At 37.8% G+C, this 144,179-nt stretch overlaps 3 protein-coding genes and 2 long non-coding RNA genes across 5 annotated transcripts; all 5 read left to right on the top strand.

The window, feature by feature from the left end:
- Positions 1-7,127: 7,127 nt before the first annotated feature.
- Positions 7,128-15,072, top strand: LOC113155605 (NLR family CARD domain-containing protein 3-like; the record flags this gene model as incomplete). Its single annotated transcript, XM_033326763.1, has 10 exons — positions 7,128-7,199; positions 7,360-7,588; positions 7,758-9,555; positions 9,855-10,028; positions 10,918-11,088; positions 11,741-11,743; positions 11,986-12,032; positions 12,193-12,711; positions 14,575-14,750; positions 14,995-15,072. Coding segments are annotated over 10 exons (3,267 nt in total), but the record flags the coding sequence as incomplete, so codon positions are not given.
- Positions 15,073-22,799: 7,727 nt separating this feature from the next.
- On the top strand, positions 22,800-26,461 carry LOC113168625. Its single transcript, XR_003299492.2, has 8 exons — positions 22,800-23,150; positions 23,288-23,332; positions 23,630-23,890; positions 23,991-24,192; positions 24,358-24,474; positions 25,188-25,262; positions 25,796-25,858; positions 26,194-26,461. It is a non-coding gene; the product is annotated as an uncharacterized LOC113168625 (long non-coding RNA).
- A 5,377-nt stretch (positions 26,462-31,838) lies between these two features.
- Positions 31,839-53,964, top strand: LOC113168282. The gene is made up of 12 exons (XM_026369299.1): positions 31,839-31,869; positions 31,982-32,026; positions 32,211-32,471; positions 32,558-32,803; positions 32,917-33,090; positions 45,412-45,468; positions 46,619-46,684; positions 52,424-52,444; positions 52,647-52,767; positions 52,851-53,016; positions 53,092-53,266; positions 53,954-53,964. Exons 1-12 carry the CDS (start codon positions 31,839-31,841, stop codon positions 53,962-53,964), a joined length of 1,374 nt encoding a protein of 457 aa, XP_026225084.1.
- A 1,347-nt stretch (positions 53,965-55,311) lies between these two features.
- On the top strand, positions 55,312-121,839 carry LOC113168610 (low affinity immunoglobulin gamma Fc region receptor III-like). The gene is made up of 10 exons (XM_026369656.1): positions 55,312-55,342; positions 55,513-55,557; positions 55,824-56,084; positions 56,173-56,418; positions 56,595-56,768; positions 70,978-71,034; positions 71,401-71,469; positions 109,467-109,535; positions 120,859-120,935; positions 121,300-121,839. The coding sequence occupies exons 1-10, from the start codon at positions 55,312-55,314 to the stop codon at positions 121,318-121,320; spliced, it is 1,050 nt and encodes a 349-aa protein (XP_026225441.1). The 3' UTR covers positions 121,321-121,839.
- LOC113168631 lies at positions 90,772-91,416 on the top strand. Its single transcript, XR_003299497.1, has 3 exons — positions 90,772-90,807; positions 91,033-91,293; positions 91,380-91,416. It is a non-coding gene; the product is annotated as an uncharacterized LOC113168631 (long non-coding RNA).
- Positions 121,840-144,179: the final 22,340 nt, after the last annotated feature.

Below are 144,179 nucleotides of genomic sequence, written 5' to 3'. Positions count from 1 at the left end.
GCATAATAAAATGTGTTTTCTGATGGATCGTTATGATCGTAGTTAGTGATCAAATTGGAGATGATGTGATGGTTCTGAGTGATTTAAAAACTAGACTAAATATGGTCTGAATAATAGGAACAGTTTTAACAGTTTTTCAGTTACTCTGTTAAAGTTGTCAACATGTTGAAGCATAGTTCTATAAAAATTGTTACTGTTTACCAAGACTGTCACCAGAATCCTTGTTAATGCGTCAGAACATCACATTGTGCTCAATTAAAATGTGATTGTTGACTCTGTTAACACCTTTTGGTCCCCATTCCACTGCAGGAGCAATGTCAGTGTTGGTGCAAACACAGCTCTTATGAGACCTGGAAGTGGAGTCATGGAAAAAGGACTTCCTACTTGTTGTTGTCCAGTTGCCATCACTCAACGTCCAGATAACTTCACCTGGATAATGTTTTTTAGGCTGTGTCTGCTGTTTCCATTGTCCTGTCCGGAGGACCACCTGATTGCACTGGTGTGGGGCAACAGGTCCAGCTCAGTCTCTGTTTGTGCAGATGGAGTGTCATAGTGCAACTGTGGAGCTCATTTTGGAGCAAAACTGAGTTTGTGATAGAACCTCTTCAGACCCTCGCTTATTGCAGACTCAGTACAGAGGTAGAAACAGCTTTTTTGCCCTCACCTGGCTCCAGCACACATACACAGGGACCTCTTCAAAATCAAGTCCAGTTGAGTAACATAGTTTAAAGTTGATCCTGTGGTCAGGAGTTCTATGGAATTGTCAGTTCATCTGTTCTACTTGATGACTGAGCTGCTCACAGCAACTTGTAGAAAGTTGGATTTAAGTTGTTTTAAATCTAAAGTGGTTGAAAAAGTTTGGTTATGTTTTTTGCACAGCAAACATACAAAATCTCATCTTATCTACAGTCTCTAATTTGGCAGAGAGGCCATGTGTAATTTTGTCACAGCAGCGTGTTAATCAATTACAGACCTAGGATAAAATACCTGTCTGACTGCACCTCAAACACCAATGCTGGTGGTCATGAATGTTGCCCAGAGGTCGTGTTTTGGAGAATATTTCTAGTGAAAAAGTGACATACTATATCTGAAAAAGTATCTGCTGTCAGGGGCTGAACACAGTTCACCTGGGGCTGAGAGGAAAACAGCAAAAACTTAGTTGTATCAAAGGTCCACAAATTATTCACTGTGTCCTGGCTGCACTTCAGTTTCTCAGATTATTCTGATAGTCTATCATTAACTGGTGGTTTAACTCAGCATTTGTCCAGTTTCAGTATTTGGTTTGATCATATAGTGAAGTGACCTGATGGACTGAAATCATTCAGTATAAAGATTTGGACTTATCATTGATCTGTTCTGTTCAAAGTTTCTTGTTTCTCCGGAAGCTTAATGACTCAAGATTAAAAAGTTTATTTTCCTCTCTGCTGTCTTTTCCTCTGTCTAGGAGGTCAATATCATTTATATCTGAACCCAGCTGTGTGTCTATGAAGAGTGATCGGTCATATGATGGCCTCATAAATTTTAAAGGACAACAACCCCCTGATGTAAAGAGGTGAGCTGTAAATAACATGACAATGTCAGTGACTGATGTTTTAACAGTTGTTTCTCCAGAGAAGTTTGATTCAACATGTTTCTGATGCTAATCCAGGTCACACCGAAGTCCAACACTGAACTGTGTGACCACAGATTAGAATTTATTTTTGTTGTTTTTTCAGCTGAAACTGAGTTTCCATATCGGGGTTCTTCAAATCAGACAGACTTCAGGGTATGCCTAACCAGTTTTCTGGATCAGGTTCCTGCTCTGAAACCCAGACTGACGACAGGATCAGAAATGTCTGAGCAGTAACAGACATCAGCTTTGTTTGGTTTTGATCTTCAAACGTGAGACCTGTGTCTATAGAAATATGAACTGAAACCTGAGAAAGAAACACACTGAAACATATAAAAAAAAATACACTGACATTTATTTATTGTTGAAAATGATCCAATCTATTAGTAAAAGTAAAAGTTTGTGAACCTGTGTCTTCAGTAACTGCTATGAAGCAGTAACTTTAACTAAATGTTTCCACTAACTTCTTAGAAGCCCTGAACATCGTCTTGCGAACAGAACAGCTTTAACTCAGCGATGCTGTTTGTTGTTGTTCTTTTCTGCATAACCTGTCTTCAGGTCCTTCTTGAGGTTTTACTCATTCAATGGCATGACATTTCTTCTGTTCTTTCGTAGAAGCCCTAGTGTGTTTGAAGTTGTTCATTAGTCATACGTTGTCAATCATAGAACAGTGGACTGTAAGTTTTCAGCCAAGGTTTTCATGGGCAGTGTTTGCACAAAGCCTACGAAAGAATTGTACCGAGACTGGACAGTCCTTCACATAAATCCCTCGACCCCCGTATTCCAACAACACACCACATATGATGCTGTAAGGGACAGGGTTGAACACCTTCTCCATGTCTACGTGCACATGTGGACTAATTGGGCAAACTCCTACATACATTCAAGCACCCTAGTGAGGGTATAGAGTTAGCTGAGTGTTCAATGAGCAGGACTAAGTCTGCATTGCTCTTCTGTTGGCCTTATCTGCGCTCCAGCAGTTTGGCATAGGGTTCAAGATTCAAGAATTAAAAAAAAATCACATTTATTAATCCCAGAGGGAAATGGTTTTGCCTTGTTACAGTTGCGCAGGATGTGTATGAGAGCTGTAAGACAGTGGTGAGGTGTAGATGTGACAGAGGTGGGTCTGCATCAAGGACAGGCTCTGAGCCCCTCCATGTTTGTTCTGGTGATGGACAGACTGACAGATGAGGTTAGACAAGAATCTCCGTCGACTATAATCTTCACAGATGACATTATGATCTGTGGTAAGAGCATAGAGCAAGTGGAGGAAAATCTAAAGAAGGAATAAGGTTCAATGGGTCAGAGCAACGGGGAGTGTGGAAAAAAGGTGAAGAGACGTGCAAGCACGATGGAACAGTTGGAGAAAAGTATCAGGAGTGTTTTGATAAAAGAGGATGAGCAAGAATGAAAGTAAAGGTGTTTAAGATGGTGGAGAGACCAGAGATGCTGTACAGCTTAGATCAGGGGTGTCAAACTCATTTTAGTTCAGGGGCCACATACAGTATAATTTGATGTCAAGTGGGCCGGACCATTAAAATCGAAGCAAAGCTCATCATAGCTATAAATAACAATAAATTCATGTTTTCCCCTTTGTTTCAGTGGAAAGAAGTACAATTACATTAGGATTTTTTTTTTTTTTTTTAATGAACTATCCTATTACAGAACACGTTATGAAGAAAAGTCAGATTTCCCAAGAAAAACATGCAGTTTGCTTCAGTTTATCATTTACATGTGTGCATTACAACTGATCACAGTGATTGCACAAAAGGCACAAAACACAAAAGTCACAGGTATTTAAATTTGAAAAATATGGTGGCCTATTGCACTTCAACATTAAATTAACTTAACATATAGGAATTATTTTTACTCTACATGTGTAATAATTCTCAAAACTTCAATTGACGCCCCACATCATACAAACTTAAGTGGTAGCCATTTTAAATGTATAAGATAGAAAGTAACCACCTGGCCTGTAAATATAAGATTTATACATGAAACACACATAAAAAATACATACATAAACTTTATGACCAAACTCTTTTGTAGTGAAGTTTTCTCCTTTTTGAGAAAGACATTTTGGCTAATGAGGGTGCGAAGGCGAGTACAAAAGTTAGTAGATGTAGTACGTAGATGTATCGTAGTAATCACTGAACATTAACTGTGTCGATCTCAGAATTGTTTCGTCTTTTTCTTCTTCTTCTTTCAGCTACTCCATGTCTAAAACACCTTAGCGCCCTTGGCAAACAATTTAGGAATAGTTTATGTTTCAGAAATCCTACTTCATGTCTCACTGCATTTTTTCACTTTCAGATTTATTCTGTGGGCCAGACTGAACCCCTTGGTGGGCCGGTTCTGGCCCGCGGGCCGTACGTTTGAAAGCCCTGGCTTAGAGACAGTGGCACTGAAGAAAAGCAGCAGAGTTGGAGGTAGCAGAGCTGAAGATGTTGAGGTTCTCTTTAGGAGTGACAAGGATGGAGAGAAGTTCATGAGAGCGACAGCCCCTGTCAGATGTTTTGGAGATAAAGTCAGAGACCAGATTGAGGTGGTTTGGACATGTTCAGAGGAGAAACTGTGAACATATCAGTAAACAGATGATGGAGCTGCCAGAAAGGAGGTGTAGAGAAAAACCAAAGAGGAGATTTATGGATGTAGTGAGAGAGGACATGAAGTTAGTTGGTGTGAGAGAAGAGGATGCAGAGGACAGAGATAAATGCAGGCAGATGATTGACTGTGGTGACTCCTAGAAGAAGAGGAAGAGGGTGACTTTAACAGTCATGTAGATGTTGACAATAACTGCACAGTCCTGGCCTGAAAAGGCTTATCAGGAGAAACAATGGAAGGGGAGGGTGTGAAATGATCACAACCTTTGCACATGCAAGACTTCCTTCACACGTCTCTCAAACTACCTGTCTTCTCTGTCCAATATGCAAACATCATTGTCCTCGAATGGGTGTCTTTTGTCCTTAAGATGAAGGTACACAGCTGATTCTAAGGTGTTACTCCTCCTGTGCTGTGCCATCCTCTTGTGTTGCAGCTGATGGATTTCTCCAGTGTATAGCTCAGAGCATTCTTCACTAAATTGGACAGTGAGCTCTAAATTGCATCTTGTGTTTTGATATCTTCCTTTGTCTGCAGGCAGTAGTGATTGGGCACATCTCTTCAGTGTGATGAGATTGGACACTGGCAGGGAACTGTGCACTGCAAAGGGCTGAAGAGACTTTGAATCTTAGTTGCTTCGATTCTGCTACTCTTAGGTTCTTGTTTCAGATGATGGATTCTGTAGCTGTAACAATTCTGTAGCTGACGTCACTTAGGTGGGAGGAAACTATTACCATCCTGCCTGCGGAGAAAGGTAAACTGTAGATTACCATGAAAAATTAATCTCACTTTTGGAAGACAGACACATGTAGTAGATGGAAATTGTAATAGATGATGAGGCCTAAAACAATATTGTTTGAATTTGAATAAGTTTGGGATTGAGAGAATAGTGTAGAGGATACAGAATTTATTCGTGGAGTTGGTCATCCTAGGTCAAAATATATGTTAAGATTAGAAACAGTGTAAATGCTCCTTACAGAAACCCAGTTTGTTGTGTAGAGAACAGTAGTATAGTCTGTGATAAAACAGGGAATTCTCTGAATGTGTTCAGTAAAGTTCACCTGTAATGAATTAGTTGTGTCTGTTAATGTCCAGTAGGAGAGTTCTCACCGCGGTAGCTTCATTCTTCATAAAGATGTCATAGACTGAAGTCTGTGGGAGACATCTTTAGTGATTTTCTCCTTTTTCAGATATTTAAAACCTTCTTAAGTTTCTATTGTGTGACCAGTAAGACAGTAAATGCTGATTTAAGTTTGTTTTATAATGTTAGTAACTGTTCTAATAACTGTGTGCACAACATAGTCTGTTTATGTAGTGATGGAATTAGCATTCAGTGTAACAACAAGTGAAACCGAGCTGTGTTGATTAATGTCAGTGGAAAACGTTTTGGATAACCCATAAAGAACATCTGCAAATATAGAAAGTATAAGAGATGGAGTCTGTGGCATATTTGGATTTATTGTAAGTTAGTACAAATGTAAATCAGAGTGTGCAGAGATGTTAGCGCCCAGGTTATAGTCAGTGTCAACATGCATGGTTAGCTCTACACGTGGTTTGGATAGTGAAATTCAAAATGTCATGTGTGTTTATTAAAACATGTTAATGTTACTGTTACTGTATGTATTCTGACAGTGGTCAAGAAAATTTTTGTTTATAAGTAATTTAGCAGCTAAATCTGCCAGGATAGAGGGAAACTCAACAGAATAATGTAGAAGTGAATTCACATGATATTCTGTGTAGTATTTCTGATCATATGCACATTTTGTGTATATTTGTGGGCCTAAGACAGATGTGTTCTGCAGTAGAATGCAATGTCAATAGACACATATTGTGGAAAATGCTTGCTTGTTTTGTCCGTTATGTTTTGTGAAATCATTCTGCATAAATACGCCATAGAGTGAAGCCCGGGTGCATCATCTTACTTGATTTTCTCCCTTTTTGGGGTGTAACAGACACAAAAAAAAACTGAAGAGACTCCAACAACTACAAGAAGAAGGTGATAGATAGCTTAGGATAGATAGATACACAAGGACAGAATGAGCCCCCCTCAGACCCATAGTCAGTATCATTAACTCTGTATTGAATATTATTAGCAAACATTTCCATTGTTATAAAAATGATCCTCCAATCCCGAAGAAAAAAAAATATTTAATCAAACTTCAAGCTGCTTAAAAGACATAAATGCCTGGATGTTCTCCATTTTTCCACTCTTCAATTCAGACAAGATATCGGTTTTATTGTTTGGTCCTCTGATACATAATGTTTAATCATATTCTTAAACTAGATGACCAGCTCCCAGTTCGGGTTCTGGAGGCAGACACCCTCTCTACATTTAAGACTAGACTTAAAACTTTCCTTTTTTATAAAGCTTATAGTTAGAGATGGATCAGGTGATTCTGAACCATCTCTTAGTTCTGCTCCTATAGGTTGATCTGCCGGGGGAACTCTATTGATAAACTGAGCTCCTCTCTTCTATCCATTCAAATGCCAGCATTGCATGTTATTAACTTTGTGTCTTCTCTCTCCTGTAGTTGTGCTTCCTACTTGCTGTACTTTTCTACAAGTATCCTCCTTGGAGATGTATATCTCTAGAGCACTCTCCACTGTCTCCTGGTGCTGTTCAGTGTTTTTCATATAATGCTGTGTACAATTATATTTTGTTATTATTAAGATTTAAAACCTCAAACATTGTAAAGTGACTAGAGATTTATTATGTTGTGATTTGGCGTCTGGTTATTCAGCTTAAAATGTTGATAAAATCTGAATGAATAAAAAATTTAAAAAATGTGATGACAGGGTCCTCTATAGTGAAGACATATCACACTTGTGGTTGTAAAATATTGATTTTGATCAACTTTTGTCTTTGACATTGAACATACTGTGAGCTCATTCTTGATGATTCCTCCACAGAGTGGACCAGGAGAGCTCAGAGGTTCCCAGTGGTCAGTCTGTCCAGCAGCATCCAACACAGCTGGACTCCATATTTCTGGTCTGTACATGTCCAACTACTACTTTTCCATCTGTTGTGTTCCCAATAATCTCTGTGCTGCACTTTTTAGACCAGTGGATTGTCAGTCTGTCCAACATGGATCTGATGTTTGCTCCATGATTTGAGTTGGATTGTGTCATTCATATAGTTTCTGTTCCAGCTGCTGGAGGAGAACATTGTCACTTTTGTGAAGAACGAGCTGAAGAAGATCCACAAGGTTCTGAGTCCAGATTACCCACAATGCTTAGAGAGTCAGAGGGAGGATGAGGAGGTGTTGGATGGTGAGGATGAAGATCAGAGGAGGAGCAGCAGAGAGGCATTTGTGAAGATCACACTGAACTTCCTGAGGAGAATGAAGCAGGAGGAGCTGGCTGACTGTCTGCAGAGCAGTAAGAGGATTTCTCTAAACATTTAACATCATGGACAAATGAGATGTTTACTGAGAGCTGAAGATGTGGAGTGTTAATATGTTGAAATGTGAATCATTTAGGGTCATGAAACTGTAAAACTGTGTTTTCATTAGAAATGATATTGATCATGTTTTGTGGTTTCATTCAGGAACTTCAGCTGCAGTTTGTCAGCGTGAACTTAAATCTAATCTGAAGAAGAAGTTCCAGTGTGTGTTTGAGGGGATTGCTAAAGCAGGAAACCCAACCCTTCTGAACCAGATCTACACAGAGCTCTACGTCACAGAGGGAGGGACTGGAGAGGTCAATGATGAACATGAGGTCAGACAGATTGAAACAGCATCCAGGAAACCAGACAGACCAGAAACAACCATCAGGCAAGAAGACATCTTTAAAGGCTCACCTGGAAGAAATGAACCAATCAGAACAGTGATGACAAAGGGAGTGGCTGGCATTGGGAAAACAGTCTTAACACAGAAGTTCACTCTGGACTGGGCTGAAGACAAAGCCAACCAGGACATACAGTTCACATTTCCATTGACTTTCAGAGAGCTGAATGTGCTGAAAGAGAAAAAGTTCAGCTTGGTGGAACTTGTTCATCACTTCTTTACTGAAACCAAAGAAGCAGGAATCTGCAGGTTTGAAGAGTTCCAGGTTGTGTTCATCTTGGACGGTCTGGATGAGTGTCGACTTCCTCTGGACTTCCACAACAATCAGATCCTGACTGATGTGACAGAGTCCACCTCAGTGGATGCGCTGCTGACAAACCTGATCAGGGGGAACCTGCTTCCCTCTGCTCGCCTCTGGATAACCACACGACCTGCAGCAGCCAATCAGATCCCTCCTGAGTGTATTGACATGGTGACAGAGGTCAGAGGGTTCACCGACCCCCAGAAGGAGGAGTACTTCAGGAAGAGGTTCAGAGATGAGGAGCAGACCAGAAGAATCATCTCCCACATCAAGACATCACGAAGCCTCCACATCATGTGTCACATCCCAGTCTTCTGCTGGATCACTGCTACAGTTCTGGAGGATGTGTTGAAAACCAGAGAGGGAGGAGAGCTGCCCAAGACCCTGACTGAGATGTACATCCACTTCCTGGTGGTTCAGTCCAAACTGAAGAACATAAAGTATGATGGAGGAGCTGAGACAGATCCACACTGGAGTCCAGAGACCAGGAAGATGATTGAGTCTCTGGGAAAACTGGCTTTTGAGCAGCTGCAGAAAGGAAACCTGATCTTCTATGAATCAGACCTGACAGAGTGTGGCATCGATATCAGAGCAGCCTCAGTTTACTCAGGAGTGTTCACACAGATCTTTAAAGAGGAGAGAGGACTGTACCAGGACAAGGTGTTCTGCTTCGTCCATCTAACTGTTCAGGAGTTTCTGGCTGCTCTTCATGTCCATCTGACCTTCATCAATTCAGGAGTCAATCTGCTGTCTGAAAAACAGTCAACTTCTCTGTGGTTCAAACAGGTTAGACCTAAACTAAAACTTCTCCACCAGAGTGCTGTGGACAAGGCCGTACAGAGTCCAAATGGACACCTGGACTTGTTTCTCCGCTTTCTCCTCGGTCTTTCGCTGCAGACCAATCAGACTCTCCTACGAGGTTTGCAGACAAAAACAGGAAGTAGATCACTGACCAATCAGGAAACAGTCCAGTACATCAAGAAGAAGATCAAAGAGACTCCCTCAGCAGTGAAAAGCATCAACCTGTTCCACTGTCTGAATGAACTGAATGATCGTTCTCTAGTGGAGGAGATCCAACAGTACCTGGACTCAGGAAGTCTCTCCACAGATAAACTCTCTCCTGCTCAGTGGTCAGCTCTGGTCTTCATCTTACTGTCATCAGGAAAAGATCTGGACATGTTTGACCTGAAGAAATACTCTGCTTCAGAGGAGGCTCTTCTGAGGCTGCTGCCAGTGTTGAAAGCTGCTAAAAAAGCTTTGTAAGTATGTGGATAGTTGAATCATCATTAAAGTCTTGACCAGAGAATCCACATTGTGAACTGGAAACCTCGAAGTTTAAATAACTGAGAAACAACCAAACACTTTCAATTTCTTAATGTTAAGATTTTTTACTTACAGAAGTCTGCCGTCAGCAGTTTAGTTTTATGATATACATTTTTAAAATTTTCTAGCCTGATTATATTTTATTTCATTTATTTATTTTACAGTCAACATTAAAGGTGATAATGGAACACAGGTTAACACAAATGTTGTCATTTTATACATCACTGTTTTTCAGACTGAGTGGCTGTAACCTCTCAGAGAGAAGCTGTGAAGCTCTGTCCTCAGTTCTCAGCTCCCAGTCCTCTAGTCTGAGAGAACTGGACCTCAGTAACAACAACCTGCAGGATTCAGGAGTGAAGCTTCTGTCTGCTGGACTGGAGAATCCACACTGTAAACTGGAAACTCTCAGGTCAGGTCAAGTTTCTGTTTTAAATAACTGGAGATATTTAAAATGTCCATAACTGCTCCCAAGCAGATTAAACTTTGTAATGTCACATGTTTTAAGTTGCAAAAGTTCCTCATTAGTTATTTTACAATATATAAAATAACTGTACTTTCCTGTCTGATTTTATTTCACTGTGTTGTATCTTTTTAGTTCAGGGTCAACATTAAAGGTGATTACTGTCAGGGAATCGAGTCATGAGACACAAGTAATGCAAAGGAAAGGATTTATTATAACACAATCTCAAAAGCAGAGAAAACGGGAAACTAACTAGAGGGAGGTATCAGAAAAACACAGCAAGAAACTGGTCTAAACACAAAAACAAAGTGACAACAAAAAACAACCTGAAGCACGATGAAAAACAAAGTAACAACCTAATCTAGAGAAACAAAGGAACAACAGAAAATCACTGCAGACACATACAAAAACTCACACTGGCTGAGGTACAACATCCGTTATCGAAGGGCTGGTGAGTGAAGGAGAAAAGGTCTGAGAAACAGGGCTGGAAGAAATGACTAGAGAGCGAGGTCCAGGATATAACATGGGCAGGGAAGTAAGGCTGGGAACAAGGCAGGATAATGGATGGAGAGTCGTAGTCAGAACTGACAATCTAGCAGGGAACTGATGGCTGAAGTGAGCTTATAAAGGAGAGGGTGAATACAGGAGGAACTGATCAGTAATTAGTGCAGAAGGAATGGAAGAGTAAGTCAGTCCATGTATGGGCATAGCAGGAAGTGGCTGGGGAGCAGAGCAGCAGGAGTGGGACCAGGTAAAAGAGAGAGAGAAACAAACTGGACCAGCATCAGGCAGGAATTGTGACAAATACAACTGTATTTTTGAATATACTGTTTTTCAGACTGAGTGGCTGTAACCTCTCAGAGAGAAGCTGTGAAGCTCTGTCCTCAGTTCTCAGCTCACAGTCCTCTAGTCTGAGAGAACTGGACCTGAGTAACAACAACCTGCAGGATTCAGGAATGAAGCTTCTGTCTGCTGGACTGGATAATCCACACTGTAAACTGGAAACTCTGTGAGTTGTGAACTGTGAACAAATCTCCTCATGATGAAATCAGGTGTTACATTAGATTCTGTGAACTGAGCAGGAAATTCATCCACCTTATAGGTAGAGTTTTTATCCCTAGAATTACAATGAATGAATATCAGAGGATTGAATCAGGTCACAGCATCATGTCTCTGTCTCCTCAAATAGTGATGATTGAAGCATATTCACCTTCCAGAGATCCTGATCTTGTCATGATGAGATCTTGTGTCATATATAGGAGACAGTAAATCAGAACTAGAACATGTTCATTTCATCATTACAATCTGTCAAAGAGGAAAAACTCCTTCCCAGTTGAAGAATTAGTTTGTGATTGAATGTTTTTCTCCTCAAACTCCTGTTTTCACTTTCTATCTCTGGCTGCTCCAACAAATCTGACACCAAATCAGATGAAGCCACAAAGTCTGTGTGTAATGATCAATACCCAGTAGCTGGAGGTGAACTAGACTTCCTCTGAACACAGGACAATGTCTGAAGCTCAGCTGAGATAAGTCCACAGACATTAGAGAGAGGAAAACACAAACACAGAGTCCATGTATGTGGAGTTGAGCCTCTTGGACTTTGCTCTCCAGTTTCCTGTGGTGTCACATTAGTTTGTCTGGTGACAGAGTGAGACTGAAAGCAGGTGTCTGACACCAAAACTGCTGTGAACTAGAGAATTGAAATCTTTCCTCCATGTCACCTCCCTGCTCCGTAGAATTCCAAGATAAGGACTCCAATTCCTTAGTTGTTTGCTGAATGTCCATCCCTACATACAAGCCTCCATTAGAACAGAACCAGAACACACTGTGTGTATGAGAGCCATGTAATGTCCATGTGTGCATGCTGAAAGAGAATGTGCTGCTCTGACCCCCCTCCTCCTTTCAGGGTGGAGCCTGGTGGAGTCCGATGGTTGAGACCAGGTCTGAGGAAGTGTAAGTGTGTTTTTAATGAGTCTGATGAAAACAAAGCAGCAACATTCAACCATCTTCAAACTGTCACATCACTCATTCAAATCCCTGATGTCATGAGTCCTCATCAAACTGATGATAGATTAATAACTGCAGCTGGATTGTGTCTTGTTCTCTCCATCAGATTTCTGTCAACTCACCATCGACACAAACACAGTGAACAGACAACTACGACTGTCTGACAACAACAGGAAGGTGACATATGTGGAGGAGTATCAGTCATATCCTGATCATCCAGATAGATTTGACTGTTGGTGTCCTCAGCTGCTGTGTAGTAACGTTCTGACTGGTCGCTGTTACTGGGAGGTTGAGTGGAGCGGAGGGATTTATATATCTGTGAGTTACAGAGAAATCAGAAGAAGAGGAGACGGGAAAGACTGTTGGTTTGGATTGAACGATCAGTCCTGGAGTCTGATCTGCTCTGATGATGGTTACTCTGTTCTTCACAATAACAGATCAACATCCATCTCCTCCACTGTCTCTAACAGAGTATCAGTGTATGTGGACTGTCCTGCTGGGACTCTGTCCTTCTTCAGAGTCTCCTCTGACAAACTGATCCACCTCCACACCTTCAACACCACATTCACTGAACCTCTTTATCCTGGATTTAGGTTCTGGTCTCCTGGTTCCTCAGTGTCTCTGTGTTCAGTGTAGTACTGAGAGTGTCGTCCTGTCAGAGAAACGTCGTTTCTGTTGAACAGATAGTTCAGTCTCTACATGTCTGTCTCTTTCACTCACACACATTTTCAGATTCATGGATTCAATCAGTTTCTTCTTGAACCAGTTCTAGATGATTCCTTGTAAACTTGTTCCTCTTCCAGTCCTTTAAAGATGAAGCTCTGATTATTCCAGGATCCAGATGTTGAGGACTTGTTCTGAAGTCTTGTTCTGTCTTTTCTCTCTTTCTCTTTTTGATCCACTGACATTATTAGACATCAGTGCTGCTGTTCATAGTGACGTCAGCACAAATGACCCAACAAGACCAAAGATTCAAGTCAAACACATCCATGAATTTCATGAAGGAAAGTTTCCTGACTTTTGTTCTCCAATCATCTTTATTTGGAGTTAAATGAATCCAACTAAAGTCAGATCTCCTGAAATGGTGACGATTTGAAGTGACTTGACATTTTAGTGATACTGAACAGGAGTGGACTCACTGTTGTTGTGGACTGTATCTGTAAGTGCTGCTGGTTCATCTACAGCATCCACACACATCTGGAAACACATCTGTGTGTCTGACTTGATCAAACAATGTCTCCTGCAGCTGCTGGACCAGAAGCTGAATTTGTACCTTTAAGAATAAAAGCATGTGTTTGTATCCTGCAGCAGGACATCAGTGTGTTCCTTCAGGCTGCTGTATTGAACAAACACTCTCAGAGTGTTTGTTTCTTCATGTTGTACATTCATACTTTACAACACAGCTCCAGACAGTTCAATAACAAGAGCTCTATTGAATTAGAAGAAATGTCTGGAGTTGATGATCTGCTGACAAAGTGGATTCAGGGCTGGTTTGGCAGACGGAGTCGGCTTATTGCTTCTTATTTGGTATCTTTACTTGTGGTGTGTGGATGCTGCTGCATCCCATGTCTCAGGGAGTTCATGCAAAGACTGATTGAAACAGCACTGAACAAAACTAACTGTGTCTATGAGCTTGTTCCACAGACAGAAAAAACTATGATGGGACCAACTCTGTATCTTCAGTCTGTTAGATGCTACCTGGGGGTCTGATGTGTAATGAACAATGATGTCCACACTGAAAGTGGAGAGAGGTGGTGTGGGACTGACGTAGTTACAAAGAAACACAGATCATCCTAATTTATACATTTATTTGATTTATATTCAGTTATTCCATCTAATTACTTATTTGTTTTATATCTTTGTTGATGATGTTTTATTATGAACTCTTGATTGTAAATAAACAGGAGGGAAATGATAGAAAATGTGATTGTTATACATTATACAATGCAGCTGCTGTGTTCCTGTGTCACCATAAAAAGATCATGTCAGGAGTCTTAACTAACTGTTGGAAACAGATGAACTGTGTAACCTGCCCTGAATGTGTTTCACCCCCACATACTCCCTAGGAACATACCACCATTCAATGAAACATATGTAAGTGGAAACATGTTCATATATCTTTGTCTTTAAATGTTCTGTACTGATATTAAAGGTCTGTGGGAGACGGACTCTCTGAGCAGCAGCACTTGTCTCTGAAGCTCATTGTGATGTAACTACTGCTCCCTTGAAAGAATTAAAATGTTATTAAAGTTAGATTCTGGTCTCAGTGAACTCTGTCTGTTCTTTAAAGCACAAAGAGCTAAGTTCATATCATGAAGTGGTTCCAACACGATGGAACAGCTCAGACCACATGCTGGATGAATGAAGGACCAAAAGGAGCCAGTGTGGGAATCTGTGGCCTCTTTAAAAACAGATATCACTCCACTTACTGCTGAACACCATGAAATCAGAGGAGAAACTCTCAGCGTGCTCGCTCCTTTCAATCCAGCTACAGTGGAGCTGTCTGAAGAGAAAAGAGTCTCTGGATCCAAGGTCATTCCCATGATCCAAACGCTGCAGCATGCACTTCAACGTAAAGCCTCAAATCTAAGCACACAGACTGCAGCAGAACTCAGAGAGAAGCTCCGAAGAAGAGTCCCAGATACTCTGTGTGGTCTGGAATCAGTAAGTGTGATGACACCTGCAGCTGGAACAGGCCCCGCTTGGGAGGTCTGGAAACAACAGTCAAACCATGAGACAGGACACAGAGTCATATTATTGTGGTTCTGTTCAGATGAATTAGAATTGATCCACTTCTCTTTCATTCAGTCAGCACTTTATTCTAAACAGGACCATTCATCACTCAGCTGGTGTCCACATGTCTGAATGAATGAACCTAGTTCAGTTTCTCTCCTCACTCTTTATCCAGGTCTCCTGCACTGATTTTTCAAATCCAGCAGATGTTGCTATGAATCCATTCACCAACACAGAGTCAACAGAGGAATGAGGAATGAGGAATGAGCCCCACACTCCATGAGGCATCATCTACCATCACTATCCAGCAGCTCTCTGCTCTGACTGTCTCAGGCTGAACTGACTCTTCACTGAGCTCCGTCCCTTTAGTTATGTCAAAGTTTTTGACTGCAACTCAGTTTTAAACACAAAATTTCCCTTTAACTGTTTATAGAAACATTATTGTGAGAAGAAAACTCAGTTTTAAACAGTGAACTGATTAAAACCAACTTTCTCCCTGTGTCTCACTTTCCATTAATAAATGAGGCTTCATTCATTCAACAAATATTTAGCACCACAACATAATGATTATATGATTACATTTACTACAAAACATTATAAACTATATAGGAACTTAATTTTCAGGAGATAGAGTTGTACCTACACAAACATATGAACACATCATTTATTAAAATTCCCTTCACAGAAAAAAAAGAACTATATAAAAAGACTGAAACTATTTGGAATCTATTTAAAACAATCATATTAAAAATAAAAAGTGTTGTGTCATATTAACTTAACAGTTGAGCAAAAACTTTTCTCCACCAGTTATTCACTGTGAAACTAGACTGTGCTGGAAGAAGAACCTGACCGGCTCAGCAGCAGCAAACAACACAAACTTTATCTAAAGGAAAATTAAACTAATCCAAGATTCTTCTTTTTGCTCAGTTGGCGACAAACAAAAACACAAAAGGCACAAATTAAACATCACAAAGTTAAAAATAAAAAAACCCAGTTCACCAAAAACAGTGATGACGCAGGCAGTGATATGTGTGTTTGTCATCGTCATAGTGTTTCTGTCTGATTTCTAGTAACATGAACACACAGTGATGATCAGTGGTGTTTCTGGAATCACTGGCATCTTGCTGCAAACACAGACTCATGTTGAGGTTTAAAGTCACATTAAATAATAAGGTTCTTCTAAAAAGCGGCTCAGATCAGAGTTGTTGTTTCTCTAAATCCCAAACGATCCAGCAGGTTCTGAGTGTGTCAAACACTGAGCTTCACCATCGTCTCAGAAAGTGAAGCTTCAGGCTACAGAAAGAGGAGAAAACCAGTGTTTGGACTTAAAGGGATTTAATATGATGTTAAATAGATTAAAGCCACGTCTACTTTGGTCGTATCTGTGTTGTAATGTTTGAAGAAAAGCTCCCTGACACATCGACTCCCAGCCTTTATTGTCTCCACTGTTTGGTTTTGTGTGTTCTTGTGTTGCTGTGTTGATTGGACTTTTATTTCAGTGTGTTACCTTCTAAATGCCACAGTGATCCTCTACAGTTTGATGCCAGGCTCTAAGCTTTATATCGACTGTAGACCTACAGAAACATGTCAGTCCAAAGCTTCCTGGAGCTTCACTCAACAAGAGATTTCACTACATCAAGAGAGAAAATAAAGTGAGTGAAGTGAAGTCAGGTACGTTTGGTAGAAACGAGTTGTTGAACATTGTGGGAAACAAACTTCATGTCATTTAAGAATGAGAGGAGAACGTGGAAAGACAAATGAAATGTGTGGAATCTGATGATCCAACACATTTACTAGTAAATCTTTAGAGGCTGCTCAGTGGATTTATTCTTCTGGATGTTTCCCAAACGTAGAACTGCTTCTTTAAAGTCAAACTACATCACATATTTGTTTGGATCAGAATGAGATAGAAGACAATTCAGCGTAAACTTATGAAGCTCCCATTAAATATTTCGGCCCCATTCCTAAAATACTGAGTATCTGCTGATACAGATTTGACTTCTGCTGCTGTTTTCATCATGTTTATGACAGCAGACACTTTTCAATGGGACTTTGGTTTGTGGGCTGCTGAGAGATGGTGCTGCCTCGTTTCTAAATCAAGTCCAACTCAAACTGAAACCAACACAAAGTTTCCCGTAGACGTCTAAATAAGTCACTTTTCACTGTGTGTTTCTTTAATTCAGACAGTTTGTGCCGTAAAAATGAGCTCTGTGTTTGTCTGTGTCTGTCTCACAGCGCTGTCAGTCACAGACACATGTTTGTGGTGGAAAGCATCTTTTCTGTGTCCATACAGATAAAATCTGTGAACCACGCTTCCAACATCAGCCCAGGGCGGAGGAGTAATCAGATTACTCTTTAGCTGCACGTAGACTCAGATTTCCAGTGACCAGGTGACTTGAGTCCATGTAAACACACTGACTGACAGACTGTGAAGCTCTCTGAGTTACAGTCAGGTTCAAAACAGGTCGGACTTTAGTTTCAGACCTGCTGTTGGTCACTTGCTCCATCAGCAGCAGAACTGTTGTTTCTGTATCTTCTTCATGACGAACATCAGGTCAGGAGGGCCAGTTCTGTCCTGGGCTGTCCACTGGACTCTGTGGAGGAAGTGAGTGAAAGGAGGATGTTGGCCAAGCTAACATCCATCATGGACAACACCTCTCACCCACTACATCGGACAGTGGAGGCACTGAGCAGCTCCTTCAGTTGCAGACTGTTACACCCTCCATGTAGGAAGGAGCGGTTCCGCAGGTCATTCATTCGCACAGCTGTTAGACTGTACAATGCCACAGTTTAAATATACATGTACAAAACCGGTCCATAGCCCATCTGACTGTATTGTTTTTACTTTATTTTATTTATTTTTTATTACGTATAACATATTATATATGTTAACTCGTAATAGTGTATATAGTTGAAGATTCTCGTAAAATGTTTATTACTTTTGTATTTTTGCACACCCTCTCATTCTTTTTGCACATTGCTGTTGTTCTTTTTGCACTGACCTGCTGTAGCAATTGAATTTCCCCAATGTGGGATCAATAAAGAATATCTTATCTTATCTTATCTTATCTTATCTTATCTTATCTTATCTTATCTTATCTTATCTTATCTTATCTTATCTTATCTTATCACAAAGACGATAAGAACCAAAGCAGCAACCACCAAGTCCACTCTCAGCCTAACACGTCCTCGTCCGTTTCCGTCCTCGTCTCCTCCGTTCACCATGTTTGTTGTTGTGTGACCTGCAGAGCAGAAAGCAGCTGAGAGGATCAGCTGTCACATCATCTACTGCACTTTGACCCCATCACTCATTCCAGCTGTTTTCTACAAAGTCTCATCAACACCAACATCTGATCTGTGATGTTTCATTCATCCTCATCATGGATTCATTCATCAATAAAAATCAGTCCAGGACACAGATTTAAAGCTACAATATGTCAAATCAGACAGCTTCTCATAATGTTTTGCTTCATCCAACTAAAAATCCAAAAACCTCCCAAATATCAAAGTTATTATTGTAAAAAAGCAGCAAATTTTCCCATTGAAGAACCTGAAATCATCAATATTTGGTCATTTTGTTCATTATCAGTGGACAATTATCAGTGGACACAAGTCAGGTATTTATTCAGGGTGACTGTGGGTTAGATAGAATCTGGAAATAGACGGTATGTTTTGTCCATTTGAAAGATAAATCTGTAAAGAGAAAGTTAATATTTGAAACTTGAAGTTGGAGAAAATAACAGAACCAAGCTGTAAATGAGTCGGTGAAAGTTATTTGAACTGTAATGTAACTTTAATCATATGTATGGAAATGTCTTTGAATACATCATGATTTCTATTCCACCCACACAGAGCTGTCTCTGTCTCACTTTGGTTCACTCAGTCAGCTTCTCATATGTGTAACGCCAACTTTAAAGTAAGTCTATACGCCCACTAGTGCCTGTTGTAAATTCAACATCAGTACGTCACATTTCAGCTTCAGCTGTTAGCTTTACATTTACTATTCTGTCTTTCAAATGGAAACAACTCTGTTGTGAATATTGTTGAACATTGTCCTGTGTAATTCTGAGTGTACTACTCTGCATTGAACACTAGATGGAGACTGTCTCTACATGAAACACAGCAGAACCACTTTGTACAGTGACCTGATGTAAACACAGAGATTCTTTCTGGTTTTATGGAGGAAGACAGAGTCGACTGCGTGTGGTTTAAGTTTGTGTTTAGAAAGTGCTCCACCAGCTTCTCCTGCTACACAGAACTTCACAAACGTCCACTGTGCTTGTTTGAGCTGCAGCATTAACCAGAGGAACGTCCACACAGGCTTTCTGCTGTTATAGGACAGCCTCACGTTCACCAAGCAGCTTCACTGCTGTTCCAGAGACAAACACACTGAACTCCACAAACTCACCGGAGTCTTCAACCTTCAGGTTCACAGTGTTGATGAGTTCAGGGTCACCTCTCCTTGTCCCCCTCCAATTCCACATCCATATGTTCCAGCATGGCTGATGTTGACACTCTGCAGAATCAAAGACACTTCTCCATCCTTCATCTCTGGATCTCTCAGCTTCACTCGGCCACAATAAGACGGATACTGGTAGTTTTCTTGTGAGTGGTCTCGGTGACAGTAGACACAGTGATCAGGCTTCAGGTCTGGTCTGCTCCACACCACCAGTGAGGGGATCCACACACCAAAGACTGGCATCGTCTCCAGGCGTCTCTGTTAGCTCTTGTGGTCGTACATAAAAGGCAAAAAGCAGAGTTACAGATTTTAGAGAAATACTTTTTTCCCAGTTTATATCAATAAAACATGTTTCGATCCATCTGAAGAACACGTGAAATCTCTGGTTGTTAGAAATTTTTAGTCTGCTTCATTTTCTGCATTCGTTTGACCAAATGATTATTTTAGACTATTTGAAAAGTTCATCTTTTTCTTTTGTATTATTTATATAAATAATACAAAAGAAAAAGATGAACTTTCATTCTCGTCCTCTTTTTCAGAGATTTTCCCTTCACTGTCTTTGGTTTAAACAAACCTTTTACTTTATCTCACTCCTTACTTGGGTCCTACTAACACAGGCTACAGCCACAACCACAGCAACACCGTCATCCCATCATGGTCACAGGTAGCCTAAATTTGATTTCATCAACCCAGAATGTTGTGATAGTCCCAAAACATTATAAGGTACAATACTTTCTATTCTCATTGTAGATGGCCAACAAGATACGCTTGCTTCCACTTCCACTTCCACTACCCCATGGATCATTGTCCCCGTTATACTGCTGGTTAGGCTGGTGTTGATGGGACTGCTTTACTTTGTAAAAAGTTACTGGCACAGAGGTAAATAAAATAAACTTGTAAACAATACATATGAATATTTGCTTTTGTAAGATTTACCACCTATTCACCACATACAATCCTGCGTCTCCACATATCAGTCACAGTGTGAATACAACTAAAGTTGTATGACAGTGATCTATGCTCTCCAGCCGAGACACTATTGATTTAGTTGTAGACACTTTCAGGTTTCAAGCACCAATCATTTTATATTGTAGTTTTCACAATTGGCAAATTGTAATTACGACATAGAACTCAGAAATTAACTATTAAAATGATTCAATTTGGCATGCAACTTTTATGTGAATACTTATTATTATTACTTTAGTGTCACACAGGATTATTGTTTGTCTTTATTCCCCTCATCTGTAATATCATATCATTGAGTTTGTACATTCAGCTAGTTGCAGTTCAATGTTCAATGTAAAGCTGTAATTTGTATAACTTATATTTGTATATTTTCTGTGTTTTACAGGTTTCAGAGAGAGATAAATAAATAAGAAGCTTTTTCCCCAGCGAGTCCGATCAGCTGCATGGCAGCTCTACCACCGCTATGTGTTTGTGTGTGCACATGCTTGAATGAGAAACAGGGTAAAAGCATTTTTACTGCCAGTTAGGTAGAAAACTGCTGTTTAAATGCAAACTATTAACGTTTATCATCTGTGCATAGTACAAAATTTAAATGATCCATTTATCGACCTGTCCCTAGATTTGGGTAGAAAATATCTATTTAGATCTAATGAGATTAACTAAAAGTTCAAAACTGTTTTAGTAGATTATTTTTTTTCTAACTAAAAGACATGTCTCTTTTAGTTCTTTATCCATTTCTGCCAGGTAAACCAACTTTTTTCCATTTGCAGCGTGTCTGTTGACACATGTAAAGAGATAGATAGATAGATCCCAGTGGGAAATTCACAAATTCCAGCGGTTACAGCTTCAGCAGTGAAAAAACAAGAAAAAACACAAAAAAAATATTACTGCCACGCAAACTGCAGATGGTCGAATGCATGGTGGACTTGTGGCCTGATGTGGTGTAGCAGCACCCTCTCCATGGTCTTCATTACATGTGATGTGAGGGCAACTGGCCTGAAGTCAATCAACTCTCCAGGGCAAGGTCTCTTAGGGACTGGACGCAGGAGGTTTTTGATAGACCCGGGATCCTCTCCTGTTCTAAACTCACTAAGGTTGAAGATATGCTGTAGAGAGTCTCCCAGCTCCAACGTGCAGGCCTTCAGCATCCATGGGGGTACTCTATCTGGACCAGCCACTATGTTGGAACGAAGCCTCTTTAGCTCACTGCATACCTGAGCTGCTGTGATCATGAGTGTGGGGTTGTTCTCATCTGATCTGAGATGGGTATCTGAGGGGGAAGAAGGGACGTGAGAGTGGGAGATGTTATGTGCAGTATGCTGATGTGTCAATAAGTTTCCTTAAATGTGGTACAAACAACTTGCTGGACTCATGCATAAAGATATGAGAATAAAAAGTCTGGACAGACCTGGGTGAACTACAATGTCACTGGTCAGTGGACATAGTCTTCATCAAGAGAATCTTTACAGGAAAGATGATTTATTCAGTGTTTCAAAGTCTAGTAAAGGATTCTACAAGTGCATCATCTCAGGAGTTGGAGAATCAGCACACACAAAGCAATTAACGCCTTTAAGCACCAAAAAACATATTCTTTGTCGTCTTTGCAGAACTTAACACAGAGACTCGACCTCTCTCAGAACACTGATGTATACTGTCTTCATTTCTAAACCTGTCTTCATTGTAGTGATGGTGGCTCTGCTGCTGCTCCAGTTGGTGGAGGGACTGCTTCACTGTGGGAAAACACAAAATGACCTCATCCACTCAGATGTAAACTGTTGTAATCAAGAGAGTAAAAAGAAAGATGAAAAATAAAGGGTAAATTAAAAGTTATTTTGGTTGATATGATGCACTCCAGTGATTCATCACCCATCATTATAATCTGTCAGAATGTATTCTGAAGTCCATGTTTTATCATCCATGACCTCCTATGTTCATACATTTGATGTTTGGTTGTCAATCCCAATCTCTAACTGATGTTTTCAGTTGACTTTTAACTTTGACTAAATATATAACTCTGAACAGTCTGTGTGGCCAGTGTGGGAACACATGTGACTTATGTTGCAGGATATTTGTCTCTTAGGTGAAAACATCAATGTGATTTGCAAATGTTTTTAATTGTAGCGCCAATCATACTGTTAGTGTTGTACTGCAGGGGGAAGAGTAGGACTAGTGAACTGAATTGGTATGTTTGCATGTGGGTTTTTCTGAGTAAAAGACACAAAAAGTAAAAGAGGACAAAATCTTGAAAATTATGAAGAATTTATTTGTGTATTTATGGAAAATTGATACAATCTTGAAATCTGCTGTTCATAAAAATAAATAGCTTTGGGGTTAATATTGCCAGGCCTTTTCAAAGTGTGACTATGAGGAAAATATTTAATTTTGTCTTATACAACTAATCTCATTTTCACTTAATACTATTTGTATTTTGTGCTTAGTGTTGATTTGCTAAAGTTACCAAGCTAAAACACTAAGGATGAAATTAATGAAAATCATTAAACCTGCCAAACATCACAGTGTGTTAGCAGTGTAACTGTGAGATTGTTACGATACAGACATGGACCATTTTCGCAACTTGCTGCTGTGGTTTGACCTAAAATGAAGCATAGCAGCTGTAGAAGTATTTTTTTTTTAACTCTGATACATTAACTCTGTAAAACATTTTGGTCTACTGGTTAGTCCATTTATATTTTTAAGTCCACAGTTGTTTTTTGCTCCACCGACTGACATTTAACCACCAGATTATTTCTGCTAAAACAGTGGAGCAAGGTTGTGATCTAAAAAAAATCATCACACTAACAGCAGAAGAACAGGAAGAGACGCCATTGTGCAGCTACGTAACACTTCAGTCTGTTCTTCAGTCAGCAGGAAGACAACATGGAGGTCACAGCTCTGCATCAAACTGCGTGAGTACTCAGTCTGTCTCTGTTACTTTGTAGTACAAACATTCAGCTGAAGTGTGCTCTTTTCTGTATCAATAATCTGTATCATTACATAGATCTTATTTAGATAAAGATCTCTTTCTCCTATTTGGTCATTTTAGTGATGATTGTGACAATGCAGCTGTGTGAACATGATCCGAAAGTTAGTAAGTACCACTTATTTGCTAACTGAACACATTAAGCATTTTAAAAGATTTTTTTTTTTCATAGTTTTTGTTTGATTTGTTTATTTGGAAGAAGTTAGAAACAGGAAAATATGATCTTTTTTTTTATTCTGGTGACCCAAACTTTTCTTATTAGTGGTTAAAAACAAGACTTTCAATGATCACAAGAATCATGCTGCCATTTATTATTTGGTACTAGATCAATGTTTCTGTTAATGGTTCTGTTATTTTGAAAATATATTCAAGCTGTGTGAATCTCTTCTCCTTTCTTTGTTGCAGATGCAACTTCTCTTCTTATTGATCCAAACAGAGCACAGTTCCTTGAATATGAGTCACTCACATTTTATTGTGAGGGGGTCTCTTACTGTGAAGTTGTGCATGCATCCAATAGGAAAATGCTCACATGTAACAAAACTAATAGGAGAACATCAACAGGGTCGTCCTGCACTATAAATAATCTTTATCCAGCTGAAAGTGGAAAATACTGGTTTGATGCTGAAGGGGGTAAAAGAAGCAACAATGTCATCATCACTGTGACTGGTAAGTTTTTATCATGACAACAACATTTTGTCAAAAACTCAACATGAGTGTATCATTAAATCAGCTTTTCCTGGAAATTCCTGCTCTTCCTGTGATGGAGGGAGAAGCTGTAACTCTGACTTGTAAAAACAAGACGACTTCCTCACAGACATCAGCTCATTTTTATCAATATGGACACTTGATCAGTAACAGTTCTACGGGAAACATGATTATTAACAATGTTTCCAAGTCTGATGAAGGACTCTACAAGTGCAGCATCTCTGGAGCTGGAGAATCAGCAGAGAGCAGGTTGATCATCACAGGTGCGACACAGAAACATTTTAAATGAGCGTTTATACGTACACTTGCTATAAATGACAACTATAGAGTTGACCGTAAAGAACACATTATATCAGTTGACTTGAACTGACTTGAATATCAAAGTCCCTGCACATTTTTAGGTATAGTTTCTTCTATATCCATTCCAGATGGTCAAAAAGAGATTTCCTCTTCCAGTTCCACCCCATGGATCATTGTCACAATTTTCCTGTTGGTTCTGCTGCTGGTGATCGGGCGACTTCAGTTCAAAAGTTAATGGCACAGAGGTAAATAAAATAAAGTAAAAAATAAATTACTGAACTATTAATTGTTGTAAGAGATTAACACTTATACAGTGCTACCTCACAACAAGTAAGTGTAAACAAACGATGAATATTGATTTGTATTGTACTGTATATTGTTTAAGCATTAACATTATTGCATTATTCAGTATGTATTTAGGACTAATTTAGGTATTTCACTTGATTGATTGTTAAGAAGACAGGAATGGACAGTAATTATGTTGATAATCAGCATGTTACTTATTTGTAAAAAAATATTTTTTTTAGTATATCAGATGTTGTTTTGTTGTATCTTTCAAAGCTAATTATAGAGGAAGTTTTGGCACAATTTTGTTCTACTTTGGTGAAACTGAGTAATATTCTCTCCGTTTAAGTTAAACCCTTTATTGTAAAAAAAAGTCCATTCTTCTTCTGGTTTTCTATTGACGTTATTTTTCCTTTATTGCAGTAGTGTTTTACGTGTCCACCCTGAGACATGGATCAGGCTCAACTGGGAATCAAACAGTTGCAAAAACTAAAAAAACTAAATTAGGCCATATGAAAGTTTTGTTTGTTTCAATGGTTTAATGTTGTATTAAATGACACAGATTCACTACTTGTGTAAAGTAAAATCAAAAACAGTTGTAATAAAATGTTTTATAGTAAAATAAATATTTGTGTATATAACATGTCTCTTACACTGCTGATTTATTTTTCAGTCTGTGAAAGTATCGATTCAACTGCTACAAGAGAAGAAGTTTATGCTGTAGTAACAAAAAACTGAAAAAATAAAGGTACAGTATTTCACCAGCCATTGTTGTTTTAATTATATATCTGCGCTGTACTACATATCCTAACAAGCACATTACTCAAAAACATTTTGAGTAATATCTACATTAATTTTAGTTAAAATGTTTCAGATGTCCCTTATAGATTTTTTACACTGAAAATGTATATATATATTATGTATATGTATATATTATGTAGATTAATGCTAACAACAGCAGAGTGAAATAATGACTTTTGTGTTACAAGCATGAGCAGGTTACTACACTGTAAACATGACACTTGTTTGGTATTATCTCAGTATTTGTTATATGTTAGAAATGTACAGTAAGGTAACTTAAGATGTTGTGGCTTTGTGGCTTGACTTGTGTTAGATAAGTCAAGACACATGAACCAGAAATATCAAACATGTCTTGATGGAAATGATAAAACACATTGATGGGAACAAATATTCTAAAATAACCTTAAATTGGTTCACAGCATCAATTCTTACATTGCTGTTGATGTGCTTGATAACTTCCGCTGTCTTTGTCATTATTAGATGAGGATGAATCATCGTGTAGACAACAGTGTAAACAGGACCTGGATGATAGTCAACAGCTTGGTGAGTTTATTAAAATCCCATTTTTTTGCCTCAAAACATACCCAGCAGTGTTTTGCTGTTACTTCTCTATTTTAGCTTTTTTTTTCTTTGCCTGTTTTTGGTATCAGTCTAATAATAATCCTATTTCAATAAACAGTTTTGACTATTTTACTTGTGTCTGGCCTTTTAATTAGGTCTACTAAAATCAAATTTGTGACAATCAACATGTATGCACAAATCAGAAATAAACAATTAGATTAATAGTTTGAAGAAACAATTTTTTACACATAGTTTTGTTATGTTTTTAATGCAGCTGTTATTTTTATTATATTCTGTATATTTTCTGTTTCTTACAGGTTTCGAAGAGAGAGAGAGCGTTAACTGAAGGAGAAGCTTTAAAGGACAGTTATCAACAGTGTTTGTAAATTAACACCATGATATGACAGAAAGACAGCTGTATGTTTAGTATAGTCACAAACTATTTCAAATCCTTATATGTTTACTACAAAATAAAAATTATGCATTTTTTCATGTGTCCATAGTTTTATATGATAGTTACACTCTGTATTTATATTGATTATAGTACACTTAAAAATAAAAGCTTTTAAGTTGATTTATTTATTTTTTTTAAGATTTTTAACTAACCAAAAGACATGTCTATTTTAAAAGGCATCACTTTCTACCAGGTAAACCAATTAATTCCATCAGCAGCGTGTCTGTTCACACTTGTGAGAATACAGTTCACACACACAGGACCTCTGTAGCTTTTAAATAGTCTCACTGTGGTCAACGTCTACCGTTTTCATTTAATTTGAAACACGCTGTCTTACTACTCTGTGGTCCACAACGTTATATTCCTGTAAACCTCATGCAGCATGTCTCATGTTTAACAGGCCCAACATAAATGTCTCGTAGTAAATTTGCATTTAGTTAGTTTTTTTTTCTCTGTCTTCAAAAAATAAAAAAGTTAAGTTAAGCTCCCTGTCCCACCATGTATTGATGTGTTAACTTTCTTTTTTTTCCTTCTTTTTTAAATTTGTGCTCACAATGTACAATGATTTTTGAAACTACCCTGTTGATGTTCATACCCTGAAGTTTTTTAGATGTGTTTTGACAACTTTTAGAATTTAGACCCTCTTGCTATTTAAGACGTGTTGAAGTGGTGCACTCTTGTTCTCTAAGTGAGTATTACACAAAAAACCTATCTTAACAGAAACATTTTTCAACTATTAAAAAAAAACAGTAAGAAGAAAAACTAACTTATTTCATTTTTTTTCCAGGATAAAATGTGAATTGATATCTAACCTTTTTAAGCAGAAAAATCTGTTATGTTCTTTTATGTCAATAAATCAGCTTTTCACTTACTTCTATCAGACTATCAAATTTAAAGCAGTTTCAAATAATAATAATAATAATAATAATCTTCTTCTTCTCTTTCGGCTTTTCCTATCAGGGGTCGCCACAGCGAATCATCCTTCTCCACCTAACTCTATCATGGGCATCTTCTACCCTAACACTAGCCAACCTCATGTCCTCTGTTAAGACATCCATATATCTCCTCCTTGGTCGTCCTCTTGTCCTCCTACCTGGCAGCTCCATCTCCAACATCCTTCTACCAATATATTCACTATCCCTCCTCTGAACATGTCCGAACCATCTCAGTCTGGCCTCTCTGACTTTGTCGCTAACACAGGCAACGTGAGCCGTCCCTCTGATGTACTCGTTCCTTATTCTGTCTAACCTGGTCACTCCTAAGGAGAACCTCAACATCTTCATCTCTGCTACCTCCATCTCAGCCTCTTGTCTCTTTCTCACTGCTACCGTCTCTAACCCATAGAGCAGAGCTGGTCTCACCACTGTCTTGTACACCTTTCCTTTGAGTCTTGCTGACACTCTTTTGTCACACAACACTCCTGACACTTTCCTCCACCCGCTCCAACCTGCCTGCACTCGCCTCTTCACCTCTTTTCCACACTCTCCATCACACTGAACTGTTGACCCCAAGTACTTAAACTCCTGCACCTTCTTCACCTCAGTCCCCTGTAACCTAACGCTTCTACCTTGATCCCTCTCGTTCAGACACATGTATTCTGTCTTACTACGACTGACCTTCATGCCTCTTCTTTCCAGAGCAAACCTCCACCTCTCCAGCTGTTCCTACACCTGCTCTCTACTCTCACTGCAAATTACAATGTCATCCGCAAACATCATTGTCCAGGGTGATTCCTGTCTGACCTCATCTGTCAGCCTGTCCATCAACATAGCAAACAAGAAGGGACTCAAAGCTGATCCTTGGTGTAGTCCCACCTCCACCTTGAACTCCTCTGTCTGACCTACAGCACATCTCACCACCGTCATACTTCTCTCATACATGTCCTGAACTAGTCTGACGTACTTCTCTACCACTCCCGACGACCTCATACAGTACCACAGCTCCTCCCTCGGCACCCTGTCATACGCCTTCTCTAAATCTACAAAGACACAATGCAGCTCCTTCTGACCATCTCTGTACTTTTCCATCAACATTCTCAAAGCAAAAACAGCATCAGTGGTGCTCTTACGGGGCATGAAACCATACTGCTGCTCACAAATCTCCACCTTCTTCCTAAGCCTGGCTTCCACTACTCTTTCCCACAGCTTCATTGTGTGGCTCATCAACTTTATTCCTCTGTAGTTGCTGCAGTTCTGCGTGTCACCCTTGTTCTTAAAGATTGGAACTAGAACACTTCTCCTCCATTCCTCAGGCATCTTCTCACTCTCTAGAATCCTATTGAACAAACTGGTTAGAAACTCCACTGCTGCCTCTCCTAAGCACTTCCACACCTCCACAGGTATGTCATCAGGACCAACAGCCTTTCCACTCTTCATCCTTTTCAGAGCCTTCCTAACCTCATCCTTTCCAATCTCTGCTATTTCCTGCTCCACAACATCCACATCTTCCTCCCTTCTTTCCCTGTCATTTTCCTCATTCATCAGCTCCTCAAAATACTCTTTCCATCTTTTCTGCACACTCTCCTGGTTTGTTAGCACCTTTCCATCTCTGTCCTTAATCACCCTTACCTGTTGCACATCCTTCCCATCTCTATCTCTCTGTCTGGCTAGCCTGTACAAGTCCTTCTCTCCTTCCTTTGTGTCTAACCTGTCACACAGCTCATCGTAAGCTTTCTGTTTGGCCTTTGCCACCTCCCTCTTCACTCTACGCTGTGCTTCCTTGTACTCCTGTCTACTTTCCTCAGTCCTTTCTACATCCCACTTCCTTCTAGCTAACTTCTTCCTCTGGACGCATTCCTGTACTTCCTCATTCCACCACCAAGTGTCTTTACCTTCTTTTCTCTTTCCAGATGACACACCTAGCACCTTCCTACCTGTTTCCCTGATAACTTCTGCTGTGGTTTCCCAGTCATCTGGAAGCTCATCCTGACCACCCAGAACAGTGTCTCAACTTCTGTCTGAATTCCTCACAAGTTTCTTCATTCTTTAACTTCCACCACTTGGTCTTCTTCTCTGTCTTCCCCCTCTTCTTCTTCCTGACCTCCAGAGTCATCTTACACACCACCATGCGGTGCTGTCTGGCTACACTCTCTCCTACCACCACTTTGCAGTCACTAACCTCTCTCAAATGACCTCGTCTACATAGGATGTAGTCCACCTGCGTACTCCTACCTCCACTTCTGTATGTCACTCTATGTTCCTCTCGCTTCTGGAAGTAAGTGTTGACTACAGCCATTTCCATCCTCTTAGCAAAGTCCACCACCATCTGTCCTTCCAGATTCCTTTCCTTCACACCAAACCTGCCCATCACCTCCTCATCACCTCTGTTGCCCTCACCAACATGCCCATTGAAGTCTGCTCCAACAACAACTCTCTCTCCTCTGGGGATACTCTCTATGACCTCATCAAACTCACTCCAGAATCTCTCCTTCTCTTCTAACTCACAGCCAACCTGTGGCGCATACCCACTGACTACATTCATCATCACCCCTTCAATTTCTAGCTTTAGGCTCATCACTCTGTCTGAGACTCTTTTCACCTCTAGAACATTGTTCACAAACTCCCCCTTCAGGATCACTCCTACCCCGTTTCTCTTCCTATCAACACCATGGTAGAACAGTTTGTATCCTCCTCCGATACTACGTGCCTTGCTGCCCTTCCACCTTGTCTCCTGCACACACAGAACATCTACCTTTCTTCTCTCCATCATGTCTGCCAGCTCTCTGCCTTTCCCTGTCATCGTACCAACGTTAAGTGTCCCTATTCTCAAATCTATGCTCCTGCCTTTTCCCTTCTCTCTCTGACCACGAACTCTTCTGCCTCCCCTCTTTCTTCGACCAACAGTAGTCAAATTTCCACCGGCACCCTGTAGGTTAACAGCATCGGTGGCGGTCGTTGTTAACCCGGGCCTCGACCGATCCGGTATGAAAGTCTTGTGAATGATTCGCATGGTTATTTTGGCAATTTTTACGCCGGATGCCCTTCCTGACGCAACCCTCTCTATTTATCCGGGCTTGGGACCGGCACAGAAGTCACTGGCTTGCAACCCCTATGGCTAGATTAATAATAATACTAATAATAATAATAATAATAATAATAATAATAATAATAATAATGGCTAATATTACTACTTGTAGCAGCACATTTTGTACATTAGTACATTTTGATCAAACTATAGAAACTAAAAGTACTGCGCACTGAAACCAACAGCTAAAACCTCAAATATGCAGTGAAACTGGATTTTGTTCAGTGTAGTTTTCTTGTGGTGATACATGTCAGCTACTAGTAGCATGGACATACAATACACAAAGTATTTTTCCTTTTAAGAAATCTACACTAAGTACCCAATAATGGCAAAGTAAACACTGAATTTTCAAAATGTTTGCAAATGTTTAAAAAAGTGAAAAAAAAAAAAAAAAAAAAAAAAAAAAAGCAATGGGAATTCCACTTTGGCATAAGTATCAGACCCTTTGCAACAACACTTGATATTTAGCTCAGGTGCCTACTATTTCTCTTGATAGTTGGTAGATGTTTTACATTTTGTGTACTTTCTGTTTATACTGATTGGACATGATTTGGAAAGGCACACACTTCTCTGTAAAGGGCCTCACACTTGACCATATTTACTGTATCAGAAACCAAAGCCACAAGGCCAAAGGAACTGATCAAAACTCAGTAGTCTCTCTGACTGAGCTCCAGAGTTCCTGTGTAAAGACAGGACTGAGTTCCAGAAGGACACCAGTCACTCCAGCCCTCCACTCATCTGGACTTCATGGCACAGTGGCTAAAAGAAAGTTGCACCTTAGTACAAAAAAATCACGTGAAATCCCACTCCGAGATTCCTAAACTCGCCTGAAGGACTCTTAGACTGTGAAAATAAAGGTTTTGGGTCTGATGGCTTCCACTTATGAGAGGATGTATGTGGGAAATATGCCCTCTGAACACATATTAACAGCTTACAGAGACAACATGAAGATCACCCCAATCGGTCTAGGCAGATGGCCACCCGCCATGAGCCTGGTTCTGCTGGAGGTTTCTTCCTCTAAAGGGAGTTTTTATGTATTCTAATTAATGTTTTGTGCTGCCAGGTTGGAAAGACATGCTAAGTGAGTGTTCTAAATTAGTTAGCTAGCCACTTTTCAACACCAACCTCTGACATTGACTGGTAGTAACTATGATTTTGGCTATGATGGTGATGTCCATGTGACTATAATTGGTAAAAGTTCATTGTGACATAATTTATGTCCTCAAGTTGTAAATGCTATATCTTAGAAATACATAAGGGATAAGTGATTTCTTTACATCTGACACAAACATCTGCTTGAAATCTAGAAAGAATCTGGACAGTACAGTACAAAGTCACTGGTTAGAGGAGGAAACAGCATTCAATTACATGTAGTTTTTGTTACATCAATCATCAAATTAACAGCAGAAGTAAGAAAACAGGAAGAGGCCCCTCTGTGCATCTACGTTACACTTCAGTCTGATGTTCAGTCAGCAGCAAGACAACATGGAGGTCACAGCTCTCTGCATCACAATGCGTGAGTACTGAGTCTGTTACTTTATAGTACAAACTTTCAGCTGCTGTATTGTGTTTTTATGTATCAGCACTTTAATCTCATAAATATATCATTTTTTCTTTAGTCCCTTTAGTGATGATTGTGATGATGCTGCTGTGTGAACATGATCTGAAAGCTGGTAAGCAACAGCTATTTACTCACTGAACATATTTAGCATTTTAAAGGAAATGAGATCTTTTCTTTTTCTGCAAATCCATTCATTTCTGATTAGAGGTTAAAAACAACACTTTCAATTGTCACAAGAATCATGATGCCATTAATCATTTTGTAATGGATGGGTTTCTTTCTTTTTTTTTTTGCAGATGCAGCTTCTCTTCATATTGGTCCGAACAGAGCACAGTTCTTTGAATATGAGTCAGTAACTTTTTATTGTGAGGGTGTCTCTTATTGTGAAGTTGTACATGAGTCCAAAGGAAAAATATCATCATGTAATAAAACCAATAAGAGAACATCAACAGGGTCGTCCTGCACCGTTACAAATATTTATACAGATGACAGTGGAAAATACTGGTTTGAGACTGGAGGGGGGAACAAAAGCAACAGTGTCAACATCACTGTCACTAGTAAGTTTTTATCATGACAACAACATTTTGCCATAAATTCAACATGAGTGCATCAATAAATCAGCTTTTACATCCTTGTTGTTCAGCTGGTTCAGTGATCCTGGAAATTCCTGCTCTTCCTGTGATGGAGGGAGAAGCTGTAACTCTGACTTGTAGAAACAAGATGACTTCCTCACAGACCTCAGCTGATTTCTATTATTATGAAGTCTTCATCAGTAACAGCTCTACAGGAAACATGATCATCAACAGTGTTTCCAAGTCTGATGAAGGACTCTACAAGTGCAGCATCTCTGGAGCTGGAGAATCAGCAGAGAGCAGGTTGACTGTCAGAGGTGAGACACAGAAATATTTGAAAATAGAATTTAGACAACAACAATACATGTGGTATAAATGACAAATGAAACGCTTCATATTGACTGTAAACTACCTTTTGTACTCATTGCAGATAGTGAAAAAGAGACGGTTACTACCTCTTTCAAAGACACGAGTACTACCTCTTCCAAAGAGATGGTTACTTTCTCTTCCACTTTCAATCCATGGATCATTGTCACAGTTTTACTTCTGCTTCTTCTGATCTGTGTGGGGCTACTTCATTTTGTCAAAAGTTACTGGCACAGAGGTAAAAGAAAATAGTTAAAGTTAAAAGTACACATGGATATTTGCTTGTGTAAGATATTTACCACTCATACAATGCTGCATCCTCACATATCAGTCACAGTGTGAACAGGTGTGTCCAACTAAGCTTTGAGCTTTAATTTTCAAGTTTCAACCAATACGTTTCTAAACAGCAGAATGTTTTCTTTGTGCATTTTTTGTTGTTTTAGGACCTTTTTAGACAAAGTAAGGTATTTACCTGCAGCTTGTGGGTATTTTACTTGCAGATTGGTAAGAGGAGAGGAAACCTGCCATTAGATTACTTTTATTGTTGAGAACTATAGTGACAAACCTAATAAAAAATATTATACTATTAGTATTATACTATAGAATACAAAAACATTATTTGGCTTAATTTTTAATAGATCTTTACAAAATAATGCACAGGAAATAGTCAACACAGTAGCTACATCATACAAAACTAAATTTAGAGGAAACTTTAGCATAGTTTATTCTAATTTGGTGAAGCTGAATGGGATTGTGTCCAGTTATAAGTTTAGCTTTTTAACATAATAAGAAAGACATCTCTGCTTCCTGGTTTTCTATTGATGCTGTTATTTTTTCTTCTATTTCAGTAGTGTTGTACGTGTCCACACAAAGACCTGGATCAGGATCAGCTGGGAATCAAACAGGTGAGAAAACAAACCAGACACACTGTCCATTAGTTCCTCATGTACTGTAAGCTACTGTAAGATAACTAAGTTGCCTTTGCTCATTAGGAACACAAATACCCAGATAACAAAGTTATTTTTTCGTACATGTCTTGTCAATGTCTCTTACACTGCTGACCTGTTTTTCAGTCTATGAAAGTGTCAATTCAACTGTTACAAGCACAGCAGCATATGCTGTAGTAACAAAAACCAGGAAAAAGAAAGGTACAGTATTTCACTCGTTATTGTTGTTTTAATTTTACTTTATAATGTCAAAACAAGTTCACATTTAATCATATCAGACTTTACAAATATATAATGTATAACCATGCACTATTATGCTAACTACAGCAGACTAAAAATATAACTCTGATGTTACATGTCTCAGTGTTTGTTAGATGTGTGAGTGCTGGTTTTAACCTGACCTTCAAATTTGTGATTAAATGTAAATGAAATGTTTTACATGAAAATATAATCTTGTTTTTATGTACAACCGACTGTATCACTTGCACTGGTTCGTAACAACCCACCTTTTACAGAAAATGCTTTCTATTCTACAATCCAGTGGGTAAGAGCAATGAAAAATAACTTTTTACCACTATGCTCTTCTGCCTATAAACATTTTTTCAGTTTTCAGACACTTTCAGGTTCCAAGCACTAACCATGTTAATCATGGCAAATTGTAATTACGACACAAAAATCCATATGTATATAATAATCAGAAATCAACTATTATGTCAAATGTCAAAGTATTGAAAAGTATAATGAAAGTATTATTTCTTTAGTGTATCACAGAATGATTTTTGTTGGTCTTTATCGTCCTCATCTGTTATATTATATCTTTGAGTTTGTGAATACAGCTTTCTATAGTTCAATGTGAAGCTGTATGTTGTATAATTTCTTTTTGTATATTTTCTGAGTTCTACAGAATGACAAATGACAGTTTTCTTACAGGTTTAGAAGAGTGAGCTGACTGAAGGAGAAGCTTCAAAAGACAGTTATCATCACTTTTTTTTTTAAATTAACACCATTATATGACAGTAAGACAGCTGCTTGTTTAGTATACAATAGTCACAAACTATTTTAAACCCTTATGTTTGTACTACTAAATAGAAATGATGAATTTATACACATGTCCATACCTTTGTATGAAAGTTACACTCTATATTACACTTTCTTTTCTTTCTTTTTTATATTTGTGTTCACAATGTACAATCATGTTTTTTTGGACAACCCTGTTGATGTTCTGACTTTGAAGGTTTTTAAACGTATTTTGACAACATTTTGAATTCAGACCCTGCTTTTTAATATGTGGTGTAGAGGTTCACGCTTGTGGTCTAAGTGAGTTTGACACAAATAAACAAAAAGTCAGCTCCAGAAAAGCAATTTGCACCCAATAAAAAAAAAAAAAAAAAAAACATGACAAGAAAAACTGACTAAACATTTTCTTTCTGCATGAAATGTGATCTGATATCTAATATTTCTAAGCTGAATAATCTGTCATGGTCTTTCATGTCAATACATCAGCTGTTCACTTACTTCTATCAATTTTAAGCAGTTTCAAAATAAGTAATTAGGTAGATTTGTACAGTTTGTTGCAGCAAAGTACATTATGATGAAAATGTAGAAACTGAAAGTACTGCACACTGAAACCAGCAGCTAAACCTCAAACATGCAGTGGGACTGGAAAAAAAAGAAAATAAATAGGGAATTCCACTTTGGTATAAGTAATCAGACCCTTTGCAACAACACTTGATATTTAGCTCAGGTGCCTCAAGGTTCCCTTGATAGTTGGTAGATGTTTTACATTTTGACCGGTGCCACATGTGGTAATTTAAACAGATTGGACATGATTTGGAAAGGCACACACTTCTCTATAAAGGCCTCACAGTTGACCTTATATACTGTTTCAGAAACTAAAAGGCTCGAGGCCAGAGTTAGTGGTTAAAACTCATTAGTCACTCTGACTGAGCTCCAGAGATCCTGTGTGGAAAAAGGACTAAGTTGCAGAAGGACAACATTCACTGCAGCCCTCCACTGATCTGGACTTCCCGGCACAGTGGCTAAAAGAAAGTAGCACCTTAGTACAGAACACATGAAAGCCCGCTCGGAGTTTGCTAAACGCACCTGAAGGACTCTCAGACTGTGAAAATAAAGATCTTTGCTTCCAATGAGAATGTTTGTGTGAAATCTGTTCTCTGAACACGGATTAACAAGTTAGAGAGACAATATGAAGATGACGTGATCGTGGATCTGTTGTCACGGTTTTAAGGGAGGGGGACGAGGCAGGAATTAACTTAAACAGGATTTATTACTGAAAAAAATACAAAAACAGGGAAAACACGAGGACAAAGTAACAACAGAAAACCATCAGTGCGACTGGGAACAAAGTAACAAAACAAGACTCCAAAGTACAAAACCAAAAACCACTGCACGATGGCAGGAAAACACTCACTGAAACAGGGTAACAAAGTCCAAAGATTCAGGAGGGGAAAACAAGTCTAGAGAGTCCAAAAATCCAGAGTCCAGGGGGGGAGGCAGACAAGGCTGAGGAGGAGTGAGCAGGAGCAGGCAAGGTTGGGCAACAGTCAGGGAAAGCAACAGGCAAGGAACCACAGGCTGGAGACAGGTTGGGGAAAACGACGCTGGAAACAAGAGTGGGGAATGACGACGATCTGACAGGGGAGGAAGGTCTGAGGAGAGCTTATTTAGTGTGAGGGGAACACAGGTGAGTCCAATATGCCGCTGATTGGCAAGAGCAGAGGGAGAGAACTGGCTGGTGGGCGGAGTCCAGAGGGAGAGTGAGGTGGAGCAGTGAGGAAAATCCTCAGCTTGGCCTGATGCCAGGCCGAAACCATGACATCTGTTGGTTCTTCCAAAGTCATGTTGAGCTTGTTGTCCTGGCAACATAACCACAAACTAAGAAGAGATCAGGAGCAGGTTTGTTCTTACACAAACAATTCACAGAAATCACGGTGATGAGAATAAAAACTGTGAATTTATATCACAGCAAGTGTTGCACGTTGCAGCAGTAGGTCTTTGAATCTGTTATCGATAATTTAGATTTAGTTCAGCCTCCACAATCAATGGATGTGTTGGTTAAACCGACACACACTAATTACACACAGTTTACAGAGTATTCCTGTACACAACTTTACATTTGACCTGTTCCCATGTTAGATTTTACTTTTAATCTGTCAGACACGTTTTGCCTCAGTCTTTCTGCGCTTTCCAAAGTCACATATTTAAATACTCTAATTTCAATTCAATTTTATTTGTAGAGCGCTTTTTACAATTCAAATCGTCACAAAGCAGCTTTACACAACCAAAGAACAGTACATGAACAGTGAATGTGTAAGAATCATAATAAATCAGATTGTCCCTGATGAGCAAGCCGAGGGCGACGGTGGCAAGAAAAACTCCCTGAGAAGGCAACAGGAAGAAACCTTGAGAGGAACCAGACTCAACAGGGAACCCATCCTCATATGGGTGATTACATGCTGTGTAGGCAGCAGGCAGTCCAGTATAACAGTTAATGTCTTTAAGTTAATATGGAGTCCAGTTAGTTCTGTCTAATGAATCTTTTGCACAGACAGGTTGGAAAGACATGCTCAGTGAGTGTGTGTCTGTAGCCTTCAGGACGTAGACAGTGGGAAACTTGATCGTGGTTTATATACAGTACCACTGATATAGATCACACTAAGGGTCACAACTATGAATTTTATTCTAAGCTACTCCTGTGTTTTCTTTCACAATACTTAGTTTGTAATTGTATTTACTCAGTAAGAATAAACACTGCATGAACTACTCACAGTTAGACAGAGTGATAGATCCAAATGTCTCTGGATGAAAGCTCATGTAAATCAGGGCATAGACATTACCTGTCTAATATTCATCATGCTACCCATTCAACCATCCCCAGAAAGATCAGGTCCAATTCGCACATTCACCAGGCGGACCATGCCTTACAGCCAACTTTAGAGGGTAGGAGGGATTGGCAGATATGTGACTATCTAACTCTACAGAGGTTGACTCCTGCTGGTTTATTTAGTGTTTATTTATGTATAGGTGAAATGAATGAGTCAATTAGTCTGGTGAGTGGAGTGGAGGAAGTCCATACATGGGTGTGGCAGGAGAGGGAGCAATGAACAAAAACAAAAACATAACAAACAGACAGGGGCAGAGGCGTGAGGCCTGAATCCTGACAATTAAATTACAAAGTCACTGGTTAGAAAACAGCAACAATTAGTTCTAGTTTTAATTTAAACCATCAGACAGAAAAAGTTTGTGATATAAAAAAATCATCACATTAACATTAGGAGTAAAAAAACAGGAAGAGACGCCTCTGTGCACCTACATTACACTTCAGTCTGATGTTCAGTCAACAGCAAGACAACATGGAGGTCACAGCTCTCTGCATCAAACTACAAGTACTGAGTCTGTCTCTGTTAATTTATAGTACAAACATTCAGCTGCAGTTTGTGAATTTCTGTATCATCACATTGATCCCATAGTGTATCTTATCTGTTGCTTTTTTTCATTTATCTCTTTAGTGATGATTGTGATGATGCTGTGTGAACATGATCAAAAAGTTTGTTAGTACCAGTTATTTACTGATTGAGTTTTTTACTGTTGGCTGTTGATTTGTTTATTTGAAAGAAGTTAGTTTCTTATTCTGGTGACCCAGTCATTTCTGGTCGTTAGAAACAAGACTTTCAATTATCACAGGAATCATGCTGCCATGTCTTTCTTTTCCGCAGTTTCTCTTCATATTGATTCAAACAGAGCACAGTTCTTGGAATATGAATCACAACGTTTTTCTTCCCACTGTATTCATTAATTTTTAACAATCCCATGATCTAGTGCCATTTAATACAAGTCACTACGTTGGAAAGTGTTGATTGTTTCAGTTGTTTAATGATCTATTAAATTTGATCTTCTACTTGAATAAGGACAAGTCAAATCATTGGGACTTCCAATAATAATATTGATATTAGAAACATAAACAGCTATAAAAATTGTTATGTACATAACATTTTGCACGTCTTGTTGATGTCTTGTCTTGCATATGAGAAAAGAAGACACCCTACTTCACTTGACATTGTTGTTTTTTAGCTTTATAATGTTGAAACAAGTACATATCTAATTGTATCAGACTTTCCAAATATATTATTTGGATTAGAAATGTATGACCATGTACATTAATGCTAAATACAGCAGACTAAAAATATGACTATAGTGTTACAAGTTGTTCACATGACACTTCGTTGCAGTCGTCTCAGTGTTTCTTAAATGTATGAGTGCTGGTTTTAACCTGAGCTTCTAAACTAAAACCACAGAGGAAGAGGTTCACACATCTGCAGAGTACAGGATATATATAGAATATAGGCTGTGAATTTCCATGCAACCACTTTGGACATGCATTTTTTTAGAATATCATATAACAAATATAGATTTATCACATAAATCTATATTAAGACACAGTAATGGGAACAGATATTCTAAAATAACCCATAATTAGTTCAGAGCATCAACTCCTTTGTTGCTGTTGATGTGTTAGCTACGTTCCACTGTCTCTGTCTTTATCATATGAGGATGAATCATCACGCAGACCTGTTTACTACATGTTGGACCTGGATGATACTCAACAGCTTGGTGAGTTTTATAAAATCCATTTAAGTGGTAACTGATGTTGTGATCAAACACAACCAAAGAAAATGCCAATTTGTAATTTCATCACAAAAGAAATGTGTTTCATGATATCATAATCTTGTTTTTATTTAAAACCGACACTGTCACCTGCTCTGGTTTGCACCAACCCACCTTTACCAGAAGATGTCTTCTATACTACAATTCACTTCCTGTCTTTCTGCTTTTATTTTGGTTTTCTTCCAGTTCCCTACCATGTTTTTGTCTCTCACTTAGTCCCCCAGATTATTTTCACTTGTTTCTCGTTAGCTCCCTTCATGAGCACCTTCCTGTTCACCTGTAGCTTGCCAAGTTGTTACTTTCATTAAAACGCTTCAGCCATCGTCTTGCTTTTGCTCTCTCTTTGCTTTCGTGTGTCAACCCTACTTTTTGGATCTTGTCTTTTCCTCACCTCATCGCCTCTTGGGAATTTACCCCCCCTGGTGTTCTGGACGTCTGCTCTCTTTCCCTGATCAGCACCTGGACTATGGACTGGCCCGTTCTGGTAGCGATCTTTCGTTGTTACTTACTTACTTACGTACTTTTGTCTCAAATTTCTTTTAAACTTTTCAGGGTTACTCCCTCTTTCACTTTAGTTACTGTTTTTTGCCTCAAAACATACCCAGCCGTGTTCTGTTGTGACTTTGTATTTTTCTTTTTCTTTCCCTGCCTGTTTTCGGTATTGTTCTAATAATAATCTTATTTCAGTGAACAGTTTTGACCATTTTACTTGTGTCTAGCCTTTTAATTAGGTCTACAAAATACGACATTTGTGACAATCAACATGTATGCACGAATCAGAAATCAACTATTAGAATCAATCAATGTGACATGAAACTTTTATTTGGAATACCATAAAAGACAAAAGTAAGTATTAGGTAAATATGCAACATATAATTTAATCTAAATGTAATGTTTTTGAAATGGTGTTGCCATAGCTTGAAGGAAATGTAGTTAATTATTCAATAAATCAATGTGTCAGCAAACACGTTTAATATTTTGAAGAATAATTTTTTTTTAACACCATTTTGTTAACGCAGCTTTAATTTGTATAATATTCCGAATGTTTTTTTATCTCTTACAGGTTTCGAAGAGAGAGCTGACTGAGGGAGAAGCTTTAAAGGACAGTTATCCTCAGTGTTTGTAAATTAACACCATAATATGACAGATATGTTTAGTATGGTCACAAACTATTTCAAACACTTATATGTTTACTACAAAATAAAAATTATGCATTTATACATGTGTCCATAGTTTTGTATGAAAGTTACACTCTGTATTTATATTGATTGAATTACATTTGAACTTATAAGCAGTTAAGTAGATTTATTTTTTTAAGCTTTTTAACTAACCAAAAGACATGTCTCTTTTAAGAGGTATCAGTTTCTACCAGCTAACTTTTCCATCAGCAGCGTGTCTGTTCACACGTTTGAGAATACATGCACTTTGCAGTTCACATGCAAAGCAACTCTGTGGCTTTTTAAGCACACTCGCTGTGGTCAGTGTCTGCCTCATTCATTTTATCTGAATCACACTGTCTTACTTCTCTGTGGTCAACAAGGTTGTGTTCCTGTTAACCATATGTAGCAAGTCTCAGGTTTACCAGCCCTGACAGAAATATCTCGTGGTACATTTGCATTTAGTTGTTTTGTTTTTTTCTGTCTTCAAAAAAAAAAAAAAAAGAGAGTTGTCACAGTCATATCTTAATGTTTCTAAGCTCCCTCTTTCACTATCTGTTGACATTTGTCAGGATCATACATTAGTCAGTTTTTTTCTTATTTTCTTTGTTTTTTTAATTTGTGTAGTACAATGTTTTTTTTTTTGTTTTTTTTGTTTTTATTAAGATGACCCTGTTGATGTTCTGACGCAGAAGATTTTTTGATTTATTTTGACTTTCAATTTTGGACCCTTTCGCTGTAAAATGTGGTTAATTGGTGTACTCTTGTGGTCTAGGGGAGTATGACAAAAAGCAAGAAAATCTGCTTCACACTTTTTTTTTCTGCATGAAATGTGATCTGCTATCTAATATTTCTTCTTTAAGCAGTTTCAAAATAAGTAATTAGGTAAATTTCTATTGTTTGTAGCAGCAAAGTGCATTATCCAGAGATCCTGTGTGGGGATAAGACTAAGTTCCAGAAGGACAACACTCACTGCTGCCCTCCACTGATCTTCATGGCACAGTGGCACAAGTCATACCTTAGTACAGAACGCATGAAAGCCCGCTCGGAGTTTTCTAAATGCACCTGAAGGACTTTCAGACTGTATAAATAAAACTCTTTGCTTCCAGTGAGAATGTTTGTGTGAAATCTGTTCTCTGAACACAGACTAACAGGTTAGAGAGACAATATGAAGATGACATGATCGTGGATCTGTTGGTTCTTCTAAAGTCATGCTGAGCTTGTTATCCTGGCAACATAACCACAAACTAAGAAGAGATCAGGAGCAGGTTTGTTCTTATACAAACAATTCACAGAAATCACGGTGATGAGAATAAAAACTGTGAATTTATATCACAGCAAGTGTTGCACGTTGCAGCAGTAGGTCTTTGAATCTGTTATCGATAATTTAGATTTAGTTCAGCCTCCACAATCAATGGATGTCTTGGTAAAACCGACACACACTAATTACACACAGTTTACAGAGTATTCCTGTACACAACTTTACATTTGAGCAATTCCCATGTTAGATTTTACTTTTAATCTGTCAGACACTTTTTTTCTTTGTCTTTCTGCACTTTGCCAAGTTACATGTTTAAATACTCTAACGAGTCTTTTATACAGCCAGGTTGGAAAGACATGCTTAGTGAGTGTTCTCAGTTAGTTAGCCAGCCATCTTTCAACACCAGGCTGTGACACTGACTGGCAGTACCTGTGATTTCACGTAGGATAGTGCTGTCCATGTGACTGTAGCTGAATCTGTGCTTGAGTTGTTATTGTTGTATTTGCTCAATTTGAATAAAACTGCATGAACTACTCAGAATCAGACAGAGGGACAGATCCAGTTGTCTCTGGGTGAAAGGTGTTGTAAGTCATGTATTAGACATAACCTGTCTAATATTCATCATTGTCCATTCAACCATCCCCAGAAAGATCAGGACCAATTCACACATCCACAAGGTTGACAACGACTAATGACCCACTTTTGAGGGCAGGAGGGGTTGGCAGAGGTCTGAGAGTTGTTAGATCTTTCCACATCCTCACATTACACTGAGTTAATTCAGGCCAGGAGGTGGAGTAAATCCAACCTGGAGCATACATCTGTTGTCTCTAACCAACTGTCTTCAGACTAAAGAAATCTGGGGTACAGCCTGTTGGTCGCTGTAGGTCTGTGATGCAGTTACTTGCCCTTTAACTCTATCTGCAGATCACATCATTCAATTTGTACAGTCCACACAGTAAGTCCAGGCAGGTCATGTTAAGTTAATACACTGTCACTGTAATTACACAACTATAGAAATATTAGGAAAGAACACGGACATAATGACATGTTACGAGATGTATTTATTGCTCTTTGTTCCTTTCAAAAAAGCTCTGACAGTTTTTAGAGGTGCTGCCACTCTGCAAATAGAGGAAAAATAATAACAACTGAAGCAAAGAACATGTCTGTAGTCACAATCTAAAGGGCCATTCTAGGTCTGAGAGCTGCAGGCTGTACACTGCCTTTCATCCAGAGACAACAGGATCTGTCACTCTGTCTAACTATACTGAGGTTCATTTAGTGTTTATTCATGCCACTTTGCAGTATTTGCACATGCACAGCTTCTCTCACACCTCTCTCAAAGCGCTTTGTCTTTGTCTTTTAGATGAAGGTACACATATGATTCAGGTCCTGACATGTTGCTCCTCCTGTGTAGCTGCTGTTTGGTTTCTCCAGTGTACAGCTCACTGCATCAGATTGCATACACTATATCGAAGTCCAGTGTTTTGGGTTTTTCTTGTGAAGGTTGTCTAACCTCTGTTGGTGGTCAAAGGCCAAAGATCAAGGTCATAGTCACTTCAGGTTCAACCAGTTCTTGTTATGAATGTTACTTTTCTTTAAATTTGGCACAAATTGTCACTTGGGTTAAGAGGTGGTCTGATTAGATGTTAGTGTAGCTGAGGTGACTGTGACGTCATTTATGTCCTTCTGTTGTGAATGGTATATATAATGATATATATAACCAAGATATAAGGAATTTTGATACATTGGACACAAACATCTGCTTGAACACTCTGAAATGTGGAAAGAATATGGACAGTAAATTACAAAGTCACCGGTTAATGAAGGAAACAGAATTCAATTAACTCTAGTTTTTGTTTAAACCACCAGACAGAAAAAGTTTGTGATGAAAAAAAAATCATCATATTAACACCAGAAGAAAGGAAACAGGAAGTAACACCTCTGTGCAGCTACATTACACTTCAGTCTTATGTTCAGTCAGCAGCAAGACAACATGGAGGTCACAGCTCTCTGCATCAAACTGAGTGAGTACTGAATCTGTCTGTTACTTTATATTACAAACATTAAGCTGCAGTATTGTGTTGTTAGAATAGATGATACACTGACCTTCAAGAGCCACTGTTTCAACTGTAGGAATCATTGAAACACACTGACTTTACAAATGTTTCTTGCTTTTTCATTTGTCTCTTTAGTGATGATTGTGATGATGCTGCTCTGTGAACATGAACAGAAAGTTTGTAAGATTTTCACTGTTTCTTGTTGTTGTTTTATTTTTTATTTAAAAGAAGTGAGAAACAAGAAAATATGTTAATTTCTTATTCTGGTTACATGCTGCCATTTATCATTTTATACTGGATCAATGTTTCTTTTGTTCTATTATTTTGAAAATATGTTCCAGTTTTATTAATCTCTTTTCTTTTTTCTTTGTTTCAGATGCAGCTTCTCTTCATATTGATCCAAACAGAGCACAGTTCTTTAAATATGAGTCAGTAACTTTTTATTGTGAGGGGGTCTCTTATTGTGAAGTTGTAAATAGGTCCAAAGGAAAAATATCATCATGTAATAAAACCAACAAGAAAACATCAACAGGGTCGTCCTGCACTATAACAAATGTTACATACAGTTGTCAATACTGGTTTCATGATGGAGGTGGAAAAAGAAGCAACAGTGTCAACATCACTGTCACTGGTAAGTTTTTATCATGACAATGACATTTTGTCTTAAATTCAACATGAGTGTATCATTAAATCAGCTTTTACATCCTTGTTGTTCAGATGGTTCAGTGATCCTGGAAATTCCTGCTCTTCCTGTGATGGAGGGAGAAGCTGTAACTCTGACTTGTAGAAACAAGATGACTTCCTCACAGACTTCAGCTGATTTCTATTATTATGGAACCTTGATCAGGAACAGTTCTACAGGAAACATGATCATCCACAATGTTTCCAAGTCTGATGAAGGACTCTACAAGTGTAGCATCTCTGGAGCTGGAGAATCAGCAGAGAGCAGGTTGATCGTCAGAGGTGAGACACAGTAACGTTTTTAAATAGAATGTATATTTATATGTGATATAAAAGACAACTGTAGCCTTTCTTATTAACTTTCAACACATTATATTATTTAACTGTCAAAATGTTGTGAAAGTCCTTGCACCTTAAAAGGTACAATAATTGTTGTACTCATTGCAGATGGTCAGAAAGAGAGAGTTCCTTCCACTTCCAACCCGTGGATCATTGTCACAGTTTCACTGCTGCTTATTCTGATCTGTGTGGGACTACTTCATTTTGTCAAAAGTTACTGGCACAGAGGTAAAGAAAATGACATAAAATACATTTTACTCAAATATTTGCTCTTATTATAAGAGCTTGTTGTTTATTTAGTGCTGCTTCCCCACATATCAGTCACAGTGTGAATAGGTGGGTCCAACCAAGCTGTAAGCTTTTTAACAAAATTAGCAAGACAGCTTTTCTTCCTGGTTTTCTATTGATGCTGTTATTTTTCTTCTATTGCAGTAGTGTTTTACGTGTCCACACTGAGACCAGGATCAGGCTCAGCTGGGAATCAAACAGGTGAGAAAACAAGTACACACTGTCCATGAGCTCCTGATGTAAAGTAAGATAACTACGCTGTCTTTGTTCATTAGGAACACAAATACCAGATAACAAAGTATTTCAGACAAAGCAGAAAACATGTTTTTATAAAATATTATTAAACATACAGTGAAAACAATTCATTTTTGATATGAAGCATAAAAACAAAATCTAATGTCCAGGAAAAACAAGTAACACATTTACAAGGTGGCAACAAGAAAAGTTTAGTTTGTTTCAATGGTTTAATGATGTATTAAATTAGATAGTTCATCCACTTGTGTAAAGAAAAGTCAGATCATTAAGAGAGTATTAATAATCTTAGTAAAAAAAAATTTAAAATAGTTGTGTATATAACATAAATTACAATTTTGTGCATGTCTCTTACACTGCTGACCTGTTTTTCAGTCTCTGAAAATTCCGATTCAACTACAACAAACACAGAAACTTATGCTGTAGTAACAAAAAAAAGGAAAAAGAAAGGTACAGTACTTCACCTGACATTGTTGTTTTAATTTTACTTTATAATGTCGAAACAAGTACATATCTTATGGTATCATACAAATTTGTTATTTAGATTAGAAATGTATGACCATGTACATTAATGCTAAATACAGCAGAGTAAAAATATGACTATAGTGTTACAAGTTGTTCACATGACACTTCGTTGCAGTTTTCTCAGTGTTTCTTAAATGTATGAGTGCTGGTTTTAACCTGATCTTCTAAACTAAAACCACAGAGGAAGAGGTTGACACATCTGCAGAGTACAGGGTGCTTGTAGAATAGAGGTTATGAATTTTCATGCAACCACTTTGGACATGCATTTTTTTTAAATGTATAGAATATAATATAACAAATATGGATTCTATTAGAGTCATATTAAACATGAGATCATCACAATGTGTCATGTTCATTTCTGATGAGAAGACTCGCTGCTTCACCTTTCCACATAGGTGATTAGAGCAGCTTAAAATATAGCTACAAAAAAACAAACAAAGCTTTTTAACTTATGTTTCGTCAAGACACAGCAATGGAAAAAATATTCTAAAATAACCCTAAATTGGTTTACAGCGTCAATTCTTTTGTTGCTGTTGATGTCCCAGCTAACTTCTACTGTCTTTGTCTTTGTTAGATGAGGATGAATCATCATGTAGACCTGTTTACTACATTTTGGACCTGGATGATACTCAACAGCTTGGTGAGTTTATGAAAAACCCATTTAAATGGTAACTGAATCAAACACAACCAGAGAAAATGCCCATTTGTAATTTAATCATAAATGAAATGTGTTTCATGATAATACGAGGATCAATCAATAAATAAGGTGAATGTTTCAGTATAAGGACTTCTAATACAGATAGAAGCTTACTTTTCTCTTGTTCTTGCAATGTCATCCACTGTCACCCTTCTGTCAGACAGAAAGAGGTCATTGACTGATTCGATCACCTCAGGAGACCTCACTTCTGTAGGCCTCCCAGGCCTGCCTTCATCCTCAACACTGCTCCGTCCTTCTTTAAACAATTTAGCCCACTTGTAGACATTTTTTTGGCTGAAACATGTGGCACCATACACAGTTGACATTCTCCTATGAATTCCAACGGGTTTGCACCCTTCAGCAACCAACAACTTGATAACTGACTGCTCTTCAATCCTGGAGCATGCTTCTTGGTCGGCCATCTTTGTTAATCGCCAAAACTCACAAGGTTTTTTTTTTATTTGCAAAAGAAATTAAATCCATGTGAAAAAGAAGTAAAACAAAAAACAAAATAAAAAAAAGTAAGCTTCTATCTGTATTAAAAGTCCTTATACCGAAAAATTCACCTTATTTATTGAATGACCCTCGTATAATCTTGTTTTTATGTAGAACCAACAGTATCACCTGGTCTTGTTTGCACCAACCCACCTTTAACAGAATATGTCCTCTATTCTACAATCCAGTAGGTAAGAACAATAAAAAATAACTCATGTCACATGAAATGGATGTTTTCATGTCACTGGGAACTCATTATTACACTATTATTAAGTTTCCAGTTTTTCAGGTTCCAAGAACCAATCACAATATATTTTCACAGATGACAAATCATAATTATGACATTTAAATCAATGTCATGATCGTGGCTTCACTTCCTGTTTTTCTGCTTTTATTTTGGTTTTCTTCCAGTTTTCTACCGTATTTCTGTCACTCACTTCAGTAATCGCCCAGATTATTTTAACACTTGTCTTGTTGGCTCGCTTCATGAGCATCTTCCTGTTCAGCTTTAGCTTGCCAGGTTGTTAGTTTCAATAAAACTCTTCAGTTAGCTGTCTTGTCTTTGTGCTCTCTTTGCTATCTTTGCTCTCTCTTTGCTTTTGTGTGTCAACCCTGTTTTTTGGGTCTTACCTTTTCCTTGCCTCATGACCTTTTGGGAATTTACCCCACCTGGTGTTTTGGACCTCTACTATTTTTCCCTGATCAGCACCTGGATTATGGACTTTGTACCTCTGCGGATCTATGGATTTTTCCTGCTTGTTCTAGTAGCGAACTTTCAATGTTACTTTGTTCTTTAGTGTCAAATGTCTTTTTGTGTCATTTCTTTCTGTTAAAACATACCCATCCATGTTCTGCTGTTTCTTTGTGTTTTTTCTTTTTTTCTTTTTCTTTTTCTGCCTGGTTTCCGTGTCGTTCTAATAATAATCCTTTTTCAATAAACAGATTCAACTATTTTACTTGTGTGTGGCATTTTGGTGAGATCTACTACATTTGTGACAATCAACATGTATGCACAAATCCAAAGTCAACTATTAGAATGAATCAAAATGTCATGAAACTTGTATTTGAATAACTTAAAGAACATATATAAGCATTATGTAAATATGCTACATATAATTTGATCTGAATGTAATGTTTCTAAAATGGTGTTACACTAGCTTGAAAGCTATGTAGTTAATTGAGTTATTCAATAAATCAATGTGTCAGCAAACACGTTTAACACGTTTAATACTTTGAAGAATCAATTGTTGACACATAATTTTGTTTTTCTTATGCAGCTGTAATTTCTGTTATATTATTAGTTTTGTGTTTCTTACAGGTTTCAAAGAGAGAGCTGACTGAAGAGAAGCTTTGAAGGACGGTTATCATCAGTGTTTGTAAATCAACACCTTGATATAACATATTTAGTACAGTCACTTAACAAGCAATTTTAAACTCTGCTGTTTACTACAAAATAAAAATGTTGCATTTATACACATGTCCATTACACTCTGTATTTACATTTAATGAATTACGTTTAATGTTATAAGCAGTTAAGTTTTTTTTTTTTTTTTCTTAAGCACTTTAACTAACCAAAAGACATGTCTCTTTTAGGAGGTATCAGTTTCTACCTGGTAAACCAACTTTTTCCATCGGCAGTGTGTGAGAATACAGTTCACACGCACAGAACTTATGTGGCTTTTAAATGGACTCCCTGTGGTCAACGTCTAGCTTAATGTTATTTTTTTTCTGAAACACGCTGTCTTACTACTCTGTGGTAAACAATGTTATATTCCTGTAAACCTCATGCAGCATGTCTCATGTTTAACTGCCCTGACAGAATTGTCTTGTGGTACATTTGTATTTATTTTGATTGTTTGTTTTTTCTGTCATTGTTTAAAAAAAAGGGAGTTGTATGTATTTTAATGTTTCCAAGCTTTCTTTCCCACCTTCCGTTGACATGTGTCAGATCAGGGTCATATCATATAAAGTCAGTTTATTTATTTTTGTCTCTTTTTTTAACTGTGTTCACAATGTACAATCATCTTTTAAGATGACCCTATTGATGTTCTGACCCTGAATATTTTCAGATGTATTTTGACAACATTTTGAATCAGACCCTCTTGCTATTTAAAACGTAGTGTAGTAGTGCACTCTTGTGGTCTCAGTGATTATGAAATAACTAACATAAAACTATTTTCACCTATTAAAAAACATAGTGACAAGAAAAGCTGACCATTTTTGTACATAAAATGTGAAATCTATTTCTGAGCTGAAAAAAATGTCATGTCATGTCAATATATTAGCTTTCACTGAATTCCATCTGAACATCAAACTTTAAGCAGTTTTAAAATAAATAATCAGGTAGATTGGTACTGTTTGTAGAAGCAAAGTACATTTTGATGAAACTGCAGAAACTGAAAGTTATGCACACTGAAACTTCAAACACTTAAAATACAGTGAGAGTGGATTTTGCTCAGTGTAGCTTTCTTGTGGTGATAAATTAGCTACTATTTGCATGAGAATGCAATACACAAAATATTTTTATTATTAATTTTAATAATAGTAAAATACAGTTTATTTATGTTTGCAAACATATGATAAAAAAATAAATAAAGGGAATTCCACTTTGGCATAAGTTATCAGACCCTTTCCAAAAACATTTAACTTAGGTGCCTCCAATTCCTTTTAATAGTTGCTTAGATATTTTTTCTATGTTGACCAGAGTCCACATGTGGTAAATTAAACTGATTGGACATGATTTGGAAAAGCACACACTTCTTTATAAAGGGCCCCACAGTTGACCATATTTACTGTATGACAGACCAAAATCCAAGAGACAAAAGAAACTGGTCAAAATACAACTGTCATTCTGACTGAGCTCAAGAGATCCTGTGTAAAGATAGGACTGAGTTCCAGAAGGACAACACTCACTGCAGCCCTCCACTGATCTGGACTTCATGGCACAGTGGCTAAACAAAAGTCGCAGCTTAGTACAAAATATTACGTGAAAGCTCACTCAGAGATTCCTAAACTCAACTGACTCTCAAACTGTATAAATAAAGATCTTTGCTTCCAATGAGAATGTTTGTGTGAAATCTGTTCTCTGAACACGGATTAACAAGTTAGAGAGACAATATGAAGATCACATGATTGTGGATCTGTTGGTTCTTCCAAAGTCGTGTTGAGCCTGTTGTCCTGGCAGCATGACCACAAACTAAAAAGAACTCAGGAGCAGGTTTGTTCTTACACAAACAATTCACAGAAATCGAGGTGATGAGAATAAAAACTGTGAATTGATATCACAGAAAGTGTTGCACGTTGCAGCAGTAGGTCTTTGAATGTGTCATTGTTAATTTAGATTTAGTTCAGCCTCCACAATTAATGGATGTGTTGGTGAAACTAACACACACTAATTACACACAGTTTGCAGATTATTCCTGTACACAAATTTACATTTGTCCAGTTCCAATGTAAGAATTTACTTTTAAGTTGTCAGACACTTTTTATCTTTATCTTTCTGCACATTGCCAAGTTACATGTTTAAATACTCTAATGAGTCTTTTTTACCGTCAGTTTGGAAAGACATGCTAAGTGAGTGTGTGTCTGTAGCATTTAGGACATAGACAGTGGGAAACCTGTTGATTGTGGTTTATCAACAAGAGTGCACTGTTACAGATCCCACTAAGGGTCACATTGGTGAATTTTATTCAAAGCTACTTCTGCCCTCACTTTCAGTTTGCTCTCACAAAACTTTGCATTACCTCTGGTCCATATTGGTCTGTTCCCAAAATACAACCTGTATCATGCAGTAGAGCCCCTGTTACAATTCCTTCCTCTTTGTGTTTTTTGTTTTCCGCTTTGTGTTTTCCCTCACTTTCGGGGACATGTTTCAGCTGTTATGAATGGCAGCAGGTGTGTGTTTTTAGCAGGTGTGTTTGTCATTACTGTGTCTTCTATTTAAGGTGGTGTCTGCTCGTCAGCCTCGTTTGTTCCCTGCTTTCTCCATATACCTTTTCCCCAACCTCTGGCTTTCATCACCACAGTTTGTAAGTCCTGTTAGTGATGTCAGCTTGTTTATTAGTAGTGATGTCAGCTGAAGCCCTATGAAGCTTCCACAGGGTTCATCTGATTGTGCCAGATAATGAACCAAAGATGTGAGGCTTTGAAACCACACAGAACAGTAACATCTGGTGTTGTACTGCAAGTATATCATCTGCTGTAACCAGTCTCCTTGTCCTTGTTATACTTCAATGTGTACATGATAAAATGTTTAATACAAAACAATTTGTGATCATTTGCTTGTGTTACATTGTGAATAATAAGTATAAATAAGAGGGGGATGTGCTTGTGAAACAGTACCAAGCTAAAATGACTGCATGGGATCATTTCACAGATTTTTATTAAAAAACAGGATTCTTTGAACTGTGCTGGGTTTCAGCCTGTTTTTTGTCCTGAAGACTTTGCCAGCATTGGAGAAAATCCTCTCACAGGGCACAGAGGAAGCTGGTGTGCACAAAAAGTTAATCGCCAGCTTGTAAAGGTCCAGGTATAACACCTTGTGGGTGACCCAGTACCTCAGTTTAAGTACCTAGAAAGGAATTATCAGCCCATTGTCATTCAGTAGCAGAATATGAACATAATTGGTGATGGAGGTTGTAATCTTTACTGTACCTATTTATTAGTAGTAGTTAGCTTTGTAGTTTGTTCCAGCGTTTAGCTGTACGTTTGTTTCTTGTTAGTTACAGCTTCGGCTGTGTGGTTTTGTTTATTAGTCCCAAATATGTTTTGTTTTGTTTATTTCCAGCTTCAGCTGAGATTTTGATTTCCTTTCCATCGCATTTACTGCGTTTCTTTGTTTGTTATTTAGTTTTTTGTTGTTTGCTCATTTTGTTTGCATTAAATTACGTATGTTATGTATATTTCATTACATATTCTGTTAATAAATCTTTAATCAATCTTGATGTTAGGCCACCTGCAGAACCAGACAGATGCTAATGTTTCAGCCCTAGCCTCAGCTGGTGCTGTTGCTGACCAAGTCTTCCTCCTGGCTAGGTCACCGTCCGCTGAGTGCAAATTGGCTCCTCCCGAACGGTTTTCTAGGGACGCAACCAAGTGCCGCTCTTTTTTGGCTGTTTGAGCTCCAGCCGAATTCCTTTTCCATAGAGCATTGTTCTTTGCTCATTTTGACTTTGTCCTCTCTTTTAGGCCTGGTTCCAGAAACGGCAAGTCAGACGTACTATCTTGTTAATTTGAGGAGGGAGACAAAGACTGAAGTGAAGAAATCAGCAACCGCCACACCGTAATCTAGTCAACATCCGATCTCTGCGATGGGACCTAGAAGAGAGGGTAGGAAAAGCCTCTCATGTTAATCCAGTGCCCCGTGGGGGACGTGGATCGTCTGTTTGTCCCTTCTTCTCTTCATCTGCAGGTGCATTTCGCACTGCAGCGCTGATATCCCAAAGGTTCTGGTGGCCATCCCTCAAGGAGGATGTCAAGCTCTACATGGCTGCCTGTCGCACCTGTGCCTGTAATAAGACCCCCCCCAGCAAGTACCAGCAGGTTTGTTAACAGCTCCTCCTGTTCCGTCATGACCATGGTCACATATTTCCCATACTGCTTTACCTCTTTCCAGTGGTAACAATGTTATTATGACTGTGGTGGATCGGTTCTCCAATCTGGTTCACATCGTGTCTTTGCCCAAGCTGCCGACCGCCTCGGAGACAGCGATGCTCTTGGTGGACCATGTTTTCAATCTGCACGGTCTGCTGGAGGACATCTTGTCGGGTCGAGGTCCACAGGTGACGTTGGCTTGGGCAGATTTTTGTCAGGCACTCTGTTCCACCGTTAGTTTGTCTTCAGGTTTCCATCCTCAGATTGATGGACAGATGGAGCAGATCAACCATGAGGTGGAGACGCTGCTTCGATGTATGGCATCATCGAGTCCATCCACCTGGTCACAGCAGCTCTCCTGGATTGAATACTCCCACAACTCCCTTCCGCTGTTCGCTCTGGTCTCTACAGCTACCAGCCTCCACTCTTCCTGGATCAGTCAGCCAAGGCTGTGGTTTTGTTTTGTTCCTTTATTTCCATCTTCTGCTGAAATTTTTATTTCCTTTTTGTATCGCGTTTACTGTCTTTCTTTGTTTGTTATTTAGACTAATTAGTTTCTAGTTTGCCTTTTGCATTGATCTTCAGTATGTTTCTCCTTTTGAGTTTTTTGGGAAATCTCACTCTGCCTTTTCTGTCATTCTGCAACTGGGTCCACTAGTTAGCCCGTTCGTAAAACCCCCGCTGGCTGTCGAAACAGAGTGGGTTCACCATCAGCTGTAGCGTCTCAGCAGCAAGTACCAACCTACCTCAGTGAGATGATACAGTTGGTGTTCAGTTAGTTAGCTAAACACCTCTCAACACCAGGCTGTGACAATGACTGGCAGTAACTGTGATTACAGCTAGGATGGTGCTGTCCATGTGACTGTAGCTGGATCTGTACTTCAGCTGTTATTAGTGTATTTGCTCAGTATGAAGAAAACTGCATGAACTATTCAGAGTTAGATAGAGTGACAGATCCAGATGTCTCCTGATGAAAGGTGGTGTAAGTCATGCCTTAGACATAACCTGTCTAATATTGATCAGATTGCCCTTTCAGTCATCCCCACTGAATGACCCACTTCAGAGCGTAAGAGGTTTTCGCAGAGGTGTGACTATTAGATCTTTTCACATCTTCGTCCTATTCAGGCCAGAGGTGAAGTAAAACCAACCTGGAGCATATCTTTGTAGGCTCTAACCAAATATCCTCAGACTGAAGAAGCTACTCTGACCAAACAAGAAGGAAGTCCAGTTGCCATAACTCAACAAAATCTGTTCTGAAAATAGTTCATGCATTAGAACCACGCTGGCTGTGGGCACAGAGCAAGTAGGAAAAATTAAAATAAGCGAGATGGACACAGTTAGTTAACAGAGGACATAACCAGCACTTCTGAGACTTAGACAAAAAGCAGGGATTACGCTCCATCAGCCTCGGCAGTGCAGGTTATAGGCTCCTTTAACTAATTGTATCCATCGTACTGTGCGGCTCTATGTGTAGTTTTGTTACGTATACGTTAATACGTTAATGGTGAAGTATGCCTGAGCCAATTCCAGCTGTTACTACGATGATCCACACAGTACGTCCAGTCAGGTTACGTATTAGCTATTACACTGTAATTACACAACTATAGAAATATTAGGGAAGAACACAGAGATAATGACATGTTATTTATTGCTATTTGGTCCTTTCAAAAACGCTCTGACAGTTTTTAGAGGTGCTGCCAGTCTGCTTATAGCTGTGTTCAACCATCATTCTGGCACTTACAGTAAGATGAATAACAACTGAAGCACAGACACAATGTTGTTCCAGAGAGGACAGGATCTGTCACTCTGTCTAACTCTACTGAGGTTCATTTAGTGCTTTTAATATTAGTTATAGTAGTAGTTAGGTATTAGCCTTAGTAGTTTTGCTTTCCACATGCAAAGCTTCCTTCACACCTCTCTCAAAGTGCTGATCTTCTCTGTCCAGTGAACAACATATTTCTCGGTCTTTTAGATGACGGTACACAGCTGATTCAGGTCTTGACGTGTTGCTCCTCCTGTGTAGCTGCTGTTTGGTTTCTCCAATGTACAGCTCACTGCATCAGACTGCATACATTATTTTGGAGTCCAGTCGTTTGGGTTTTTCTTGGTGTTGTAGGCCAAAGGTCAAAGATCGAAGTCACAGCCACCTCAGGTTAATTTAGTTCTTGTCATGAATGTTGCTTTTATTTACAAATTGTCACTTTATGTCCTTTTGTTGTGAATGCTTTATCTTAGTTAGGGATTTCATGACATCTGAAACAAACATCTGCTTCAACTCTCTGAAATCTGGACAGAATCTGGAAAGTAAATTACAAAGTCACTGGTTAGAGGAGGAAACAACGTTGAATTATTTCTAGTTTTAAAATCTAAAAAACATCATCACATTAACAGCAGAAGTAAGAAAACAGGAAGAGACACCTCTGTGCATCTACATTATACTTCTGATGCGTCTGATTTTCAGTCGACTGAAGCAACAAGACAACATGGAGGTCACAGCTCTCTGCATCAAACTGCGTAAGTACTGAGTCTGTCTCTGTTACTTTATAGTACAAACTTTCAGCTGCAGTATTGTGTTGTTAGAATAGATGATACACTGACCTTCAAGAGCCACTGTTTCAGCTGTAGGAATCATTGAAACACACTGACCTTACAAATGTTTCTTGCTTTTTTATTTGTCTCTCTAGTGATGATTGTGATGATGCTGCTGTGTGAACATGATCAGTTAGTTTGTAAGTACCAGTTATTTGCTCATTCAGTATTTTGAAGAATACATTTTCACTGTTTCTTGTTGTTGTTTTATTTGTTTATTTAAAATAAGTTAGAAACAGGGAAATATGTTAACTTCTTTTTCTGGTGGCCCAATCATTTCTGACTAGTGGTTAAAAACAAGACTTTCAATTATCACTGAAAACATGCTGCCATTTATTATTTCCTACTGGATATTTGAAAATATATTCCAGCAGTTTTGTGAATCTGCATTCTTTCTTTTTTGCAGATGCAGCTTCTCTTCATATTGATCCAAACAAAGCACAGTTCTTTGAATATGAGTCAGTAACTTTTAATTGTGAGGGGGTCTCTTATTGTGAAGTTGTAAATGCATCCAACGGGAAAATACCCTCATGTAACGTCACTAATGAAAGAACAGCAACAGGGTCGTCCTGCACCATAGATCGTGTTTATCCAGCTGACAGTGGAAAATACTGGTTTGAGGCTGAAGGGGGGGAAAGAAGCAACAGTGTGAACATCATCGTCACTGGTAAGTTTTTATCATGACAACAACATTTAGTCTCATAATCTCAACATGAGTGTATCATTAAATCAGCTTTTACATCCTTGTTGTTCAGATGGTTCAGTGATCCTGGAAATTCCTGCTCTTCCTGTGATGGAGGGAGAAGATGTAACTCTGACTTGTAGAAACAAGATGACTTCCTCACAGACCTCAGCTCATTTCTATAATTACGACATCTTGATTAGTAACAGCTCTACAGGATACATGACCATCCACAGTGTTTCTACGTCTGATGAAGGACTCTACAAGTGCAGCATCTCTGGAGCTGGAGAATCAGCAGAGAGCAGGTTGATCGTCAGAGGTGAGACACAGACAGATTTTTAAATATAATTTATATTTATATTTGATATAAATGAGAACTGTAGCATTAGATACTGACTTTAAACCCATTATATTAGTTAATTGTCAAACTGTTGTCAAAAAACTGTGAATGTCCTTGGACTTTATAAGGTCCAATACCTTTTGTACTCATTGCAGATAGTGAAAAAGAGACGGTTACTACCTCTTTCAAAGACACGAGTACTACCTCTTCCAAAGAGATGGTTACTTTCTCTTCCACTTCCAACCCATGGATCATTGTCAAAGTTTTACTTCTGCTTCTTCTGATCTGTGTGGGACTACTTCATTTTGTCAAAAGTTACTGGCACAGAGGTAAAAGAAAACAAAGTGAAAAACACATATAAATATTACCACTGTTACCACCACTACAATTCTGCATCCTCACATATCAGTCACAGTGTGAAATGGTGGGTTTTAAAAAAGGGGAAGTTTCTACCAATGTGTTTCTAAACAGTGCATATTTAGTACTCTTAAGTATATTTTAGCATATTCTTATACAAAGTGAGGTATTTACCTGCAGCTTGTTGGTATTTTAATTGAAGATTGGTTAGGAGAGAAAACCTGCCCTAAGATTAATTTTATTGTTGAGAATTATAGCGACACACCTAATTATAGAATATTGTACTAGTATTATTATATTATAGAATATTAAAACATTATTTGTGTTCATGTTAAATAAATTTTTATTTAATGATGTACAGCAAGTAGTCAACACAGTAGCTACATCATCCAAAACAAAATTTGGAGGAAACCTTAGCAAGGTTTGTTCTAATTTGGTGAAGCTGAATGTGATTGTGTCCATTTATAAGTTTAACTTTTTAACATAATAAGAAAAAAACTTCTTCTCTCCCTGGTTTTCTTTTGATGCCGTTATTTTTCTTCCATTTCAGTAGTGGTTTACGTGTCCACACTGAGACCTGGATCAGACTCTACTGGGAATCAAACAGGTGACACACTGTCAAACCAGACACGCTGTCCATGATTTCCTGAAAATAATTTTTAGATTTTTCGTTCCATTTTCCAACCATGTAAGGTCTTGGCCTCTGCGGATGTCGGCACATGTTTCTCGGAGGTCTCGACTCAACGCTCGATAGTCCAGGATTAGAACAAGTCTACCTGCAATTAACTAACTGGACTCCACATTAACTTAAAGACATTGACTGTTATACTGGACTGCCTGCTGCCTACACCGCATGTAATCACCCATATGAGGATGGGTTCCCTATTGAGTCTGGTTGCTCTTAAGGTTTCTTCCTGTTGCCTTCTCAGGGAGTTTTTCCTTGCCACTGTCGCCCTCGGCTTGCTCATCAGTGACAATCTCATTTCATGATTCATACACATTCACTGTTCATGTACTGTTCTTTGGTTGTGTAAAGCTGCTTTGTGACAATGTCAATTGTAAAAAAGCGCTCTACAAATAAAATTGAATTGAATTGAATTGAATTGAATTGAATTGAATTGAATTGAATTAATACTAAATACAGCAGAGTAAAAATATGACTATGGTGTTTTTCACATGACACTTAGTTACAGTCGCCTCAATGTTTGTTAGATGTGTTAGTGCTGGTTTTAATCTGAGCTTCTAAACTAAAACCACAGCAGAAAAGGTTGACACATGTGCAGAGTACAGGGTGTATGTAAAGTAGATGTTGTGAATTTCCATGCAACCACTTTGGATATGCATTTTTTTTTAATATACAAAAGAACATCATATAACAAATATATTGTATATTGTATCAGGGTCACAAAAAACATGAGATCATCACAGTGTGATATGTTCGTTTCTAAAGAAAACTCACTGCTTCATCTTTCCACATAGGTGATTAGCGTAGCTTAAAATATAGCTACAAACAAACAAACACTTATGTTAACTCAAGACGCGGCAATGGGAACAGTTATTCTAAAATAACACTAAGTTTTTCTGTTGCTGTACCAACTAACTTCCACGGTCTCTGTCTTTATTAGATGAGGATAAATCATCATGCAGAGTTATTTACTACATGTTGAGCCTGGATGATAATTCTCAACAGCTTGTTGAGTTTATTAAAAACCCATTTAAATGGAAATTGATGTTGTGATCAAACACAACCAGAGAAAAAGCCAATTTATTATTTCAAAATAAATGAAATATGGCACATGATAACGTATCTTGTTTTTATGTAGAACCAACTGTATCAGCTCCCTTGGCTGGTACCAACCCACCTTCACCAGAAGATGCCTTGTATTATACAATCCAGTAGGTAAGAACAATAAAAAATAAATCATATCTTATGAGGGTGATATCATCCTCATCTTGTTTACCATATCACAGAGTTTGTAAATTCTACTTTCTGCAATGTGAACCTTTAATTTCTATAATTTACGTTTCTACTTTTTCTGTTTCTACAGTTTTCAGAGAGAGATGAATAAAGGAGAAGCTTTGCCATCGATGTTTGCTATGTATACAAATAATTGAAACAATGAAAAAGCACTTTTACTGCCAGTTAAGTAGAACAGAGCTGTATAAGTGTAGACCATTTACATTTACCATATATGTTTATTACAAAATATAGATATTATCATGTATTAAATATATATTATTATGTTCATAACAAACATTTTAAGTTGATTTTTTTTTTATTTTTTCTATGTATCTTTTAACTCTTTATTTGCTTCTAACAGGTAAATCAACTTTTTCCATTAGCAGCGTGTCTGTTCACATGTAAAATAAATTTCAAAAAAGAAAGATTGGCTGCTGTCTTTCAAATAGACTCGCTGTGTTCAACTTCCAAGTTAATAGTTGTACTCATTTAATCTAAAACATGCTGTTTTACTGCTTTGCTGTCAACAACATAATATTCCTGTGAACCTGATGCAGCACGTCTCAAATTTAACAGGTGTCTAAAAGAGCTCTGACAGAAAATAATTTTGGTGAAACATTTGCTTTAGCTTGATCCTTTTTTCTTTCTATTACTCAAAGGAAAAAAAAAAAGATTTTAATGTGACTAATTCAGCTAGAGTCATTATTATAGGTCAGTTATGTTTTTTCTTTGTTTTGTTTTTGTTTTTTTAATGTCTATTCTTCTGTGTTAACGATGTCCTAAGACTTTACAGTTAACATAGGAAAGGAGTAAATGTTTTTAAACTGATTTTAAAGGACAGTCTGAAGGCCAAACCTTTAGACTATTTAATACATGGTGCAGTGGTGCACCCTTGTGGTCCAAATGAGTATTACAAAAACAAACAAGAAAAATGCTTTACAAAAACGTGAGAAGAAAGACTGAACAAGGTATTTTGACTTCAGTAGTTTTCAAGCTAAAATTGAAACAAAATGTTATCTGATATTTTCAAGCTGGTAAATAACAGTCCTGGTATTTAATGTCTTTATTGAACAGATCATAACACTACAATCACTTCAAGTGATCCTTCAAAAAGTACAAACTTAAAGCAAGCATTACCTGTATAGACATATTCTTAGGATTTCTATTGTGAGCAGTTCTCTTGAGGGAGTTCAACAACAGCTTTGTTGGGTTAAAGTGTGGGTCTCTGACTGGGCTACTCCAAAATTAAACTAACTATGATGCAATGACTTCACAGAATCTCTTGTACTGCTAGGCTGAAAATAAAATATTCAATTCAAGTGTGTGTGTGTGTGTGTGTGTGTGTGTGTGTGTGTGTGTGTGTGTGTGTGTGTGGCATGCAGGATTTGCATTACAGATATCCGTAATGTATTTCTGAATAGTAAAAACTGTGATTGGAGATTTCTGCAGCTTCACATTCCAATTAAAGATTAAAGACTGTAATGCACTGCTAAGCTTTTGACAGCCAAAGGTGAATGGTCAAGTTCACAGCCACCTCATGTTCTTTAAATTCTTGTTTAATGTGAATGTGATGTCTCATAAACATCTTAAGGGGAATTTCTTCAAATGTGGCACAAATGGGTGAAAAGATGATCTGATTAGATTTTAGCGGACGAAGATTAAAAGTCAACGCCATTAAGACAATTTCATTAAGCTACATCTCAGAAATGCCTGAGAGGAATTTCATTACTTGTGGGACAAATATCTTGCTGGACTCAGGCATAAAGTTATTAGAATAAAGGGCTGGAGAGACATAGGTAAACTATAACGTCACTGGTTAGTGGACGCAACTGAAATGCAGTAATTCTAGTTTCTGGTTAAAGATGGAGTCTTCATCAAAAGAATCTCTACAGGAAAGAGGATTTATTCAGTGATTTAAAGCACCAATAAACATATTCTCTGTCATCTTTATAGAACTTAACACGGAGACTCAACCTCTCCCAGACCACTGATGTTGTGTCCCTCATTTTTAAAACCATGTTCATTGGCTCTGCTGGTGGTGGTGGTGGTGGAGGGCCTGCTTCAGTGTGGAAAACAAAATTACCTCGTCCACGCAGATGTAAACTGTTATGATGAAGAGACTAAAAAGAAAGATAAAAAAATAAAGGGTAAATGGGTAAAGGGTAAAAAAGGGTAAAAGTAATTTTTTGTCTATATCATGTACTGCAGTGATTCATAACTTATCATGATTTGTCAAAATCCATTCTGAAATCCATGTTTTATCATCCATGACTTCATATGTTCTTACATTTGGTGTAGAATAATAGTTTCGGCATCTCATGCTGCTCCAACACAGTTTCCGTATAATTATTTTTTTTTTTTTAAGCTTCTAAATACATTTGTCAAATGCTGTGACTGTTCTAAGAAGTTTCAATCTCTAACTGATGTTTTCAGTTGACTCTCCACATCGACTGTACATGTAACTCTGAACAGTCTCTGTGGCCAATGTGGAAACACATTTGACTAATGTTGCAGTATATTTGTCTGCTATGTGTAAACATAAAATTTTGTCTGCAAATGTATTCAATCGTCATGCAAATCATACTGTTGTTGTTGTACTGCAGGGGGCAGAGTAGGACTAGAGAATATAATTGGTGCGTTTGCTTCTGTGTGTTTCTGAGTAAAAGACACAAAAAAGATAGTAAAGCCATTAAAAGAGGAAAATCTTGATAATAAACAGTATTTGCACTTAGTGTTTAGTGGTTTGCTAATGTTAACATGCTAATACACTAAGGATGAAATATATGAAACTCTTTAAACCTGCCAAGCATCAGTGTGTTGGCAATGTCACTGTGAGATTGTTACCACACCAACATGAGCTGTTCTCTCAACATACAGCTGTGGTTTGAGCTAAAAGGCAACATAAAGGTTGTAGGCATAGTATATTTTTATATCTGATACATGTAAAACGTTTTGGTCAACTAGTCATTTAAATTTTTATTTTTAAATCCACAGTTGCGCTTTGCCTCACCCACTGATGTTTATCAACAGATTATTTCTGCTACAACTGAAGAAAGGAGCAGCAGAGGTAAGAAAACAGGAACAATCCACAACATCTCTGTGCACCTACATTACACTTCAGTCTGATGTTCAGGTAGCAGCAAGACAACATGGAGGTCACAGCTCTCTGTATCAAACTGCGTGAGTTCTGAGTCTGTTTCCGTTATTTGAAATACAAACCTTCAGCTGAAATATTGTTTTGCATATAGTACTTATAACCATGTCTTTCTTTTATTTTATCTCTAGTGATCATTGTGATGATGCTGCTGTGTGAACATGATAACAAAGTTTGTAAGTACCAGCTACTCACTCACTAGTTTTGACGGATATGTTGTTGCTATTGTTTTACGATTGTTTTATCGTACAACATAGAAATCATGCTGCTATTTATCATTTTATACCGGCTAATTTCTTTGGTTTGGTTATTAAGAAATAATATTCTAGCTTTTTTTGTGAATCTCTTTCTTTGTTGCAGATGCAGTTACTCTTCATATCGATCCAAACAGAGCACAGTTCTTTGAATATGACGCAGTAACTTTTAACTGTGAAGGCTTCTCTTATTGTGAAATTGTACATTGCCACATAGGGAAAATGGCATCATGTAATAAGAAGACTATAGAAACAGGGTCCCTTCTCATAACAAATGTTTTTCCAGACAACAGTGGTGAATATTGGTTTGTTGCTGAAGGGGGAAAAAGAAGCAACAATGTCAACATCACTGTCACTGGTAACTTTTTATCATATCTTTCACATTTTGTCATCAACTCAATATGAGTGTATCATTAAATCAGTTTTTACATCCTTGGTGTTCAGCTGGTTCAGTGATCCTGGAAATTCCTGCTCTTCCTGTGATGGAGGGAGAAGTTGTAACTCTGACTTGTAGAAACAAGACGACTTCCTCACAGACCTCAGCTGATTTCTATAAAGATGAAGTCTTCATCGATAGCAGCTCTACAGGAAACATGACCATCCACAATGTTTCCAAGTCTGATGAAGGACTCTACAAGTGCAACATCTCTGGAGCTGGAGAATCAGCAGAGAGCTGGTTGATTGTCGGAGGTGAGACACAGTTTATATAAATGTGACATAAATGGCAATTGTACTTTTTGATATTGACTATGAACATCACTTTATATTAGTTAATTATCAAACTGTTCCCTACAAAATATAAGGTGCAATTTTCTATATTCATTTCAGGCGGTTACAAAGAAACTGTTACTTACACCCCCTGGATGATTATCAAGGTTTTTCTGCTGGTTCTTCTAATGTTTGTTGGTCTACTTCACTTTGTCAAAAGTTGCTGGCACAGAGGTAAAGAAAACTGTTAAAAATACATTATGTCACACAATTAATCTAAGGTAGAGTGGTACTTTTAGATTAAATGTAAATGCAACAAGTTCTAATTTAATGTTTTTTGTCTTTTTTAAAGAAGTCATATCAGCTCCATAAGAGAAGATGTCTTGTATTCTACTAGGATTGCAAAACTGGGTTTAAAGATGTGGATTTAAAATCATATGTGTTAAATAACTTTATTTGGTAACAAACATCCATAATTATTTAGTTTCAGATATGTTCATGTTTAAAACACAAAGCATTCTACATTGTAGTTTACACAGTTGGCAAGTTGTGATGTACAACAACAATGTACAATCAGAAATCAACTATTAGAATCATTCAATGTCACATATAATGTAATCTAAATTTGATGTTTTTAAAATAGTTTCATGAACCAGTTTAAAGGAAGTATTATTCCATCCTTCTAGCACAGAAGAATTTTTTGCTGGTCTTTAGTATTCTTTGTCGCCTAAATTCTGGCGGACATTTGTCAATGAAACTCTTTGTACTGCAGTGAGAAGTTGTAATTTTGTATTATTTCTATTCTGTGCGTTTTCTTTGTCTTACAGGTGAGTGAGTGAGAGCTGACTGAAAGAGGACCTTTAAAAGTTACCATCAGTGTGTCTGAACTGATACTAAAATGATAGGTCTGAAAATAAGAAAGTAAGACAGCTGTATGTTGAGTGTAGTCACTGAACAATTTAATTCAAATCTATGTGCTTACGACAAAATAGCAATTGTGCATTTATAAACATGTAAACATTGACTGGAATTAGATATAATGCAGTACATTTAAAGTCAAACATGTTTTAATTTTACTTTTTTTAAGCTCTTTGACTAAGACCACACATCTTTATCTAAGACGTAACAGCTTCTATTGTTAAACCACCTTTTTCCACACGCAGCATGTCTATTCACACAACTGAAATAGAAAATGCAGCTTGCAATCAAAGAGCTGATGGAGCTTTTAAATAGACTCACTGTGATCAGCTTCTACCCTATAAGTGCCCCTTCACTTAATCTGACACTGTCACCTTCAGTTTCTTGTCCTGCGAACCTGAAAAAAGTCTCCTGATGATGCATTTGAGTTTGATCTCAAAAATATAATTTTTTTATAACATATTATTATCTTTATACTTATCACTCATTTCTGAAACAGGTGAAACACAGAGACATTTTTGACTTGACCATAATGTTAACTACTACTCCATAACTAAAAACAGTCTGCAGCCCGACCCTCTCCCTATTGAGAACATGGTTTAGTGGTGCAGTCTAGTGGCCAAAGCCGGTATTGGCTTCGCTTCAAAAAAACATTTTTTAAACCTGTTCAACAAAAAATAAATAACTAAAATAAAAGTAAAAAACACAGTGGCAAAGAAATATACTAATAAGAAGCTATAACTCTGACTTGTAGAAACAAGACCTCACAGACCTCAACTAATTTCCTCGGTCTCGTAAACCGAAAATTGCGGGTTCAAACCCCGTCTGTGAGGGGCAGCAGTAGCTCAGGTGGTTGAGCAGTTACCTACGGACCCCAGGGTGAGTGGTTCGATTCCTGGTTCCTCCTGGTTAGTTGCTGAGGTGTCCTTGGACAAGACACCGAAACCCCCTAATAGCGCCGACTCAGTCTGGCAGCTGTCTAAAACAAATTTCCCCAAGGGGATCAATAAAGTATTCATTATTATTATTATTAAAGATGGAGTCTTCATCAATAGCAGCTCTGAAACATGATCATCCACAGTGTTTCCAAGCCTGATGAAGGACTCTACAATTGTGAACACACTGATTGAAACAGGTGAAACTTGAATTTGATTGTGTATTAAGCACCAATAGCTGAACATAATTTATAAGAACTCTTCAGGAAACATCATGAAACTCAGCAGTAAACTATGGTGGAGGAAATATAATGATTTGGGTCTGTTTTGCTGCATAAGGGCCTGGTTAGCTTGCAGTGATTGGTGGGAAGATGAAGTGGACAATGGAACAACTTGAAGAGAGCCACACATGAGACGTCCAAAGAATATGACAGAGTTGAAGCAGTTCTGCAGGAAGAATGGGCTAAAATTCCTCTTGATAACGTGCAGGTCTGATCCACAGCTATAGGAATCACGTGGTTGAGGTTATTGCAGCTAAGGGGGGGGTCAACCAATTATTTATCCCATAGGTTAACATACTTTTTCCACTAGCACTATGAGGTTGTTCTCAATAAAGACATGAAAGATCAGAATTAGTTCTGTTATATAATTTTAGGCACAATAAAACATTAAATCACATACGTTTTCTTGCGAGTGTCAATGCAGACATTTATATTTACCATATGTGTTTACTAGAAAGTGTAGATGATGCTTTAGAACATGTTTTTGTTCTGTTTGTTTTTTTGTATTTAGATTTATTGAAGTACATTTGAAGTTAAAAAATGTTGTTGTTTAATAACTTTGACCAACCAATGACTATGTCTTTGTTAACTCCATTCATAAGCCAGGGATAAATTACCAATTTTAGTAATTTTTCCAAGACATTTCTATCAGGAGATGCACGTAATTTATTCATAATATATGTATGATTCATTTATCATATATATTATTTGATATTTTTTTCATAGCCTTGTACTTACTTATTCTTTATTCCGTATTCTACACTTTAATGGAGTTCTTTTTAATTCTGTACAGTCTGGAGCTTTGGGGGCAATTGCATTTCATTACTGTTGTAGTTGTACAACCCTGTATGCGATAAATAAAACTCTTGAATCTTGAATCTATCTATTTCTACCAGTTAAACTAGCTTTTTCCATCAGCAGCATCTGGACACACATGTGAAAATACAGTTCAAGCTAAGAGCTTCTGTGGCTTAATTCGTTTGTGTTTATGATGTACAAACAATTTACAGTTCACTTGAAATAATAAATGGAGGCTGTCAGACTTATTTACAGTGTGAATTCGGACCCTTCTGCTTTTTAAAACATGGTGTAGTGGTGCACTCTTGTGGCCTAATTGAGTATTGCAATCAAAAACACAAAAATCTGTATAACATGTTTCAACCTACAGTATTTAAGGTAAAACACATTTTGTTTTCTCCATAAAATATGATCTTACATCCAATATTTATCAGCTGATAAATCACAGTCATGGTGTTTCATGTTAGTATATTAGCTTTTGTCAACAATAGTTATATAGTATAATAGTGATTTAAATAAATTGTCACATTAACAGCAGAGATAAGAAAGCAAGAAATGACACCTCTGAACACCTAGATTATGAACACCTATGTCTATATAATAATCAGAAATCAACTATTACTACTATTAATGATTCAATTTGAGGGGCAAATTTTATTTGGATACCCTAAAAGTCTTCCAAAACTAAGTATAATTTCTTTAGTATATCACAGAATGATTTTTGTTAGTCTTTATTGCCCTCATCTGTTATATCATATCATTGCATTTGTAAATTCAGCTTTCTAAAGTTCAGTGTGAAGCTGTAATTTGTATAATTTCTACATGACAACTGTAAAACCATGTATCCACAAACTTCTTTTCTGTGTGTTGGAGCCCACTTTCAACCAATCAAATGTCCTTATTGATTGCCTAATCATGTGTTGTGACAGGAAAAGGGAAGTTATTTGTATATCATATAAACCAGATGATGGGGTATTTTTCCTAAGTGATAACTAACAAACTGCCAACACGTATCTTTGTAGTCAGGTTGGAAAGACATGCTTAACGAGTGTCTGTTTGTAGCCTTTAGGACATAGACATTGGGAAACTTGACCATCGTGATTTATCAATAAGAGTGCACTGTTACCTATCCCACTAAGGATCACAATGGTGAATTTTATTTTAAGCTACTTCTGCAGTCTCTTTTTTAACATCTCTGGTCCGTATCGATCTGTTACCAAGGTACAACCCGTATCATGCAATAGACCCCCTGTTACAATTCCCTGCTTCCTCCATCTACCTTTTCCCGAACCCCTGTCTTTCATCACCACGGTTTGTAAGTCCTGTTAGTGAAGTCGGCTTGTTTATTAGTAGGGATGGCAGCTGAAGCCCTATGAAGCTTCAACTGTGCTGGGTACCAGTCTGTTTCGTCTTTGGCTGACGACTTCGCCAGCCTTGGAGAAAATCCTCTCACAGGGCACAGAGGAAGCTGGTGTGCACAAAAAGTTCATAGCCAGCTTGTAAAGGTGTGATGACAACTTGTGGGTGACCCAAGCACCTCAGTGGGTCCTCTGTTCTCAGAATGTGGGGTTCCTTTAAGTACCTAGAAACTAATTATTATCCCATTGTCATTCAGCAGCAGGACATGAGCATAAATGGTGATGGAGGTCATAATCTTTACTGTACCTCTGAACCTGGTTTGACCAAACAATGTGTTCGGCGTTTCGGGCGTCATTAATCACGTGATTAGTGCCATTAGGCACCACTCTGCTTCACTAAGGCGCCAAAGCGTCTGTGTCAACCGGGCATCCCTATTTATTAGTAGTAGTTAGCTTTGTGGTTTGTTCCAGCGTTTAGCTGGACATTTGTTTCTCATTAGTTACAGCTATGGCTGTGTGGTTTTGTTTATTAGTCCCAGATATGTTTTGCTTTGCTTATTTCCAGCTTCAGCTGAGATTTTTCCATCGTGTTTACTGCGGTTGCTTGTTTGCTTATTATTTTGTAATTTTGTTTGCTCGTTTTGTTTGCATAACATTACGTCTGTTCTGTGTTTATCATTACGTATTCTGTTAAGAAATCTCATTTGAGAAATCTCCCTCTGCATTTGCTGTCGTTCTGCAACTGGGTCCACTAGTTAGTCTGTTCATAAAACCCCCGCTGGCTGTGGCTTCTGAGCAGCAACTACCACTCTACCTCAGTGAGATGATACAGTTAGTTGTTCTGTTATTTAGCTACATGCCTTGGAAATGACCTGTATAATATTCATCATGCTTCCTATTCCACCATCCCCAGAAAGATCAGGTCCAACTCACGTATCCACCAGGCATGTCACACCTAACCCCCCACTATAGATGTTAGGAGAGGCTGGCAGAGGTGTGACTAAATCTACTGAGGTTGGCTCCTACTGGTTTATATAGTGTTTATTTATGCCACTTTACATTATTTGCACATGCAAAACTTCCCTCACACTGCTCTCAAAGTGCTTATCTTCTCTGTCCAGTGAACAACATTGCCTTTCTCTTTTAGATGAAGGTACACAGCTGTTTCAGGTCCTGATGTGTTACTCCTCCTGTGTAGCTGCTGTTTGGTTTCTCCAATGTACAGCTCACTGCATCATACACTATATCCAGTCCAGTGTTTTGGGTTTTTATGGTGAAGATTTTTTTAACCTGTTTTCCTGGCCAAAGGTCAAAGATCAAGGTAACCAAGGTTGCTATAACTCAACATAATTTGTTCTGAAAATAGTTTATGCAGTAGAACCACGCTGGCTGTGGTCACAGAGCAAGTAGGAAAAATGAAAATCAGCACGATGGATACAGTTAGTTAACAGAGGACATAACCAGGTTCTCCAGGTCTGAGAGCTGCAGGATGTGTCACTCTGTCTCTGAGGTTAATGAGGTTATGAGGTTAATTTAGTGTACATTCATGCCACTTTGCAGTATTTGCACATGCACAGCTTCCCTCACACCTCTCTCAAAGTGTTTATCTTCTCTGTCCAATATGTGAACAGCATTGTCTTTGTCTTTTCCTGTGTTGCTGCTGTTTGGTTTCTCCAATGTACAGCTCGCTGCATCAGACTGCATACACTATATTGGAGTCCAGTGTTTTGGGTTTTTCTTGTGAATGTTGTCTAACCTGTGTTGGTGGACAAAGGTCAAAAATCAAGGTCACAGACACCTCAGGTTCATCTAATTCATTTCATGAATGTAAGTTTTCTTTAAACTTGGCACAAATTGTCACTTGGTCAAGAGGTGGCCTTGTTAGATTTTAGTGTAGCTGAGGTGAATGTGACCTCATTTATGTCCTTCTGTTGTGAATGTTATATATAATGATATATATACCTAAGATATAAAGGATTTTATAACATCTGACACAAACATCTGCTTGAACTCTCTGAAATCTAGAAAGAATATAGACAATAAAGTAAATTACAAAGTCACTGGTTAATGGAGGAAACAGAATTAAATTCAGTCTAGTTAATGTTTAAACCACCAGACAGAAAAAAGTTTGTGACCTATAAAAAAATCATATTAACACCAGAAGTAAGAAAACAGGATGTAACACCTCTGACCACCTACATTACACTTCAGTCTGATGTTCAGTCAGCAGTAAGACAACATGGAGGTCACAGCTCTCTGCATCAAACTGAGTGAGTATTGAGTCTGTCTCTGTTACTTTATAGTATTAACTGTCAGCTGAAGTATGGTTTTATAAGTATAGATGATACACTGAACTTCAAGAGCCACTGTTTCAGCTGTAGGAATCAATAAAACACATTGATTGTAAAACAATCTGTTGCTTTTTTCTTCTGTTTAGTGATGATAGTGATGATGCTGCTGCTGTGTGAACATGAACAGAATGTTTGTGAGTACCAGTTATTTACTCACTGAACACATTTAGCATTTTGAAAGATAAATTTTCACTGTTGCTTGTTGTTGTTTTATTTGTTTATTTAAAATAAGTTAGAAACAGGAAAGTGAGTTAATTTCTTATTCTGGTGGGCCAATCATTTCTGTAATAATTGCAGGAATCATGCTGACAAGACTTTCCATTATCTCAGAAATCATTTTGAAAATATATTTTCAGCTGTTTTATGAGTCTCTTTCTTTTTCTTTGTTGCAGATGCAGCTTCCCTTCATATTGATCCAAACAGAGCACAGTTCTTTGAATATGAGTCACTAACTTTTTATTGTGAGGGGGTCTCTTATTGTGAAGTTGTAGATAAGTCCAACAGAAAAATACCCACATGCAATAAAACTAACAAGAAAACATCAACAGGGTCGTCCTGCACCATAAATAATGTTTATACAGCTGATAGTGGTAAATACTGGTTTGAGGCTGGAGGGAGGAACAAAAGTAACAATGTCAACATCTATGTCACTGGTAAGTTTTTATCATGACAACATTTTGTCATAAACTCAACATGAGTGTATCATTAAATCATCTTTTACATCCTTGTTGTTCAGCTGGTTCAGTGATCCTGGAAATTCCTGCTCTTCCTGTGATGAAGGGAGAAGCTGTAACTCTGACTTGTAGAAACAAGACGACTTCCTCACAGACATTAGCTCATTTCTATTATTATGGAGTCTTCATCAGTAACAGCTCTACAGGAAACACGATCATCAACAGTGTTTCTACGTCTGATGAAGGACTCTACAAGTGCAGAATCTCTGGAGCTGGAGAATCAGCAGAGAGCAGGTTGATCGTCAGAGGTGAGACACAGAAACATTTGAAAATAGAATTTTGGCAACAACAATACATGTGGTATAAATGACAAATGAAACGCTTCATATTGACTGTAAACTACTTTTTGTACTCATTGCAGATAGTCAAAAAGAGACGGTTACTACCTCTCTCAAAGACACGAGTACTACCTCTTCCAAAGAGATGGTTCCTTCCTCTTCCACTTCCAACCCATGGATCATTGTCACAGTTTTACTGCTGCTTCTTCTGATCTGTGTGGGACTACTTTACTATTACTGGCACAGAGGTGAAGAAAATGACGTAAAATACATTTCACCTATATATTTTCTCTTATTATAAGAGCTTGTTGTTTATTTAATGCTGCGTACCAACATATCAGTCACAGTGTGAATAGGTGGGTCCAACCAAGCTGTAAGCTTTTTAACATAATAAGCAAGACCGCTTCTCTTCCTGATTTTCTTTTGATGCCATTATTTTTCTTCAATTGCAGTTATGTTTTACGTGTCCACACTGAGATCAGGATCAGGTTCAGCTGGGAATCAAACAGGTGATAAAACAGAACAGACACACTGCCCATGATTTCCTCATGTAAATAACTATCCTTCTTTGTTTTTATTTGGAACAGAAATACCCAGATAACAAAGACCTTCAGACAAAACAGAAGACAGGTTTTCATAAAATAATATTATACATGCTGTGAAAATGATTTTAATAATTTTTGTTCAGTCATTTTTTTACATGAAACATGAAAACAAAATCTAATGTCCAGTTAAAACAAGTAACAAATGTACCAGTTGGCAACAAGAAAGTTTTGTTAGTTTCCATGGTTTAATGATGTATTAAATGAGATATTTAATCTACTTGTGTCAAGAAATTTTGTACATGTCTCTTACACTGCTGACCTGTTTTTCAGTCTCTGAAAATTTTGATTCAACAAGCACAGCAGCTTATGCTGTGGTAACAAAAAAAAAGAAAAAGAAAGGTACAGTACTTCACCTGACGTTGTTTTAATTTTACTTAACAATGTTGAAACAAGTACATATTTAATTGTATCAGACTTTCCAATTAGATTCCTTGAATTAGAAATGTATAACCATTTACATTAATGCTAAATATAGCTGACTAAAAATATGGCTATGGTGTTACAAGTTGTTCTCATGACACTTTGTTGCAGTCATCGCAGTGTTTGTTAGTTGTGTTAGTGCTGGTTTTAACCTGAGCTTCTAAACTAAAACCACAGAGGAAGAGGCTGATGCATCTGCAGAGTACAGCGTGAATGTAGAGTAGAGGCTGTGAATTTCCATGTAACCATTGTGACCATGCTAGTTTAAAATATATATAAAAGAAAATGATATAGGAAATATAGATTCTATTACAGTCACACAAAACTTGAGATCATCACAATGTTCATTTTTGATAAGAAGACTCACTGCTACATCTTTCCATGTAGGTGATTAGTGCAGCTCAAAATATAGCCACAAACAAACAAACACACACAGCTTTTCAACTTAGGTTAAGTCGAGACACAGCAATGGGAACAATTATTACTATATTTATATATATTATATTTAAAATTACCTTTAATTAATTAGTTCAGAGCATCAGTTCTTATGTTGCTGTTTATGTACAAGCTAACTTCCACTGTCACTGTTTTTATTAGATGAGGATGAATCATCATGTAGACCTGTTTACTACATGTTGAGCCTGGATGGCGGTTCTCAACAGCTTGGTGAGTTTATGAAAAACGTATTTAAATGGAAACTGATTGTTGTGATGAAACACAACCAGTGAAAATGTCAATTTGTTATTAAACGTAAATGAAATGTGTTACATGAAAAACATAATCTTGTTTTTATGTAGAACCAACAGTATCACCTGCTCTGGTTCCTACCCACCCAACATTTAAAGAAAATGATTTATATTCTACAATCCAGTAGGTAAGAACAATAAAAAATAACTCATGTTGTGTGAGGGCGGTGATCTAACTACTACACTTTGCAGCCTATAGACTATAAATTTAGTTTTTAGACACTTTCCGGTTTTAAGCATCACTCACGTTATATATCAGAAATCAACTATTACAATGATTCAATTTGACATTCATCTTTTATTTAGATATCCTAAAAGGCTTAGAAACTGAGAACTGTTTCTTTAGTCTAGCACATAAGGATTATTGTTTGTCTTTATCGTCCTCATCTGTTATATCACATCTTCGAATTTTTTAACTCAACTTTCTACAGTTCAGTGTAAAGCTGTAATTTGTATATTTGTATATTTTCTGTGTTCTACAGGTTTCAGAGAGAGATGAATAAAGGAGAAGATTTGTCCCCAGTGAGTCCGATCAGCTGCATGGCAGCTCTACCTTCGCTGTGCGCTTGTTTGCAAATGGTTGAATGAAAAACAGTTTAAAAGCACTTTTACTGGCAGTTTGGTAGAAATGTGCTGTATAACTGCAAAATATTTACATTCACCATATGTGTTTACTACAAAACATAAATAATGCATTTATCGACCCAGCCACAGCTTTGGGTAGCAAATAAACATTGTGTCTATTTGGATTTAATGAATAACTTTTATAGTCCACAATTTTTTAAGTAGATTTTTTATGTCTCTTTTAACTCTTTATCTTTTTCTGCCAGGTTAACTACTTTTTCGAGGAGCAGCGTGTCAGGTGACATGTGTAACAATACAGTTCAGGAAGAAGAGCTGCAGTTATTTTTTCTTTGTTTTTGTTTGTTTCATCTGTGTATAATGTCCTAAGACATTACAGTGTACCTGCGGGGAAAAGTGAAGGTTTTAGACTCATTTAGACGACAGTCTGAAGCGAAACCTTTAAGCAATTCAAGACATGATATAGTGGTGCACTCTTGTGGTCTATGTCGGTATTACAAAAACAAACAATGCATTTGATTTACTATATATACTGTATATATATATATACATATACACACACACACACACACACATATATATATATATATAATCATGGGATGTCTGGTGTGAACAGCTCTCTTGAAATTGTTCAAAAATACTTACCTACTACTACTCCAAGGAGATTAAGTCTTCATTAAAATAATCTCTACAGGAAAGGATGATTTATTCAGTGTTTCAAAGTCTCATGAAGGATTCGAAAACTGCAGCATCTCAGGAGCTGGAGAATCAGCACATGCAAAGCAAAAAACATCTTTAAGCCCCCCAAAAACAATATTCTTTGGTGGTGGCTCTGCTGCTGGTGGTGGAGGAAGAACTGCTTCACTGTGGAAAACACAAAATTACCTCATCCACTCAGATGTAAACTGTTGTAATGAAGAGAGTAAAAAGAAAGATGGGAAATAAATTAAAAGTTAATTAAAAGTTATCTTTTGTCTATAATATGCACTTCAGTGATTCATAACCTCATTGACCATGATTTGTCAGAATCCATTCTGAAATCCATGTTATATCTTCAATGAATTCATATGTTCATACATTTGGTGTAGAATAATAGTTACTGTGTCTCAAGCTGCTCTAACACATTTTTTGTGCTCTAAATTGTTTTCTGTGTTAATGAAATCATTTTCTAGTCACTTTTTAATATTTCAAATATATTTGTCAAATGCTGTGACTGTTCTAAGAATTCACAATCTCAAACTCTAACTGATGTTTTCAGTTGACTTTCCACATCGACTGTTCATGTAACTCTGAACAGACTCTGAGGCCAATTTGAAAACACATGTGACTTATGGTGCAGCATATTTGTCTCTAATGCAGAAACATCAAATGTCATTTGTCTGCAAATGTGTTTAACTGTCATCACATACTGTTGTACTGCAGGGGGCAGAGTAGGACTAGTGATTTGAGTTTGGTGTATTTGCATGTGTGTGTATGTGTGTGTGTGTGTGTGTTTCTGAGAAAAAGACACAAAAAAGAAAGTAAAGGCATTAAAAGAGGAAAATCTTGATGATAATAGTTAAGTTATTTGTACTTCATCTCTTTCGGCTTTTCCCATCAGGGGTCGCCACAGCGAATCATCCTTTTCCACCTCACTCTATCATGAACATCTTCTACCCTAACACTAGCCAACCTCATGTCCTCTGTTAAGACATCCATATATCTCCTCTTTGGTCGTCCTCTTGCCCTCCTGCCTGGCAGCTCCATCTCCAACATCCTTCTACCAATATACTCACTATCCCTCCTCTGAACATGTCCGAACCATCTCAGTCTGGCCTCTCTGCCTTTGTTGCTAACTCAGGGAACGTGAGCCGTCCCTCTGATGTACTCGTTCCTTATTCTGTCTAACCTGGTCACTCCTAAGGAGAACCTCAACATCTTCATCTCTGCTACCTCCATCTCAGCCTCTTGTCTCTTTCTCACTGCTACCGTCTCTAACCCATAGAGCAGAGCTGGTCTCACCACTGTCTTGTAGACCTTTCCTTTGAGTCTTGCTGACACTCTTCTGTCACACAACACTCCTGACACTTTCCTCCACCCGCTCCAACCTGCCTGCACTCTCCTCTTCACCTCTTTTCCACACTCTCCATCACACTGAACTGTTGACCCCAAGTACTTAAACTCCTGCACCTTCTTCACCTCAGCCCCCTGTAGCCTAACGCTTCTACCTTGATACAGACGTTTTTTGTACATTTATGGAAAATTGCTACAATATTGAAATCGGCTGTTCATATAAACAAATGGCTTCTAGGTTAACAGTGCCAGTTCAGGTTCCACACAGGACTTTTCAAGGTGTCTGTCAGGAAAAATAATAATTTTGTCTAATACAACTACTCATTTTTAGGTCCATAGTTGTGCTTTGCTTTGTTATTTATTAAATTATAATTGATGCTGGTAGAAGTACAAACAGCAAGCAGCATTCGGTTGAGGTGTGGGCTCTGAATGGGCTATGATGAGAGACAATGATTCTGCTCCAGAATAACTTTGATGTTTAGGGTCATTGTCCTGCTCCATCAGCCCTAAATGATGGTGCTAATAACATCATACTTGTCTGTTGTGAAAGTATTTTCATGCTACGATAACATAGTGCTAGTAACGTCACAGAATTGTTGAAAAGTGTTAAGTGTGTGCGTCTCTTTTGCCGTTAGGACAAACACAGTGGGAAGTCTGCTCTTCATGGTTTACAGTGATGGTTTAGTCGACAACCACAAGGGTGCACTGTTTTTTCTCTCTTTTTTTTTTGATTTGTATTAAATAAAGCTGTTGACAGTTTATGGTTCTATTTTTTATGTGTCCACTCCAGTAATAGCCAGGCTGTGCAGCTCTCCACTTGGATACTATGATGAACTGCTTAGCGTTTGGCAGACAAAGGTGAATGGTCAAGGTCACAGTCACCTCACGTTTATCAAATTCTTGTTTTTAATGTGAATGTGATGTCTCAGAAAGGGAATTTCTTCAAATGTGGCACAATTGGTCACTTGGGTGAAAGGATGACCTGATTAGATTTTGGTGGACGGAGATTAAATTCAAGGTCTTTGCAACATTTTCGTCAATGCTATATCTCAGATAGAACATAAATGTGGTACAAACATCTTGTTTGACTCGTGCATTAACAAATTACAAGTTTGGACAGATATCGCTAAACTATAACATCACTCGTTAGTGGACGAAACTGAAATGCAGTATTTCTAGTCGACTTTTACCAGAAGATGCCTTCTATTCTACAATCCAGTAGGTATAAATAACACCAATTAATTCATGTGGACAATTTCAGGTTCCAGGAACCAATCACAATACATTGTCACAAATGGCAAATCATAATGATGACATGTTAATCAATGTCATTATCGTGGTTCCACTTCCTGTCTTTCTGCTTTCATTTTGGTTTTCTTCCAGTTCCCTGTTGTGCCCTGTTTTTGTCTCTCCCTTCACTAATAATCCAGATTATTTTCACCTGTGTCTCATTTTCACCTTTTATAAGCACCTTCCTGTTCACCTGTAAGTTGCTAGATTGTTAGTTTTATTACAACTTTGCAGCCTTTCTCTTGCTTTGGTCCTTGCTCCTGTGTGTGGACCCTCTTTTTCTTACCTCATGCCCTTTTGGGAATTTACCCCACCTGGTGTTTTGGATCTCTGCTCTCTTTCCCTGATCAGCACCTGGATTAGGGACTTTTAACCTTTGCCTCTAAATGTTTTTGCCTGCTTGTTCTGGTAGTGACTCTTCGTTGTATTTAAATTGACTAAAGTAAATTTGAAGTTAAAAGCAGTTAGGTTGACTTTCTTTCTTAAGCTCTCTAACCAAACCAAAAGACATGTCTCTTTTAAGAAGCATCTGTTTCTACCAGGTAAACCAACTTATTCCATCAGCAGCGTATCTGTTCACGTGTGAAAATAGAGTTCACGTGTACAGAGCCTATGTGGCTTTTAAGTAGACTCACTGTGGTCAACGTCTACCTTAATGTTGATTTAATCTAAAAATGTCTGTAATCTGTAAAAACCTTTTTTTGCGTTTTTTTAGACGACCCTGTTGATGTTCTGACCCTGAAGATTTTTAGACATATTTTGAATTCAGACCCTCTTGCTATTTAAAACGGGGCGTAGTGGTGCACTCTTGTGGTCTAAGTGAGTATGACACTAACAAACAAAAAGTCAGCTTTACAGAAACATTTTCCACCTATTGAAAAAACAAAGTGACAAGAAAAACTGACTGAAATGTGATCTGATGTCTAATATTTCTCAGCTGAATAACAGGTCATGGTCTTACATGTCAATTTATCAACTGTTCACTTATTTCTATCAGACCATGGACTTTTAAGCAGATTCAAAATAAGTAATTGGGTAGATATGTAAATTTGTAATATACACTGTGAATTTATATCACAGCAAGTGCTACACACAGAGAGTAGGTTCACCATCAGCTGTAAGCAGTAAGTACCACTGCAACTTTGTGAGATGATACAGTTAGTGTTCAGTTAGTTAGCTAGCCTCCTCTCAACACCAAGCTGTGAGACTGACTGGCTGTAACTGATATTACCACTTGGATGGTGCTGTCCATGCGACTGTAGTTGGATCGGTACTTCAGTTGTTATTACTGTATTTTCTCAGTTAGATAGACTGACAGATCCAGATGTCTCTGGATGAAAAGTGGTGTAAGTCATGCCTTAGACATAATCTGTCTAATATTCATCATGCTGCCCATTTAACCATCCCCAAAAAGAGAAAGTTCAGACCCAATTCACACATCCACTAAGCCGACCACGCCTAACGGCCCACTTTAGAAGTGGAAGGGGTTTGCAGAGGTGTTACTATCTAACTCAACTGAGGTTTACTCCTACTGGTTTATATAGTGTTTATTTATGGCATTTGCAGTATTTGCACATGCATAGCTTCCCTCACACTGCTCTCAAAGTGCTTATCTTCTCTGTCCAATGTGTGAACAACACACAGCTAATTCAGGTCTTGATGTGTTACTCCTCCCGTGTAGCAGCTGTTTGGTTTCTCCAATGTACAGCTCGCTGCATCAGACTGCATACCCTATACTGATCATCAGTTGTTTTGTGAATCTCTTTCTTTTTCTTTGTTGCAGATGCAGCTTCTCTTCATATCAATCCAAACAGAGCACAGTTCTTTTTTATATGACGCAGTAACTTTTTTACTGTGAAGGGGTCTCTTATTGTGAAATTGTACATTGTCACATAGGGAAAATGCCATTATGTAATAAGAAGACAACAGAAACAGGGTCCTTCACCATAACAAATGTTTTTATAGATGACAGTGGTGAATACTGGTTTGTTGCTAAACGGGGAAAAAGAAGAAACAGTGTCATCATAACTTTCACTGGTAAGTTTTTATCAATGACAACATTTTGTCATCAACTCAACATGAGTGTATCATTAAATCATCTTTTACATCCTTGTTGTTCAGATGGTTCAGTGATCCTGGAAATTCCTGCTCTTCCTGTGATGGAGGGAGAAGCTGTAACTCTGACTTGTAGAAACAAGACGACTTCCTCACAGACCTCAGCTGATTTCTATAATTATGGAGTCTTCATCAGTAGCAGCTCTACAGGAAACATGATCATCCACAGTGTTTCTAAGTCTGATGAAGGACTCTACAAGTGCAGCATCTCTGGAGCTGGAGAATCAGCAGAGAGCAGGTTGATCGTCAAAGGTGAGACACTTTTCATCTGTAGACTCCTGTATGAAACTCAGCAGATTCAAATTACATTGATAGAATCAATGTAGGCAAACAAATTAATGTTCAGTTGATATTAGTCTGATCAGGGGTGAAGCAGTTAAAAGGATGAAGGAGAATTTTAAAAGTGTGCACACAGAATCAAAGTGCATGTAAATATACATTATGGCTCAAAACTCTGGGATCACTCAGATATGTTATTGTTTATAAGTTGTGAAACACACATCGAATTAGTCTGAATGGCAAATATAGCAAATATAAAAAACTGGACATGCTGACATTGTCAGAGTTAGAAATAATGATTTTCATGGAAATAATGAATATGTTCTTCAAACTTGTCCTTCATCAAAAAACAAATAGAAAAAAAAAAAAACACCTTCTCCAGCAATTACAGCCTTTCAGATCTTAGGCATTCTAGCTGTAAATTTCCCTTTCACCCTGTACGAATTTCCTATTTTACCACCTTCGACCATCACACTTCCTCCATCATGCTTTACTAAAGGTATTAAACACTGTTCTAACAGCTTTTCATTTGTTTCTCGTCTCACAAATGTCCTTCTGTTTGATTTGAAGAAGTAAAACTTGGACTCATCTGTAGACAAAACCTTCTCTTCACTATTGACTCTGGTGTTTGACGTGTACTATTTAGTGCAGTTGCCAGTTAAGAATCTGTGAGGTGTCTTTGTCTTGAACTACACACTCTCAGATATTTGTCTTCTTTCACAGTCATGCATCGGGGCCTCCCGCTCTCTTTTCTGTCTCTTTTGGAGTCAGTTTGTGCTGCTCTCTGAAGGGAGTAGTTAACAGCATGATAAGAAATTTCAAATAAGAAATTTCCTTGCAATTTTTAGCACAGAGTAGCCTTTCTTAGTAAAGAACGACAATAGACAGATGAGTCTCTAATGAAAGTTCTTTCTTTATGGTCATTTTAAACATGTAAACAAATAAACTACTTCTGATTTTCAGATACTAAACTAACCTAAAAAAAACTCCATGCTCCCTTGTTTGCTTGCTGGTAAAACCGTCTCAGATTAATGCAGAGGACTGACAATTGCTAATAATAGATAGCACAATTTGATTAATTAATGAATTAATTGATTACATTTAATTCTAAATAAAAAGTTACACACAAAGAAAACAGCACATTTAAGCAACACTAACTTATTTCCTGTCATTGTTACAATTTTTTCAGAAGAACATCTCACAAAAAACGATCTGTCTGAACACTGCTGTCACATCTACCTCAGACTGAGGACTGTTTTCACCATAGTGATGGTGGCTCTGCTGCTGCTGCTAGTTGGACTACTTCACTGCAGAAAATTCAGAGTTACAAACAGTAACTCATGTCCACCCAGATGTAAATGCAACTGTCATAATAAAGGAAGCAATGGAGAAAATATCACAGATTGAATAGTAAACGGAAGCTAATGTACTAAAAGCTAATGGCCAATATAATTTATTGCAGTAGATGAAGTCCCACCATCCTTTGATTCAATGCTAAACATCCACTGTGTTCAGATTTGCATATGCTATCATTGCTTTGGTCTGCAGGTAGCTAGTAACTAAGATGTCATGTAGCTCTGACTGTTTCCTGTTTCTTTGAGCCTCTACAGCAACATGTGTCATGTGCTGTTGCTGTTTTAAGAAATGAAGATCTCTCAGTGCAGCTGAAGACGTCTGTACAGTGTCTAAATGTTTTCACCTCTGTGAACGGACTCTGGGGGCTGTGTGGGGACACATGTGACATGTTCTGCATTATATTTGTCTCCAGCATTGAAGCATCAAGTGTCATTCACTTTAAATTTAATTATACAGAATAGGAGGATTTCATGTCAACAACACTCTTATATATTCTAACAGGAAGTGCTTGTTGGAGGTTATTGCTGCCAAAGATGATTCAACCTGTTTCATATTAAAACACTGCTGACATTAGTTTCTCCACCATCACTGTGTATGTTTAATTAATTTTTGTTCAATAAAAACATATGATGAAATATCACATTTACAAAAATCAGGAAACAGTGGCCTTACCTTTTCTTTCCACTGTGTGATTTTGATTTGAGTCAACCTGCTCTCTGCTGATTCTCCAGCTCCAGAGATGTTGCACTTGTAGAGTCCTTCATCAGACTTGGAAACACTGTGGATGATCATTCTTCCAGTAGAGCTGCTATTGATGAAGACTTCATCTTTATAGAAATCAGCTGAGATCTGTGAGGAAGTTGTCTTGTTCAGCTGGTTCAGTGATCCTGGTAAATTCCTGCTCTTCCTTGGATGGAGGGAGAAGCTGTAACTCTGACTTGTAGAAACAAGACGAATCACAGGGAACAGGAAACATGATCATTCACACTGTTTCCAAGTCTGATGAAGGACTCTGGAGCTGGAGAATCAGCAGAGAGCAGGTTGACTGTCAGAGGTGAGACACAGAAAGATTTTGAAATAGGATTTATACGTACACTTGATACAAATGACAACTATAGAGTTTGATATTGGCCGTAAACAACAGATTATATCAGTTAATAGTCAAACTTCTATCAAAGTATTATAAAAGTCCCTGCACATCATAAGGTATAGTACTTTCTAAATCCATTTCAGATGGTCAACAAGAGACTTCCTCTTCCAGTTGCACCCCATGGATCATTGTCAGAGTTTTCCTGCTGGTTCTGCTGGTGGTGGTCGGGCTACTTCAGTTTAAAAGTTATTGGCACAGAGGTAAATAAAATAAAGTTAAAAACACATTTTACTCAACTATTTACTGTTGTAACTGTCAATAACACTTGATATTTAGCTCGGGTGCTTCTTATTTCCCATAAATGTTGCTTAGTATTATACATTTTGACCGGTGCCACATGTGGTAAATTAAACATTGGACATGATTTGGAAAGGCACACACTTCTCTATAAAAGGCCTCACAGTTGACCTTGTATACTGTATCAGAAACTAAAAGCCATGAGGCCAAGGGAACTGATAAAAACTCAATTGTCACCCCTACTGAGCTCCACGGATCCTGTGTGAAGATAGGACTAACACTCACTGCAGCCCTCCACTGATCTGGACTTCATGGCACAGTGGCTAAAAGAAAGTCGCACCTTAGTACAAAACACATGAAAGCCCGCTTGGAGTTTGCTAAATGCACCTGACGGACTGTGTAAATAAAACTCTTTGCTTCCAGTGAGAATGTTTGTGTGAAATCTGTTCTCTGAACACAGATTAACAGGTTAGAGAGACAATATGAAGATGACGTGATCGTGGATCTGTTGGTTCTCCCAACGTTACAGTATGCTGAGCTTGTTATCCTGGCAACATAACCACACACTATAAGGAGATAAGGAGCAGGTTTGTTCTTAGACAAACAATCCACTGAAATCAGAGTGATGAAAATAAAAACTGTGATTTATATCAAAGAAAGTTTTGCACGTTGCAGCAGTAAGTCTGTGAATCTGTTATCATTTATTAAGATTTAGTTCAGCCTTCAAAATTAATGGATGTGTTGGTAAAACTGACACTAATAACACACAGTTTGCAGAGTATTCCCGTACATAACTTTACATTTAGCCAGTTCCCATGTTAGAATTTACTTTTAATCTGTCAGACACTTTTTACTTCTATCTTTCTGCACTTCGATAAGTTACATTTTTAAATACTCTAATGAATCTTTTGTACAGTCAGGTTGGAATTCATGCTAAGAGCTTTGAAACCACACAGAACAGTGACATCTGGTGTTGTACTGCAAGTAAATCATCTGCTTCAACCAGCCTCCTTGTCCTTGTTATACTTCAATATGTACATAATAAAAAGCTTAATACAAAACACATTGTGATAATTTATGTGTTCAGTCAATGTTCAGTCTCTGCAATGGGACCTAGATGAGAGGGTAAGAAACGCCTCTCATGTCAATCCAGTTCCCCATGGTTGCCCCGTGGGTCGTATGTTTTATCCCTTCTTCTCTTCATCCGCAGGTGCTTCGGTGGGGGCATGACTCTAAACTGTCCTGTCATCCTGGCGCGTTTTCGCACTGCAGCACTGATAGCCCAAAGGTTCTGGTGGCCATCCACCAAGGACGATGTCAAGCTCTACATGGCTGCCTGTCACACCTGTGCCTGTAATAAGAGTCACCACCAATCACCTGCAGGTTTGTTGACAGCTCTTCCTGTTCCGTTGCGACCATGGTTGTATATTTCCCTGGATTTTGTGACCGCTTTCCCTCCTTCTAGTGGTAACAATGTTATTTTGAGTGTGGTGGACCGGTTCTCCAAACTGGTTCACATCTTTCCCTTGCCCAAGCTGCCGACTGCCACGAAGACGACGATGATCATGTTTTCAAGCTGCACGGTCTGCTGGAGGACATCTTGTCGGGTCGAGGTCCACAGTTCACGGTGGCTTGGGCAGAGTTTTGTCAGGCACTCTGTGCCACCGTTAGTTTGTCTTCAGGTTTCCATCCTCAGATTAATGGACGGACGTAGCGGGTCAACCAGGAGGTGGAGACGCTGCTTCGATGTATGGCATCATCGATTTCATCCACCTGGTCACAGCAGCTCTCCTGGATTGAATACACCCACAACTCCCTTCCGCTGTTCGCTCTGGTCTCTACAGCTACCAGCCTCCACTCTTCCTGGATCAGTCAGCCTGGGCCTCAGTGCCCTCCATCGCAGCCCTCAGTTTTTTGCAGTGCATTTGTCTCATTAGTTTCAGCTTGATTTTGATTTAGATTTTTGTATCGTGTTTACTGCGTTTCTTTATGTGTTATTTAGACTAGTTACTGTAGTTTCTAGTTGGCCTTTTGCATTGATCTTTAGCATGTTTCTCCTTTTGAGTTCTTTGTTTGCATTACATTACGCCTGTTCTGTATTAATCGTTACGTATTCTATTAAGTTCTGTTTTCAGCTGTTTTTTAAATATTGCAAGTAAGGTGGCTGAGCATGCAGAGATAGGCAGCTCATTCCACCATCGTGGGATCACTGAGTTGAACAGTTTTCCTTGGTTTATTCAGCAACCTGTAGTTTCACAAGGGATAGAAAGGCAGAATGCGTCATGTGTTGTGCACAATTTGCTCGTGTGCGCTCCGTCTGGAGATACAGCACCATTACATTTAGCTAACTAGCTTAGACTGGGGCTTTGACATTTTGAGCTAAAACACTCACATAATGGTTCATAAGCTGAGCACAAACGGCGAAAACAAATAAAAAAACGCTACTATCAGCCTCACAGTGCTGGTAAAACCTTTATGTACTTAATAAAGTTAACACACTTTGCCCACGGACACATTCACAGGCACATTACCTCTCAGGAAATCCTCTGCGCTTCTGAAGATTACCCCAATCCCTTGCATTTACTGCCGAATGTAGGTACGATATTTGACCAGCAGATGGCAAAGTGCCCCTTTAGCTGGATTTAACATGCATACATTTTAACTATGTTACATATTAATAAATCTTTTTTGGGAAATCTCACTCTGCTTTTGCTGTCGATGTGCAACTGGGTCCACTAGTTAGCCCGTTCATAAAAGCCCCGCTGGTTGTGGAAACAGAGTGGGTTCACCATCAGCTGTGGCTTACGAGCAGCAAGTACCACTGTACCTCAGTGAGATGATACAGTTAGTGTTCTGTTAGTTAGCTAGACACCTCTCAACACCAGGCTGTGACAATGACTGGCAGTAACTGTGATTACAGCTAGGATGGTGCTGTCCATGTGACTGTAGTTGGATCTGTACTTCAGTTGTTATTAGTGCATTTGCTCAGTTTGAATAAACACTGCATGAACTACTCAGAGTTAGATAGAGTGACAGATCCAGATGTCTCTGGATGAAAGGTGGTGTAAGTCATGCCTTAGACATAACCTGTCTAATATTGATCAGATTGCCCTTTCAGTCATCCCCACTGAATGACCCACTTCAGAGCGTAAGAGGTTTTCGCAGAGGTGTGACTATTAGATCTTTTCACATCCTCTCCTTCCATTGTTGCATGTAATGAGCCTATTCAGGCCAGAGGTGAAGTAAAACCAACCTGGAGCATATATATGTGGGCTCTAACCAACTATCCTCCGACTACAGTTGCCATGATTAAACTTCCGCATATTCTGTTCTGAAAATAGTCTGTGCCGTAGCCCCCCACTGGCTGTGGCCACAGAGCAAGTAGGTTCACTCTCAATTGTGGCTGCTGAGCAGCTTCAAATCAGCAAGATGGATACAGTTAGTTAACAGAGGACATAACCAGCACTTCTGAGACTGAGTGAGACACATAGGAGGTTATACGCATCTTTAACCAATTTATCCATCTTACTGTGCTGCTCTATGTGTAGTCAAGTTATGTATACGTTAATACTTTAATGGTGAAGTATGCCTGAGCCAATTCCAGCTGTTACCATGATGATCCACGCAGTAAGTCCAGTCAGCTATTACACTGTCACTGTAATTACACAATTATAGAAATATTAGGAAAGAACACAGACATGATGACATGTTACGAGATGTATTTATTGCTATTTGGTCCTTTCAAAAAAGCACTGACAGTTTTTAGAAGTGTTTCCACTCCGCAAATAGAGGAAAAAGAATAACAACTGAAGCACAGACATGTCTGTAGTCAAAATCTAAAGGGCCATTCTAGGTCTGAGAGCTGCAGGCTGTACACCACTTTTCATCCAGAGACAACATGATCTGTCACTCTGTCTAACTATACTGAGGTTCATTTAGTGTTTATTTATGCCACTTTACATCATTTACACATGCAACACTTCCCTCACACTTTTCTCAAAGTTCTGATCTTCTCTGTCCAATGTGTGAACAACATTGTCTTTGTCTTTTAGATGAAGGTACACAGCTGATTCAGGTCTTGACATGTTACTCCTCCTGTATAGCAGCTGTGGTTCCTCCAATGTACATCTCGCTGCATCAGACTCCATACACTATATTGGAGTCCAGTAAAAATTGCCAAAATAACCATGCGAATCATCCACAAGACTTTCATACCGGATCGATCGAGGCCCGGGTTAACAACGACCGCCACCGATGCTGTTAACCTACAGGGTGTCGGTGGAAATTTGACTACTGTTGGTCGAAGAAAGAGGGGAGGCAGAAGGGTTCGTGGACAGAGAGAGAAGGGGAAAGGCAGGAGCATAGATCTGAGAATAGGGACTCTTAACGTTGGTACAATGACAGGGAAAGGCAGAGAGCTGGAAGACATGATGGAGAGAAGGAAGGTAGATGTTCTGTGTGTGCAGGAGACGAGGTGGAAGGCAGCAAGGCACGTAGTATTGGAGGAGGATACAAACTGTTCTACCATGGTGTGGATATGAAGAGAAACGGGGTAGGCGTGATTCTGAAGGGGGAATTTGTGAACAATGTCCTAGATGTGAAAAGAGTCTCAGACAGGGTGATGAGCCTAAAGCTAGAAATTGAAGGGGTGATGGTGAATGTAGTCAGTGGGTATGCTCCACAGGTTGGCTGTGAGTTAGAAGAGAAGGAGAGATTCTGGAGTGAGTTTGATGAGGTCATAGAGAGTATCCCCAGAGGAGAGAGAGTAGTTGTTGGAGCAGACTTCAATGGGCATGTTGGTGAGGGATACAGAGGTGATGAGGAGGTGATGGGCAGGTTTGGTGTGAATGAAAGGAATCTGGGAAACTACAGCAGAGATTATCAGGGAAACAGGTAGGAAGGTGCTAGGTGTGTCATCTGGAAAGAGGAAAGGAGGTAAAGATACTTGGTGGTGGAATGAGGAAGTACAGGAATGCATCCAGAGGAAGAGGTTAGCTAAAAGGAAGTGGGATGTAGAAAGGACTGAGGAAAGTAGACAGGAGTACAAGGAAGCGCAGCGTAGAGTGAAGAGGGAGGTGGCAAAGGCCAAACAGAAAGCTTACGATGAGCTGTATGACAGGTTAGACACAAAGGAAGGAGAGAAGGACTTGTACAGGCTAGAAAGACAGAGAGATAGAGATGGGAAGGATGTGCAACAGGTAAGGGTGATTAAGGACAGAGATGGAAAGGTGCTAACAACCCAGGAGAGTGTGCAGAAAAGATGTTGTGGAGCAGGATGTAGCAGAGATTGGAAAGGATGAGGTTAGGAAGGCTCTGAAAAGGATGAAGAGTGGAAAGGCTGTTGGTCCTGATGACGTACCTGTGGAGGTGTGGAAGTGCTTAGGAGAGACAGCAGTGGAGTTTCTAACCAGTTTGTTCAATAGGATTCTAGAGAGTGAGAAGATGCCTGAGGAATGGAGGAGAAGTGTTCTGGTTCCGATCTTTAAGAACAAGGGTGACACGCAGAACTGCAGCAACTACAGAGGAATAAAGTTGATGAGCCACACAATGAAGCTGTGGGAAAGAGTAGTTGAAGCCAGGCTTAGAAAGAAGGTGGAGATTTGTGAGCAGCAGTATGGTTTCATGCCTCGTAAGAGCACCACTGATGCCATTTTTGCTTTGAGAATATTGATGGAAAAGTACAGAGATGGTCAGAAGGAGCTGCGTATGACAGGGTGCCGAGGGAGGAGCTGTGGTACTGTATGAGGTCGTTGGGAGTGGCAGAGAAGTACGTCAGAGTAGTTCAGGACATGTATGAGAGAAGTATGACGGTGGTGAGATGTGCTGTAGGTCAGACAGAGGAGTTCAAGGTGGAGGTGGGACTACACCAAGGATCAGCTTTGAGTCCCTTCTTGTTTGCTATGTTGATGGACAGTCTGACAGATCAGGTCAGACAGGAATCTCCCTGGACAATGATGTTTGCAGACGACATTGTGATTTGCAGTGAGAGTAGAGAGCAGGTGGAGGAACAGCTGGAGAGGTGGAGGTGCAGGAGTTTAAGTACTTGGGGTCAACAGTTCAGTGTGATGGGGAGTGTGGAAAAGAGGTGAAGAGGAGAGTGCAGGCAGGTTGGAGCGGGTGGAGGAAAGTGTCAGGAGTGTTGTGTGACAAAAGAGTGTCAGCAAGACTCAAAGGAAAGGTGTACAAGACAGTGGTGAGACCAGCTCTGCTCTATGGGTTAGAGACGGTAGCAGTGAGAAAGAGACAAGAGGCTGAGATGGAGGTAGCAGAGATGAAGATGTTGAGGTTCTCCTTAGGAGTGACCAGGTTAGACAGAATAAGGAACGAGTACATCAGAGGGACGGCTCACGTTGCCTGTGTTAGCGACAAAGTCAGAGAGGCCAGACTGAGATGGTTCGGACATGTTCAGAGGAGGGATAGTGAGTATATTGGTAGAAGGATGTTGGAGATGGAGCTGCCAGGCAGGAGGGCAAGAGGACGACCAAAGAGGAGATATATGGATGTTATAACAGAGGACATGAGGTTGGCTAGTGTTAGGGTAGAAGATGTTCATGATAGATTTAGGTGGAGAAGGATGATTCGCTGTGGCGACCCCTGATGGGAAAAGCCGAAAGAGAAGAAGATGATATGACAGTAAAACAGCTGTATGTTTAATATAGTCACAAACTATTTTAAACCCCCATGTGTTTACTATAAAATACAAATGATGCATTTATACACTCAATTCAATTCAATTTATTTGTATAACGCTTTTTACAATTGATATTGTCACAAAGCAGCTTTACACAAGCAAGAAACCATGGACGTTTACATGAAAAGTGAATGTATATGAATCAAAAATACATACATGTGTCCATAGTTTTGAATGAAAGTTATACTCTGTATTTATATTTAATGAATTATATTTAAAATTATAAGCAGTTTTTTTTTTTTTAATCTCTTTAACCAAAAGACATGTCTTTTTTAAGACGTGTAAGTTTCTATAAACCAACTTTTTCCAACAGCAGCGTGTGAAAATAGAGTTTGCATGTACAGAGTGGCCTCTGTGGCTTTTAAATGTGAAAAGTTGTGGTCAGCGTCTACCTCATTGTTCATTTCATCTGAAACATGCTGTCTTACTACTCTGTGGTCAACGTTATATTCTTGTAAACCTCATGCAGCACATCTCATGTTTAACAGCTCTGACAGAAATGTCTCGTGGTACATTTGTATTTAGTTGTTGTATGATAATGTTTCTAAACTCTCTTTCCCACCATCTGTTGACATTTGTCAAGGTCATTTCATCAGTCAGTTTTTTCTTTTTTTTAATTTGTGTTCACAATGTACAATAAACTTTCTTTAAATGCCCTGTTGATGTTCTTATGTATTTAGATTTTTTATATTTTCTGCATAAGATATAATCTCATATCTAATATTTCTGAGCTAAAAAAATCTGTCATGTTCTTTCGTGTCAACATGATAGATTTTTCTGTTAGAAGTAAGTCTGTTAGATTTACTGTACTTCTAACAAACAATCGAATTACAAGCCGTTGAAAAATAACAATAATAATAATGGATAATAATACTGTTTCTAACAGCAAAGTACATGGAAATGTAGAAACTGAAAGTACTGCACACTGAAACCAGCAGAAAAACCTCAAACATGCAGTGAGACTGGATTTTGCACAGTGTAGCTTTCTTGTGGTGATAGATGTCAGCTACTATTAGCACAGGCATACAATACACAAATTATTTTATTATTAATCTACACTCAGTACCCCATAATGGCAAAGTAAAAACTGAATTTTCAAAACTTTTTCAAATGTATAAAAAAGTAAAAAAGCATTGCCTTAGTGCAAAACACATGAAACCCCACTTGGAGATTGCAAAACTCATCTGAAGGACTCTCAGACTATGAAAATAAGGGTCTTTGGTCTGATGGCTTCCAATGATGGGATTTATGTGTGATATTTGTTCTCTGATCAGGGATTAACAGGTTATGGAGACAATATGAAGATGACATGATCTGTTGGTTCTTCCAAAGTTATGGAAGCACTGTACTCAACTTTACATTTGTCAGTTCCCACGTTAGAATTCATGTTTACAGCGGTTCTACTGAACAAACTATTTTCAGAGCAGATTATGGAGAGTTATGGCAACTGGACATGGCCAAGAAAATGCTTTGTTAGATCAAAGCTTTCAACTAAGTACTACAGCGTCTTTAGTCTGAAGCTAGTTGGTTAGAGACCACAAATATATGCTACAGGTTGGTTTCACTTCACCCCTGGCCTGAATGGGCTCTTTAGTTGAAACGGTGTAAAGGGAGGATGTGGAATGAACTAATGGTGACACTTCTTACCCTCTAAAGTGGGCCGTTTGACTTGGTCAACCTGGTGGATGTGTGAGTTGGGCCTGATTTTTCTGGGGATTAGTTATGGTGGATGGTTGAAAAGACACCATGATAAATATTAGACAAGTTATGTCTAAGGCATGACTAACACCACCTTCATCCAGAGACAGCTGGATCTGTCACTCTGTCTCATCCTACTGAGTGGATAGTTCAGATTTATTTACACATGCACAGCTTCCCTCACACCTCTCTCAAAGCGCTTATCTTTTCTCTCCTATATGTGAACAGCATTGTCTTTGTCTTTTAGATGAAGGTACACAGCTGATTCAGGACTATGTTGCTCCTCCTGTGTAGCAGCTGTTTTGTTTCTCCAATGTACAGCTCACTGCATCAGATTGCATACAATATATTAGAGTCCAGTGTTTTGACTTTTTCTGGTGAAGGTCGTCTAACCTGTGTTGGTGGACAAAGGTCAAAGATCAAGGTCACAGCCACCTCAGGTTCATTTAGTTCTTGTTATGAATGTTACTTTCCTTTAAATTTCCCACAAATTGTCACTTGGTTTTAGTGTAGACTTTAGTGCAACCTCATTGATGTCCTTTTGTTGTAAATGCTATATCTTAGAAATACCTAAAAGGAATTTCATTACATCTGACACAACCATCTGCTTGGATTCTCCAAAATCTGGACCGAATCTGCACAGTAAATTACAAAGTGACTGGTTATTGGAGAAAACAACATTGAATTAATTCTTTGTTCTTCTTTGTTTTTGTTTAAACCATCAGATAAAAAAAGTTTGTTATCTAAAAAAATCATCACATTAACAAGAGAAGTAAAAAAAAAACAGGAAAAGACGCCTCTGTGCACCTACATTACACTTCAGTCTGATGTTCAGTCAGCAGCAAAACCACATGGAGGTCACAGCTCTCTGCATCAAACTGTGTGAGTACTGAGTCTGTCTCTGTTACTTTATAGTACAAACATTCAGCTGCAGTATTGTGATTATATGTAGCAATAATCTGTATCAACACGTATATCTAATAAACATGTCTCGCTTTTTTCTTTAGTCTTTTTAGTGATGATTGTGATGCTGCTGCTGAGTGAACATGATCAGAAAGTTTGTAAGTGCCAGTTATTTACCAACTAAGTTTTTCATTGTTGGCTGTTGATTTGTTTATTTGAAAGAAGTTAGGTGATATTATTCTTATTCTGGTTACACAGTCATTTCTGGTTGTTAGAAACATGATGTCATTCATCCCTTTGTACTGGATGTTGTTTCTTTGGTTCTCTTATTTTGAAAATATATTCCAGCTGTTTAATGAGTCTCTTTTTTTTCTTTATTTCAGATGCAGCTTCTCTTCATATCGATCCAAACAGAGAACAGTTCTTTAAATATGAGTCACTAACTTTTCATTGTGAGGGGGTCTCTTATTGTGAAGTTGTAGATGAGTCCAACAGGAAAATACCATCATGTAATAAAACTAATAGGAGAACATCAACAGGGTCATCCTGCACTATTACAAATGTTTATCCAGCTGACAGTGGAAAATACTGGTTTGATGCTGGAGAGGGGGAAAGAAGCAACAGTGTCAACATCACTGTCACTGGTAAGTTTTTATCATATCTTTAATATTTTGTCATTAACTCAACATGAGTGTATCATTAAATCAGCTTTTACATTCTTGTTGTTCAGCTGGTTCAGTGATCCTGGAAATTCCTGCTCTTCCTGTGATGGAGGGAGAAACTGTAACCTTGACTTGTAGAAACAAGACGACTTCCTCACAGACATCAGCTCATTTTTATCATTATGGAGACTTGATCAGTAACAGCTCTACAGGAAACATGACCATCCACAATGTTTCCATGTCTGATGAAGGACTCTACAAGTGCAGCATCTTCAGAGCTGGAGAATCAGCAGAGAGCAGGTTGATTGTCAAAGGTGAGACACAGAAACATTTTAAAATAGAATTGATACGTACATGTCATATAAATTACAACTGTCATGTTTGATACTGACTTTATATAACACATTATGTTAGTTAATAGTCAAACTACTGTCAAAATGTTGTGAAAGTCCCTGCACATTATAAGGTACAATACTTTCTATTCTCATTTTAGATGGACAAACAGAGACAGTTACTATCTCTTCCAAAGAGACGGTTACTTCATCTTCCAGTCCCAGTCCATGGATGATTGTCCCAGTTATACTGCTGGTTCGACTGGTGTTGATGGGACTACTTTACTTTGTCAAATATTTCTGGCACAGAGGTAAAATAAAGTTAAAAATACACATAAATCTTTGCTTTTGTAGGAGATTTACCACCTATACAATGCTGCGTCCCCACATATCAGTCACAGTGTGAATAGTTGGGTCCAACCAAGCTGTGAGCTTTAGTTTCAACCAATAAGCATTTTTATTACTTTTAAGTATGTTTTAGTACGTTTTTACCAAAGCGAGGCATTAACCTGTAGCTTGTATTTTAATTGCACATTGGTGAGAGGAGAGGAAACCTGCAATAAGATGACTTTTAGTGTTGAGAATTATAGTGACAAATCTAATTATAGAACAATATACTAGTAGTATTCGACTAAAGAATACTAAAATATTATTTGGGTTTAAAGTTTACTAACTTTTTATTTAATGGTCCACAGAAAGTTGTTGCGAAAGGAAACAATTTGTTCTTATTTGATGAAACAGAATTTGATTGTGTCCATTTATAAGCTTTTTAACATTATAATCTTGTCCTGGTTTTCTACTGATGTCAGTATGTTTCAGTAGACTCATATGGACATACTACACAAGACTTTCTCGTGTACAGCGAGATAACTACTCTTCCTTTAGTTACTAGGAATACAAATCTTCAGTTAACAAAGTATTTAAGACAAAACTGAATATAAAAATTGAATATAAATATTATTAATTATTGTACTATGAAACTAATTTGTAAGTATTTGAGTAATTTTTAACTAGATGATCTAGTGTGCATTCAAAACAAGCAACAACACTGGCAACAAGAAAGTGTGTATTGTTTCAGTGGTTTAATTATGCATTTAATGAGACTGATCCTTTACTTGTTTAAAGAAAAGTTAGATCACTGAGACTTCCATAATAATCTTAATATTAAAGCAAATAGTGATGTATATAACATTTTGTGCATGTGTTGTTAAAATGTTTGTTTACACTGCTGTCCTGTTTTTCAGTCTATTAAAGTGTTAATTCAACTGTTACAGATACAGCAACATATGATGTAGTAACAAAAAAACAGAAAACAAAACTGTCAAAACAAGTACATATCTAATGGTATCAGATTGTACAAATAGATTAGTTGTATTAGAAATGTATAAACATGTACATTAATGTTAAATACAGCACAGTAAAAATATGACTATAGTGTTACAAGTCGTTTACATGATACTTGGTTGCAGTCATCTCAGTGTTTGTTAGATGGGTGCTGGTTTTAACCTGAGCTTCTAACAAAAAACCACAGAGGAAGAGGCTGAAGCATCTGCAGAGTACAGGATATATGTAGAGTAGAGTTTGTAAATGTCCATGCAACCACTTTGGACATGCATTTCTTTTTAAATATACAAAAGAATATCATATAACAAATATAAATTGTATTAGAGTCACATAAAACATGAGATCATCACAGTGTGGTATGTTCATTTCTGAGAAGAAGACTCGCTGCTACATCTTTCCAGATAGGTGATTAACGTGGCTTAAAATATAGCTAGAAACAGTTGTGGCTTTGAAGCTTTTCAACCTGTGTTAAGTCAAGACACAGTTATAGGAACAAATATTCTAAAATAACTTTCAATCGGTTCAGAACATTATCACCTTTACCAGAAGATGATTTCTAGTCTACAATCCAGTAGGTATGAACAATACAAAATAACTCATGTTGTATGAGGGCAGTGATCTAAACCATGATGCTCTCCGGCCTATAGACTATTGATTTAGTTTTTAGACACTTTCAGGTTCCAAGCACTGATCATGTTATATTGTAGTTTCAAAATTGGCAAATTGTAATTATCACATAGAACTCAGCATGTACATAAAACTCAGAAATCAACTATGATAATGATTCAATTTGACATGCAACTTTGATTTGGATACCAGAAAAGTAGTTGCAGTTCAGTGTGAAGCTGTAATTTGTATAATTGACATTTGTACATTTTCTGTTCTATAGGTTTCAGAGAGAGCTGAATAAAGGAGAAGCTTTGTCCCCAGTGAGTCAGATCAGCTGCATGGCAGCTCTACCATCGATGTTCGTTTGTGTTTGCAAATGGTTGAATGAGAAACAGTGTAAAAGCACTTTTACTGTACAGTTAGGTAGAAAAGTGCCGTATAACTGCAAACCATTTACATTTATTATATGTGTTTAGTACAAAATATAAATGATGCATTTATGAACCCGTCCATAGATTTGGGTAGAAAATAAACACTGTGTCTATTTGGATTTAAAAAGATCAATTCAAAGTTCAAAACTGTTGAAGTAGTTAAATTAGATTTTTTTGACTAAATAAAAGACATGACTCTTTTAACTCTTTATCCGTTTCTGCCAGGTAAACCAACTTTTTCTATTAGCAGCATGTCTGTTGACATAGATAGATAGATCTATCTATCTTAGATCGTTCAAAGGCAGTCAGCATTTTCTGTCACCATTGATGGTCACAGGCTCCGGTTGAGTCCTCGGCCTCCTGAAGTCCACCACCATCTCCTTGGTCTTGGTGGAGTTCAGGTACAAGTGGCTGAAATCGCACAATGCTACAAAGTCCTGGTTTCCTATACTCCTCCTTCTCCTGCCCACTTCTAATGTAATTCTCTCAGCCCCACTGCTCCTGTCCAGGTCAGTGAGGGATTGGTATAGGATGTGGATAATGGCATCCTCCATACCCAATTTTTCCTGGCACGCAAATTGCAGAGGGTCGAGTGCATGGTGGTACTGTGGCCTGATGTGGTGTAGCAGCACCCTCTTCATGGGCTTCATTACATGTGACGTGAGGGCAACTGGCCTGAAGTCAATCAACTCTCCAGGGCGAGGTCTCTTAGGGACTAGAATGACACAGGAGGTTTTCCATAGACACGGGACCCTCTCCTGTTCTAAACTCCGTAAGGTTGAAGACACAGTGTAGAGGGTCTCCAAGCTCCAACCTGCAAGCCTTCAGCATCTGTGGGGGTACTCCATCTGGACCAGCCACTTTGTTGGAACGAAGCCTCTTCAGCTCACTGTACACCTGAGCTGCCGTGATCATGGGTGTGGGGTCATTCTCATCTGTTCTGAGAATAGTATCTGAGGGGGAAGAAGGGACGTGAGCGTGGGAGATGTTAGGTGCAGTATGCTGACGTGTCAATGAGCTGGAGTGGTCAAACCTGTTAAAGAAGTTGTTCAACTGGTTTGAAAGAGAGAGAGCGGCATTTTTTTTGTTTGTTTATTTTGTTTGTTTCTTTGTTTTCACAATGTCCTAAGACTTCACAGTTCACTTGAAAAAATAGTGAATGTTTTTAGACTTATTTAGACGACAGTCTGAAGCCAAACTTTTAGGCTATTTAAGACATGGAGTAGTGGTGCACTCTTGTGGTCTATGTGGGTATTACAAAAATAAACAATAAATCTATCTGATTGTTTAAAGAAATAAAAAAAGAATTTCCTTACATGTGGTACAAAAATCTTGCAGGACTTATGCATAAAGATATAAGAATAAAAGTCTGGACAGACCTGGGTGAACTACAATGTCACTGGTTAGTGGACACAGAGTCTTCATCAAAAGAATCTCTACAGGAAAGGTGATTTATTCAAAGTCTGATGAAGGATTCTACAAGTGCAGCATCTCATAAGCTGGAGAATCAGCATGCACAAGGAGGGCAAGAAGACGACCAAGAAGGAGATACACGGATGTGATAACAGAGGACATGAGGTAGGCTGGTGTTAGGGTAGAAGATGTTCAAGATAGAGTGAGTGTGGAAAAGGATGATTCGCTGTGGCGACCCCTGATGGGAAAAGCCGAAAGAGAAGAAGAGTTTCAACCAGGTAAAGCAACTTTTTCCTTCAGCAGCGTGTGTGTTCACACGTGTGAAAATAGAGTTCACACACACAGAGCCTCTGTGGCTTTTAAATAGTCTCTCTGTGGTCAACAACGTTATATTCCTGTAAACCTCATGCAGCATGTCTCATGTTTAACAGCCCTAACAGAAATTAAAGTAAATTTGCATTTAGTTAGCTTTTTTTTCTGTCTTCAAAAAAAAAAAAAAAGTTATATCTTAAGCTCCCTGTCCCACCATCTATTGACATTTGTCAGGTTTCTTTTTTTCTTCTTTTTTTATTTGTGTTCACAATGTACAACTAAAACTTTTCTTAACAGAAACATTTTCCACCTATAAAAAAAACTAACCTATTTATATTTTTTTCTGCATAAAAAGCTGTAAAATCTGTTATGTTCTTTTATGTCAATAAATCAGCCGTTCACTTACTTCTATCAGACCATCAAATTTAAAGCAGCTTCAAAATAATAAAAATAATAATAATAATAATTGTAGCAGCAAAGTACATTTTGATGAATCTGTAGAAACTAAAAGTACTGCGCACTGAAACCAACAGCTAAACCTCAAACATGCAGTGAGACTGGCTTTTGTTCAGTGTAGCGTTCTTGTGGTGATAGATGTTAGCTACTAGTAGCATGGGCATACAATACACAAAGTATTTTTCCCTTTATTAAGCTACACTAAGTACCCAATAATGGCAAAGTAAAAACTGAATCGGACAACACTTGATATTTAGCTTAGGTGCCTCAAGGTTCCCTTGATAGTTGGTAGATGTTTTACATTTTGTGTAAATTCTGCTGTAAATTAAACTGATTGGACATGATTTGGAAAGGCACACACTTCTCTATAAAAGGCCTCACGGTTGACCATATATACTGTATCAGAAACCAAAGCCACAAGGCCACAAGAACTGATCAAAACTCAGTAGTGTCTCTCACTAAGCTCCAGGGATCCTGTGTGGAGATAGGGCTAAGTTCCAGAAGGACAACACTCACTGCAGCTCTCCACTGATCTGGACTTCATGGCACAGTGGCTAAAAGAAAGTTGCACCTTAGTACATAAAAATCACGTGAAATCTCACTCAGAGATTCCTAAACTCACCTGAAGGACTCTTAGACTGTGAAAATAAAGGTTTTGGGTCTGATGGCTTCCAATGAGGGGATGTATGTTTAACAAGTTAGAGAGACAACATGAAGATCACCCCAACCGGTCGAGGCAGATGGCGGCCCACTATGAGCCTGGTTCTACTGGAGGTTTCTTCCTCTAAAGGGAGTTTTTATGTATTCTAATTAATCTTTTGTGCTGCCAGGTTGGTAAGACATGCTAAGTGAGTGTTCTAAATTAGTTAGCTAGCCACTTTTCAACACCAACCTCTGACACTGACTGGTAGTAACTATGATTTTGGCTATGATGGTGATGTCCATGTGACTATAATTGGTAAAAGGTCATTGTGACATAATTTATGTCCTTTTGTTGTGAAGGTATATATACCTAATATATAAGTGATTTCATTACATCTGACACAAACAGCTGCTTGAACTCTCTGAAATCTATTTGTGTTTTTGTTACATCTATCACATTACCAGCAGTAGTAAGAAACAGGAAGAGACGCTTCTGTGCACCTACATTACACTTCAGTCTGATGTTCAGTCAGCAGCAAGACAGCATGGAGGTCACAGCTCTCTGCATTAAACTACGTGAGTACTGAGTCTGTCTCTGTTACTTTATAGTACAAACTTTCAGATGCAGTTTGCATTTTTATGTATCAGCACATTGATCTTAGAAATATCTATTTTTTTCTTTAGTCCCTTTAGTGATGGTTGTGATGTTGATGTGTGAACACGGTCTGAAAGTTGGTAAGTACCAGTTATTTACTCACTGATAACCTGATTTTCTTTTGATGCTGTTATTTGTCCTCTATTGCAGTAGTGTTTTACGTGTCCACACTGAGACCTGGATCAGGCTCAGCTGAAAATCAAACAGGTGAGAAAACAAACCAGACACACTGACCATGAGCTCCTCATGTAAAGTAAGATAACTATGTTGCCTTTGTTCATTAGGAACACAAATACCCAGATTAAGTCACTCAGACAAAGCAGAAAATACTCTGTTTAAAAAATATATTATTATACATATTGTGAAAATAATTTAAATAATTTTTGTTCAGTCGTTTTTGTTATGAAACATGAAAACAAAATCTAATATCCAGTTAAAACAAGCAACAAACAGTTTAAGTGCTTGTGTAAAGAAAAGTCAGATTATTAAGAGAGTAATTATAAGCTTATTAAAAAATCTATAGTTATGTATATAAAATTTTGTAAATTTCTTGCTGATGAGTTTGTTTACACTGCTGACCTGTTTTTCAGTCTATGAAAGTGTTGATTCAACTGTTACAAGCACAGCAGATTATGCTGTAGTAACAAAAACCAAGAAAAAGAAAGGTACATTACTTCACCTGACATTGTTTTTTTAATTTTACTTTATAATGTCGAAACAAGTACATATCTGTTCGTATCAGAATTTACAAATTTTGGATTAGAAACGTATAACCATGTACAATTATGGTAACAACAGCAGGGTAAAAATATGACTATGGTGTTACAAGTTGTTTTCATGACACTTGGTTGCAGTCGTCTCAGTGTTTGTGTTGGTTTTAACCTGAGCGTCACATTTGTGATTAAACGTAAATGAAATGTGTTAAATGAAATCATAATCTTGTTTTTATGTAGAACTGATTGTATCACCTACACGGGTCCGTACCAAGCCACTTTCTTCAGAAAATGCCTTCTACTCTACAATCCAGTAGGTAAGAACAATGAAAGTAACTTCTTATCACTATACTCTTCTGCCTTTAGTTTATTTTTTTAGTTTTCAGACACTTTCACGTTCCAAGCACTAACCATGTTAATCATGGCAAATTGTAATTACGACACAAAGATCCATATTTATATAATAATCAGAAATCAACTATTACTGCTGATAACGATTCAATTTGACGTGCAACTTTTATTTAGATACCCTAAAAGGCTTCCAAAACTAAGTATTATTTCTTTAGTGTATCACAGAATTATTTTTGTTGGTCTTTATCTTCCTCATCTGTTACGTATATCATATCTTTGAGTTTGTAAATTCAGCTTTCTAAAGTTCAATGTGAAGCTGTAATTTGTTCTACAGAATGACAAATGACAGTTTCTTACAGGTTTCGAAGAGAGAGCTGACTGAAGGAGAAGCTTTAAAGGACAGTTATCATCACTTTTTGTAAATGAACACCATGATATGACAGTAAGACAGCTGTGTGTTTAGTATAGTCATGAACTATTTCAAATCGTTATATGTTTACTACAAAATAAAAATGATGCATTTATACATGTGTCCATAGTTTTGTATGAAAGTTACACTCCGTAACTTAAATGCAGTTAAGTTGATTTGTTTTTCTTAAGCTCTTTAATTAACCAAAAGACATGTCTCTTTGAAGAGGCATCAGTTTCTACCAGGTAAACCAACTTATTCCATCAGCTGCATGTCTGTCCACACGTGTGAGAACAAATAGACTTGATCTGCTCAACATCTACTTTATTCCTTATTTCATCTGAAATATGTGGTATTACTATTTTGTCTAAAACAGCTTAAAACTTTCTTTTCTTTAATTTTTTTATTTGTATTCACAATGTATAATTATTGACGTTCTTACTCTGAAGATTTACGATGTATTTTGACAACATTTTGAATTCAGACCCTCTTGCTATTTTGGTGTAGTGGTGCACTCTTGTGGTCTATGTGAGTATGATAAAAACAAACAAAAAAGTCAGCTTTGCAGAAACATTTTCCACCTATTAAAAAACATAGTGACAGAAAAACTGACATAATTTATGTACTATGAACTATTTCATTTTTTTTCTTCATGAAATGTGATCTCATATCTTATATTTCTAAGCTGAATAATCAGTCATGTTCTTTCTTGTCACTATATCAGCTGTTCACTTACTTCTATCAGACCATCAAACTTTAAGCAGTTTCAAATTAAGTAATTAGGTAGATTTGTACAGTTTGTTGCAGCAAAGTACATTTTGATGAAAATGTAGAAACTGAAAGTACTGCACACTGAAAGCAGCTAAACCTCAAACATTCAGTGAGACTGAATTTTGCTCAGTGTAGTTTTCTTACAGACATACAATACAGAGTATTTTCCTTTTTATTAAGGTACACTCAGTACCCAACAATGGTACTGTCGGACTGTGTAAATAAAACTCTTTGCTTCCAATGACAATGTTTGTGTGAAATCTGTTCTCTGAACACAGATTAACAACTTAGATAGACAATATGAAGATGACGTGATCGTGGATCTGTCGGTTCTTCAAAAGTCATGTTGAGTTGTTATCCTGGCAACATATCCACAAACTGAAAGGAGCTCAGGAGCAGGTTTGTTCTTACACAAACAATCCACTGAAATCAGAGTGATGAGAATAAAAACTGTGAATTTATATTACAGAAAGTGTTAAACATTGCAGTAGGTCTTTGAATGTGTCATCGTTAATTTAGATTTAGTTCAATTAATGGACATGTTGGTAAAACTGACACACACTAATTACACACAGAGTATTCCTGTACACAACTTTACATTTGACCAGATCTCCTCTTAGAATTTACTTTTACTCTGTCAAACACTTTTTACTTCTATCTTTCTGCACTTCACCAAGTCACATGTTTCAATACTCTTATGAATCTTTTGTATAGTCAGGTTGGAAAGATGTGCAAAGTGAGTGTGTGTCTGTTGCCTTCAGGACATAGACAGTGGGAAACCTGTTGATCGTGGTTTATATACAGAACCACTGTTACAGATCCCATGAATTTTATTCTAAGCTACTCCTGTGTTTTTTTTTTTCACTTTGCTCTCACAATACTTTTGCATTACATCTGGTCCATATCGATCTGTTCCCAAAGTACAACCTGTATCATGCAGAAGGCCCCCATTGGTTGTGGCCACAGAGAGTGGGTTCACCATCAGCTGTGGTTTCTGAGCAGCAAGTATCCCCAGAACCTCAGTGAGATGATACAGTTAGTGTTCTGTTAGTTTATAATTGTATTTGCTCAGAATAAACGCTGCATGAACTACTCAGAGTTAGACAGAGTGACAGATCCAGATGTCTCTGGATGAAAGCTGGTGTAAATCATGGCTTAGACATTACATGTCTAATATTCATCATGCTACCCATTCAACCATCCCCAGAAAGATCAGGTCCAATTCACACATTCACCAGGAGGACCATGCCTAACTGCCAACTTTAGAGGGTAGGAGGGGTTGGCAGAGGTGTGACTATCTTGTGTAGTCTACTGAGGTTGGCTTCGTTTGGTTTATTGTGTTTATTCATGCCACTTTGCAGAAAAGGGATTTCATTACATCTGACCTAAACACCTGCTTGAACTCTCTGAAATCTGGACAGAATCTAAACATTAAATTACAAAGTCTCTGGTTAGTGGAGAAAACAGCAACAATAAATTCTAGTTTTTGTTTAAAGCAGGAAGTGACGCCTCTGTGCAGCTACATTACTACACTTCAGTCTGATTTTCAGTCAGCAGCAAAACCACAGGTCACAGCTCTCTGTATCAAACTGCGAGAGTACTGAGTCGGTCTCTGTTACTTTATAGTACAAACATTCAGCTGCAGTATTGTGTTTTTCTGTATCAACACTTAGAACCACTTACATAAACATCTCTTGCTTTTTTATTTAGTTTCTTCAGTGATGATTGTGAAGATGATCAGAAAGTTTGTAAGTACCAGTTATTTACTAACCAAGTTTTTCACTATTGGCTGTTGAGTTGTTTAATTGAAAGAAGTTAGTTTCTTATTCTGGTGACCCAGTCATTTCTGATTATTTGTTAGAAACACCACTTTCAATTATCACAGGAATCATGCTGCCATTTATCATTTTGTACTGGCTCTTGTTTCTTTGGTTCTCTTATTTTGAAATTATATTCCAGCTGTGGGAATATACATATATCTAATACCATTAATGAGAGAACATCAACAGGGTCGTCCTGCACTATTAGAAATATTTATCCAGCTGACAGTGGTGAATATTGGTTTGTTGCTGAAGGGGTTAAAAGAAGCAACAGTGTCATCATTACTGTCACTGGTAAGTTTTTATCATGACAACAACATTTTGTCATAAACTCAACATGAGTGTTTCATTAAATCAGCTTTTACATCCTTGTTGTTCAGATGGTTCAGTGATCCTGGAAATTCCTGCTCTTCCTGTGATGGAGGGAGAAGCTGTAACTCTGACTTGTAGAAACAAGATGACTTCCTCACAGACCTCAGCTGATTTCTATAAAGATGGAGTCTTGATCAATAACAGCACTACAGGAAACAAAATCTTCCACAATGTTTCCAAGTCTGATGAAGGACTCTACAAGTGCAGCATCACTGGAGCTGGAGAATCAGCAGAGAGCAGGTTGACTGTCAGAGGTGAGACACAGAAAGATTTGCGTTTACATGTAGATGTCCTACAAATTAGAAGAGTTGCACTAGATCTAGACTTTAAGTAACATTTTTTGTTGAAATATTGTGAAATATATATAGTATAGTACTTTCTATATTCATTCCAGATGTTCAAAAAGAGACTTCCTCTTCCAGTTCCACCCCATGGATCATTGTCACAGTTTTATTCCTGGTTCTGCTGGTGGTGGTCGGGCTACTTCACTTCAAAAGTTATTGGCACAGAGGTAAATAAAACAAAGAGTCTAGTTTTGGCACATTTTTGCTGTACTTTGGCAAAACAGAGTATTATTTTGTCTTTTTACAAGTTAAACCCTTTATTGTAAAAAGCAAGTCCATTCTTCTCTCTAGTTTTCTATTGACGTTATTTTTCCTCTATTGCAGTAGTGTTTTGTGTGTCCACCCTGAGACCTGGATCAGGCTCAACTGGGAATCAAACAGGTGAAAAAACTAAAAATCTAAAACAGGCCATATGAAAGTTTAGTTTGTTTCAATGGTTTAATGTTCTATTAAATGACACAGATCCTCTACTTGTGTAAAGAAAAATCAGATCAAATAGAGTAATAATAATTTTTATAGTAAAATAAGTATTTGTGTATATAACATGTCTCTTACACTGCTGACCTGTTTTTCAGTCTCTGAAAATGTTGATTCAACTGCTACAAGCGAAGCCGTTTATGCGGTGGTAACAAAAAACAGAACAAATAAAGGTACAGTACTTCACCTGCCATGGTTGTTTTAACTGTATTTTTGAGCTGTACTACATATCCTAACAAGAAAATGACTGAAAAGCATTTTGAGTAAGTTTTGGTTAAATGGTTCAGATGTTCCCAATACATTATTTTCATTTGAAATGTACCATTCATGCTAACAACAGCAGAGTGAAACTATGACTATTGTGTTACAAGCATAAGCTGTTTACTTTGTTTACACAACTCTTGTTGATGACTCGTGGTACTTGTCATATGTTAGCTAGATACAATAAGCTACGTAAACTGTAAAATCAAATAACAACTTTGTGGTTTGACTTGTGTTAGATAAGTCAAGACACATGAACTAGAAATGTCAAACTGATGGAAACTATGAAACACATTGATGGGAACAAATATTTGGTTCAGAGGATCAACATAATCTTGTTTTCATGTAGAACCAGCTTTATCAGGTTCCTTGGCAGGCACCAGTTCACCTTTACCAGAAGAGGCCTTCTATTCTACAGTGCAGTAGGTAAGAAGAATAAAAAATAACTCATGTCGTATGAGATGGATGGTTTTATGTCACTGAGAGCTTAAGGTAGCTTTATGTGTTCATGAGTGATCTTAAAAATATGGATTAGATTTTTTTTTTTTTATTGTTAATAACTTTAGTTGGTAACAAACATCCATGGTTATTTAGTTTTTAGACTTTCAGGTTCCAAGCACAAATTACGATACATTGTCACACATGGCCAGCGTAATTATGACATTATCTCATGATCGTGGCTCCACTTTCCGTCTTTCTGCCGTTATTTTGGTTTTCTTCCAGTCCCCTACCATGTTTTTGTCGCTCACTCCACTAATTACATAGATTATCATCACCTATGTCTTGTTATCTCTATAGAAGCACCTTCCTGTTAGCTTGCTAGATTATTAGGTTCATTGCAACTCTCCAGCCAATGTCTTACCTTTTTTTTTTTTCTTTTTCCTGTTCGTTCTGGTAGCAACCTTTCGTTGTTACATTCTTCTTTTGTGTCGAATGTCTTTTTGTTGTACCTTTTCTGGGTTACTCTCTCTTGTTCATGCTCTTTGTCTTTCTAGTTCAGTTGTTAGTCTGTATTTTTTTATTTTTGTATTTGTTTTGCCTCCAAACATACCCAGCCTTGTTCTGCTGTTACTTTCATTGTAATAATTATCCTTTTTCAAAAATATCTACTAAAATTGCGACAATCAATATGTATGCACAAATCAAAAATCCACAATTAGATTCATAGTTTGAAGAATCAATTTTTAACACATGGCTTCGTTATTTTTTTTTTTTAACACAGCTGTAATTTGACTCATATTCATTATGTTTTCTTTTTCTTACAGGTTTCTAAGAGCGAACGTTAACTGAAGGAGAAGCTTTAAAAGACAGTTATCATCAGTGTTTGTAGTAAGACAGCTGTATTTTTTGTATAGTCACAAACAATTTCAGACCCTTATGCGTTTACTACAAAATAAAAATGATACATTTATACATGTGTCCATTGCTTTGTTTGAAAGTTATGCTCTGTATTTAAAGTACATTGATTGAAGTACATTTGAAATTAAAAGCATTTAAACTCTTTAACTAACCAAAAGCCATGTCTCCTTTGAGAGGCATCAGTTTCTACCAGATAAACCAACTTTTTCCTTCAGCAGCATGTCTGTTCACACGTGTGAAAATACAGTTCACATGCAAAGCGTCTCTGTGGCTTTTAAATAGACGCGCTGTGGTCAACGTCTACCTTAATGTTCATTTCATGTGACACGCACAGTCTTACTACTGTGTGGTCAACAACGTTATATTCCTGTAAACCTCATGCAGCACATCTTGTGTTTAACAGCCCTGACAGAAATGTCTCGTGGTACATTTGTATTTAGTTTGATGTTTTTTTTTCTCTCTTCAAAAAAAAAAAAAGAATCAAGTAGAGTTGTCGTATGTCTTTCTTTCCCAAAATCTGTTGACTGTTGACATTCGTCAGGGTCATTTTAGTTTGAGTTTAAGTTTTTTTTTTTTTTCTTTTTTTTTTTTTTGGTGTGTGTTAACAATGTATGATGATTTGTTTCGAAGACCCTGTTAATATTGTGATCCTGAAGATTTTTAGACATGTTTTGACAACATTTTAGGGTTAAACCCTCTTGCAATTTAAGACGTGCCGTAGTGGTGCACTGTTGTGATCTGAATGGGTATGATACAGAAAATTAGCTTTACAGAAATATTTTCCTCCTATTAAAAAAACAGTAAGAAGAAAATCTGACTCTATTTAATTTTTTTTCTGCATAAAATGTTTTTTGATATCTAATATTTCATGGTCTTTCATGTCTATATATAAGCTGTTCACTTACTTCTATCAGACCGATTTTAAGCAGTTTCAAAATAATAACAAAAACAATAACAATAATAATAATATAATATACTATATTAATCATTTATTAATAATCTATACTAAGTACCAACACTTGATATTTAGCTCAGGTGCCGCCTATTTCCTGTTTTCCTTAAGCAACTCTAGATAATTGCTTAGATGTTTTACATTTTGAACAGAGTCCACAAGTGATAAATGAAACTGATTGGACATGATTTGGAAAGGCACAGACTCTATAAAAGGCCTCACAGCTAACCAAATCTACTGAATCAGAAAATAAAATCCTAAGACTAACACACACTAATACCACACAGTTTGCAGAGTATTCTTGTGATTAGTTCCTGTGTTAGAATTCACTTTTAATCTCTCAGACACTTTTTACCTCTATCTTTTTGCACTTTGCCAAGTTAGATTTTTATGTAATCTAATTAATCTTTTGTGCTGCCAGGTTCAAAAGACATCAGTGAGTGTTCTGTTAGTTAGCTAGACATCTCTTCACACCAGCCTGTGACACTGACTGGCAGTAGCTGTGATTTCAGCTACGATGGTGCTGTCCATGTGACTATATTTGGATTTGTACTTTAGTTGTTATTACATTGTTATATTTCTTGTAAGGGTTGTCTAAACTGTATTGGTGGCCAAAGGTCAAAGATCAAGGTCAGAGCCACCTCAGGCTCATGTAATTCTTATTATGAATGTCACCTTTTTTTACAAATTGTCACTTGCGTAAAGAGGTGGCCTGATTAGATTTCAGTGTAGCTATGGTGATTGTGATGTTGTTTGTGACATTGTGTTGTTAATGCTATATCCTTGAAACTATGGAAGGGATTTCATTACATCTAACGCAAACATCAGCTTGGACTCTCTGAAATCTGGACAGAATCTGAATTAGAATCTAAATTACAAAATCACTGGTTAGTGGATGAAATTACATTGAATTGATTCTAGTTTTTGTTTAAACTACCAGACAGAAACACCAGAAGTAAAAAAACAGGATGTAACACCTCTGAGAACCTACATTACACTTCAGTCTGATGTTCAGTCAGCAACAAGACAACATGGAGGTCACAGCTCTCTGTATCAAACTGCGTGAGTACTGAGTCTGTCTCTGTTACTTTATAGAACAAACTTGTAGCCACGGTTTTGTGATTATTTATATCAATAATCTGTATCAGCACATTGATCTTATAAACATGTCTCGCTTTTTTCTTTAGTCTTTTTAGTGATGAGTGTGATGCTGCTGCTGAGTGAACATGATCAGAAAGTTTGTAAGTGCCAGTTATTTACTCACTGAACACAAAAAGCATATTAAAGGATACATTTTCACTATTGTTTGATTTGTTTATTTAAAAGAAGTTAGAAACAGGAAAGGATGTTTGTTTTTTATTCTGGTGACCCAATAATTTCTGATTAGTGTTTAGAAACAACACTTTCAATTATCAGAGGAATTCTGCTGCCATTTATCATTTTGTACTGGATCAATATTTCTTTGGTTCTGTTATTTTGAAAATATATTCCAGCTGTTTTATGACTCTCTTTCTTTCTTTTTTTTTTTTTTTTTTGCAGATGGAGCTTCTCTTTTTATTGATCCAAACAGAGAACAGTTCTTTGAATATGAGTCAATAACCTTTCATTGTGAGGGGGTCTCTTATTGTGACGTTGAACATAAGTCCAAAGGAAAAATATCCTCCTGTAATAAAACTAATAGGAAGACATCAACAGGGTCTTCCTGCACCGTTACAAAAGTTTATAAAGATGACACTGGAGAATACTGGTTTGAGGCTGGAGGGGGGGAAAGAAGTAACAGTGTGAACATCGTTGTCACTGGTAAGTTTTTATCATGACAACAACATTTTGTCATAAACTCAACATGAGTGTATCATTAAATCAGCTTTTACATCCTTGTTGTTCAGATGGTTCAGTGATCCTGGAAATTCCTGCTCTTCCTGTGATGGAGGGAGAAGCTGTAACTCTGACTTGTAGAAACAAGACGACTTCCTCACAGACCTCAGCTCATTTCTATAATTACGACATCCTGATCAGTAACAGTTCTACAGGAAACATGATCATCCACAATGTTTCTAAGTCTGATGAAGGACTCTACAAGTGCAGCATCTCTGGAGCTGGAGAATCAGCAGAGAGTTGGTTAAATGTTAAAGGTGATACAGAAGGATTTGAAAATAGAATTTTGACAACCAAAAATACATATGATAATAATGACAAATGAAATGCTTAATATTGAATGTAAACTACTTTTTGTACCCATTGCAGATAGTCAAAAAGAGGTGGTTACTCCCTGTTTCAAAGACACAAGTACTACCTCTTCCAAAGAGATGGTTACTTTCTCTTCCACTTTCAACCCATGGATCATTGTCACAGTTTTACTTCTGGTTCTTCTGATCTGTGTGGGACTACTTCACTTTGTCAAAAATTACTTGCACAGAGGTAAAAGAAAATTGTTAAGTTAAAAATACACATTAATATTTGCTTGTGTAAGAGATTAACAGTTATACAATGTCGCGTCCCCACATATCAGTCACATTGGGAATAACCAACCATGTTTTTTCATGTAAACCAATATGTTTCTAAACAGTGCATATTTAGTATTATATTTTAGTACATTTTTAGACAAAGTGAGGCATTTGCTGCAGCTTATTGGAGGTTGGTGAGGGGAGAAGAAACCTGCCATGAGATTACTTTTATTGTTGAGAATTATAGAGGCAAACCTAATTATAGAATATTATACTAGTATTATTATACTATAAAAAAACTAAAACATTATTTTTGTTGATTTTAAATGTTAGAACAATGTAGAAAACGATTTTTACTTAATAATGTACAGCAAGTAGTCACCACAGTATTTACATCATTCAAAACTAAATTTGGAGGAAACTTTAGCAAAGTTTGTTCTAAATTGGTGAAGCTGAATGTGCTTCTCTTCCTGGATTTTCTTTTGATGCTGTTATTTTTCTTCTATAGCAGTATTGTTTTACGAGTCCACACTGAGACCTGGATCAGGCTCAGCTGGGAATCAATCAGGTGAGAAAATTAACCAGACACACTGTCGATGATTTCCTCATGTAAAGTAACATAACTACGCTTCCTTTATTCATTAGGAACACAAATACCCAGATAACTGTCTTTCAGACAAAGCAGAAAATATTCAGTTCAGAAATATTATTAAACATACAGTGAAAATAATTTTAGTAATTTTTGGTTAGTCATTTTTGATATGAAGCACGGAAACAAAATCTAATTTTGAGTTAAAACAAGTAAAAGATTTACCAGTTTGCTACAAGAAGGTTTAGTTTCTTTCAATGATTTAATGATGTAATAAGTTAGACAATTCCTCTACTTGTGCAAAGAAAAGTCAGATTATTAAAAGAGTAATAATAATCTTAGTAATAAAATCAATTGTTATGTCTGGTGTCTATAATATTACGTAAATGTCTTGTCCATGTATCTTACACTGCTGACCTGTGTTTTTTTTTAGTCTCTGAAAGTGATGATTCAACTGTTACAAGCACAGCAACATATGCTGTAGTAACAAAAACCAGGAAAAAGAAAGGTACAGTATTTCACCTGACATTGTTGTTTTAATTTTCTATCTATTAATCTTTATAATGTCTAAACAAGTACATATCTAATCGTATCAGACTTTACAAATATATTATATGGATTAGAAATATATAACCATGTACATTAATGCTAAATACAGCAGAGTAAAAATATGGCTATGGTTTTACAAGTAGTTTTCATGACACTTTTTTTGCAGTCGTCTCAGTGTTTGTTAGATGTATGAGTGCTGGTTTTAACCCGAGCCTCATAAAACCACAGAGAAAGAGGCTGAAGCATCTGCAGAATAAAGGTTGTGAATTCCCATGCAACCACTTTGTACATGCATTTGTTTTAATGTTAAAAATAATATCATATAAAAAATGTAGATTGTATTAGAATAACTTAAAACATGAGATCATCACATTGTGGTTTATTCATTTCTGATGAGAAGACTCAAACAGTTGTCAACTTGTGTCAGATAGTTCAAGACACAGTAATGAGAACAATTATTCAAAACCAAAAACTTAAATCATTTCAGAGCATCAATTCTTATATTGCAGTTTATGTACAAGCTAACTTCCACTGTCTCTGTCTTTATTAGATGAGGATGAATCATCATGTAGAGCTGTTTACTACATGTTGAGCCTGGATGGTGGTTCTCAACAGCTTGGTGAGTTTATTAAAAACTAATATGTGATTAAACATAAATAAAATGTGTTACATGATAATATAATCTGGTTTTATGTAGAACCGACTGTATCACCTACACTGGTTCGTCACAACCCACCTTTTACAGGGAATGCCTGCCAGTAGGTAAGAACAACGAAAAATAACTTCTACTTCTTACCACTATTCTTTTCTGCCTATAGACATTTTCTTTTGTTTTCAGATACTTTCAGGTTCCAATCACTAATCATGTTCATCATGGCAAATTTTAATTATGGTATAGAAATCCATATATGTGTATATGTAATAATCAGAAATCAACTATTACTACTATTAATGATTCAATTTGAGTGACAAATTTTATTTAGATACCCTAAAACGCTTCCAAAACTAAGTATAATTTCTTTAGTGTATCACAGAATAATTTTTGTTGGTCTTTATCGCCCTCATCTGTTACAGTATATCATATCATTGAGTTTGTACATTCAGCTTTCTACAGTTCAGTGTGAAGCTCTACAGAATGACGAATGACAGTTTTCTTACAGGTTTCAAAGAGAGAGCTGACTGAAGGAGAAGCTTCAAAGGACAATTATCCTCAGTTAAAAATTAACGCCTGACAGTAAAACAGCTGTATGTTTACTATAGTCACAAACAATTTCAAACCCTTATATGTTTACTACAAAATAACAATGATGCATTTATACATGTATGAAAGTTACACTCTGTATTTATATTGATTACAAGTACATTTAAAGTTAAAAACATCTTCAACTGACCACAGAGACATGTGTCTTTTAAGAGGCATCAGTTGCTACCAGCTAACTTTTTCCATCAGCAGTGTGTCTGTTCACATGTGTGAAAATACAGTTCACACGCACAGAACCTCTGTGGCTTTTCAATAGACTCACTGTGGTCAATTTCTACCTTGTTGTTCATTTTACCCGAAACACACTGTCTGACTACTTTCTATAAGACAGATTAAAAACATTATTTTCGTTCTTTTCTTTCTTTTTTAAATTTGTGTTCACTATGTTCAATGACGAACCTGTTGATGTTCGGACCCTGAAGATCTTTAGACGTATTTTGACAACATTTTGAATTCAGACCCTTTTGCTATTAAATACAAGGTGTAATGGTGCACTCTTGTTGTCTAAGTGAGTATGACAGAAATAAACAAAAAGTCAGCTTCACAAAGCAATTTCCACCCATAAAAAAACAAAACAAAAGAAAAACATAATGACAAGAAAAACTGCATGAAATGTGATCTGATATTTAATATTTCTAAGCTGAATAATCGGTCATGGTCTTTCATGTCAATATATCAGCTGTTCACTTACTTCTATCAAACCATCGAATTTTAAGCATTTTCAAAATAAGTAATTAGGAGATTTGTACAGTTTGTAGCAGCAAAGTACATTATGATGAAAATGTAGTAACTGAAAGTACTGCACACTGAAACCAGCAGCTAAACCTCAACATTCAGTGAGGCTGTATTTTGCTCAGTGTAGCTTTCTTACAGACATAAAATACACTGAGCATTTTTCTAAGTAAAACCGAGTTTTCAAAATTTTTACAAATGCATAAAAAAGGTAAAAAAAAAAAAAAAAAAGGTTTCGGACCCTTTGCAAGAACACTTGATATTTAGTTCAGGTGCCTCCCATTTCCCTTGATTGATTAAACTGATTGGACATGATTTGGAAAGGCTCACAGTTCTCAATGAAAAGCCTCACAGTTGACCATTGTGGAGGATTTTTTATTTATGCTGATCTCAAGAAATGACGATGAGACCGAAGTCTTTGTTTGTCACCCGGGGAGAGCTGCACACATAACATGTGGTACATGACAACTGTAAAACCATGTGTCCACAAACCTCTTTTCTGTCTGCTGAAGCCCGCTTTCAACCAATCAAATTTCCTCATTTTGTGCCTAATCATGCGTTGTGACAGGAAAAGGGAAGTTATTTGTATATCATATAAACCAGATGATGGGGTATTTTTCCTAAGTGATAACTGACAAACTGCCAACACTTATCTTTGCAGTCAGGTTGGAAAGACATGCTAAACGAGTGTGTGTCTGTTGCCTTTAGGACAAAGACAATGGGAAACCTGTTGATCGTGGTTTATCAACAAGAGTGCACTGTTACTTATCCCCCAAGGATCACAATGGTGAATTTTATTCTGAGCTACTTCTGCAGTCTCTTTTTTAACAGCTCTGGTCCATATCAATCTGTTCACAAAGTAAAACCTGTATCATGCAGTAGAGCCCCCTGTTACAATTCCCTCCTCCGGCCAGCTGAGGCAGTGTCCCCAGAATTCTTTGTGTTATTTGTTTTTCTGTTTTTATTTTCTCCTCATTGCCGGGGGTGTGTTTCAGCTGGTTTGAGTGGTGGTTTGAGTGTCTTGTATTTAAGTTGGTGTCTGCTCGTCAACATCGTTTGTTCCCTGCTTCCTCCAACCACCTTTTCCCCGACCTCTGGCTTTCAACACCACGGTTTGAAAGTTCTTTTAGTGTAGTCAGCTTGTTTATTAGTAGGGATGGTAGCTCAAGCCCTATGAAGCTTCCACAGGGTTCATCTGATCGTGCCAGATAATAAACCACAGACTTGGGGCTTTGAAACCATACAGGACCATGACATCTGGTGTTGCACTGCAAGTACATCATCTGCTTCAACCAGCTATTACTTCAATATGTACATAATAAAAAGCTTAATACAAAACAATTTGTGATAATTTATGTGAAAAGTGTTTGTGTTACATTGAGGATAATAAGTATAAAGTGAGAGGGGGTGTACTTATGAAACAGGGCCAAGCTAAAATGACTGCATGGCATAAATTTCACAGATTTTTATTCATAAACAGGATTCTCTCAACTGTGCTGGGTTTGAGTCTCTTTCGTCTTTGGCTGACAACTTGCACAGCCTTGGAGAAAATCTTCTCACAAAAAGTTCATCGCCAGCTTGTAAAGGTGCAGGCATAACACCTTGTGGGTGACCCAGTACCTCAGTTGGTCCTCTGTTCTCAGAATGTTGGGTTCATTTAAGTACCTAGAATGTCACGAGCTGGAGGAAGGACTCCATGGCCAGAAATGAGTTGTCAATCTTTATTTGTGTCGAAAGAATACAGTAAATCAATGAATTGAATGAAACGGTCACTGGATGGGAGGAGATGACGTAGGGTGAGTATTATGGTCTGGGTGGGTACCGGATGTGACGTCACGACCAAGATGGCCGACCAACAGAGAGCACATGGACAAAATGGAGGACGAGGGAGAAGGTTTAGGAGTGCAACAAGAGTATCACAGAAGCACCATGAGAATACAGTCCAATCCAAAGCAATGCAATTAAACGTCTAAATCGGTGTGGGAAAACAGGCTGGGGTAATGAAAACAGACAGTCCAAACAATGAAACCAAAAGGCCAAACTCAGGTCAAGAATAATCCAGTTCACGGTAGTCAGTTCAGAGATAAGTCCAACAGGCAAAATCCACAACAGAAAGACAATCCAGGTCAAAACACAGGGAGATCCAAACAGAAACAGAGCAGGGAAGGGAACAACGAGGGGGAAAACAGACCAGAGGGAAAACTCATTGAACCAGAGGGGTAGACGGGAAGCAGGGTCAGGTCAGGCTGGTCCAGTGAGGGGAAATCGTTGGTAGAAGGGATGCAGGTAAGAGAAGGGGAATCAGGCAGGTCCAGGTACGGGTCTGGTACTGTGAGCAGGGGGAATGACAGGGAACAAACAGAAATCACAGCACCATGGGTCAGGCAAGAGACGGGGTCCAGAACAGGCAGAGTCCGAAAAATCCAAAACAAATCAGTCCAAAGAAACGTGGGATAGTGTCTGGGAGTTAAGAACAGACTATCTGGCAGGGGAGACAGGTGAGCAGGCCAGTATTTATAGAGTCGGGAAAACCAGGTGTAGTAAATAGATGAGTGTATGTGATCAGACTGGGAAGAGGAAACAGGAAGTTGTCAAAATAAGAGCATGGGGGAATAAGGGCAGCAACAAGGCTGAAATCATGACATAGAAAGGAATTATTAGCCCATTGTCATTCAGCAGAAGAACATGAGCATAATTGGATGCATTTGGTGCTTCAGATGTCATTAATCACGTGATCAGCACCATTTGACACACGCCCCGTAACATCGCGCCAAACCACTCTGCTTCACTGAAGGCGCCAAAGCATGTATCCCTATTTATTATTAGTAGTTAGCTTTGTAGCTTGTTCCAGCATTTAGCTGTACGTTTGTCTCTCATTAGTTACAGCTTGGGCTGTGTGGTTTTGTTTATTAGTCCCAGATATGTTTTGTTTTGTTTATTTCTAGCTTCAGCTGAGATTTTGATTTCCTTTCCATCGCGTTTCCTTGTTTGTTAGTTAGTTATTTTGTTTGCTCATTTTGTTTGCATTACATCACGTCTATTCTGTGTTTATCATTACATATTCTGTTAATAAATCTTTTTTCTCTCTCTACTGCTTTAGCTGTCATTCTGCAACTGGGTCAACTAGTTAGCTTGTTCGTAACAGAACACACCAGCTAGTATGGATCCAGCAGAGTGGTAGCAATTACAGACAGAGATTCAGTCCCAGGGGAAGATGTTAGGCCACCTGCAGAACCAGACAGATGCTAATGTTTCAGCCCTCCACTGTCCGAGTGCAAATGGCTCCACCCGAGCGCTTTTCTCCTGCCACTTGTCTGATGCAGAACAGAATTATGACGTCGGCAAGAGCTTCTGGCCATGACAACCAGAAAACTCATCGCTCGCCAGTCTCGGTGGGAACTGTTCTTTGCTCGTTTTTTGTTAACAGCTCCATGGATGCGTATTTCCCTGGATTTTGTGACTGCTTTACCTCCTTCCAGTGGTTACAATTTTATTATGACTGATCCACATCGTCCCTTTGCCCAAGCTGCCGACCACCTCAGAGACGGCAATGCTCTTGTTTTCAATCGGCACAGTCTGCCAGAGGACATCTTGTTGAATCGAGGTCCACAGTTTACGTCAGTGGGCAGAGTTTTGTCAGACAATCTGTGCCACTCTTAGTTTGTCTTCAGGTTTCCATCCTCAGATTAATGGACAGACGGAGCAGGTCAACCAGCAGATGGAGATGCTGCTTCGATGTATGGCATCATCGAATCCATCCACCTGGTCAAAGCAGCTCTCCCGGATTAAATACACCCACAACTCCCTTCCATCGTTCGCTCTGGGCTGTTCGCCGTTCAAGGCAACGTCCGGCTACCAGCCTCCGCTCTTCTCAGATCAGTCAGCCCAGGCCTCCATGCCCTCCATCACAGCCTTCAGTTCTTTGCTGCACGTTTGTTTCTCGTTAGGTCCAGCTTCAGCTGTGTGGTTTTGTTTATTAATCCCAGCTATTGCTGTGGTCTTGTTTTGTTTGTTTATTTCCATCTTCTGCTGAGATTTTGATTTCCTTTGTGTATCGTATTTACTGCCTTTCTTTATTTGTTCTTTAGACGAGTTAGTTTCTAGTTTGCCTTTTGCATTGATCTTTAGTGTCTTCCTCCTTTTGGGTTTTTTGTTGACATTACGTCTGTTTTGCATTTACATTTTCCTTTTGGTCATTTCACAGACGCTTTTATCTAACTGGGTCCACTAGTTAGCCCGTTCTTAAAACCCCCGCTGGCTGTGGCAACAGAGTGGGTTCCCTGTCAGCTGTGGCTTCTGAGCAGCAAGTACCACTGTACCTCAGTGAGATCATACAGTTAGTGTTCTGTTAGTTAGCTACCACCTCTCAACACCAGGCTGTGACACGGACTGGCAGTAGCTGTGATTACAGCTGGGATGGTGCTGTCCATGTGACTGTAGTTGGATCTGTGCTTCAGTTGTTATTAGTGTATTTGCTCAGTATGAATAAACACTGCATGAACTTGTGAGGGACCAAGCAGACAGGCAAGAAAAAACACATGTGGATTTTCAAAACAACGGTTTATTTATCCAAAAATGTGAAAGGAAAATTTATTTAAAACATATTTAAGAACTCTTAGGGCCCATAAAAGAGGTCAACAAAAGAAACAATCAAAGTAGACTAGACAAACGTAACTTCAACTGAATAAACCGACTAACAAAAAACAACTGACCACACAAATGAACACATATGGGAACATCTATAATGGCTGATCAAACCATTTGACACACGGGGGTGACTACAAACACACAGTACTAACAAAACTTCCAAACAGTACAACGTCAGAGTCAGTCTTTTCAGTTGCAGATAATTAAACAATGAATCAAAAATAACTCCCTCAACAAAGGACTAACATTGACACTGATTAACATAGTCCACAACACGCCAACCCAAATTCCCCCTCACAGGTGGTAGGCTATGGTACAGTCCAGTGAGCCTCTTCCTGTATAAAACAGGTCTGTATTCAGGGTCACATCCTTGCCCTAGCCTCGGCAACCTCTGCACTGGTAACTCAAAATAATATAAATTAACACAGGCTAGAATTGTTAAACATAAGTATGACAGTACAGAAGATAAGTAAATGTCCGCGCTTCAATAGAAACTAATGGACTGGCAAACAAACTAAAATATATTAAATGAACTGTTTTCTTTCTTTACCTTCTAAATGTATAACCTCAAAATGGTGGTAGAGGTTTTCGCAGAGGTGTGACTATTAGATCTTTTCACATCTATGTCCTATTCAGGCCAGAGGTGAAGTAAAACCAACCTGGAGGATATATTTGTAGGCTCTAACCACCTATCCTCAGACTGAAGAAGCTACTTCAACCTAACAAGAAGAAAGACTGTTTGCCATAAGTAAACTTTCATATATTCTTAGTCTTTGCAGTAGCCCCCCGCTCGCTGTGACCACAGAGCAAGTAGATTCATTCTCAATTCAAATCAGCGAGATGGATACAGTCAGTTAATGGAGGACGTAACCAGCTGAGGCAAATAGCAGGGATTACGCTCCATCAGCCTCTGTAGTGCAGGTTATGTCCTCCTTTAACTAACTGTATACGTCTTACTTTGCTGTTCTATGTGTAGTAAAGTTATGTATACGTTAATACGTTAATACACCCAACCGACTGTGAATATGCGTATTTACGTTTGTTTGTTTTTCCTGCTATTCTGTTCTATGTCTGCACCTAACATCAGGACAAATTCCTAGTGCTGTAAAATGCCCTTTATCGCACCTGGCAATAAAATGTTTCGGATTCTGATTCTAATGGTGAAGTATGCCTGAGGCAATTCCAGCGGTTACCACGATGATCCGCACAGTAAGTCCAGTCAGGTTATGTATTAGCTATTACACTGTAATTACACAACTATAGAAATATTACGGAAGAACACAGACATAATGACATGTTACAAGACAAAGAGGTGTTTCCACTCTGCAACTAGAGGAGAAAGAATAACAACTGAAGCACAGACATGTCTGTCGTCACAATTTAAAGGCCCATTCCAGGTCTGAGAGCTGCAGGCTGGACTCCGCCTTTCATCCAAAGACAACAGGATCTATCTCTGACTCTACTATACTACTCTATTTGCACATGCACAGCTTCCCTCACACCTCTCTCAAAGTGCTTATCTTCTCTGTCCAATGTGTGAACAACATTGTCTTTGTCTTTTAGCTGAAGGTTCACAGCTGATTTAGGTCTTGATGTGTTACTCCTCCTGTGTAGCTGCTGTTTGGTTTCTCCACTGTACAGCTCGCTGCATTAGACTGCATACACTATATTGGAGTCCAGTGTTTTGTGAAGGTTTTTTGACCTGTGTTGGTGGACAAAGTTCAAAGATCAAGGTCACAGACACCTCTGGTTCATTTAGTTCTTCTTATGAATGTTTTTTTAAAAAGTTACCTACTGGAAAAGTACAAAGTTTTTTTTTTAATTCGGCACAAATTGTCACTTGGGTAAAGGGGTGGTCTGTTTAGATGTTAGTGTAGATGAGGTGATTGTGACGTGATTTATGTCCTTCTGTTGTGAATGGTGCATATACCAAAGACATAAAGGATTTTATAACATCTGACAAAACCATCTGCTTGAACTCTTGAAATCTGAAAAGTAACTTAAAAAGTCACTGGTTAATGAAGGAAACATCATTAAATGAATTCTAGTTTTTGTTTAAACCACCAGACAGAAAAAGTTTGTTATCTAAAAAAAATAACACCAGAAGTAAGGAAGCAGGAAGTAACACCTCTGTGCAGCTACATTACACTTCAGTCTGATGTTCAGTCAGCAGCAAGACAACATGGAGGTCACAGCTCTCTGCATCAAACTGCGTGAGTACTGAGTCTGTCTCTGTTACTTTATAGTACAAACTTTCAGCTGCAGTATTGTGTTGTTAGAATAGATGATATGCTGACCTTCTGTTTCAGCTGTGGGAATCAATGAAACACATTGATCATGAAACCATCTGTTGCTTTTTTCTTCTCTTTAGTGATGATTGTGATGATGATGCTGTGTGAACATGACAAACAGAAAGTTTGTAAGTACCAGTTATTTACTCACTGAACACATTCAATGTTGAAAATATATTCCACTTTTATGAGTTTCTTTCTTTTTCTTAGTTTCAGATGCAGCTTCTCTTCATATTGATCCAAACAGAGCACAGTTCTTTGTATATGAGTCACTAACCTTTTATTGTGAGGGCGTCTCTTATTGTGAAGTTGTACATGAGTCCAAAGGGAAAATACCCTCATGTAATAAAACTAATAATAGAACATCATCAGGGTCGTCCTGCACTATAACAAATGTGTTTCGCAGTGACAGTGGAAAATACTGGTTTGAGGCTAAAGTGGGGGGAAGAAGCAACAGTGTCAACATCACTGTCACTGGTAAGTTTTTTATCATGACAACAACATTTTGTCATAAAGTCAACATGAGTGTTTCATTAAATCTGCTTTTACATCCTTGTTGTTCAGATGGTTCAGTGATCCTGGAAATTCCTGCTCTTCCTGTGATGGAGGGAGAAGCAGTAACTCTGACTTGTAGAAACAAGATGACTTCCTCACAGACCTCAGCTGATTTTTATCAATATGGAGTCTTCATCAATAACAGCTCTACAGGAAACATGAGCATCCACAATGTTTCTAAGTCTGACGAAGGACTCTACAAGTGCAGCATCTCTGGAGCTGGAGAATCAGCAGAGAGCAGGTTGACTGTCAAAGGTGAGACACAGAAGAATTGGAAAATAGAATTCAATGACAATTGACAGTAAACTACTTTTTTGTACTAATTGCAGATGGTCAGAAAGAGACAGTTACTACCTCTTCCAAAGACACGAGTGCTACCCCTTCACAAGAGATGGTTACTTTCTCTCTCACTCTCAGCCCATGGATCATTGTCACAGTTTTACTGTTGCTTCTTCTGATCTGTGTGGGACTGCTTTACTGTTACTGGCACAGAGGTAAAGAAAATGACATAAAATGCATTTTACTCAAACATTTGCTTTTATTATAAGAGCTTGTTGTTTATTTAGTGCTTCGTACCCACATATTAGTCACAGTGTCAATAGGTGGGAAGGAAGGAAGTTTCAACCAATATGTTCCTAAACAGTGCATATTTAGTACTCTATAATATTTTATAGAGTATATTTTAGTACATTCTTATTCAAAGTGAGGCATTTACCTATAGCTTGTAATTTAATTGCAGATTGGCTAGGAGAGGAAACCTGGCGTAACATGACTTTTATTGTTGAGAATTATAGCGACAAACCTAATTACAGAATATTCTACTAGTTGAATTATACTATAGAATACTAAAACATTATTTGGGTTCATGTGAAATAGATTTTTACTTAATGATTTACAGCAAGTAGTCACCATAGTACTTACATAATGCAAAACATAAGTATGGCAAAGTTTGTTCTAGTTTTCTGAAGCTGAATCAAAATCAGAATGAAAGCGTATTGCAGAGCCTGTCTGTGGCTATGTGTGAGTCAGATGTGTAGAGAACCTGCGGCGAGGGCAGCGTTGCAGGAACCAGGGAAGAAAACTGCTCTGGGTTGAGAGATCTGAGGTTGCGGCGGAATTTTTCCAATCCAGTGGAAGAATGTGACGGTCTATAGATGAAGACTCTGAGCTGAATAAATAAGTGATCTGACAAATGCAGAGGAGGGACAGTTCCGGATCAGGATGAGGTCCGGGTTGTTGCCACGTTGTTGCTGGAGACTAGTCTCAGGTCAAACGTGTTCAGAAGAGCGAGCACGTGATTTGCCTGTGATTTGTCCAGGTTGATGTTGAGGTCTCCTATGACGATGAAGTCATCTACAGGGAATTAGGATAATAGTATATCCAGCTCATCCCTCTTTATATATATATATATATATATATATATATATATATATATATATATATATATATATATATATATATATATATATATATATATATATATATATATATATATATATATATATATATATAGATAACATTTTGTATGATGTCTCTTACACTGTTGACCTGTTTTTCAGTCCATGAAAATGTCAATTCAACTGCTACAAGCACAGCAGCTTCTGCTATAGCAACAAAAAGCAGAAAAAAGAAAGGTACAGTACTTCACCTGACACGATTGTTTAAATTTAATTTTTTAATGTTGAAACCAGTACATATCTAATAGTACCAGACTTTCCAAACATATCATTCGGATTAGAAATGTATAACCATGTACACTAATGCTAAATACAGCAGACTAAAAATATGACTATGGTGTTACAAGTTGTTCACATGACACTTAGTTGCAGTCATCACCGTGTTTTTTAGATGTGTTAGTGCTGGTTTTAACCTGAGCTTCTAAACTAAAACCACAGAGGAAGAGGTTGACACATCTGCAGAGTACATGTACACAGAGTATATGAAGCTGTGAATTTCCCTGCAGCCACTGGACATGCAATTTTAAAAATGTATAAAAGAACATCATATAACAAATCCAGATTGCATTAGAGTCACATCAGCACAATGTGGTATGTTCATTTCTTATACGAGAACTGGCTGCTACATCTTTCCACTCATTTGATTAGCATAGCTTAAATTATGGCTTAGATAAATCAAAACACAGTAATGGAAAAAATATTTAAAATGAACCTTGGATTGGTTCACAGCATCAATTCCTATGTTGTTCTTGATGTCCAACAACATAGAAACAAACTTCCACTGTCTCTGTCTGTATTAGATGAGGATGAATTAACCTGTAGAGCTGTTTACTACATGTTGAGCCTGGATGGTGGTTCTCAGGAGCTTGGTGAGTTTATTAAAAACCCATTTAAATGGAAACTGATTGTTGTGATAAAACACAACCAGAGAAAATGCCAATTTGTTATTAAACGTAAATGAAATGTGTTACATGAAAACATAATCTTGTTTTTATGTAGAACCAACAGTATCACCTGCCCTGGTTCGTACCCAACCAACATTTAAAGAAAATGATTTATATTCTACAATCCAGCAGGTAAGAACAATAAAAAATAACTCATGTTGTGTGAGGTCGGTGATCTAACTAGTACACTTTCCACCCTATAGACTATAAATTTAGTTTTTAGACACTTTCCGGTTTTAAGCACCATACACGTTATATTGTAGTTTTCAAAACTGGCAATTTTAATAACGAAATAGAATTTAACGTGTACATGTTGTAATGACTCAATATGACATTCAACTATCATTTAGATATCCTTAGAAACTAAGATTTTTTTCTTTAGTGAAGCACAGAAGGATTATTGCTTGTCTTTATCGTCCTCATCTATTATATCATATCATTAAGTTTGTAAATTGTTCTGTAAATTGTATATTTGTATATTTTCTGTGTTCTACAGGTTTCAGAGAGAGATGAGTAAAGGAGAAGATTTGTCCCCAGTGAGTCGGATCAGCTGCATGGCAGCTCTACCTTCGCTGTGCGCTTGTTTGCAAATGATTGAATGAAAAACAGTTTAAAAGCACTTTTACTGCCAGTTAGTTAGAAAAGTGCTGTATAACTGCAAAGTATTTACGTTTACCATATGTGTTTACTGCAAAATATAAATAATGCATTTATAGATTTTTTATGTCTCTTTTAACTCTTTATCTTTTTCTGCCAGGTAAACCAACTTCTTCTAAGAGCAGTGTGTCTGGTGACATGTGTAACATTACAGTTCAGAAAGTAGAGCTGCAGTTATTTTTGTTTGTTTCTTTGTTTTCACAATGTCTTAAGACTTTACAGTTCACCTGGGAGAAAAAGTGAAGGTTTTAGACTCATTTAGACGACAGTCTGAAGCAAAACCTTTAAGCAATTTAAGACATGACATAGTGGTGCACTCTTGTGGTCTATGTCGGTATTACAAAAACAAACAATGAATATGATTTACATAAATAAAAAATAAAAAAAAATACATAATCATGGGATGACTGGTGTGAACAGCCCTCTTTAAATTGTTCAAAAATACCTACCTACAACTACTCCAAGGAGATGAATTCTCCATTAAAAGAATCTCTATAGGAAAGATGATTTATTCAGCAAAGGGAATAATTAATCAAAAATAACCTTCAATTGGTTCACAGCATCAACTTTTTCTACATTCAAAGTCTAAAACAGTTTAAGGTGATTAAAAAAACAAACAAACATTTTGTCTGCTCTTTGACTAATTAAATAATATGTCTCTTTTTTAACTCTTTATCTGTTTCTACCATGTAAATACTGGCAAGAAAAAGTGGGCGAACTATTTTGACTTTCCTGGTTTTCTACCTGAAACATTAATAAAATGTTATCTGATATGTCCAAGCTGATAAATCACAGTCCTGATATTTCACTTCTTTATTGAAAACATTATACAACTACAACCACTAAAGATAAGTAATGCTGGAAGAAGTAGAAATACCAAGCAGCATTGGGTTGAGGTGTGGGCTCTGACTGGGCTGTGATGAGAGACAATGATTCTGCTCCAGAATAACTTTGATGTTTAGGGTCATTGTCCTGCTCCATCAGCCCTAAATGATGATGCTAATAACATTATACTTGTCTGTTGTGAAGGTATTTTCATGCTACAATAACATAGTGCTGGTAACGTCACAGAATCTCTTGTACTGCTAGGTTGAAAAGTGTTGTTGCTCTTAGGACAAACACAGTGGGAAATCTGCTCTTCATGGTTTACAGTGGTGGTTTAGTCTTTTTGTAGTAAATAAAGCTGTTGTCAGTTTATGATTCTATTTTTTTATGTGTCCACTCCAGTAATAGCATGCTGTGCAACTCTCCACTTGGATACTGTGATGGACTGCTTAGCTTTTGGCAGACAAAGGTGAATGGTCCAGGTCACAGTCACCTCATGCTCATCAAATTCTTGTTTTTAATGTGAATGTGATGTCTCAGAAACACCTTGAGGGAATTTCTTCAAATGTGGCACAATTGGTCACTTGGGTGAAAGGATGACCTGATTAGATTTTGGTGAACGGAGATTAAATGTCAAGATCTTTGTGACATTTTCGTCAATGCCATATCTCAGATAGAGCATAAATGTGGTAAAAACATCTTGCTTGACTCGCGCATGATCATATTAGAATAAAAGTTTGGACAGACATGGGTGAACTACAACGTCACTGGTTAGTGGACAAAACCGAAATGCAGTATTTCTAGACAACTTTTACCACAAGATGCCTTCTATTCTACAATCCAGTAGGTAAAAATAATGCAAATTAACTCATTAACTTGTGTTTTTGTCTCTCCCTTCACTAATAATCCAGATTATTTTCACCTGTGTCTCATTTTCACCTTTTATAAGCACCTTCCTGTTCACCTGTAAGTTGCTAGATTGTTAGTTTTATTACAACTTTGCAGCCTTTCTCTAGCCTTGGTCCTTGCTCCTGTGTGTGGACCCTCTTTTTCTTACCTCATGCCCTTTTGGGAATTTACCCCACCTGGTGTTTTGGATTTCTGCTCTCTTTCCCTGATCAGCCCCTGGATTAGGGACTTTTAACCTTTGCCTCTAAATGTTTTTGCCTGCTCGTCCTGCTCGTTAGCGAACTTCCGTTGTATTTAAATTGATTAAAGTACATTTGAAGTTGAAAGCAGTTAGGATGACTTTTTTATTAAGCTCTCTAACCAAACCAAAAGACATGTCTCTTTTAAGAAGCATCTGTTTCTACCAGTAAACCAACTTATTCCATCAGCAGCGTATCTGTTCACATGTGTGAAAATAGAGTTCACGTGTACAGAGCCTGTGTGGCTTTTAAGTAGACTCACTCAGTGGTCAATGTCTACTTTAATGTTGATTTAATCTAAAAATGTCTGTAATCTGTAAAAACATTTTTTTTGCGTTCAAATGTACAATACGTTTTTTTAGACAACCCTGTTGATGTTCTGACCCTGAAGATTTTTAGACGCATTTTGAATTCAAACCATCTTGCTATTTACAACAGGGTGTAGTGGTGCACTCTTGTGGTTTAAGTGAGTATGACACTAACAAACAAAAAGTCAGCTTTACAGAAACATTTTCCACCTATTGAAAAAACAAAGTGACAAGAAAAACTGACTGAAATGTGATTTGATGTCTAATATTTCTCAGCTGAATAATAGGTCATGGTCTTACATGTCAATTTATCAACTGTTCACTTATTTCTATCAGACCATGGACTTTTTAAGCAGATTCAAAATAAGTAATTGGGTAGATATGTAAATTTGTAATATACACTGTGAATTTATATCACAGCAAGTGCTGCACACAGAGAGTAGCTTCACCATCAGCTGTAAGCAGTAAGTACCACTGCAACTTTGTGAGATGATACAGTTAGTGTTCAGTTAGTGAGCTAGCCACCTCTCAACACCAAGCTGTGAGACTGACTGGCTGTAACTGATATTACCACTTGGATGGTGCTGTCCATGCGACTGTAGTTGGATCGGTACTCCAGTTGTTATTACTGTATTTTCTCAGTTAGATAGACTGACAGATCCAGATGTCTCTGGATGAAAAGTGGTGTAAGTCATGCCTTAGACATAATCTGTCTAATATTCATCATGCTGCCCATTTAACCATCCCCAGAAAGAGACAGTTCAGACCCAATTCACACATCCACTAAGCCAACCACGCCTAACGGCCCACTTTAGAAGTGGAAGGGGTTTGCAGAGGTGTGACTATCTAACTCAACTGAGGTTTACTCCTACTGGTTTATATAGTGTTTATTTATGGCATTTGCAGTATTTGCACATGCATAACTTCCCTCACACTGCTCTCAAAGTGCTTATCTTCTGTGTCCAATGTGTGAACAACACACAGCTGATTCAGGTCCTGATGTGTTGCTCCTCCCGTGTAGCAGCTGTTTGGTTTCTCCAATGTACAGCTCGCTGCATCAGACTGCATACCCTATACTGATCATCAGTTGTTTTGTGAATCTCTTTCTTTTTCTTTGTTGCAGATGCAGCTTCTCTTCATATCAATCCAAACCGAGAACAGTTCTTTTTTATATGACGCAGTAACTTTTTACTGTGAAGGGGTCTCTTATTGTGAAATTGTACATCGCCACATAGGGAAAATGCCATTATGTAATAAGAAGACAACAGAAACAGGGTCCTTCACCATAACAAATGTTTTTATAGATGACAGTGGTGAATACTGGTTTGTTGCTAAACGGGGAAAAATAAGTAAGTGTCATCATAACTGTCACTGGCAAGTTTTTATCAATGACAACATTTTATCATAAACTCAACATGAGTGTATCATTAAATCATCTTTTACATCCTTGTTGTTCAGATGGTTCAGTGATCCTGGAAATTCCTGCTCTTCCTGTGATGGAGGGAGAAGCTGTAACTCTGACTTGTAGAAACAAGATGACTTCCTCACAGACCTCAGCTGATTTCTATAAAGATGGAGTCTTCATCAGTAACAGTTCTACAGGAAACATGATCATCCACAGTGTTTCCAAGTCTGATGAAGGACTCTACAAGTGCAGCATCTCTGGAGCTGGAGAATCAGCAGAGAGCAGGTTGATCGTCAAAGGTGAGACACTTTTCATCTGTAGACTCCTGTATGAAACTTAGCAGATTCAAATTACATTGATAGAATCAATGTAGGCAAACACATTAATGTTCAGTTGATTTTAGTCTAATTAGGAATGAAGCAGGGAATAGAATGAAGGAGAATTTTAAAATTGTGCACATAGAAGCAAATTGCATGTAAATATACATTATGGCTTAAAGGTCTGGGATCACTTAGAAATGTTATTGTTTATAAGTTGTGAAACACACATTAAATTAGTCTGAATGGCAAATATAGCAAAGAGAACAGGACATGCTGACATTGTCAGAGTTAGAAATAATGATTTTCATGGAAATAATGAATATGTTCTTCAAACTTGTCCTTCATCAAAAAACAAATAGAAAGCAAAAAAAAAAAAAAAAACCCTGTACGAATTTCCTATTTTACCACCTTCGACCATCACGCTTCTTCCATCATGCTTTACTAACAATATTAAACCCTGTTGTAGCAGCTTTTCATTTGTTCCTTATCCCACAAATGTCCTTCTGTTTGATTCGAAGAAGTAAAACTTGGACTCATCTGTAGACAAAACCTTCTCTTCACTATTGACTCTGGTGTTTGACGTGTACTATTTAGTGCAGCTGCCAGTTGTGACACATGTGAGGTGTCTTTGTCTTGAACTACACACTCTCAGATATTTGTCTTCTTTCACAGTCATGCATCGGGGCCTCCCGCTCTCTTTTCTGTCTCTTTTGGAGTCAGTTTGTGCTGCTCTCTGAAGGGAGTAGTTAACAGCATGATAAGAAATTTCAAATAAGAAATTTCCTTGCAATTTTTAGCACAGAGTAGCCTTTCTTAGTAAAGGACGACAATAGACAGAAGAGTCTCTAACGAAAGTTCTTTCTTTATGGTCATTTTAAACATGTAAACAAATAAACTACTTCTGATTTTCAGATACTTAACTAACCTAAAAAAAACTCCATGCTCCCTTGTTTGCTTGCTGGTAAAACCAATTAATTGATTACATTTAATTCTAAATAAAAAGTTACACACAAAGAAAACAGCACATTTAGGCAACACTAACTTATTTTCTGTCATTGTTACAATTTTTTCAGAAGAACATCTCACAAAAAACGATCTGTCTGAACACTGCTGTCACATCTACCTCAGACTGAGGACTGTTTTCACCATAGTGATGGTGGCTCTGCTGCTGCTGCTGGTGGTTGGACTACTTCACTGCAGAAAACTCAGAGTTACAAACATCAACCACTCATGTCCACCCAGATGTAAATGCAACTGTCATAATAAAGGAAGCAATGGAGAAAATATCACAGATTGAAGAGTAAACGGAAGCTAATGTACTAAAAGCTAATGTCCAATATAATGTATTGCAGTAGATGAAGTCCCACCATCCTTTGATTCAATGCTAAACAACAGCTGTGTTCATATTTGCATATGCTATCATTAATTTGATCTGCGAGTCGCTAGTAACTAAGATGTCATGTTGCTCTGACTGTTTCCTGTTTCTTTGAGCCTCTACAGCAACATGTGTCATGTGCTGTTGCTGTTTTAAGAAATGAAGATCTCTCAGTGCAGCTGAAGACGTCTGTACAGTGTCTAAATGTTTGGACCTCTGTGAACGGACTCTGGGGGCTGTGTGGGGACACACGTGACATGTTCTGCAATATAGTTGTCTCCAGCATTGAAGCATCAAGTGTCATTCACTTTAAATTTAATTATACAGAATAGGAGGATTTCATGTCAACAACACTTTTATATATTCTTACAGGAAGTGCTTGTTGGAGGTTATTGTTGCCAGAGATGATTCAACCTGTTTCATATTAAAACACTGCTGACATTTACGTCGTGTCACCAACTTATAGAGAAAATCAGGAAACAGGGGCATCACCTTTTCTTTTCACTGTGTGATTTTGATTTGAGTCAACCTGCTCTCTGCTGATTCTCCAGCTCCAGAGATGCTTCACTTGTAGAGTCCTTCATCAGACTTGGAAACATTGTGGATGATCATTCTTCCAGTAGAGCTGCTATTGATGAAGTCTCCCTAATTATAGAAATCAGCTGAGACCTGTGAGGAAGTTGTCTTGTTCAGCTGGTTCAGTGATCCTGGTAAATTCCTACTCTTCCTAGGATGGAGGGAGAAGCTGTAACTCTGACTTGTAGAAACAAGACGAATCACAGGGAACAGGAAACATGATCATCCACAATGTTTCCAAGTCTGATGAAGGACTCTGGAGCTGGAGAATCAGCAGAGAGCAGGTTGACTGTCAGAGGTGAGACACAGAAAGATTTTGAAATAGGATTTATACGTACACTTGATACAAATGACAACTATAGAGTTTGATATTGGCCGTAAACAACAGATTATATCAGTTAATAGTAAAACTTCTATCAAAGTATTATAAAAGTCCCTGCACATCATAAGGTATAGTACTTTCTAAATCCATTTCAGATGGTCAACAAGAGACTTCCTCTTCCAGTTTCATCCCATGGATCATTGTCAGAGTTTTCCTGCTGGTTCTGCTGGTGGTGGTCGGGCTACTTCAGTTTAAAAGTTATTGGCACAGAGGTAAATAAAATAAAGTTAAAAACACATTTTACTCAACTATTTACTGTTGTAAGACATTAACACTTATACAGTGCTACCTCACAACAAGTAGGTGAAAACAAGGAGTGAATTTTGTTAAAACAAGCCAGATTCAGCATTCAGTATGTTTTTAGGACTAATTTCTGTATTTAAATTGATTGTTGAATGGACAGTAATTCTATTACTGTTGATAATCAGCGTGCTAAACTTATTTGTAGAACAACAATTTTTGGTATATTTCAAATGTTTTTTAGTTACTCTACACTGGTGGTCTTTTTGTTGTTACTTTTCTGGGTTACTCTCTCTTGTCCATGTTCTTTGGCATACCATGATATGACAGGAGACAACTGTATGTTTTAGTAAAGTCAAAACCCTTTAATCCTTAACCCTTACATGTTTACTATAAAATTAAAATAATGCATTTTTACATGTGTCCATAGCTTTGTATGAAAGTTACACTCTATTTATATTGATTGAAGTACACTTAAAATTCAAAGCAGTTAAGTTCACATGCACAGAACCTCTGTGGCTTTTAAATAGACTCACTTTGGTCAACGTCTACCTTATTGTTCGTTTCATCTGAAACACGCTGTCTTACTACTCTGTGGTTAACAACATTATATTCCTGTAAACCTCATGCAGCACATCTCATGTTTAACAGTCCTGACCGAAATGTCTCATGGTACATTTGTATTTTGTTTGATGGTTTGTGTTTTTTCTCTCCCCTCTTTAAAAAAAGACAGTCATTGTATGTTAATGTTTCTAAGCTTTCTTTCTCACCATCTGTTGACATTTGTCAGTTTATTCTTTTTTTTTATTGTGTTCCCAAAGTACAACATTTCTTTACAAGACCCTGTTGATGTTCTGACCCTGAGGATTTTTAGATGCATTTAGATTTTGATATTTTCTGCATAAAATGTGATCTGGTATTTAATATTCCTGAGCTAAAGAATCAATCATGGTCTTTCGTGTCAATATATCAGCTCGTTTCCTTTTATCAAACCATGAAATTTTAACCAGTTTCAAAATAAAAATAATAATTATGGCTAATAATACTGTTTTAGCAGCATTGCACATTTTGATGACACTGTAGAAACTGAAAGTACTGCAAACTGAAAACAGCAGCTAAACCTTCAACATGCATTGAGACTGAATTTTGCTCAGTGGAGCTTTCTTGTGGTGATAGATGTCAGCTACTATTAGCATGGGCATACAATACACAAATTATTTTATTATTAATCTACACACATTACCCAATAATGACAAAGTAAAAATGAAATTTTCAAAATGTATGCAAATGTATGAAAAAGTAAAAAAAAAAAAAAAAAAACAGGGAATTCCACTCTGACTAAAGTAATCAGACCCTTTGCAATAACACTTGATATTTAACTCAGGTGCCTCCCATTTCCCTTGATAGTTGGTAGATGTTTTACATTTTGACCGGTGCCACATGTGGTAAATTAAACAGATTGGACATGATTTGGAAAGGCACACACTTCTCTATAAAAGGCCTCACAGTTGACCTTATATACTGTATCAGAAACTAAAAGCCACGAGGCCAAAGGAACTGATAAAAACTCAATTGTCACCCCTACTGAACTCCACGGATGTGAAGATAGGACTAACACTCACTGCAGCCCTCCACTGATCTGGACTTCATGGCACAGTGGCTAAAAGAGAGTCGCACCTTAGTACAAAACACATGAAAGCCCGCTTGGAGTTTGCTAAATGCACCTGACGGACTGTGTAAATAAAACTCTTTGCTTCCATTGACAATGTTTGTGTGAAATCTGTTCTCTGAACACAGTTTAACAGGTTAGAGAGACAATATGAAGATGACGTGATCGTGGATCTGTTGGTTCTCCCAACGTTACAGTATGCTGAGCTTGTTATCCTGGCAACATAACCACACACTATAAGGAGATAAGGAGCAGGTTTGTTCTTAGACAAACAATCCACTGAAATCAGGGTGATGAAAATAAAAACTGTAATTTATATCAAAGAAAGTGTTGCACATTGCAGCAGTAAGTCTGTGAATCTGTTATCATTTATTTAGATTTAGTTCAGCCTTCAAAATTAATGGATGTGTTGGTAAAACTGACACTAATAACACACAGTTTGCAGAGTATTCCCGTACATAACTTTACATTTAGCCAGTTCCCATGTTAGAATTTACTTTTAATCTGTCAGACAGTTTTTACTTCTATCTTTCTGCACTTCGATAAGTTACATTTTTAAATACTCTAATGAATCTTTTGTACAGTCAGGATGGAATTCATGCTAAGAGCTTTGAAACCACACAGAACAGTGACATCTGGTGTTGAACTGCAAGTAAATCATCTGCTTCAACCAGCCTCCTTGTCCTTGTTATACTTCAATATGTACATAATAAAAAGCTTAATACAAAACACATTGTGATAATTTATGTGGGTCCTCTGTTCTCAGAATGTGGGTTCCTTTAAGTACCTAGAAAGTAAGTATTAGCTCATTGTCATTCAGGAGAAGAACATGAGCATAAATGTTGATGGAGGTCATAATCTTTAATGTACCTCTGAACCCTGGTTTGACCAAACAATGCATTCACCGCTTTGGACGTCATCAGTCATGTGATCAGCTCCATTTGGCACACGCCCCAGAACATTGTGCCAAACCACTCTGCTTCACGAAGGCCGCCGGAGCTTCTGTGTCAAACGGGTCATTTCGATTTATTAGTATTAGTTAGTTTTGTAGTTTGTTCCAGCAAGGTTGCTGCTCCTCTTCACATGCTCACCTCTTTCAAGGTATCGTTTGTTTGGTCACCGGCGGCTGAGGACGCTTTTTTTCGTTTCAAAGCTTTGTTCAGCTCGGCACCCATCCTCAACCTCCCTGACCCCAACAACTATTAATAAGTCAGAGATGACCCCTCTGTATTCCTGCTCGTCCCCCGGGGTACACAGCCAACAATGGCACTGTCATCTGAGAATTTCTGTAGGTGACAGTGATGTGAGTTGTATTTAAAGTCCAATGTGTACAGTGTGAACAGAAAAGGGGATAGCACAGTCCCTTGAGGTGCCCCCGTGTTGCAGTCTACCACATCAGACACACAGTCACGCAGCCTCATAAACTGTGGCCTGTCTGTGAGGTAGTTGATGGTCCAAGCAGCCAGATGTTGTTCCACGCCTGCCACCTCCAGCTTCCTCCTCAGCAGTGATGGCTGGATGGTGTTGAAAGCACTGGAGAAATCAAAAAACATGACTCTCACAGTGCTCCATGGGGACTCCAGGTGAGACAGGGCCCGATGCTGCAGTTAGATGATGCAGAACAGAATGAAGACGTCCGCAACCAAGAGCTTCTGGCCGTGAAGTTGGCCCTAGAAGAGTGGAGACATTGGTTGGAGGAGGCTAGTCAGCCCTTCCTAGTTTGAACCGACCACCGCAACCTGGACTATATTAAGACAATCAGAAAAGTCAACGCTCGCCAGTATCTGTGGGCATTGTTCTTTGCTCGTTTTGACTGTCCTCTCTTTTAGGCTGCGTCAATTTGAGGAGGGAGACAAAGACTCAAGTGAAGAAATCACTGACTGCCACACCGTAATTCAGTCAATGTTCAGTCTCTGCAATGGGACCTAGACGAGAGGGTAAGAAATGCCTCTCATGTCAATCCAGTTCCCCATGGTTGCCCCGTGGGTCGTATGTTTTATCCCTTCTTCTCTTTGTCCGCAGGTGCTTCGGTGGGGGCATGACTCTAAACTGACCTGTCATCCTGGTGCGTTTTTGCTCTACAGCACTGATAGCCCAAAGGTTCTGGTGGCCATCCCTCAAGGACGATGTCAAGCTCTACATGGCTGCCTGTCGCACCTGTGCCTGTAATAAGAGCCCCCACCAAGTACCTGCAGGTTTGTTGACAGCTCTTCCGGTTCCGTTGCGACCATGGTTGTATATTACCTGGATTTTGTGACTGCTTTACCTCCTTCTAGTGGTAACAATGTTATTATGACTGTGGTTCACATCTTTCCCTTGCCCAAGCTGCCGACTGCCACGGAGACGACGATGATCATGTTTTCAAGCTGCACGGTCTGCTGGAGGACATCTTGTCGGGTCGAGGTCCACAGTTCACGGTGGCTTGGGCAGAGTTTTGTCAGGCACTCTGTGCCACCGTTAGTTTGTCTTCAGGTTTCCATCCTCAGATTAATGGACAGACGAAGCGGGTCAACCAGCAGATGGAGATGCTGCTTCGATGTATGGCATCATCGATTTCATCCACCTGGTCACAGCAGCTCTCCTGGATTGAATACACCCACAACTCCCTTCCGCTGTTCGCTCTGGTCTCTACAGCTACCAGCCTCCACTCTTCCTGGATCAGTCAGCCTGGGCCTCTGTGCCCTCCATCGCAGCCCTCAGTTTTTTGCTGTGCATTTGTCTCATTAGTTCCAGCTTGATTTTGATTTAGATTTTTGTATCGTGTTTACTGCGTTTCTTTATGTGTTATTTAGACTAGTTACTGTAGTTTCTAGTTGGCCTTTTGCATTGATCTTTAGCATGTTTCTCCTTTTGAGTTCTTTATTTGCATTACATTACGCCTAGTTCTGTATTAATCGTTACGTATTCTATTAAGTTCTGTTTTCAGCTGTTTTTTAAATATTGCAAGTAAGGTGGCTGAGCATGCAGAGATAGGCAGCTCATTCCACCATCGTGGGATCACTGAGCTGAACAGTTTTCCTTGGTTTATTCAGCAACCTGTAGTTTCACAAGGGATAGAAAGGCAGAATGCGTCATTTGTTGTGCACAATTTGCTTATGCATTACAAATGCATTACATTTACCTAACTAGCTTAGACTGGGGCTTTGACATTTTGAGCTAAAACACTCACATAATGGTTCATAAGCTGAGCACAAACGGCGAAAACAAATAAAAAACCGCTACTATCAGCCTCACAGTGCTGGTAAAACCTTTATGTACTTAATAAAGTTAAGAGAGAGGGGTGAGGGAAGCCCTGCATGTGCAAATCAACACTCCCTCTCTCAACCGAGGTGGAGGACTTAGACACAACCTGTCTTCTATTTATCATGCTGCCCTTTCATCAGTCCCCAAAAAGGCCAGAACCAGTTCACACCTGCACCAGGTTGGACACTCTTAACATAACCCATAAGAGGGGGTGGGCAGAGGTGTGACCATTACATCCTTCACATCCCCCCCTTCCTTTGTTTCACCTAACAAGCCTATTCAGGGCAAGGGGTGGAGTGAAACCAGCCTTGGAGCATAAATTTGCGGCCTCTAACCAACTATCTTCAGACTGAAGAAGCTACTTGGATGAGTAGCGAAACGTTTCAACTAACTAAAGGAAGTCCAGTTGCCATGACTCAACTTCCAGTTAATAAAGTTAACACACTTTGCCCAAGGACACATTCACAGGCACATTACCTCTCAGGAAATCCTCTGCGCTTCTGAAGATTACCCCAATCCCTTGCATTTACTGCCGAATGTAGGTACGATATTTTACCAGCAGATGGCGAAGTGCCCCTTTAGCTGGATTTAACATGCATACATTTTAACTATGTTACATATTAATAAATCTTTTTTGGGAAATCTCACTTTGCTTTTGCTGTCGATGTGCAACTGGGTCCACTAGTTAGCCCGTTCATAAAAGCCCCGCTGGCTGTGGAAACAGAGTGGGTTCACCATCAGCTGTGGCTTCTGAGCAGCAAGTACCACTGTACCTCAGTGATATCATACAGTTAGTGTTCTGTTAGTTAGCTAGACACCTCTCAACACCAGGCTGTGACACTGAAGTAGCTGTGATTACAGCTAGGATAGTGCTGTCCATGTGACTGTAGTTGGATCTGTGCTTCAGTTGTTATTAGTGCATTTGCTCAGTTTCAATAAACACTGCATGAACTACTCAGAGTTAGACAGAGTGACAGATCCAGATGTCTCTTGATGAAAGGTGGTGTAAGTCATGCCTTAGACATAACTTTTCTTATATTGATCAGGCTGCCCTTTCAGTCATCCCCACTGAACAACCCACTTTTGAGGGTTAGAGGTTTTCGCAGAGCTGTGACTATTAGATCTTTTCACATCCTCTCCTTCCATTGTTGCATGTAATGAGCCTATTCAGGCCAGAGGTGAAGTAAAACCAACCTGGAGCATATATACAGTATGTGGTCTCTAACCAACTATTTTCAGACTGAAGAAGCTACTTCGACCTAACAAGAAGGAAGTCCAGTTGCCATGACTCAATATAATCTGTTCTGAAAATAATTTATGCAATAGAACCACGCTGGCTGTGGTCACAGAGCAAGTAGAAAAAATGAAAATCAGCTCGATGGATATAGTTAGTTAATGGAGGACATAACCAGCACTTCTGAGACTGAGACAAATAGCAGGGATTACACTCCATCAGCCTCGGCAGTGCAGGTTATACTGTAGGCTCCTTTAACTAACTGCATCCATCTTACTGTGCTGCTCCATGTGTAGTCAAGTTATGTATATGTTAATATACTGTTATGGTGAGTTATACCTGAGCCAATTCCAGCTGTTACCATGATGATCCACACAGTAATACCAGTCAGGTCATGTTAATACACTGTCACTGTAATTACACAACTATAGAAATATTAGGGCAGATCACAGACATGATGACATGTTATTAGACATATTTATTGCTATTTGGTCCTTTCAAAAAAGCTCTAACAGTTTTTAGAAGGGCTGCCACTCTGCAAATAGAGGAAAAATAATTACAACTGAAGCACAGACATGTCTGTAGTCACAATGTAAAGGGCTATTCCAGGTCTGAGAGCTGCAGGCTGTACACCTCCTTCAATCCAGAGACAATAAGATCTGTCACTCTGTCTAACTATACTGGGGTTCATTTAGTGTTTATTCATGCCACTTTACATTATTTGCACATGCACAGCTTCCCTCACACCTCTCTCAAAGTGCTTTGTCTTTGTCTTTTAGATGAAGGTACACAGATGATTCAGGTCTTGATGTGTTGCTCCTCCTGTGTAGCTGCTGTTTGGTTTCTTCAATGTACAGCTCACTGCATCAGATTGCATACACTATATTGGAGTCAAGTGTTTTAGGTTTTTCTGGTGAAGGTTGTCTAACCTGTGTTGTTGACAAAGGTCAAAGATCAAGGTCACAGACACCTCAGGTTCATCCAGTTCTTCTTATGAATGTTACTTTTCTTTAAATTTGGCAAAAATTGTCACTTGGGTCAAGAGTTGGCCTGATTAGATTTTAGTGTAGCTGAGGTGATTGTGACCTCAATTATTTCCTTCTGTTGTGAATGTTATATATAATGATATAAATACCTAAGATATAAGGTATTGTAATTTATCTGACACAACCATCTGCTTGAACACTCTGAAATGTGGAAAGAATATGGACAGTACGTTACAAAGTCACTGGTTAGAGGAGGAAACAGCATTAAATTCATTCTAGTTTTTGTTTAAACCACCAGACAGAAAAAGTTTGTGATCTAAAAATAAATCATCACATTAACACTAGAAGTAAGAAAACAGGAAGTAACACCTCTGAGAATCTACATTACACTTCAGTCTGATGTTCAGTCAGTAGCAAGACAACATGGAGGTCACATCTCTCTGCATCAAACTGAGTGAGTTCTGAGTCTGTCTCTGTTACTTTATAATACAAACATTCAGCTGCAGTATTGTGTTGTTAGAATAGATTATATACGGACCTTCAAGATCCACTGTTTCAGCTGTAGGAATCACACTGACCTTACAAATGTATCTTGCTTTTTCATTTGTCTCTTTAGTGATGATTGTGATGCTGCTGTGTGAACATGAACAGAAAGTTTGTAAGTACCAGTTATTTATAGACTGAACACATTCAACGTTGAAAATATATTCCAGCTGTTTTATGAATCTCTTTCTTTTTCTTTGTTGCAGATGCAGCTTCTCTTCATATTGATCCAAACAGAGCACAGTTCTTTGAATATGAGTCAGTAACTTTTTATTGTGAGGGGGTCTCTTATTGTGAAGTTGTACATGAGTCCAAAGGAAAAATATCATCATGTAATAAAACTAATAAGAGAACATCAACAGGGTCGTCCTGCACCATTACAAATGTTTATCCAGATGACAGTGGTAAATACTGGTTTGAGACTGGAGGGGGGAACAAAAGCAACAGTGTCAACATCTTTGTCACTGGTAAGTTTTTATTATGACAATGACATTTTGTCATCAACTCAACATGAGTGTATCGTTAAATCAGCTTTTACATCCTTGTTGTTCAGATGGTTCAGTGATCCTGGAAATTCCTGCTCTTCCTGTGATGGAGGGAGAAGCTGTAACTCTGACTTGTAGAAACAAGACGACTTCCTCACAGACCTCAGCTGATTTCTATAATTATGGAGTCTTCATCAATAACAGCTCTACAGGAAACATGATCATCAACAGTGTTTCTACGTCTGATGAAGGACTCTACAAGTGCAGCATCTCTGGAGCTGGAGAATCAGCAGAGAGCAGGTTGATCATCAGAGGTGAGACACAGAAAGATTTTAAAATAGAATTTATATGTATATGTGATATAAATGAGAACTGTAACTATTGATATTGATTTTAAACACATTATATTATATAATTGTCTAATTGTTGTTAAATGTTTGTGAATGTCCTTACAAATAGGTTAAAATACTTTTTGTACACATTGCAGAAAGTCAGAAAGAGATGGTCACTTCCTCTTTCGAAGACACGAGTACTACCTCTTCCAAAGATGTGGTTACTTTTTCTTTCACTTCCAACCCATGGATCATTGTCACAGTTTTACTGCTGCTTCTTCTGATCTGTGTGGGACTACTTCACTTTGTCAAAGGTTACTGGCACAGAGGTAAAAACAATGACATAAAATACATTTTAATATTTGCTCTTATTATAAGAGCTTGTTGACATCAGTCACAGTGTGAATAGGTGAGAAAGAAGGAAGTTTCAACCAATATGTTTCTAAACAGTGCATATTTAGTACTCTTAAGTATGTTTAATTACATTTTTAGACAAAGTGAGGTGTTTACCTGCAACTTGTTGGTATTTTAATTGCAGATTGATTTGGTGAGGAAATCTGCCATAAGATGACTTGTATTCTTGAGAATTATAGAACATTATGCTAGTAGTATTATACTATAGAATACTAAAACACTATTTGTGTTCATTTTAAATGCACAGCAAGTAGTCACCACAGTAGCTACATTATCCAAAACTAAATTTAGAGGAATGGAGTTTGTTCTAATTTGGTGAAGCTGAATGTGATTATGTCCATTTATAAGTTTAGCTTTTTAACATAATAAGCAAGACATCTTCTCTTCCTGATTTTCTTTTGATGCTGCTATTTTTTTTTCTTTTGCAGTAGTGTTTTACGTGTCCTCACTGAGACCTGGATCAGGCTCAGCTGGGAATCAAACAGGTGAGAAAACGAACCAGACACACTGTCCATGATTTCCTCATGTAAAGTAAGATAACTATGCTTCCTTTGTTTATTAGGAACACAAATACCCAGATAACAAAGTCTTTCAGACAAAGCAGAAAAGGTTCAATAAACATACTGTGAAAATAATTTTTGATATGAAACATGAAGACAAAATCTAATGTCCAGTTAAAACAAGTAACAAATTTACCAGTTGACAACAACAAGTTTTGATTGTTTCCATGGTTTAATGATGTATTAAATTAGATAGTTCCTCTAATTGTGTAAAGAAAAGTCAGATTGTTAAGAGTTTATAAATCTTAGTAAAGAAATAAATAGTTGTGTATATAACATTTTGTACATGTTTTTCAGTCTATAAAAATGTAAATTCAACTGCTACAAGCACAGCAGCTTCTGCTGCATTAACAAAAACCAGGAAAAAGAAAGGTACAGTACTTCACCTGTTATTGTTGTTTTAATTTTACATATAACGTTGAAACAAGTACATATCTAATGGTATCAGACTTTACAAATATATTATTTGGATTAGAAATGTATAACCATGTACATTAATGCTAAGTACAGCAGAGTAAAAATATCACTATAGTGTTACAAATTGTTCACATGACACTTGGTTACTGTACAGTCGTCTCAGTGTTTGTTAGATGTGTGAGTGCTGGTTTTAACCTGAGCTGCTAAACTAAAACCACTCAGGAAGAGGTTGACACATCTGCAGAGTACAGGATGTATGCAAAGTAGAAGTTGTGAATTTCCATGAAACCACTTTGGACATGCATTTTTTAAAAATATACAAAAGAACATCATATAACAAATATAGATTGTATTAGAGTCACATAAAACATGACATCATTACAATGTGGTTTGTTCATTTCTGATAAGAAGACTCGCTGCTACATCTTTCCATGTAGGTGATTAGCATAGCTTAAAATATAGCCAGAAACAATCAAACACAGCTTTTCAACGTATGTTAAGTCAAGACACAGCAATGGGAACAAATATTCTAAAACAACCTTAAATTGCACAGCGTCAATTCTTTTGTTGCTGCTGTAAATTCAACTTTCTGCAATGTGAACCTGTAATTTGTATAATTTATCTTTCTACTTCTTTTGTGATCTACAGGTTTCAGAGAGAGATGAATAAAGAAGAAGCTTTGTCCCCAGTGAGTCAGCTCCATGGAAGCTCTGCCATCGGTGTTCACTTGTGTATACAAATAGTTAAAAAAATGAAAAAGCACATTTACTGCCAGTTAGGTAGAACAGAGCTGTATAAGTTCAGACTATTTACATTTACCATATGTGTTTATTACAAAATATAAATATTATTATTTATCATATTTAGATTATTGTGTTTATTATAAACAGTTTAAGTAGGTTTTTGTTATTTTTGCTCTTTCATAACTAAACGATAGAAGTCTCATTTAACTCTTTATTTGCTTCTACCAGGTAAACCAACTCTTTACATTAGCAGCGTGTCTGTAAAAATAAAGTTCAAAAAGAAAGAGCTGCTGCTGTCTTTCAAATAGACTCGCTGTGTTCAACTTCTAACTTAATAGTTTTGCTTCATTTAATCTGAAACATGCTGTCTTACTATTTTGATGTCAACAAAGCAATATTCCTGTGAACCTGATGCAGCACGCCTCAAATTTGCTTTAGCTTGATTTATATTTCTTTCTATTACTCAAAGAAAAAAAAAGATGTTAATGTTAATGTCATGAATTTGGGGGTCATTATATATATATTATTATTATTATTATAGGACAGTTTAGTTTTTTCTTTGTTTTGGTTGTTTCTTTGTGTTTATGTATTTTGTGGTTACGATGTCCTAAGACTTTAAAGTTAACCTGGAAGATTTGAATGTTTTTAGACTTATCTTAATCGACAGTCTGAAGCCCAAACCTTCAGGCTATTTAAGACAAGGTGTAGTGGTGCACCCTTGTGGTGCAAGTGAGTATTACAAAATCCAAAAAAAAAAAAAATAAAATCTGCTTTACAAAAACGTGAGAAGAAAATATGAACAAGGTATTTTGACTTTAGTAGTTTTCAAGCTAATGGTAACAAAATGGTAACTGATATTTTCAAGCTGATAAATCACAGTTCTGGTAATTAATATTATTGAACAGATCTTACAACTACAACCACTGAAGATAAGTGATGCTTCAAAAAGTACAAACTTCAAGCAGGCACTACCTGAGAAGACATATCCTTAGGATTTCTGGTGTGAGCAGTTCTCTTGAGGTCGTTCAACGACACCTTTGTTGTGTTAAGTTGTGGGTCTCTGACTGGGCTACTCCAAAATGGAGATGGGAGACAGTGTTTCTCTTCCAGATTAACTTTAATGTTTAGGTCATTGTCCTGCTGCATCACCTAACTTCATCTGAGCTAAAGCCCCAAATAATGGTGCTAATAACATCAACATCAACTTGTCTGTTGTGAAGCTATTTTAATGTTTGTATGCAGGATTAAACTAACTATAATGCAATGACTTCACAGAACCTCTTGTACTTCTTGGCTGAAAAGTGTGTGTGTGTGTATGGCATGCAGGATTCACATTACACATATCTGTAATGTATTTCTGACAAGTAAAAACTATAATTGGCTCCACATTCCAATTAAAGATTAAAGACCGTAATGCATTGCTAAGCTTTTGACAGCCAAAGGTGAATGGTCAAGGTCACAGTCACCTCATGTTCATCAAATTCTTGTTTTATGTGAATTTGATGTCTCAGTTACACTTTGAGGGAATTTCTTCAAATGTGGTACAGATTGTTACTTTGGCCAAACGATGACCTGATTAGATTTTTGTGGACAAAGTCATTATGACCTTTTCATTAAGCTACATCTCAGAAATGCCTGAGAGGAATTTCATTACTTGTGGTAGAAACATCTTGCTGGACTAATGCATAAAGTTATTAGAATAAAGGTCTGGATTATACATGTGTGAACTACAGTATAATGTCACTGGTTAGTGGACACAACTGAAATGGGGTAATTTTAGTTTCTGTTTAAAGATGGAGTCTTCATCAAAAGAATCTCTACAGGAAAGATGATTTATTCAGTGTTTTTAAGCACCAATAAACATATTCTCTGTTGTCTTTGCAAAACTTAACACATAGACTCAACCTCACATGACACATTTTTAAAACACATTTTTAAAACTGTGTTCATTGTAGTGATGTTGGCTCTGCTGCTGTTAAAAAAAATAAACAGTCAGCTTCAACTGACTATATTAAGTTTCTTGTTAAAAGTTATTTAAGTTGGTTATCATTCCTTCAAATGATTAAGTTAAATTAATACAGTTCTTAGAGTCCACTCAACTTGTGAAATTACATTGATACAATACAAAACAAATTAGCACTATTAGTAGACTTCCCAGCATGCACTTGTTAAGTTAATGCTCTTAAATATTGTGTTTTTTAGTTCCTTACAGAAAATAGTCATGGTAGAAAATGACTGTCTACATAACAAACATTACATTAACGCTGTTTATTTTCACACCAGTATAAGCTATGTGAACCATAATTATGGTGGGTGTTCAATTCAGTCCCTACTTCAGTAAACTATTGTTTTATTAAATCAACTTAATGCCGCACACGATCGTTTTGTACAAGTACGGTACATTTAGGCTCAAACAGAAGCCAGTTCTTTATGTTAGCTGCTGTACTATTGTTGTTATGGTTTAAGTCTTAAACATAGAGAAAGTGTCTGCCTCCAAAACCTGAACTTAATTACAATAGTCCAGTCTGGAAGTTACAAATGCATGGACTAGTTTTTCAGCATCACTGTAAGACAGAGGGCTTCTTATTTTAGCAATATTACTCAGGTGGAAAAATAAATTCTAGATATTCCATTTATGTATGAAGTAAAGGAGATATCCTGGTCAAAGATAACTCCAAGATTCCTCACAGTGTTAGTTGAGGTCAATGCTATGTTATCTAGGGTAAGAATATGATTAGACATATTCTCTCTGAGGTTTTTAGGACGAAACAAAATAACCATTGTCTAAATAAATTAGAGGACGTCCATGCCTTTATGTCTTTTAAGCATGCTCAAAGTTTGAATAATTGATTCGTTTTTATATGTACAAGAAGATAATTAGTGACCGCTACCAGTGCTGTTTCTGTTCTATGATGTACTCTAAAATTTGACGAGTAATCTTCGTAGAGGTTTATTCTATGGTGGTGGTCACATAATTGCTTTGAAACTACTTTTTCAATAATTTTAGAGATATGATCTGATTTGATGTTGGTCAATAATTTGTTAAAACCCCTCAGTCCAGAGTAGGCTTTTTGAGTAGACCAACCTTAAAAGCCTGTGGTACGTAGCCTAGAGGGAGAGATTGATCTGATCTAATATGGATGTGCTGATCAAAGGCAAGACATCTTTGAGGAGTCTAGTTGGGATGGGGTCTAAGAGACATGCAATGTTGTAGATGAATTAATTATTGAAATGAATAATGATCTATGGGGAGGAAGCAGTCTAAGTACAAGTGTGGTTTTACAAATCAATCTAGAGTTGTTGTACAAATGAGACCATCCATGCTGTATGCAGGGAGGATCTGATCATTTTTTTCTTTAATAGTTACGATTTTATTTGTAAAGAAATTCATGAAATCAGTACTACTGGGAGTTAAGGGGATACTAGGATCAACAGAGCTATGACTCTTTGTCAGCCTGGCTACAGTGCTGAAAAGAAACTTGGGGTTGTTTTTATTTGCCTCTATTAATGAGGAGTAATATGAGGTTCTAGCTTTACGGAGGGCTTTTTTATATGTCATTAAACTATCTTTCCAGGCTAGACAAGGTTCATATGGATTAGTGGAAAGGAGACCCAACCTGATTAGACTGAACAGAATTTGGACCTGACCTGACTAAGGCCCTGAGACTTCAAGACCAATCAGTGTACTGATTACTTTATGCAGTGTGTTTTCAGCTGTCCATTGACTTCCATTGGACTATTGAATATTGAGCTGTTTTACAAATTGAGTAAATTTGTTCTTTATTCATATTTTGGTGAAACTGTAGAAACTTTTCACACTTTCACCCCGAAACCAGATTTAAGTTCTGGTCTGAAACCACAAGAGGAAATGAAAATAGTGTGGAGACATCACTTCTATAACTCTCAAGGAAACCATGTGAAAGCTGTAAAAGTGTATTTGGCCTCATTCCATTAGGTTTAAAGGGAAAAAGTACACATGTAATACTACTAATAAAAGCAAGTCAGTAGGGTTGTCCTCCATTGAAGAATACTGGTTTGAAAATGGAGGTGGGAGAAGAAGCAACTGTCATAAATGCAATGGTTACATTTGTAATACAGCAACAGCAGTTTCTAACTCCAAATATCACCTTAAATAAATATCACATCCTTGTTGTTCAGATGGTTCAGTGATCCTGGAAAATCCTCCTCCTCTTGTGATAAAGGGAGAAGCTGTAACTCTGACTTGAAGAAACAAGACCCCACAGACCTCAGCTCATTTCCATAAAGATGGAGTCTTCATCAATAGCGGCTCTGAAACATGATCATCCACAGTGTTTCCAAGTCTGATGAAGGACTCTACAATTGTGAACACACTGATTGAAACAGATTACACTTTCATTGAATTTGATTGTGTATTAAGCACCAATAGCTGAACATGTTTTATGAAGAACTCTTCAGGACACAGCATGTCATCACGAAACACAGCAGTAAACAATGGTGGAGGAAATATCATGATTTGGGCCTGTTTTGCTGCATAAGGGCCTGGCTAGCTTGCAGAGATTGGTGGGAAGATGAAGTGGACTATGGAACAACTTGAAGAGAGCCACACATGAGACGTCCAAAGAACGTGACAGAGTTGAAGCAGTTCTGCAGGAAGAATGGGCTAAAATTCCTCCAAATAGGGGACAGCGCATTATGAAAGAAATTTACCACCCTAACCATAATCTGATTCAGAAGCTGCCATCTGGCAAGAGACTCCGGTCACTCAGGGGACAAACTGAAAGAGTGAACAGCAGCTTTTTCCACCAAGCTGTAAGGGTATTAAACACACAACCTCATCAATAACTATCAAGTGTAGCTCACAGTTGCACTGTCACTTTATAAGATACTATATATTTCATTACTGTTGTAGTTGTACAACCATGTATGTGACAAATAAAACTCTTTCATCTTGAATCTATCTATTTCTACCAGTTAAACTAGCTTTTTCCATTAGCAGCATCTGTTCACACATTTGAAAATACAGTTCAACAGCAAAGAGCTGCTGTGGCTTAATTCGTTTGTGTTTATGATGTACAAACAATTTACAGTTCACTTGAAATAATAAATGGAGGCTGTCAGACTTATTTACAGTGTGAATTCGAAACCCTTCTGCTATTTAAAACATGGTGTAGTGGTGCACTCTTGTGGTCTAAGTGAGTATTACAAACAAAAACACAAAAATCTGCATAACATGTTTCAACCTACAGTATTTAAGGTAAAACACATTTTGTTTTCTCCATAAAATACAATCTGACATCCAATATTTATCAGCTGATAAATCACAGTCATGGTGTTTCATGTAAGTATATTAGCTTCTGTCAACAATAGAGAAAGTTTGTGATCTAAATAAATCGTCACATTAACAGCAGAGATAAGAAAGCAGGAAGTGACACCTCTGAACACCTACATTATGAACACCTATGTCTATATAATAATCAGAAATCAACTATTACTACTATTAATTTTTCAATTTGAGAGGCAAATTTTATTTGG

The sequence above is a fragment of the Anabas testudineus genome, chromosome 18 (genome assembly GCF_900324465.2).
Source record: "Anabas testudineus chromosome 18, fAnaTes1.2, whole genome shotgun sequence".
NCBI lineage: Eukaryota > Metazoa > Chordata > Actinopteri > Anabantiformes > Anabantidae > Anabas > Anabas testudineus.
This window is presented reverse-complemented; position numbering and strand designations above follow the sequence as displayed.

Coding starts and splice junctions, on each gene's coding strand:
- LOC113168282 (XM_026369299.1), top strand. CDS start 31,839: ATGGAGGTCACAGCTCTCTGCATCACAATGC. Junction 52,768..52,850: donor AATAAGACCCCCCCCAGCAA/GTACCAGCAGGT, acceptor ACCTCTTTCCAG/TGGTAACAATGTTATTATGA. Junction 53,017..53,091: donor TGTCGGGTCGAGGTCCACAG/GTGACGTTGGCT, acceptor TTCCATCCTCAG/ATTGATGGACAGATGGAGCA.
- LOC113168610 (XM_026369656.1), top strand. CDS start 55,312: ATGGAGGTCACAGCTCTCTGCATCAAACTGC. Junction 56,085..56,172: donor TGTGAACATCATCGTCACTG/GTAAGTTTTTAT, acceptor CTTGTTGTTCAG/ATGGTTCAGTGATCCTGGAA. Junction 120,936..121,299: donor TATATTCTACAATCCAGCAG/GTAAGAACAATA, acceptor TGTGTTCTACAG/GTTTCAGAGAGAGATGAGTA.